Source organism: Artibeus jamaicensis, unplaced genomic scaffold (assembly GCF_021234435.1).
Source record: "Artibeus jamaicensis isolate MK-2021 breed Jamaican fruit bat unplaced genomic scaffold, CSHL_Jam_final contig_233, whole genome shotgun sequence".
NCBI classification, from domain to species: Eukaryota; Metazoa; Chordata; class Mammalia; order Chiroptera; family Phyllostomidae; genus Artibeus; species Artibeus jamaicensis.
This window is the reverse complement of record NW_026521486.1, coordinates 3,037,885-3,174,001: the sequence shown is the minus strand read 5'-3', so window position 1 is coordinate 3,174,001 and position 136,117 is coordinate 3,037,885. Positions and strand designations below refer to the sequence as shown.

General features: G+C 60.3%; 3 protein-coding genes across 5 annotated transcripts; all 3 read left to right on the top strand.

Moving 5' to 3' along the window:
* Positions 1–5,957: 5,957 nt before the first annotated feature.
* Positions 5,958–29,998, top strand: SAMM50 (SAMM50 sorting and assembly machinery component). The gene is made up of 15 exons (XM_037160525.2): positions 5,958–6,137; positions 9,941–10,051; positions 11,436–11,537; positions 14,505–14,592; positions 16,710–16,816; positions 17,323–17,453; positions 17,660–17,747; positions 19,868–19,996; positions 20,421–20,492; positions 21,164–21,250; positions 21,986–22,056; positions 23,261–23,328; positions 25,514–25,660; positions 26,213–26,354; positions 29,789–29,998. The coding sequence occupies exons 1-15, from the start codon at positions 6,117–6,119 to the stop codon at positions 29,832–29,834; spliced, it is 1,410 nt and encodes a 469-aa protein (XP_037016420.1). The 5' UTR covers positions 5,958–6,116; the 3' UTR covers positions 29,835–29,998.
* Positions 29,999–45,661: 15,663 nt separating this feature from the next.
* On the top strand, positions 45,662–112,140 carry PARVB (parvin beta). Of its 2 annotated transcripts, none has more exons than XM_037160369.2 (13): positions 45,662–46,181; positions 79,895–79,984; positions 82,293–82,363; positions 87,510–87,612; positions 88,971–89,111; positions 90,318–90,433; positions 92,810–92,868; positions 93,321–93,340; positions 98,310–98,371; positions 101,061–101,129; positions 105,993–106,094; positions 109,328–109,400; positions 110,726–112,140. In XM_037160369.2, exons 1-13 carry the CDS (start codon positions 46,067–46,069, stop codon positions 110,800–110,802), a joined length of 1,098 nt encoding a protein of 365 aa, XP_037016264.2. In that variant the 5' UTR covers positions 45,662–46,066; the 3' UTR covers positions 110,803–112,140. The 2 variants fall into 2 exon arrangements, with proteins under 2 accessions (XP_037016264.2, XP_037016265.1); XM_037160370.2 differs by lacking the exon at positions 45,662–46,181 and adding an exon at positions 65,266–65,362.
* Positions 112,141–115,184: 3,044 nt separating this feature from the next.
* PARVG (parvin gamma) lies at positions 115,185–134,923 on the top strand. Of its 2 annotated transcripts, XR_008390965.1 has the most exons (14): positions 115,185–115,533; positions 117,210–117,305; positions 118,841–118,905; positions 120,029–120,131; positions 120,973–121,116; positions 122,090–122,205; positions 123,540–123,595; positions 124,564–124,586; positions 125,808–125,866; positions 126,022–126,090; positions 128,063–128,164; positions 130,867–132,698; positions 133,871–133,943; positions 134,340–134,355. XR_008390965.1 is itself a non-coding variant. In XM_037160390.2 (13 exons), exons 2-13 carry the CDS (start codon positions 117,224–117,226, stop codon positions 134,447–134,449), a joined length of 1,002 nt encoding a protein of 333 aa, XP_037016285.2. In that variant the 5' UTR covers positions 115,189–115,533; positions 117,210–117,223; the 3' UTR covers positions 134,450–134,923. The 2 variants fall into 2 exon arrangements, 1 of the variants encoding a protein (XP_037016285.2); XM_037160390.2 differs by lacking the exon at positions 130,867–132,698 and having other exon boundaries at positions 115,189–115,533; positions 134,340–134,923.
* Positions 134,924–136,117: the final 1,194 nt, after the last annotated feature.

Below are 136,117 nucleotides of genomic sequence, written 5' to 3'. Positions count from 1 at the left end.
GAGTTTTATATAAAGTATAAGGGAACCTTATTATCTGTGGAATTGTGAGTCATGTGAATCAGTGAGATGCTGATAGAACAGACCTGAAAAAAATTCGGAGCACAAGACAGTCCCCCGGGCAGGAGCCAGACACAACAGGCTGGGCACCATCCTCTGGTGCCCTCGACTTGAACTTGGCTTATTTTTCCCTGGGCCTCTGGTCTGCTTTCCTTTTCTTCTCACTGCCCTCCGCACCCCATCCCCATCCCCATCCTTCATGGCGGCAAGCAAGAGCCAGGGACATCCCCACTCCTGGGCGTGGCAATTTGTTGGCAAGAACAGGGTCTTACACATTTGAGTGTTATTAAGAGAAAATCAGTGTAAGTTCAAAATCCCATTTGTTGGGACAGAAGGCTGCAAGGCTCCCCTGCATGGTGTTAGTGTCCTGGAGTCGGAGAACCAGCCAGTTCAGACAAGGCGCTTTCTTGGCCAGACAGATCCGTGAGCAGGGAGCCCGTTCTGGGGAGACCTTCCGGAAGCCAGTCCTCTGGCGCTGTGATGAGATGTGAACTCCTCCTAAAAGGCGGGGTGACTTACGGAGCCACAGGGTGGTTGCCCAGCACAGAGGCCGCCCTGCGGGCCTCCCTGGGACTCCTCCCCATGGGTCCTGGGCAAGGGAGCATCCAGGCTCCTGTTCTGGTAACTAGCCCCTTGGCAAGGCAAGAGCTGGGGAGTGGTGGGTTCTCCCTGCCCCCTGGCCCCTGAACAAGGCAGGTTCTGTCCTCTCTCCGAGCTGGCCTGGAGGTGGGGAGGCCACGCCTGACACCCACCCTCACTCCTCGTAACCCACCTCATACCTTCCCCTGCCTCAAGTTTCCCAGTTGGCTTTCCCGTGGGAGCCATGGGCACGAGCACACTTCAGTGGCGTTTCACGGTGAACGGCGTGCGTCCCAGACAGACACGCAAGTTTGGTGGTCGTTACCAGGAGAGAAGTGAGAACCTTAGTGTTTTATGCTTTCTGAAATCACTCAACCTTCCTACAGTGAGCGTGGTTTGTAAGATCTGTGAGAAGGCTCCAAGACAAGGAAGTGCAGTTCTCATTTAGAAGTGGCCGCGGCTCCCCGACCTGTGCCCCTCTGCCCCCTGCGCACGCCCGCGGGCCCTCACCTGCAGCGCTGCTGGGGTTTCCAACCTGCAGATGAAGACTCCTCAAGGCCTCCTGCCTGGCCAGGTGGAACCCTCACTCTCCTCGCGGTGCATTGCTGCGTGCAGTCCAGTTAGTGGCCGGCAGCAACGGTCCTGACTTCCAGAACAGCCGTGTAGCCTGGGGTGGGGAGGGTGCCAGGTCCCGCGGAAACGAAGTGGGTGGGTGTGGGTGTGTATGGGGAAGAAGGTGAAAAGGACACAGACCCAGATACTCTCCACGGTCATCCTTATGCTCGTATCTGTGATTCTATTTTATCTGTTGTGCGTATATGTGTTTTCCAAATTTCTATGTGAACATATGATTACTTTCATCTGAAAAGAACTCACAGTAACCCCTGGCTGGGTGGCTCATTTGTTGGAGGATCGTCCCATACACCAAAAGGTTGTGGGTTCGATTCCCAGTCAGGGCACGTACCTGGGTTGTGGGTTTGGGGTACATGTGGGAAGCAACGTTTCTCTTTCTTTCCTTTCCTCTCTTTCTAAAATTGACAAAACATATCCTTGGATGAGGATTAAAAAGTAAATACAATGAAAAAGAACCCATAATAAATGTGATATTTAAAATGCCTTCCCTTGACTCTCCATTCTTTCCAAGGAGCCATGGTGTTGCTTTTCTTGCCCCCCAGCTGAGGTTGGCTGCCTCACTCCCCAGATGGCCCTGCCAGGCCAGGTGACTCACGCATGCGCCTCCCTGGACACTGGCCCAGACCCTCCGGGAGTCCCTGTCCCTCCTCTGGGACCCAGGTCGCAGGGGCCCTTGTCCATCCTGGGTGCCGGGCCCTGTGCCAAAGCTCAGATGGGCCTGCTCTGCGCACTCCTGGGGGTGGTCCTGGGAGTGAGCGAGGACCCCCACAGTCCAAGGCTCAGGGGAGAGTCCAGCCCACGTGCCCACCCGGCCATCCCTCTCCTGCACCCCAACATGGGGACACGCGGCGTTGGTTTCCAAGGGACCCCGTGCAGTCACTGAACCGCACTCAGCTCCCGATGGGCCCGGGCTGGCACCTCACAAACCCAGTTTTCTGGGTTGCCAGCAGGTGTCATTGTCAGGTGAACTGATCTGTTAGGACAGGCTGGATTATGGTTCCTTTAACCAAAAAAACCCCACAGGGGTTAGTTCTCACACTACATGCTTGTCAGTTGTGACTGACCCACCACCTGGAGGGCCACTTATCGCCATGGCCTGACTTGGGCTTAAAATGTGTCCAGTCTCCCAGATTACTTACCTCTGTCGGTCTTCACACCTAGCAGGGACTTTAGGTCTGAGCCGGCGGTCACCAAGACCTCCAGAGCTTTTCTTCAGTGGCCAGGGCCAGTGTCCTGGGTCCCAGAGGCTGAGCCTGTGGACACTGAGCCCAGGACATTCAGTGTCAGGCCTGCCAGGGAACAACAGGGCAGGGCTTCTGTCTACAGGGACCCCAGTGCCCACAGCCTGTTTTCTAGGCTCCCTTCACCTCTTTTAAAATCACCAGAAGGGAGGAGCTCAGGGTAGGGGGGCCCTGAGCCACCATCTGCTTTAGTCCAGTCCTGTCCCTGGTCCCTGGGTTGGGTGGGCACTGCTCAGAGCAGGCTGAGAACGTGAGACCACCTTAGACGCTCCTGTGTTTGGTCTCACCTGGGTTCAGGGTGTCACTCTCTGATCCTCAGTTTCATCGCCTGTAAAAGGCCACCTCGCTGGGATGGCTCAGTAAGGCTGTTTATGAGGGGCACTCAGCCCCGTGCCTGGCACGCAGCTGCAGGGACGGCCCGGCCTTGGTGGACGCCTCATCTGGGCTTTACGTCTGTGGATTCACTGAACCCTCAAAGCAACCCTATGAGGTACATTCTGTTACCACCCCCACCCTACGAAAGAGGGGGCTGACCCAGGGAGGAGCGGGCCTCACGGAGGTTGCACAATTAGAGGCGGCAGGTAGAATCCTGCCTGAACCCTGGTGGCCTGTGATAAGCCCGCTCCTGTAGTTAAGTGGGGGCTGGCCGCTGTTGCTGATCTCCTGGCAAATGGACATCCAGAGTGGGCTTAGGAGCCTGCGATGCCAGGACGTTTCACCTCCTAGTGTGAAATATAAACTGAGTCTTACACTTCTGTAGAGCTGGTGGAGCCCTCAAAAGCCCATCACATCGTTTTTACTGCAGGCATGGCCTGCCTGGGGCCCCACCGCTAATCGCAGCCCCGGTCTTCCTCCGGCAGCGCTCGGCCTTTTGATCTGGGGCCCAGGCCAGAAGCCACCCCGCAGGCCTGGCCCCCCACACCGTCCTGTCTCTGAGGGAGGCTGTCCTGCCTGCCCTGTGCGCACCTGCACCCGTCCCCCACCTCCTGCCTGTGCCCTGCCTCCCCCTCCTCCCCAACCTTCCCTGTGTCTCTTCTCAGATTTCCAACCGGGTTCTGCGTGAGCAGGTTAGCAGACCTGTTTCAAAGGCTTTGGAAACTAGTGGTGAGGAAAGACATGGAAAAAAAGAATGTTCCCACGAGGGGTTCTTAAACCTTGTGGGCAAAAGAGCAACCTGACATACTTCTTCCGAATGCAGGTTTCCAGGTTCTGCGGTCCAGAGATTCTGACCCAGCAGGTCAGGGCCAGGGCCCAGGAAGGCGCATCTGGAACAATCATCCCAGAAGGGCTCTGGCATGACCTCCAGGACACTGCGGGAGGCACCGCTGGGGCATGGGCGTGTGACTGTCTTGTGCATCAAGGCCAGGTGTGGGCTGAGCCTTGAGGGCTACGTGGGCAGTCCCAGGCCACGGGAGTGCTTCTTCCACAGGAGGAGCAACATGAGCAAAAGCACGGGGGCAGGGGTGAAGGAAAGCCTGTGCCAACTTCAGTTCCCCACCAACGATGTGCTGAGTTGGCACTGCACAAAGCAGCAGCAGCATGGCTGTGAATCGGGCAGGGCGGACTGTCGCACGTATTAGAGGACCTGGCGTGCAGCAGTGGCAGGATCACCCAACGTCTCTTTCATCCTCCCTCCCAGCTCTCAAGCCTATCTTCATGGACGGGTAGCATCTGCTCAGAGCCGAGACTGTCTGTCCAAGTCCAAGTCTGGGATGGGAGTGGAGTTACTTGGCACTTAGCTGAATCCCTGCATCGCGTCAGGTGCTGTGCCAGCCTCTGGGCTTGGGGACTGAACCAGGTGGACCAGATTCTGTCTTGGGGGCGAGGGTCCGGCTAGGGAGACAGGTAGGTCAACCTGCAAGGGGTCTGGCAGGTGGCAACTTCTGCCTCTTTCCAAGGACTTGGAATATTTACCCCAGGGATGCTAGAGGCTTGAGTTTCTGCTATTCGCTTCTCAGGTGTGCGGGACTCCGCTCTGCAACAGAGCGGGAAAAGCTTCCCCTGGGAACACTTTTTAAGTTCCCTGGAGCCTGTCCCACTACCAACAATGGACCCCAGATCAATTAAATCAGAGTCCAACCCTGACCAATGTGGCTCAGTTGGATGTTCTCCCACCACGTGGAAGGTTACTGGTTCGATTTCCAATGGTTGTGGGTTTGGTCCCAGATCAGGTTTCTCTCCCACTTTCTCCCTCCCTCTCCCCATCAGTAAATAAATAATAAAGGTCAGAGCCCAGAGGGTGGATTTGTGGCATCAGCCTGTTTCTTTTCAAGTGTTTTTTCCACCCATTCATCCACCCCCTCCCCTTTGGCAAACATCAGTCCGCTCTCTGTATCTGTGTGTCTGTTCCTGTTTTGTTCATTTGTTGGAGGGCGCTGCCATTTAAATGGAAAGGGTGCAGGGATATCTGGGAGGGGTACAAGGAGAAAAGGAAGGAATGATACTGTTACCAGAAGGGAGTGGAAAGACGAGTCCGCCTAACACTGAAATTCCCTCTTCTCATTCTCTCTGGCTCTTTTCTTTCATTCCTTGAACTTTTCGTAGTGTGTGACTATTATTTACCACAATATGGTGTGTTTCTTTTTGTTTCCACCACCAAAATGACACCAAGCCCTGGCCCGTGTGGCTGTTGGTTGGGAGTCACCCGCAAAGCCAAAGGTCGCCAGTTGATTCCCAGTCAGGGCACATGCCCGGGTTGCAGGTTTAGTCCCAGTCAGGACACGTACAAGATTGATGTTTCTTTCCCTCATTTCCCCTCTCTCTAAAAATAAATACAATCTTAAAAAAAGAAAAAAAACCGAGGCCTCAAGGCCCTCTTGTTCTTCAATGTGAATGGCCACATCCGAACCCTTGGATGACCCTCTAATATTTACTGGTTGCAGCTGAATGAATGATGGTTGCTTATCCACCGCTTGCTGCGTGCCCTGCACGATGCCAGGCGTTTTTACATTCCGTCTCTGATGCACGAGCCCCATTAATCCAACCCTGTGAAGTAGCTATGACCATCAACTTCATTTTGCCAATGAGACTGAGCCCTAGGGAGTGCCAGTGACTTGAAAAGGTCCGTGCGGCCAGCAGGAGGGGCACAGGGCGACAGTCGGATTCGTGCAGCTCCGACGCTGGGTGAGGCCAGGGCTACATGCGTGTGTGGGGAGCGTCAGCGCTTGGAATGAGCATGGGAACAACACACCACCTACTGGGCCGGGGTGCCAAGAGGATTAAGAACGACAGCTTCTGGGTGAAGATGGTGCGCTCCTTCCCGGAGGCCACTCCGTACACCTGATATTAGCAGAGACTCACTCAGTACCTTGCTCTATCAGCAGGTTTGCAGGCATCGTTGGGCTTTCTGTGCTTGCTCCAGCCGCCCTGCGTCCACAAAAACATCCGGGTTACTGGCTCCTAAAGGACCAATGAACTAAAGCATCGTGAACCAGGGGGCGGGGTTAAGGAAGGACATCATGGCCGCCCCCAGCGCGCCGCGTCCGGCGGCTTGTAGGTGGTGCACTGACCGGTAGCTCCGCCACCGCGGCCCCGCCCTCTGCCCACACCAGCCGATCCTGGGTTGGACGCGGGCTGCTCTGTGAGGCGGCGGTCGGAGAGGGAAACATGGGGACGGTGCACGCCCGGGTAAGAGGCCCAGCGGGCTATGTGACCTCTGGGAGGGCACCGCGTGGCGACGCTCTCGCGGCTGCGCTCAGGGGTCCCCTGGTCAGTGGGCTCCGTGGGCGCGGAGGCCGTGAAGACGCCTCTAGCGGGTCCCGCAGATCTCCAAGCAGGAAACCGATACTCAGAGAAGGGGCGAGACTTGCCCAAGGTCACTCAGCGAGGCGGTGGCCATGAGGGGAGTAGCTAAGTTCCCGTGAAATCCTGGAGCAGAGTATTAAGTTTTCCTCTCCATGGCTTGACTTCTGTACCTTCAGTGGTTTCGGGCGTCTCCTCGCCGGTCGCTTTTTCTAGTTTCCCTGTCAGCCGCTGCTGGAGTCACGCTAACCTCCTGGAGCAGCAAGTGTCCTTTGAAGTCTTGCAACCCAGAACTATCTAGGAGTCCTTTCTACTTGTGACCGTCCAAGACGGAGCCTGCCAGCGCTTTGGTTCCGCCTTGTCAAGTGGAGGCGGTAGTGGTGCCTATTCACCAGGCTGTTGAGAGAATTAGAAGACAATGAACATTAAGTACTTAACTTTGTGGCGCGAACTAACTGCTTGCCAAACTGTTCTTTTTGATCGTCATCTTCACTGAGGGCCCGAGGAGGAATATTTTGTCCAAGGGCACAGTGTTAGAGCCTCAGAGTGTTCCAAAACTCAGATCTCCCGAGTCCCAGCGCGGAAAACGACTCTCCTGCCGCAACAGGGGTTGTTTCACTTGCTCTGCTCACAAGTTCCCAGGCGTTTCCCAGCGTCTTCCAACAGAATGTAGCCCAGACTTCTCAGCTGGGGGTCCGGAGTAGGACTTCCCAGATCTTTCATTCAAGACACACCGCTGCTTTTCTGACACACTCTGGAAGGCACTGTCGCACCCCGTTCCTTCTTCCATCATCCGCCCACAGCGTTCGGGTCGGGTCTTTAGCTGTCAGAACGTTCCCATCGGTTAGAACCCAGTACTGAGTTCTGGCTAGACCTCCCCTTGCTTCCTCTCATGTGGTTGTGCTGCTCACTTCCTTGACATTTTCCCCCTAGTGCCCTGTTTTATCTCTGTTTCCATTTTTATCTTATCCTTTTAGATTCTCAGGTTGTAGATGTTACTAGTAGGAACTGCATCTTACTTGGCTTGCATCTTTTGTAGCATCTTGAACAAAGTAAGCAATCATTTACTCCAGTGATACTGCCCCGTGGGCTGCTCTGTGCTGGGCACCGTTGCAGGTGCCAGGGAGGCAGGGGAAAAAAGTGCTTCTGTTGTGTTCCTTTGATGCTAAGATGGCGGCTGCTTTCGTTAGTGTGACCAAAAATGTTGTAATTTTGTTTGATCTTTCTATTTTAGTAGCCAGTGTTACGCAGACTTTCTGGTCAAGACTCACAGGAAAACATTTTATGTTTTCTGCCCAGTACCCTCAGGCACACGTGAAACAAAAGTTTTGTGAAACAGTATTTACCACAAATACCTGTAATTTTTTAATATGTTCCATTTGACTGTAGTCTATATCACTTTAAAGATGCGGGTCATACTCAGTTGATTTCATGCCCTGTCCCTGTAGTCACACTGCTTTGTGCTCTGCCGGGCAGATGGTGGTCAGTAACATTTGACTGGCTGATGTAGACTGATCAGCTTAAAGGTGAGAGGCTAGATCCAGATATTTATTTTAATATATTTCTCCAAATATTTAACATTGTGCCTACTCTTTCAGACGCTGGAATATAAATTCTACGAGGATCTTGTTAGTGCTCGTCACATAGTAGGTTCTTAGTATTTGGTGAATAAGTAAGACAGTTAACTGGGACATCAAGCTTTGACATAACTGTACCATCATAAAGACATCATCTCTCACAGTCTTGAGTTTCAGATCAAAGAAGGCAAATGGGTCTGGCAGGTGTTTAGTGAGTCTCATTTCAGACTTTGAAATCAAGAGACTTTAGTGAGTCTTGGTGGATTTGTTAAAACATAATGGAACATAAACTTTGCCCGGACAGAGCATATGTGTTTAACATTCAGATTAAGGGGGACACAACGTGTGCGTATACTCTTAACCACAGTACATACTCTGCACACGGTTTGCACAGATTTGATACACTTTTTGTACTGTGTAAGCTTAAATAGAGAACACCCTTATGATGTGGTGCAGGAAAAAGTTACTATTTTAATTTGTTGATATATTTGAGAACTATAGTAATGATTCGTGTTTTAAATGTTACACACCAAAAGTGAAAGGATATGAAGTGAATGACATACATTTGCCTAGTATTGTCTTTCCTTTACCACCTGAAGCGCTGTGAGACGGGGACTCTGTCTGTCCGGCCCCCTGCGGAGTCCCTGCCCGAGGCTCAGCATGCACTGCGCACTCAGTCGACATTTATTAAATGTGCAGAAAAAAAAATCCATTCAGTGACTCATTTCATAAATACTTGAGTCCTTCTGGCGCACCAGGGCTGGTAAAATACAACAGAGGAGGAGCGCTCATGAACTCCCGGTGTCGAGGCGTCCCTCTGCGGGAGGGACTGGTTCTACCTGAAGAAGCCAGGGACGGCGCACGGAGGGGGTGCCGTGTAAGGTGGCTCTCTAAGCTGCTTAGTGGGGAAGTTGTTTCTCACAGAGAGAACAGGGTGTCCCAAACAGGAATGTGGGGGCCGGGGGGTGCACGTGGGCCTTGTGCTGGAGCTCCTTGTGGGCCCTGCGAAGAAGTCCAGCTGGGTTCTAACCGGTAGGCACTTTCTGAGGACCATCCGGGTCTCCTAGGGCAAGGTTGGGAGAGAGGACAGGGTGCTGCCAGGTCACTACCTTTCCGGGGACCAGAGACGTTACAGAGCAGGTGCTGACAAGAGGCCGTTGAGTATTCCGGGGGGAAGGTGACTGCAGTCCAGAGTCCCCCCTGCTCTGCGCGCTGCAGGGGTCTCACAGTGCTCTGCACTCAGAAGTGCTTCTCTGTGGAGAGTTGCTGGAGTAAGGAGGCCGCCAGATAAGTAGTTAGCCTGGTTTTCCCCAAACTTGCGTGTTTGTACAATCACCCGGTGCCCCATGAGGCCTCTGGATCTGTTCCAGGATCCAGAGGTCTGGTCTGGGTATCCCTGTGGCTGGGCAAGCACGTGTGTAAAATGCGCTGTTACAACACACCGTGCATACTGCCTGTCTCCCCGAGAGGACTGACCGGGCACGGCCCTCGGAGGCCGTGTTTGGAAGACCCTGTAGGGCTTTCCAGCCGATGGCAGTTCAGATGGAAGGAAGTGATCTCTTCCCGACCCACTGTGGAGCAGTTTGCTCTTAGTGTGAATGTTCGGAACCAAAACAAATCTGCCGTCCAGAGCAGTGCGTGGTAGTCATTTGGGATGCCAGCTTGTGTGATTAGTTGTCCTAAAATGTATCCAATTTTGTTTCAAAAAATTAAGATACTTTCTCTAACAACAGAAAAACATTTTTTTCTTTTCCTGATACATGTCTTTGTGACATCTTATTTTTAAATTATTTTCGTTTTCAAAGGGGCCTCAGAATGTTCAGAACTGCATTGGCCATAATCCTTGTAGGTTCGTGCCCGACCCTTTCAGTTACTTGACAGTTCATCTTTGTTTTATTTGTTAATAGCCCACTGGACACCGAGGACCCCACCGCCAGTGTAAGACTTGGACTTCAACAGCAGCCCATGCCCTTGGCCCCCCACCCCCACCCCCACCTCCACTTACCAGGGGGAGGTGCGGTACTGTGTTCCTGGAGCATCATCTGAAGACTAAGGTTCTGGACTTTTGTACAGTACAAGTTCGCTAATCCATGGTTCCTCCTTCCCCTTCAGAGTTTGGAGCCTCTTCCAGCCAGTGGGCCTGACTTTGGAGGATTAGGAGAAGAAGCTGAATTTGTTGAAGTTGAACCGGAAGCTAAACAGGAAATTCTGGAAAACAAAGATGTAAGTATTCCGTTGAAGGGTTGAGACACAGGGTCCAGCACAAGTAACGCCCCTTCTTCCATTACAGAACCATAAGCATGTCATTCTGTACGATAACAGTGTCACACTCGAGCACACCATGTGACCTCTTAGGTGAAATGTGCAAATGAAAACTGTGTTAGGTGTCCCCCCACCGACTACACTCAAGCAGGCGCGATTTCTGCCCAACCCTGTGGTTGTCGCTGGAGACACTCGCTCCCTAAGCCTCCAGGGGAGGGAAGGAGAGGGGAAGGGTTCCACCCGAGTGAGACTTCGTCGGAGAAGAACGTGTACCCAACTGCACTGTAGGAAGGCCCGTGACTTAGAAACGTAGTGTGTTAATAGTTAAAATGGCTTTAGAAAAGTAGTTTTTCCTTGATTATTTATGTGGGAAGTGTAGACAAACACATTTTGTATTTATGTCATTAAAAAAAGGCATTCCAAAGACTAACTCAAATTATGCTTCAGTTTATACTCTGTTCCCTGCTCCTAGGAAAAAGACCTTGGGTCTTGAGTGAAACATTTCTTAAACTTTATTGTTTCTAAAGTGGAAGACAGCTGAAGAAATGTAAGCACATTTTCATTAATTCTGCATTAAGGTGGTCTCCGTGGTGTCCCAGGCAGCTGCAAGTGAAACATTTCCCTAGTGCTTCCTGTGAACTCGGCTTTATTTTTCTGTTGCTCGGCGCCGCCCACTTTATCACAGGCCGCTGCTTTCTCCCGCCCTAAAACGTCAGCCCTGTAGAGGCAGGAGTCCGTTGTGTCCGCTGCTGTAGCCTGTGTTCGGGGTAACCCCGGTCCCACAGGCAGTCGGCGTGTTTTTCTCACACAACGTAAACGAACCGCTGTGTATTTGCTGTGCAAAGTGGGAGAATGGCCGTGAGCGAGACGTGGCTCCGGCTCTGGAAGAGTTCACTGCCCAGCGAGGGGACACAGGCGGGGGCTCGGGGCCGGCACTCGTGACCGTGCCGACCACACAAGATCTCGGGTGGGATGCCCGCAGTGTGGAGCCAGGCCCCAGTCAGTGTGCGGGGGCCGGCGCTGGGGGGTCATGTTGGGGGGCACACGCAGGGCGCCTCTGCGCCACTGGGTTTGGGGCGGACGTGGTCCCTGGTCGTCTGGGCTCAGAGACCTTATGGCCTTGTTCACAGGAAGTACAGATCTAGCACAGGCTAAGTTCAAGTTACCGGTTATTTGAAAAGGTGTGAAAGACGAATAGAATAAAGTCTGGAACTAAGAAGTGTGGGTTATTGACCTTGAAAAGAAACCCTGGAAAGTAACTGCAACATCTGTCTTCAGCCCTCTGCCTGGCCGCCTGTTCACCCTGTGTCCCACTCAGCCATCTGTGTCCTCTTGTCCCTTCCAGGTGGTGGTCCAGCATGTTCACTTTGATGGGCTCGGAAGGACGAAAGATGATATCATCATGTATGAAATTGGAGACGTTTTTAAGGCTAAAAACCTTATCGAGGCAAGTATTTCCCCTGCCGGCGTCTTTTCCACTGCCTTCCGAAGATGCGGTGACTCTCCCGTGTCCGCGCCCCGGCACGTGCCGCGCCCCAGCCTCTGCCCTGTTGGCCTCGCCTCCTGCCCCGAAGGGAGTGCTGGTGCCCCATGCTGACACCCCAGCTCCCCAGGCGCTTCCGACAGACTTACATAGGTTTGCATTCGCCCTTATCCCTGCGACGGGGTGTCTGCCCTCTTTTCCAAGGCCAGTAAATCTCTGTGTTTACAACTGCCCAGCATTGGAAGGGAGGCTGGGCCGGTGCCCAGCACTGCCCGCCCACAGCCCCCTGCCTGACGCTCCCCCGCACTCCCTCCTTCGGGGCCCTCCGGCCTCTTGGGGTGACGCTCAGGCGCTCCCCTTGGGCTGGTGCTCCGTTTCCCCAGCCTCCTCCCCGGGTTGCAGGGTCTGCCTCCTGTCGTCCATGGGCTCCTCCTGTGCTTCTGGTCCTGGAGCCCCACTCACGTGCCCAGCGCGGCCGCCCCCAGCTTCCTCGGGCCTGGGCCAGCGGCCCCTTGCAGTCCCCCTTTCACTTGACCTTTCAGCAGTGCTTGACCACCCCCTTTTAGAAGTTAGTGCTGCTGTAAAAAGGTCAGTACACGAGTGCAGTTGAAAACCAGTATGAAACGAGGCAGCGGTGTGGCGTGCCTAGGCCCGCCCGCCCTCGGAGAACGCGGGGCCTCGGCGCCCTGCCCGTCCTCCCAGGAACGTGGTGCACAGGTAGGACCCCGCCAAGCCCGTGAGCAGCGGTCCTGTCCCCCACATTCCTCCTGCGCCTTTCGTGGTGGACGTTACCGATCGGCACGGAGCTCTTCTCACACGGACCCGTACCGCCTGCTCCGTATCTCACTGCTTCCCTTCGTTTCCCGAACAGTTTCCCGTGGGTGGGCATTCATGTAGACGAGGGGCGTCAAATTCATTGTCACCGGGGGCCACATCAGCCTTGCAGTTCCCACCAAGGGCCGAATGTCATTTTACGACTGTATAGATGTAACTACTCCTTAACAGTTAAGGGAGAGCCTGGCACTGCCACCGGGTAGAAACAAGGTGCCAGGCCGGATAAAACAAGGTGGGGGCCTTGTGTTTGCGCCCTGTGACGTAGACGGAGCGCTTCGTTCCTAGGAGCAGCGCTGCGGTGAGTGCCTTAGTGTCCGTGTGACGGCACGCTCGGGGTTGGCTCTGCAGGTGGCGCTCTGTACTCTGAGCACATTGCCCTGCGAGAGACCTCCAGCAGCTGGGTAGGAGCGTCTGTTCCACAACGTTTCAAAACGTTGGATGGTAATGCAGTTTAAAAACTCCTGCCTGCCTGTTAAGTGAAAAACACCATCTTCTTTGCTCCAATTTGCACCTTTAATTTATAAAGTATTTTTATTTATTTATTTTAAAGAAAGGGGAAGGGAGGAGGAAAAACATCAGTGTGTGGTCGCCTCTTGCACGCCCCCCACACTGGGGACCTGACTTGCAACCCAGGCATGTGCCCTGACTGGGAATTGGACCAACGACCCCTTGGTTCACAAGCTGGCGTTCAGTCCACTGAGCCACACCAGCCAGGGCTAATTTGCGTTTTAATTATGAATGAGATGAAGTGCCTTTCCATGTCTCTTGGCCATTCACATTTTTCTTCTGTGAATGACCTGCTGGTGACTTTGTTTCCCTTCCCACTGTTGGGCTTTTATTAAGAAGCTTCTTGCATGTTGACAGTGACAGCTGCCACGCTGACTGTGTTTTTCTCGCTTTGCTGTCTTCGGCACGTGTCTGCCTCCTGCTCTCACTCCACATGCCTTTCCCTCGGTCTCCGTGGGTCCCACACTCTCCTGGGCTGCTTCCTGCCCCGTCACGTTCATTTTAGGTCTGTTGGCAGCCCCTTTCCCTGCGACCCCCCTGAAGTGTTGGTCCCTGCGAGGATCGGTCCCCTGGTGAGCCCGTCCACCGCTGGTCTCAGCTGCAGCCTCTCTGCCGAGGGCTCCTCACCCTCATTTCCACCCATTTCCTGTCCTCAGGGCTTCAGCCCTGTGTGTGTGACTGCCCACTCAGCATTTCCTCGTGGGGTTGCCACAAACCAGACTCCCCATTGCCCCCCAGCCCCCGCCCACCCGACCCCAACTGCTCCCACAGCACCGAGAAGCGGGGAGCCCAGAGCCATGGCGTCTGTTGCCTCCTCTCACCTCTCGGCTGCTCCACCCAGCCCGTGACTGTCCTCAGACTCCTGTCTCCGAACTGGGTGTCGTCTGTCCCCCCCTCGGACGCCGTGCCCTGGGTGTGTCCAGCCGCCCTCAGCTGCCGGGCCTGCCTTGGGATCCCTCCCGCCCCTCCACGTCCACTTCCCTCCCCCCGCCCCCACGTTTGCTCACGTGGTCAGCTCCAGTCCTGCGTAAACTCCACTGTTTCCCCGCCGCCGCTCGAAAGTCTGCCATCTCACCCTGTTCCCGACGGACGAGCCCCACACTCTGCCCCGACATGGGTCCCCCCCTCGGCTCCCTGAGTCCCTTCTCCCACCCCTGGTGTCCCTCTGGCTGGGAGGTCACCGTGAAAAGGACCGCTCTGGACAGAGGAGGCGGCGTGGCGGTGAGGAGATTCGGACAACTGAGAGGCGTGTGTGGGCACAGACCCGGGTGCCCTTTATCTGGGTGTAACGGTTGGCAGTTGGCCGTGACTCTCACCAGGAGAGCCTGCCCGGCGGGTGCTTTTCAGTTTGGTGCGTTGATTGGTTTGCTCGCACAGAAGGGATTGTGTTATCGCTCTGTGTTCCACTCTCTGAATGGGATTTCTTGTTGCCCCTCAGTGCCTGGTCCTTTCTTTTGTGTCTGGTCTGAGTGGTGCTCTCTTCCCAGGGACCAGCCAGGAGGCGACAGTGACCGCCAGCCTGGGCCCAGGGCCCCCTGTTCATGTTTCTGAACCTTAGAGAGAAATGTTCTCTGGTTTCCTGCCTCGTAGGTAATGCGGAAATCTCACGAAGCCCGAGAAAAACTGCTTCGTCTGGGGATATTTAAACAAGTGGACGTTTTGATTGACACATGCCAAGGTACGTGCTGTGTGTTGTTCTCCGTGGTGCCCCCCACTCGCCTCCCGGGGTCACGGAAGCAGTGCGTGTGTCCCGGCAGAGGCAGCCCGGCCTGGGTGGTCAGCAGTCCCGGGGGGTAACTGGGTTTGTGTGTCAGGCCTGGGGAGGGCGGGCGCACTTTGAACATACTGTCCTCTGAACCCCTGGATGGTGCCAGGCGTCCGAGAAGGGTCCCGGAGGCAGGAGCCAGGTCATCCTTGGTGATACTCGCTCAGCCCAGCAGGTGTCTGAGGGGGCCCTTGTGGGCCCCATCGGAACACACACTTTGAAAAGAGGTGGCACTACAGATTGGAGTTCCGTTTTAGTTTGTATTCATTTGCCTGTTTGCTGTGGGGGACGGTCTGGGGCTGGTGTGGTTTTCCCATGGTGTCTCGTCACTGCATTGTCCCCAGTGTCCCCTGGTCCCTGTGGTGGCCGAGCACAGCTCCAGCGCCCACATTGGGGAGGAGGAAAGGAGGGGAAGGCTCGCCCTTCCCTTATGCACCGGTCCCGGTGGTGCGCACAGCACCCCTCTGACCCCACCAGCCTGGATGAGCTCAGCCTAGTGCAGGGAGGACGGCAGTGCGGTCCGGTCCAAGTGGCTCGTCTGGGGAGTGAGGACTCGCGGCGGCTAGAGCAGCGGTTCTGAGTGTGGTCCCAGCCCAGCAGCGCGGCCCTGGCCTGGGGCTTGGCAGGAATGCACATTCCATGGAAGCAGGCGCTTTGGGGGCGCGGCCGGCAGTCGGGCATAGTTGGAGCCCCACTGGCTGAGTGAGGGCAGAGGACGACTCAGGGAGACAGCCAGCTGTCACCGTGCCCTCACTGCGATAGTCGTGCCATGCTCAGCTCTGCGTAAGGGTTTGTGTCCGTGACCCAGGTGAATCTCACAGAAACCTGGACACTGTTATTCTGTGAGAAAGAACAATTTCAGCTAAGCAGCAGGCTAGGAAGTTTAAGAACGTGCCCCAGGTCTAATGAAGGGGCGGCGGACGGCCCCTGCTGCCACCTGCTCGTGCTGCTCGTGGTGGCAGGTCTTGGTGGTGGCATTGGCTTTCGTGGCCTTCTGTCTGCTGAGAGTGGGACTCGTGTGTGGTCAGCCAGCCCGCAGTGTCAGCGGTTACCCAGCTGCACACCGGAATTGCTGGGCACTGTTAGGAAATCGCGGGTTAGGGCAGCGAGGTCGTTCTGTGTGAGTCGGTGATGGTGGCCCCCCGAGAATGGACAACAGCAAGAGTGAACCCCGGCACAGACCGCACAGTACTGAAAAGCAGTGTCTGACTCTCGAGTCAGCCGTAGCCTCGGCCACCCCGATGCCACATGTTAATAACAGGAAATGCGTGTGAGGAGGCAGGGAAGCTGCTCTGTTTTCAGCTTTTCGATGAACTGGAAACTGCCTTAAACGATAAAACCTATTATTTAAAGAAAAGTAAAAAGATGATGCCAAGACTCTACCCTGACCAGCTGAATCAGTATTTGGGAGCCAGGGCCTGGGCGTCTCAGCCTTTGACAGCTCCCCGGAGCGTCTCCTGTCCAGCCGGGGTCAGGGTCGCCCCTCCTTCCCGTGAGCGGCCCACAGCCTGGGAGCTCAGCCCTGCTTCCCGGCAGCCGGGCGCTCAGCACCGGGTTCGGGCCCCAATCATCCTGCAGGCGCCGCACCCCCAGTATGAAGGAGGATCAAAATAATCACCTCCTGCGCTTGTAGCTCAGCCCTCGCTTCTCCTTCAGGGTCCCTAGAGTCCCTCTTGTCACGAGAGTCCCCATCTGAGTGTCAGTTGAGCTGAGACCCCAAGTGGTGTCATGGTCCCTTGGTGGGAGGACAGAAGCAAACCCTGTGTGCTTGGCCAGGGCGCTGCGGTGGCCGTGCCCTTGCAGCGGAGTCTGTCTTCTGGGACTCTGCCGCCGAAACTGGGCCCAGGTGCTTTGGTGTAGAGGCAGGGATGACTGTGGGTGGCAGTGTTCTTGAACTTGAAAATGGAGAGTGGGGGTTACAAAGGAGGTTGTAAAACAGACCGAGCCTTCACACAGCGTTGTCGCAGTGGGACCGGACGTGAAGTGCGCGTTCCGTCGGCCTTACCGTGGAGCGTTCGCCCCTTCCCTAGGTGACGACGCCCTTCCGAACGGGCTGGACGTGACCTTCGAAGTCACCGAGCTGAGGCGGCTGACGGGCAGCTACAACACGATGGTCGGGAACAATGAGGGCAGCATGGTACGGCTTGGGCCCTCCTGCCCCGCGGCGGGGCTGCGGCGGCGGGCTCGCAGACGGCCAGTGAGACGGGCAGTGGTGCAGACCCCGTCACGCCGCTGCCCCTTGGAGTGTGAGATGGCCGCGGCTTCTCATTGGTCTTCTGAGAGTTTGTCCTCCTGTGCTTTGGATTGTTTGAAAACAGTGTGAACATCAGTAGTGAGTTAGGAATGGTTTGGGGAGTGTTTGTGTTAAGTTTCTTGTTCAAGTTCCCCCGAGCCCCAAACCACAGCTGGTTTCCGTGAGCCTCCCAGGGCAGTAGCAGGGGGGCCGGCCCCTGGGATCGGTCGGGGGGTGGGGCGGTGCGTACGCTCAGCACAGACAGGTTTTACCGAGCAAGAGCGGCGGCGGACGGTCCTGCCAGATCTGCAGTCTGTTATTTTCCCCGAGACTCGGGGGTCCCTTCCCCAGCCTCAGCTTCCTGAGGAAGCTGTCACCCCTCCCTTCAGAGCCCCACTCTCTCCCCCCAGGTGCTTGGCCTCAAGCTGCCAAACCTTCTAGGCCGTGCGGAGAAGGTGACGTTTCAGTTTTCCTATGGAACGAAGGAGACTTCCTACGGCCTGTCCTTCTTCAAACCACAGCCTGGAAACTTCCAAAGAAAGTAGGAAGCCAAACAGACCCTTGAGCGCAGGGGCCGGTTCCCAGTTAGAAGGGCTGCTGGTTGGGGAAAGGAGCCACGGCGAGTCGGCTGACATCCGGCCGTGTTCCCACACGCCACGGAGTCCGAGGCTCCCCGAAGTGCATTTTTCCAGTGTGTGCAGTGTGGTCCTTGTCCTGGTGGGTAAAGCCCTGTCCGTTGCCTCCTAGCTTCTCCGTGAACCTGTACAAAGTCACTGGGCAGTTCCCGTGGAGCTCACTTCGGGAGACGGACCGGGGCATCTCGGCGGAGTACAGCGTGAGTAGCTCTCCCGTCATTCGTCCTCTGCGCCCGAGGGAGGACACAGCGCCTCTTTACTGGACTCCCAAAGACAGCGAGCAGGGCGGCTGGGGAGAGCAGTGACCCCTCAGAGGCCCGACACCGGGAGGGGTGGGGGAGGGGTTACCCCGGCATTGTTGCTGGTTGCCCTCCACCCTCTCTCTCCCAGCTGGGGCCTGTCCTTGGGCCTGGCTACCGGGTGGGGCGTGGCTGGTAGCCACGGGGCAGCTTCACCAACCTGGTAGATTTCCTCTGAGGTCCAGACTTGCTGTGACGCCGCCTGCTCGTCCTTCCCCCCATGCTCAGAGCAGCCCCTTTGGACAGCCCGCAGAAGCACTCTGGTCACAGAAAGTGCGGTTGCTGGTTCTCGCTCAAGTTTACTGCCAGCAGGATCCAACCAAATGCAACAAATGGACTTAAGTCGTTTGGCCGTTATAGCTTTACAGTGAGCCCTGCTCTTTCTGCCCCTTCCACATGGGTTCCCATTCCTTTCCTGTTCCGGTAGCTCCCCCAGCGTGGCCCTCAGACCAGCAGCACTGGCCTCACAGGCCAGAAATGGACATCCCTGGGCCCCGCCTGCCCTGCTGAGTCACGTCTCTGGACCCCACCATGGGCCAGGAGTTCCCCACCCCACTGCGCTGACTCTTGTCTGAGAACCCCATTGAAGCCCTGAGGTCACTGGCTGGGCTTCACATGGCACCTTGGAGCACTGTACACAAGAGTTACTCACGCTTCTTACCCTGCAGGCTGAGGTCAGGGAAACTCAGTAGACCAGGTGGACAGAGCGCAGGGCAGAGACGTGCACATTTGTGATTCATTTTTGGTTCTGCAAGTGGCCGCCTGTGCTGGCCTGAAGGGAGTAGCTCTCACCTTTCTCCCCCGTGCCGGGGTGCAGAAGGGGCCACCCAGCCGACGCCGCTCCCAGCCGCTCCTCCAGCGGCTCTCTGGCTGCCAGCAGCGTGGGAGGGCTCTCCTGCCTTCTCGTGTCCCCTGTGTCTCTTTTCTCCAAGCCTCTCAGCAGATTCTTAGGAGGGGAGAAGGGCCCAGGTGGGTCCGGGTGGAGGGCAGAGGGATGCGGAGCAGCAGCACCAGACCCTGGTGTCCCTGGGGTTGAGGGACAGGCCCCTAGGGAGAGGCCCGTGTCCCGCTCCTTGTCCTTGGTGCTGTGAGGACCGGAGACATGAACTCCGGCCTCACTGCGCAAACCGGATGGTGTCGCCTGGCCTACCTCATCCTAGCTGTGACCCAGAGACAGGAGCTGTGTCTCCGAGTATAGCCGTTTTCCTGTGAAGAGCTGCCTGATGGGGCAGAAGGGGCTCTGGCCACTCACGCCCTCCGTGGGCCGAGTGCTGGGAAGGCAGTGGAAACAGCCGCCCTCCTGCCGTCTCTCCCCCCAGCCCCCAGCATGGTGCCAGGGTAGGGGTTGATGAGAAGCGTGTTGAGGTGGGGCCCCCACGTTCTCACGTCGAAAGTGGACAGGGAGGTCTGGGTTTGAAGTCCTCTTGGACACCCGAGGGCTACAGTGTACCACTGTGAGGCTCCCCCCTGGGAAGGGTGCAGTGACCTGGCTTCCTCGTAAGAGTCACGGCATCATTGGCCTTCCGAGGCCACTAAGCAACACCTGAGCTAGAGATTGAAGGCCGGCTGTCCCACCTGCAGGGACCGGGACCTCCCGTGGCTTAGGCCTCTGGCTGCAGGAAGGGTGCTCTTCATGCTGCTGTGACCTCGTCTTTTTGCTCCTCCCTGGGTGCTGATGGGGGCACCTGGGTCACCCGGGTCACCTAGCCCACCTTCAGGAGGGCCAGGTGGGGTGTGTGCCAGGTCTCTGGGTGGACAGGAAGCCTGTCGGTTACAAAGGTGCCCGCAGCTTTCAGCCCTGGGAGCTGTCTCCTCTCCTGGGACTGCTGGCCACATGCGCAGTGTTCTATTCCACCGCAGTCCCCTGCTCGCCCCGCCCCCTTCCCCTGCTCCCTCCCCTTCTCTCCCTCTCTGTGTTTCACTGGCTGCCCTTCTCTTGTGAATGACGTCAGGGCGCCTACTCCAAAGGCTTGTCCGGGTGCCGTCAGGCACCAGAAGGCTGACCGCCCCTGTGCTTGCAGTTTCCCATATGGAAGACCAGCCACACCGTCAAGTGGGAGGGCGTGTGGCGAGAGCTGGGCTGCCTCGCCAGGACAGCGTCCTTTGCCGTCCGACAGGAAAGCGGCCACTCGCTGAAGTCGTCGCTTTCGGTAAGGACTATGCTCTTGCGAGTGAGTGTGGCGAGGCATGACCGCGGCCGCAGTGTGCATTGGGACGCAGTCACCGCCCGCGTCTGGGCGGACCGAGAGGTGTCACCGATGGGCGCCGCCTGTTACTGTTTCTCAGTAACATTGGTGGTAACGGGAACAGGTGTGTGCGAGAGCCGCCAGATGAACGCTGCGGGCTGGCCCCGGTGGAGCCCCAGGAGAACTGGCCCAGCGGTGGTGCCGCAGCCTGCGCCCGCTTTCAGCTCTCCGGTGTGGGGCACTGGGCGGCGCTCCTGCCTTCCTCACCGGGTTTCTGTGCGGCGAGGTGAGGGCTCGGCACGAGATCCGGCCCAGCGTTAGCGCGCAGTGGGCTTCGCTGTTTCACAGCCCCGTTTGAGCTGAGGAGCCCGGCACCTGTGTCTTGCAGCATGCCATGGTCCTCGACTCCCGGAACTCGTCCATCTTACCCAAGAGAGGTGCGCTGCTGAAAGTCAACCAGGTAGCGCTCCGCCCCCTGCGCGCCTGCGTGCTCGGGGCCGGGCAGGGGGGTGGGGCATGTCGGGAGGCCCATTTTCCATATCGAACAGCTTCTTGTAATTGTGAACATCCTTCTGGAGTGGCTTGTGAGGGTGTCAGTCCCTCTCAGGGCTCAATCTTCTGCCCTCGCCAGCAGCAGAGTGAGCGTGGCCCTCTGGCCTCTGCGGTGTCCCTGCCTGGGTTGGGGGAGCGTCATGCTGGGGTGTGAGCGGTTTCCCGTGACAGAATCCGGGCCGGAGGGCGGGCTGCGTGGGGCGCCCAGGCTGGGCCTGGCCCGTCTTCTGTGTCGGAGAGCGGCTGGAAATCGGGTGTTTATGCGCGCCGTGCCAGGTCGTGGAAGACTGGTGGGTGTTTTTCAAGGACTGATTAGGACTGATTGGGCCACGAGCCATGTCACACACTGCAAGCTCCTTGATAAAGTGCCCGTGTTGCCCGAGTTCTGTCGCATGTGGGACCAGTTTGCTTTGGGGGTTCTTAAGGACGCTTGGTGGTCGGGGTTCGCACCAGGCCTCTGGCCCCACGGAGAGCAGGCCACCAGCAGACAGAGGGTCTGTGGTTTTCTAACGCCATGAGGCTGTTCCAGAACCTGTGGGGTGAGTCTGCTGCTCCTCTCTCATGGTGGCCCCTCCCCAGGAGCTGGCTGGCTACACTGGAGGGGACGTGAACTTCATAAAAGAAGACTTTGAGCTTCAGCTGAATAAACAACTTGTGTTCGACTCCGTGAGTATCTGGCCGGAATTCCGGCACCTGCACCCCCATGCCTGGTTTTGGGGACCTGAGGTCCCAAGCGTCTGAAGCCCCGGTACTCACGCCGCAGTGCTTGCTCATTGAACATTGCCGGGGTCGCAGTCCTCTGGGGTGAGGTGGTGACAATTCTCCTTAAAAGGGATCAGGACCCACTCACAGCAGATCACAGGCCCGCAGCATGGCCCTGCCCCTCTGTCACCCGGGGTTGAGGGGCTGGGGGCAGGCACGGCCCTGCTCTCCCTGCCGTCACTTCCAGGGATTTCCTTCCTCCTGACTTACCCAGGAGTGGGGGATGAGTGCCTGTTAGTGAGAGCTGTCTCTGAGCTCCGGGCTGGGAGCCATGTGTCTCTGCCTGTCACCTGGGGTGCCTGTCACCTGGGGGCCACTTCCCCTGTCAGGTGTGGCTGCCTTGCTGTGATGGAGCGGAAGTGGGTCCTGCTCCGGGTTCGGCTTGCCTCTTGCTTGTGCTGGGAGCCTCCTTCTGACATTGGAGTTTGGCGGTTAAAGTGTCCATGAAGCACTTCCTTAGGGCTGTGGTTCTCCAGCTGCACCAGCTGCTGCTTTCCTGTGGGCTGTGCCCTAGCCCAGCTCTGCAGCCGCAGGTGCACAGCTGGCGGCTGGGGACCAGGCCCCGAGTTTTTTATCTGCTGATACTCACAGCAAGGAGAAGAACGCGGACAGAAACGGCTGCTCGTTTATATTCAATAGGTTTTTTCAGCATCTCTCTGGGGTGGAATGCTGGTACCCATTGGTGATAAACCATCAAGTATTGCTGACAGGTGAGTGTGACAAAGATTTTTTATGTATTTATTTTTAGAGAGGGAGAGGGAGGGAAACATTGATGTATGAGGGAAACATGGACTGGTTGCCTCTTGCACCCCCATCACTGGGGACCTGGCCCGCAGCCCAGGCATGCACCCCGACCGGGAATTGAACCTTTCAGTCCACTGAGCTGCACAGCCAGGGCAGGGAGGAGAGCGCTGGTGATCAGGTGGCGGGCCGTTGCAGGTGTTTTCTTTTGGCTCTTTCCTGTTGGCTTCTGGTAAGATATTTCAGAGTTTATCTAGGAGAGCGAATGTTTCAAAATTCATTTTAATGTTCATGTTTAAGTTAGTTTCAAAACACCCAGCATACCTCACACCAGGTATTTTTGCCTTTTTCGGAGAGGGAGTTAACTGTATTAAAGAATTTGTATTCTCTTTTGTGTAGGAAAGAATACAGTTCATGCTCAGATTGCAGAAATTTGCAGGAATATAAAAGTACAGAAACATTTAAGGAAGTGAAAAACTAATCCTCAGTGATAAGCGGAGTTAACATTGGGGTGTCTCTGTTCTGTCTGTGTTGTGGGTGGGTGCGCGTGCACATTGTGATTTACACACACAGCTCTGTCCAGTTGTTGGTGTGTTGTGTCCTGTGCACAGACCCACGCTCTGCCTACTTTCTGAAAGCTGTAAAGAAATTGGGGAGCAGACCGTCCCCACGTCAGGGGAAATTCTTCATAAGCAGCATTTCAGTGCTGCTTTATTTGCACATAAATAACACTGTGGAGAATGTGGTTTTGTCAGTAATTGTGTCTGTTTTGTTTTCACTTGCACTTAGGTATCTAAAGCCCAGGGGGGAAGGGGGGCCAGATGGGGCTTAAATTTCTAAATTCTGGGACCTAAAGTTTCACCTTCGTGAATATAATTTACAACAATATTTAGACGTGTACGGAGATTTATGTACAAGGATATCTATCGTAGCGCTGTCGACAGTAGCAAAAGCTCTAAAGCTGCCAGTAGGGAGGCAAGTAAACCCCAATACAGCCATTGCGAAGGGGGCTGTGTAAGTGTGAAAAGGATGAGAGGAGACCCACGCAGTCGACCGTGCCCCTGTGCGTCCTGCCTGACACCTTTCCCCACGGGACCCAGACCCGGGAGCTCCCTCTGTGGGCACCTCATGTCCCAAGACAGCTTCCCTCTGACGCCTGCTGTTCCGTTCCAGGTTCTACCTTGGTGGACCCACGAGCGTGCGCGGCTTCAGCATGCACAGCGTCGGGCCGCAGAGTGAAGGTCAGTCTTCCCCACCGTGCCCACGTCTCAGCTCAGGAAGGCGTGCGTGGGTTTGTTTATATTGCTGCCATGGAGTCAGCGCCTCGCGCAGTGTCTGCCACACAGCAGGCCTGGGAGGACACTCGTCCAGGGGACTGTAGGGACAAGGGAAAAGTGCACGCTGCCAACCTGCGGTCCCACCACCAGGTGACGGCCCAGGCGGGCATCGTGGTCGCTGGACGCCGGGTCTGTGTGCCTGTTGCCATGCAGCCTGCGTCTCCGCCAGTGACTGAGTGCGGAGGGGTTTCATAGGGATGGCTGTGCATCTTCTCTCACTGACTATAATTTTAAAGATTCACAGACATCACTCTCGAGAGCAGTGTCAGGTTCGGGGAAGACTTGAGCAGAAAGCACAGGGCTGGCTCCCTGGCGGCTCCTGTCGCTGGCATCTTGCACTGCTGGGCTACACTTGTCCTTGTCACCGAGCCAGTGCCGATGCGCAGTCACCAGCTCCGTCTGCAGTGCATGCTGGGGCCGCCCCGTGGGTCTGTCAGTGTGCAGTGGCACATAGCTGTCCCCGAGGTATTGTGCAGAAGTGCCACCTCACTTTCACCGCAAAGTCCAGCACCCTCCACCCACGCACCCCTCCTGCCCCCAGTGCAGTCCTGGCAACTGCTGCGTCTCCTGCCGCGTCCGCAGTGCTGCCTATGCAGGAGGCCAGACAGCCGGGCCCCACAGCACAAGGCCTCTCAGGCAGGCGACGCACATTTGGTATTTCTCCGAGTCTCCTGGGAGCTTATCGCTCGGGTGTGTTTGTCGCCAGATGACGTAAGAGGGCCCTGGTCTCCAGACCCACACCTGCCACCCACGGCGAGGCGGGCACTGCCTGCAGTCACTGCACAGGCGGAGCGCACGGTGCATGTGCTCTGGACCAGCTCCTCTCTCCTGCTGCCTCTGACGTTCCGGCCGCCACTCAGCCAGTGGCCGTGACAAGTGTACCCTCCGTGCTGCTCCACATTTCTCGGTGTGACACCACCACTCTTCATGGGCCCATTCTATTGTCGATGAGCATTTGGGCTTCCGGTTTTTGAGGGGGTGTGATGCAAAGTCCCTGTGTGTGTGTGTGTGTACACGTGTATATACACTTGTATCTTAGGTTCTTGATACAGAGTGTCAAGTCTGATACAGAGTCTGTGTGAAACCGCTCACGTTTCATTTTCTCGCTTGTAATCAGTCCCTACGAGTCACTGGGTGGAGGACACCAGGATGTGAGCTGGTCGTCTCCGAGTGGTAGAAATGAGAGGGTTTTCCCTTCCCCGTGTTTATCAGGTTTCTGCAATGAGTTTAGTCCCCTTGTGGTCAGATCGATGAGCCAGGCAGGTGCAGGGGAACAGAGCGAACCCGGCGGACCGACCGCGTGTTCTTGGTCCCGGCCTTGGTTCTGCTGCGCCCTCAGACTCACGGGACCGGGGCCTGGGGCCTGGCAGTGATGAGCAGCCCCTGCCGGGCGGTGGTCTCGGAGGTGGCCCGGGTTTCTCTTCCCCCGTTTGTCCTTTCCGATCGGAGGTACTAAGACAATTCACAAACAATGTTTTGCAACAAAGCATAAGCATTTAGGTGCTTGTTGGGTTTTTGTCACTTTAGTGTCACAGCTATTGGAAGTTAGGCCGGGCAGGGGCGTGTCAGAGTCCTGCACGCGTGTGCTCCACAGGCAGTCCCGGCCCCGTAGCCTGTCCTCTGGGGGTCGGGTGGGGACGCCGGTCCCTCACTCGGTGAGCAGCAGACACCGTGCCTGTTGATGAACAGCGGGACAGCGTGTCCAGAAAGCGCAGGGACACATCTGCACTCCGTCTCTCTGCTCTGGCCTCGCTGTTTGCCTGGCGGGTGTGATCTGGAAGTTGGCATTCGTGGGAAAAGTGATTTCCACGAGGTCCTTGGTATTATTGCAGGCACTTCCCAGATGGGATGAGTTCTTGATTCGTTCTTTTCCAAACTACCTCAGCTCTGTTTCCCAGTTCAGGGGACGTGTAAACTAAACCAGGGAGAGAAAGCTTTACCGCCGCGGGGCCGGCAGCAGCAGGAGCTGGCAGAGCCTGAGTCCACACCCCACACCATGCGTGCGTGGCGCACACCCGCGCGCGTGCGGTGTAGGGACAGCCTGGGGCCACGTTTGTGAGCCCGTGTTTTGTGTCCCCCCCTCGCTTAGGAGACTACCTGGGCGGAGAGGCGTACTGGGCCGGGGGCCTGCACCTGTACACCCCGCTGCCGTTCCGGCCGGGCCAGGGCGGCTTCGGAGAGCTTTTCAGAACCCACTTTTTCCTCAACGCTGGGAACCTCTGCAACCTCAACTACGGTAAGCCCGGCTGCTCAGGGCCGGGGCTGCTGGCCGGCCAGGTGTTCAAAGCACAGCACCCAGACAGGTGTGTCTGTCTGTCCACGTGACGTAGCCTTTACGTGTAAGGCCCGTGCCTTAAACATGCTGCCACCCCGCCTGACGCTGGGCCCAGAGTGAAGTCGTTGGTGGTGGGAACGGGGTGCAGGTGAAGAACTGTCGTCTGATGCTGTCTGGCAGATGGGGGTCTTTGCTCACTCAGCATGTGTGTCTCGAGCCCTGACTCTCTGCCCGTCCTCAAGGCCACGGCTTGGTCCTGTTCTCAAGAGGCCGGGGACCGGGGAGACTCACAGAGGGCGTGTCCAGCTAGGGGGAGGTGGGGGCTGTCCAGAGGAAGACAGCCTGCAAGGGACCGAGTGTGCCATGGCCTCTCCGGGTCTCCTCTCACTCTGTGTGTTCCCCTTGAGTGTGGCCAAGGGCCCCCGGCAAGCGAGGGAGCTGGGCAGGCCCAGGACCGCCTTCTGGGAAGCACAGGACCCGGCGTGTGGGTCACCCCCTCCTCTCTCTTTCCAGGGGAGGGCCCCCAAGCGCACATCCGGAAGCTGGCCGAGTGCATCCGCTGGTCCTACGGGGCGGGCGTGGTCCTCAGGCTGGGCAACATCGCGCGGCTGGAGCTCAACTACTGCATCCCCATGGGCGTGCAGATCGGCGACAGGTAGGTGCTGGGCTCTCAGGGTCCCGCAACGCCTTCTCGTAATCCGACTTGGTTTCGTTTGGCTAATCGTCTCATCGGTGGCCTCTGAGAGTCAAGATTTTTGAAGAGTTAGCAGAAGGAAAACGTGGTTTTCCTCCGTTGGGTTTGGAGGATTGATGGTGCGGCCCCATCCCCTCCACAGTGCTTGCACTTCCTGTTGCCCAGTAGCGGGAGCCCCTCGAGGTCTGGCTGGAGGGGTCGCTTTGTCACACCTGCTTCCGGAGTTTGGTGTCGCGGAGGTGACTGTGCAGGCCCGGGGCCAGGTTGGAGGGCAGGGCTGCGAGCCAGGCCTCTGGGCGCAGGGCCCCCACGGTGGCCTTCCTCCACTGTCACTGTGCTGAGCAGGATTTCCGTGGGTGAGGACAGCAGGGGGCCGCTCACGGCCACGGAAATTAACTGCACTTCTGACGCTGTTCTGCGTGCCCGGGACCGACTGTGAGGAGCCCAGAAGTGTGGTCGGTGCGGTGTGTGCACGGTACAGCACAGCGTCAGCCGGGGCCGCTGGCACTGGCCGGGGTCGCGCTGCTCGGGGGGCTGGCAGGTCGGGTCAGGTGCCAGCTGACCGGTCCCTGGTGGCAGGTGGCTGCCCTCTGGCTGTGTCCTCGTGTGGCAGAGGAGGGAGAGGACAAGCCAGCTCTCTGGTGTCTTCCTACGAGGATGCGAAGAATCCCACCATGGGGACCCCACCCTCATAGCCTCCTCGGAGCCGTTACCCCCCAAAGGCCCCGCCTCACTGGTGGGCGTCAGGGCTTCCGCACGTGGGTTTTGGGGGACAGGCGTCCCCCACAGCGTCGTGGTAGTCGTCCTCATTTTTATGCCTCTCCGCACAGCACTGTAGGCTGTGTGGTTCTCTTCGGCCTTCTGCCCACAGCTCTGCTGCCACCAAGTGGTGGTGCGCTCTGCATCGTAGCCAGGCTCCGAGGCTCAGCAGTTTAGGCGAATTCTGTCCCAGGCGTCTCCGATCGCCGCGTGGCGGGCGGTGGGCCGTTTAATGGGCAGCCACGGCAGCGAGCTCTCAGTAACCGAGTGAGAACCTAGGTGCGGGTCCGTGCCTGTGCCCCAGCGCCCTCTCTGTCCGGCAGGCTCTGTCCCCTTCCCTCGCACCGGGAGGCTGGTGCCCTCTGCAGTGCCACCTCGGCACCCAGGTGACAGAGCCCTTCTTCAGGGCCCGCAGAGGCTGCTGCCGTGACTGTTTACCCCCTCACATGCAGTGCGGTGCTGGAAGGGTGCTCTGCGGCCGTGTGACGGTGGCAGGTGGGGGGGTGACAGGTACTCAGCCTCTCTGGTCCCTGTCCTCAGGTCCAGAGGACAGGCGCTGACGCTGGGGGCTGCCTGGCAGGTGTGAGGACTCAGTGGGTGACGGGACCCCGCAGGGTCCATGCAGGGTCCTTGCGGGGTCCACGCAGGGTCCATGTGCTCGAAGTGCATTTGGCTCTTTTCACGTCAGTGTGGCCAGCTTCTCGCAAGGAAAGGGCTCCTTCAAGAGACGGGTCCCTCCCCCCACACTGGGCTCCTGTGTGGCCCCCTGGCCAGCTGTGCTGGGAGGGGCCCAGATGGGTGTAGTGTCCTTGTTTCAGAGTCAGTTGAACATGAAAAAATGGGCACTTTTGTCTGGAGCAAGGTTGGTGCCTTGGATAACCTTTCAGCAGATTCCCCGAACCTTTACGACCTTGGATAAAAGAAGCTAGTTCTGCGAGTTGCCTTCCAAAAGCCGCATCCCCGCAGCAGGTGTGAAGGTGGGCCTCCCTGGGGTGACCACAGGTGCCCAGCGCATTTTGAAGGGAGCAGCGCGGTGCGGGCCCGGGTGGGGGGGTAGAGTCAGACACAGGTGACAGCCACTTGAGCCTCTGCTTCTCAAGCGGGGGATGGTGGCCAAGGCAGATGGCGACTCCCTGGTCTGGGGGGCCTCAGACACTGCGTTGCTGCCTGGCACCCCCGTGAGGCGAGGCTGTTGACCAGCCACACTCTGTGGGGGGCGGGGGGGGGTCTCTTCTGGGAGCGATGTTGGTTCCGGGTTATCGAATTCTTACCTCTTGTGAGGCACTGAGCCGGGCCCTTGACCTTGGCTGTGCCGGCAGCCCCACAGGCACCCTGTGCAGCAGGGGCTGCTGCTGACGGAGGAGAGGAGACTCGCAGCGTGACCTGTAGGGTCGGCGGCAGGGCCCGGCACCCGCCTTCCCACTGTGCCCGGGTATAGCTGGCAGGAAACCCCACTGCCGTGCACCCCCCCAGCTGTTCAGAAGGCCCGAATGTGAGGGCCATACAGAGGCCTCTCTGCCCCCGGGCCCTCAGCGGGACAGGGGGGCACCCTCCTCCTGCCGACCTCCCCGCCAGAGCCTCTCCTTCCCGCTGGGTCTGCACTGAGTCTGTCTCTGAGAGTGCACAGGCTGCACTCAGTGTCAGCGTCAGTCCCGAGAGACAAGGACGCGGTTGTAGAGGTTTTAGTGCGGGCAGGTGCGTGTGGGTTTTAGCTGTGTCTTTTAAAGCTGTGGCTTTATTGGGTTTCTCTGGCGAGAGGACCAATTCCGGGAACTGCCGCACCCTGCCCGCTGCCCGGGATAGCAGCAGGCCGCAGGCGTGGCTGCCAGCCCCTGCCCTGTCACTCCCTGGCCCCCGTGACTTGGGACAGGCCCAGCAGGCCCTGGCCTCCTGTCCTTCAGGCTGGAAGGTGGGGGCAGCCGCCCTGCTGGCAGTGGGGTTGCATGGCTGCTGGAGGCCACTGGGTGTCGCTGTGCCCCAAGAAGTCAATGTCGCTGACTCGGGAGCCCTGTCTACTGGCCTGTTTCCTGGTCCTGACTAGAATGGCCAGATTCACCGTCTCAGGCTTCCCTCTCTCTGTCCCGGTTCACTCTGAAAACGGTGTTTCAGAGATGAATTTCAGCGTGGTTTCTTCTGAAGGGCGAGGCCTGCAGTGAGCGAGGTGTTTGGGCGGCGGTGGTGGCTGTGGGCAGTGGCTCCTGCACAGGGCGGCCGGCACCGAGCTTGTGGCTCCTGAGCGACGTCGTCAGGATTTAGTCTTTGTTTCCGAAGTTCGGCCGGAGGCAGGCGGAGGGGGGTCAATTACAGGCAGACAAGTTGCAGGTTCCCCAGGGCTCATGCTGGCGCCTCTGATCGGATTGCAGACTTTTGTGGACATGGAGGCAGTTCTGAACTGTTGGCTAGATTTTATGGGGAGGGGCTTGTGGCACCGTAGTCTGTGACTGAGCGCCGTCCCTGGAGACCGGTGACGAGCCAGGCGCAGGCTGGGGATCAGTGCCTGGGTAGTGACGGGGAAGTGCCAGAGGGTCCCATGGGCCGGGGCGGGGGCGCCTCTGAGAAGTGCAGGCCTGAGGGGTTGTGAAGGCGGCAGGGCCAGCAGAACCGGCCCCGCTGTTGACTCTCTGCCCTTTTTCTAGGGTGTGTGATGGTGTCCAGTTTGGAGCCGGGATAAGGTTCCTGTAGCCACGGCGGAGCGTCCTGCAATCCCCCAGGGGAAGCTCAGGGGCTTGGGCGGCAGCAAGCCACTCAGCGCCACACACCCTTCCTCCAGGCGAACAGGATCCAGCGAGTCTCTGCCCATTGTCCCATGGGAATCCACCTCAATAAATTTTCAAGACAAACACTCAGAGGCCTTGTGGGTGGGATTTGCTTTACCGACCTGTGGCTCTCTGGCTCCCCCTTGCTGGGGGGAGCCACTGAGTCACCGTGTATTCTTTGACGCGCACCTGCCCCGGAGGGTCTCCCAGTTCCTCCCCCGGTTCAGCCCGTCTGCGCCGGTTCCCACGGGGCAGCGTCCAGCAGCGTCCGGGGAAGCCTGTGCAGAAGCGGCGTGTGCTGCTCACACGTGCCGATGGTGGCGGGCTGCGGGCACGGAACCGGCTGTTTGGGTCACTGTAATGCGAGGGGCACGGCGGGAAGAACCACGTGTAAGTTCAGGGACACGAGGCAGAGAGGGGAGAAGCTAGACACACCTCTAGCTTCTCTTAAACAGTCGAGTCTGAAACAGAAGTCTTCGTGTCTACGCACAGCCCAGGGCCGGAGCCCCGGGTGGTGGCCCTGTGGCCCGGGGCACGGCCGTCTCTGGGTGTCTGTCTCGTCTCCCTGTGCCTGCCTGCAGCCCTCAGAGGAGGAAGCATCTGGACATGGGAGGAGGGGGCGGGTTTCGGGGGAAGACTCAGAAGGTGGACGAATGGGGCGGGGCAGGGAGCAGGTGCGCCCTCGGTGGGGCGTCTCCGCCTTAGAGCAGAGGACGGTGTGGGGGGGGGGATGAGCCCGTCCTGCGTCAGCATCGCCTGGGAGCGCAGTGCAGGGGGCGGATCTGGAAGTTTGGAATGAAATGGAGGCAGGGTTTTGTTTTTTCCTTTAAGATTTTATTTATGTTTAGAGAGAGGGAAAGGGAGGGAGAAAGAGAGGGGGGAAACCATCAACATGTGGCTGCCTCTTGGGCCCCTGACCTGGGACCAGAGTTGCGACCCAAGCTTGTGCCCCGGTGGGGACTCGAACCCAAGACTTCTCAGTTTGTGGGACAACACCCAGCCCACAGCCACACCGGCCAGGGTGAGATGTGGGCACGTTCACATTCCCACTGGGAGAGTTTGAGGCGTGAACTGCGGGCGGCTGTCTCAGTGCTGTGGGGTGTCAGAGGGAGCAGCGGCCATCCTGGATGGCCTGTCTCTGCGCCTGAGTTGTGACTTTCTTCGTGGCGTTTTCCTGACAAGTAAATGACTGAACTCCTTTGCCAAACCATTAGATAATGTCTAAGAACAAGGAGCGTTTGTGCAAAAGGACGTGCAGCATTATCTTGCTTGGAAAATGAACAGTAATCATTTTTGGAAAGAAGGCACATGCTGTGAATTCGGACCAGCTGCGAAAGTGACGGCCGCTCCTTCCCCGGCTCCTGTCCCCCCTTTAAAGCAGTCAGATCCTCGTGCATCTCTCAGAAGACAATGTGCTGGTCAATTAAAATATTCTGACTTCTCGCAGTCGAGGTCATGGCCAGCCAGATGCATTTGTCACTGCAGTGGAAGGTGACCTCCCCGCATTGAATCAGAGGCCAAATCTTCGATCTCATGATCGTCCCCAGAAATGACGGCTTGTCTACACGTTATTTCCCAGAAATTCCAAGTGGGCAGAGCTCCCGCTAGAAAAACCAGAAGGTGGCAGGGAGACCAGGGTCCGGCCCCCAGCACTGAACGTGGAGGGATGAGCCGACGTGCCGCCCCCCCCTCGGTGGGGGTGCGGAAGTCACGGGGGATGGAGTTTCCCGCGATGTCGGTGGAGCTGGCGATGAAGGGCAGAGGGGACCGGTCGTCGACTTCAGTCCGGAGAAACGGACCGGGCGCCGACACCAAGCGATCACAGCTGCCCTCCCGGAAGGAGACCCTCGCGTCCGACCCTTCCTTTTCATCCCCACGGCCTCCGCCCCGGCCAGGGCCTCGGTCTCCCCTCCGTCTGGACACAGCCTTACCCCGCCGCCCCCACTCGTCCAGGCTCCAGGAACAGGAAACTGCCCCCAGGAGGATGGGCATGTGCTGGGGAGTCGGAGCCAGTGTGGAAATCTTGCTTCCTTTGTTCGCTACACACACACACACACACACACACACACACACACGCGCTAGGTGCTGGGTTAGGGGTACGGGCTGTGCAGGGGCGGCGTTTCAGAGGAGAGCCTGGCCTCCCCATCTGTCCCAAGGCCCCTCGGCGCCTGGTGCCTGCTCTCTGCCCTCATCTCACCCCGGTGCCCCATTCCTCACAGTCCTTCCAAGCGGCCTCCAGCAGCCTGCTGCCTGGCCTTGTTCCTGTGGAGCAGGCCCCTCCCTCCAGAGCCCAGCTGGGCACTGGGGGTGGGGCATACTGGTCCCGGCGTGGGGGTCAGAGAAGGCTTTTCTCCAGAAGGGCCCCTTGGGCGAGAACCTGGAGATTAAGTAGGAGGAAGCCGTGGCCGGGGGCCGGTGGGCGAAGGAATGCCTTCTAGGAGGAGGAAACAGCTGAGGCAAATGCCTCCGGCGGAAGGAGCGAGACTGCAGCAACCTCCGGAGGTCTGTGTGTAGAGGGGAGGTTAATCGGGGAACTGCTGGTCTGATCACAGAGGCCGGGAAACCCCACAGGCGGGAGACCCGGGAGAGCTGCGGGGGGGACGCATTCTGGGTCCAAAGGCCCGAGAACCAGGGGAGCCGGCGGTATGAGTCCAAACTGGGGGGGCGATGAGGTGTCCCAGCTCAAGCAGTGTGACGGGGAGACAGTGGCAGACCCTTCTTCCTCTGCCTTCTGTGCCCTGCTGGTTCCGTGTCTGCGGAAGCCCCTGCTTGTGGAGGTCCTTCCCTGTCCCGGGTGGCTGAGACCCTGCAGGCAGAGGAGGCCCATCGTGCTGGGCCTTCTGTTCTTGGGCCAGAGGACAGGTCAGTGAGTCCCCCTTTCCCGGGCTTGAGTAACTAACACAAGCCGGATGACCACCTTGGGCGGCCCCGTCCGTCACCGGGCGCTGAGCCAAAGGCCCAGGAAGGGCACACACACCTGGTGCTCAAATGTCCCCCGAGGGTCGCAGGCGCCCGGACAAGCGAGCAGGCACAGGTCTGAGCGGCACCTGGTCCGCCTCTGGGCCTCCCTCAGTGTCCCCTGGGCGAGTGTCCCCTGCTCCAGCCGACTGGGCCAGAGGAGGCGGACGGCTGAACACCTGAAATAAGTTTTAGGGAAAATTGACCTGGAAGGATTCTGAAAGGGTTGGATGGATTTGGGAAGTTACTGAGGGGCCCTGCTGCCCACGCATAACAGGCTCCAGTCGACTTCCTGGACTTCCTGGGGGTCGGGGGGCGGGCTTTGAACACTCCAAACATTGTTATTTCTCTCTAAAGGTAGAAAAATGCAACCGTTCTTTAAAAATCAATGATGATACCATTTTTAAAATAGACTTCCCACCCTGGCTGGTGTAGCTCAGTGGATTGAGCACGGGCCTTCAACCCAGAGGATCACGGTTCGATTCCCAGTCAGGGCACATGCCTGGGTTGCAGGCCAGTTCCCAGCAGGGGACACACGAAAGGCAACCACACATTGCTATTTCTCTCCCTCTCTCCTTCCCTTTCCCTCTAAAAAGATAAGTAAATGATATCTTTTTAAAAAGTAAAAATAAACTCATCTCCTAGTTCTAAATTTACAGAAAAAAATTGAAAACAGTGCAGAGTCCGCACATACCCGCCATCCCGTTGCCGGGTTAGTAACATCCACTGGTCTGGGTGCGTTTGTTACAATTAATGAAGCAGTGTTGCCGCTTCATCGCTTCATTATTAACTGACGTCTCCGATTTCCTCAGTTCGTGCCTAGTGTCCTTTTCTGATACCAGACCTCCCACGACACTGAGTGTCACGCCTTCTTGGCTCCCAGGCGGTGGGCGTTTCTCAGCTGTTCGAGTTTGGATGACCTTGGCTGCTGTGCAGCCGCGGGGAGGGTGGGCGGGGTTCTGTGGAGCCCCGCCCCTCCACTGCAATCCGTCTGGTAGTTTTCCCCTGGAAACGGGAGAACGTTTGTGGAGCTAAGGGCTTGGGGACCCCGGACGGAAGGGTCCTCTTGTCACATCCTGTCAGGGGACACGCTGTCCACAAGACTGATCACCGTGACATCGACCTTGGTCGGCTGGCTGCAGCGTGGCGGCCAGGCAGCTTTCGTACACAGAACCTGTTGTACTGGAGACAGATGTGGATGAAATAGGGAAGGTGTGTACTCTTTGGTGGCTGGAGGCTGATCCAGTCTTTTTTTAAAAAATCACTTGCATATATGTATTTTATAAAGTAATTTCTATTTTTTAAGAGATTTTATTTGTTCATTGTAGAGAGAGTGGAGAGGGAGATAGAAACATCGATTCATTGATTGGTTGCCTCTCCTCTACCCCCAGCTGGGGACCTGGCCCACAACCCAGGCATGTGCCCTGACCGGGAATTGAACCAGCGACCTCTTGGTTCACAGGCCAGCGCTCCAGCCAGGGCTGATCCAGTCTTGGCTGCTCTTCCTCGAACTTGCATTCTTCACGGGTGAAATGGAAATACAGAGATAATGGAGAACAGGCAGGACTGTCTGATCTGTGAGCAGAGCTAAGAGGGCTGGTCCGTGCAGGGAGTAAAAGCAGCTCTTTTATCAGTGTTGCCTCCAGACTTGATGGCCCCCAAACAGGGCTGCTGGTGCCTGTCTGAGTGGGGGGGGGGGGGGGGGGAGGGGGTCTGGGCTTGGGGAGACCCCGGCGGCGGGAGCGGCAGTTAGCGACTCTCTCGCAAGTGACTTCCTGACCGCCTCGTGGAGACGTGAGTAACGTGTTTCTGAAACGAATATGGAAGTTGACACACAGGTGAAGGCTCCTGGATAGAGAACGTTCCAGGTTCTGCACAGGTGCCCAAGTTCAAGACCCAGCGGCGAATGGAAATCTCTGGCAGCACCAGCCGTCTCTGGGGGTCCCGCTGGAGACTAACTTCTTAAATGCTCCAGGCCATTATTTCCAAATAATGAGTAGCCGAATTCAAGAAAGATCAAACATTTAAAAATCTCTTCAAGGAAAATGATTATTCTTATATTAAAATCTGCATAGCGGTCAAGTTTTTTTTAGCAGAAAGTTGCCAGGAAACATCATTCTCTTGTGGATTTAGTAAAATATTTATTTATTTATTTATTTATTTATTTATTTATTTATTTATTTATACTTTGGGAGAGGGAAAGGAAGGGAAAAAGAGAAGGAGAGAAACATCGATCAGTTGCCTCTCACACACCCATGACCAGGGACGGAACCCACAGCCCAGGCATGTGCCCTGACCGGGAATCGAGCCAGTAACCCTTTTGCTTTGTGGGAGGATGCCCAGCCCGCTGAGCCACACCTGTCAGGCAGATGCTGGTATTTTTTAACCATTTAAAGCTATTGGGCCATCTTCAGCTCTCATTATTCCAATGCGGGGTGGCGGGGGCGGAGGGGGGGGAGGGTGGTCTCTGTCCTGCAGCCTGTGAGCAGGCGCTGCCGTGAGCAGGGGCTGATGGGTTGGTGGAGGGAAGGGAGGAGAGTTGGGGGGGGAGGGAGGGGTCAGAGAGGGTAACAGTTGCTGTGACGGAAGGATTCCCGGGAACATAGAGTCGCCAAGGAGGAGCCGACCCGCTGGCCCTGGGAGGGCATCAGGCCAAAGGAGTGACCTGGAGCAGGGTCCCCAGGACAAGAGGGGACCTACCTGACAGGCGAGGCATGGGGGGTTTCGATGGCTTGTTTGGGGGAACTGGGCCTCGGTGTGGGTGAGATGGGAGACCCAGTTGGAGAGTTCAAAGGGGACAGGAGCCCAGAGGGCCTGCCCCCAGGCCAGGGAGAGACTGGCAGGTGGGATGCCTTTGAAAACGAAGTCAGAGAGAGGGCTGTGGCAGGGTGGACGCTGCTGGTCGGGAGATTGGCCTTGGCCCGGGTGCGAGAGGGCGGGGCGTGGGCTGGGCTCCCCAGGCCAGCTGGCCCGGAGAGGATGAGGAGGTAGGGCCAAGCAGACTCAGGCAGTCACAGGTCTGGGAGAAGGAGCTGTCCCTAGCAGGGGGCTGGCTGAGTCCACTAAGTCAGCAGACCTCAGTGATGTCATCCAGACATGTGGTCACCTTAGGGCCACCGCTCTCGGCCCCCTTGGGTCTGGGTGTGCCCAGGATCACTCCACTCAGGCATCATCCGGACCCGGGAGTGAGGACCACAGGGAGCGCGTCAACCTTGGACAGAAACGATGGATTAGCAGGAAATGACCCTGTGTCTCTAGCCCCTGCGCACTGGGGTCTTTGCAGCCACAGCCTGGCCAGCTAAGCCTGGTCAGCAAACACGTCGTGGGGGCAGGGATGGAGGGAATGGACGAGTGGGAGGGTGTCTCGGGAACCGGGTGTCAGGCAGAGGGGGGTGGCACTGGGCGGATGGGCTGGGGCTGCAGCTTTGGGGTCAGGAGCACAGAGGGCCTGGGAGAACCTCGGGCACCAGGGAGAGCTGCAAGGGGAGGGAGCTGTGGTGGGGGGAGGAGCCCAGCCTGGACAGGTGGCAGGGGAGGCCGAGCCCGCTCCCGAGGACCGGGGCTGTGTTGGAGGTGGGCGCGGGTGGCGGGGGGCTGTCCCGGGGCCACTGGAACTGAGCACCTTGAACCGAGGCCTGAAACAGCAGACATTTGCCTCTCAAGGCACTGGAGGCCAGATGTCCAGAATCAAGGTCGACGGGCCGCTCGCTCCACAGGCTCCTGGCCTTCCCTTAGCTTCAGGTGGGTGTCACCGTGACCGGTGTGTCTGGGCTCCATTCAGCCCCCATCTCCGAGTGGCCCTCCCAGTCCCACTGGACCAATGGTAACACTTGACTGGTTACCCCAGCAAAGATTTCCTGTTTCCAGAGAAGGTCACTTCCCAGGACCGGGCGTTAGGGCACCTACGTGGTTTTTTTGGGAGAAGCGATACAAGCTGTGACAGGTGGTCACCCCATGACACTCGGCGGGAAGGACAGCTTGATGGCGGGACTGGCCGGACATGGGGTGAGTGGCCTCGGTGAGCACGGGGCTGGCCGGCCGGTGTGGTGGCGAGGAGGGGGAGGCAGAGAACAGAAGGCTCTTTCACACAAGGCTTCGGGAAGGGAGGGGTCAGGATGGGAGACCCTTGTCCACGGGCCCGGCCACACTGGGCGACAATGACTCTTTGACTAAAGAGAGGCTGGATCTGAAAGGGAGACCCTCCCAGTCAGCAGAGGGGATGACGGTTCAGCCCCCCACAATGGCCCCTCTGTATCCTCCCTGAGCAGCTGGCCCCGGGCACCTCCGCCCTTGCTGGGGTCCACACCCGGCCCTCCCTGGCTCTCACTGGGTCTCCCTTTCACAAAGTGGGGGGCAGAGCAGAGGGGCCAGCACCTGACTTTTAAAAAGTAATTATTTGAATCAAGTAGTTGAATAATTGGAAAATATGTTGTGAAGGCCAAAGAGCTTCGGGGGGGGCACTTGGGATTGAACCCCATTCCTTTTAGGATGGAAGCGGCCCTGCCCTGCGCTTCTCTTGAGTCCACCTGGTGTGTTCGAGCGGAGTTTGCTTAGCGTCACAAACTCCAACATCTTTGAGGAAACAAGTGGTGTCCTGTCCTGGCAGCGACATTTCAATACAAGAGCCGCCCGTGGCCGTGGCCGTGGCCGTGGCCATGAGGCCGGGGCTGCACCCGGGGTGGGTGTGGGGGATGGGCGGGAAGGGGGAGGGATTGGGAAGCAGGAACCTATTCCCCCGGATGGGGATGTGACGTGCAGTGTAGGGATAGAGTCAGTAACATGGTGATGATGATGCACTGTGACGGCCTCATGGCAGTCACTCCGTAAGGTGTGCACTTGTCGAATCACTGTGTCACACACCTGAAACTGACACAACATTGCAGGTCAGCTACAGCTAAAAATACACTCACAAAGAAGGAGCGCAGGGCCTGTGGGCCCAGGACACAGCTGGCCCCCGCAGCCCCTCCTCTGAGACCCGTACCCCACACACCCCTCTCCCCTCCCCTCCACAGGGTGCGCACAGGCGTGGGGGGCTGGACAGCAAAGCTGCGTTTCTGAAGGTTTCCCGCGTCCCCTGCCACTCTCAGACACAACGTGAAACAGGCCCTTCCTCATCAACCCGCCTGTTCGTCACCCACCAGGTGATGATCGGGGGCCATGCTTCACGCGTGTCAGTCGGTAAGAGCTTGTCTGCGTGGGTGCAAACATCACAACCATCTCCACCGGCGCAGGAACCCTGTGCCGTCACTCCCACCCTCCTGTCACCGTGGTCACGCACCTCCACCCACGCCCCTGGCGAGTTCAGATGGAGCTCTCTGCTCGCAGGGCCCTGCTGGGGTGCACGGCGTTGCCTGCCCGTTGGGGCCAGCCGGTCACTCACTCTCTGGGGGCAGCTGGAGGGGGGAGGGCCTGCTTTGCCTGTGGGAGGGCAGGGGCTGGAGGAGAGGCCAGTGTCTCCCTGGAGTCCTGTGAGTTCCTGGCCTCGCCTCATCCTCATCCCGAGGTGGCACCCAGGCGAACCCTTCCCGACCACAGGGTTCTTCTAGGTGGATCCAGCCCTCTTCCCTGTCGGGTCTCTGCACAAACCCTCGGCGGCTCCTCTCACGCCCCAGGGCAGTACTTTTCCGTGTATTAAATTACCTTTAGAGTCCGAGCCTCATCTGTTCTGGGTCTTAGTCAGAAGCTTTTTAAAAAAAGTCGTGGTAAAATAGACATACAGTTTACCACTGCAGCCATGGTCAGCGTGCAGCTCGGTGGCGTGAGGCCCAACCGCGGGACTCCTTCCATCTTCCCCACCCCCTAAATACGGACCCCTAATTCCCCTCTGACCCTGGCGACCCCCATTTGACTTTCTGCCTCTCAGAACCTCTCACGAATAGAGAGAGTAACACGGTGTTCCTTGGCCTTTCATGTCTTGCTTGTTTCAGTCGGTGTAACGCCCTCATGGTCCATCCGTGTTGCGGCGTGTGCAGGGTGCCCCGTGGGGCTGGGAGAGCAGGCCACATTTTGTCGACCCACTTGTCTGCCTGTGGACGTCGGGGTGGCCGCTGCCTTCAGACAAAGAAATGTGTGACTCATCACACACTGACTGTCTGCTACAAGCAAGACATGATGCTTCTAGGAAAAAAGACTCGCTTTGCATTTTTCTTTCAGATTGCAAGAAAAGTACAGCATTTAGTTGTACAAAAAGTGTCTTTAGTTGCTACTTGAGCTGACTGTTAGAGCCCTTTGCCGGCCGGCCACCCTAGGGCTAGGGCCTCGGCTGGTGCTTCTGAAAACTCAGCCCCTCATTTCTACCGTTCTCGACAATACGTACTTAAATGGCACCGGTAATTGGATAGTCTTTTCAAGCCGTGCCTGTTACTGATTTCCTTGCAAATTTGAAATTTTGAAGTCTGCAGACAGTTTGCCATGCAGAGCTGAGCTTTACGTTTTAAAAGAAGGCTCCTGATTCAAGAGCGGAACTAACGAGTTCCTGCCGCTCAGCCTCCGGGTCCTTGTTAGCGAAAACCCCGGGGCGGGCAGGAGGCGGCTGGCTAATCACAGAACAGACTTTCCCGTCCCAGCCGTGAACCCCACGCATCAGCTCTGGTCTCATTTGGACGTGGCTGTGCTTTTCGCTAACGACCATGCTCAGCCCGAGTAGCCAGGCGCTCAGTCACAGGTGTTCTAATTAGCTCTGAAATCAGTTCTTTTTGCTGCACAGAAACATCGGGTTGTTACATTTTGAAATGTCAGAAAAGCAGTGTTCAAATCAGCCATTTCCCCTTGACGAAGGGTTTGAAGTTGGGCTTCCATAACGTTTTTATATATTTTTAACAATTTATTGACTTGAGAGGGGGAGAGGGAAAACATCTGTTTATGGTTCCACTTAGTTACACATTCATCGGTTGAGTCTTTATGTGCCCTGACTGGGGATCGAACCCACAACCTCGGCCTATTGGGACAATGTTCTAACTAACTGAGCTACCTGGCCAGGGCCCCATAAAAGTTTATATCTATATACAATGATAGGGCACCTGCATGTAAAGGGCACACGCACCTACATGTAAGGGGCACACACGTCTCTATAAGAGTTTTTAAACTGCTGATTGAATCCCCGCCCTCAGAACGTGGGACCCACTGGGCAGGCCTCGATGGTTCACCGTTGGCACCAGGCCTGGAACTGTGCCCAACCCACAGACCGACCCTCGGTGTCTGTGGAATGATAAGGACACAAGGGCGCAGTGCGGCGGAGGGGCGCCGGCCTGTGCGGGCCCTCTTCCTCAGTGCAGCTGGGCTCTGCTGGGCGCGTGCCCTTGCAGGGTGCGGTCAGGTGGCCTCCGCCTTCCTGCACAGCGGTGCAGAAAGGGCTACAGAATAAATGATCGAAGAGGAATAGCGACTGTGTTAATATCTCGAATGCGAGGAAACACTTTTGTATACTCTCTTGGGGTTCTAGATGGTAGGATCTGAATCACTGTCATCTTTGAAGTGTTGAAGTTGTACTGGCGTCATCATTGTTAGCCCTCTTAGGATTTTTAGGCACAAGCGCACAGCGTGTGAGATTCGTCTGGGTGCTGTCTGCTCCCAAGTGCCTGTGTGTGCAGCCCGTGAGCTGACGTGTTAAATGTTTTGAAAGACCATCAGAAGAAGACCATTTCACGACGCAAAAATGATGGGAAGGTAGATTTCCGAGTGGGTAAATAAAGTTTTATTGGAACACCACCGCACGCGTGGGCTCAGGTCTTGTCTGTGGCTGCTGTGTAGCCCCAGCAGCAAAGCTCAGCAGTTGGGATGGGCTGGACAGCTTGTAGAATCAAAAGTATTCACCGTCTGGCCCCTTACAGACCCCTGCCCTGGACCACTGTGCCCGAGCAATGCTCTCCTGGTGTGGGGTGGCCGAGTGTCCCGCCCCACTGCCCAGCAGCCTGCAGCAGGTTCCCTGTCCTGAAGTGGCCCACCCTGCATCATTCCCCCTGCACCCAAAGATCAGCTCTGATTCCCTGCTGCTTTCTAGTTCAGTGGCAGGAGGAAAGCAAAGCCTTTTATTTTTGCAGGCAGGTGATAAACATATGGCAAATGGATGGTGAAAGGAATTCAGACTAAAGTGTGAACATCTAATAGGCCTGCCTTTATTCTACTGGTTTTTTGTTTGTTTGTTTTGTTTTTAAGCAGTTTGCTCTCTGAATGTATAATCTTTTAGGGGCTTTACCAATTCTCCCTAGTAGATAGACTAGGAATCAATGACCCAGCGCCAACTTCTCATTCATTCCTCTTCTACGAAATCTTCAGGGGATCCAAGCGCGTATGTGGTGCATTTTGCCTCCTCTGCGAAAACGAAACTCAGAGGAGTTGCTAGTAAAAGCAAAGCCGACTTCCCTGGTCTCCAGGTCTGCTGACATTTCCGAAATCACTTGAGCGGATGGATGGCTGTTGAACGCCGCAGTCGGTGATTTGTGTTTGGCTCACACGGGGACAGAGTGTTCCCCACACAGCTTTAAAATTCCAGGCGAGTTGGGTCATCTTTTTCACGTTCTGAGTGGTCACAGCGCAAATCACGGGTTACTGTCTGGCCAGATCCCGGGATGTCGGCAAACTGGTGAAATTATACCGTTCACGGGGCTGCTCTGGATGCTATGATTACAGCCCACCCCCAACGCTGCCCCAAAGCACAGGGGCGCTCGTCAGAAGCCTCACCTGGGGCCATAGGGCGCCCTCCATCACTGACTCAGCCCAGCGTTCCCCTCATCTCTCCACGTGCTTCCCACAGCCTCGGAACGCCCTCGAGTGAGATCCCATTCCTCTCCCAAAGAGCAAAGAGCTCTTTTAAGTTTCCGAAAGATGTCTCTTCTCTTTCGATGTAAGAAAGGGAAGTGGGAGAAGCATGCCGCTGGTGCGAGTCTCTCTGAGTGCCCGGTGAGCCGCCCTGGTATTTAAAGAGGCAAGCTGGTACGGAGTGAGAGTCGGTGAGGTGGAGACCTCAGCTTATCCTGCTGAGGTGTGTCATCTAGTTACTTCCTTTCCCCCGGGACTTTGGAGGCTTAAACCGGCAGGCAGTGCACGGTGCCCCACTCCTCGGTGCGCGTGGCAGGATGTGTACTCAGGCGTGCAGCCGTGTGCCCGCCACCTCCACCGAGATCCAGCAGGGCCGCATCACCCAGAGCTGCCTCTGCCCTCGAGGAGACCGCGCGCATCGTGGAAAAGAGGCTGCCTGTACTTGAACTTCAAATAAGTGAATTCACTCAGCATGTACTCTGATGTCTGGTTTCTTTTGCTCACTGTGGTTTTGAGATACACCTATACTCTTGTTCTTTTTTTGTTATTATTATTTCTACCTTTTTTATTTTAGAGAGACGGGAAGGGAGGGAGAAAGAGAGAGAAAGAAACATTTATGTGAGAGAGAAACATCAACTGGTTGCCTTCTGTGTGTGCCCCAACTTGGGACTGAACCCTCAATCCAGGCACTGCCCTGACTGGAATCGAGCCAGCGACCTTTCGGTTTGTGGCTGACACCCAGTCCCCCGAGGCCGAGCCAGGCCGGGTAGTTCCCTTTGGGTCGCTCAGTCATATTCCACTGTAGGACTGTGCCAGCTGGCCCGTCAATTCTCCTGGCTTGTCCCGTTCGAGGCGGTTTATTTGGTCTGCCTCCGGTGAAGTGTTGGGGTCAGTCGCACCGTTGCATCACCCGGGCCTGTCCATTCCCGGGACAGGCGGCAAGGACGAGTGACCGAGGCCCACCGAGATCACAGTGGGGGGCCCCGCACGCCCACCTGGGATGTTTGTTCCTCGCCCTTAACTAAGCTTCAGAGAAGGTGGCCTGAGAGCCACGGTTCAAAAGCAAAGCGACCGGTTTCCTTTAAGAGGCGCTGCTGTACGTGATCTGCGTTTTGTACTTATGCTCCAGATGTAGGATGTGGCTGGAGAGACGTGTGTAGCAGGCTAAGGAAGACAGAGCTGATGGGGACTGAACTAAGGTCCTAGGTCTGCTTCCTGTTAAAAGGTTGTTTTTTACATTTTTATTATTTTTTTAAAGATTTTACTTATTCATTTTTGGAGAGAGGGGGAGGGAGTGAAGGAGAGAACCGTCATTTGGTTGCCTCACGCACGCCCCCTCCTGGGGACCTGGCCCAAAACCCAGACACCTGCCCTGACTGGGAACTGAACTGGCGACCCTTCACCCTGTGGGACAACACCCAACCCACTGAGCCACACCAGCCAGGGCAAATTCTTTTGTTAATTGCAAACCAACACTTTCCGAACTTCAAGTGAATATTTGTTTACTGCTCTGAAAAGCTGTTTGGAAAGTCGCTTTGTTAGATGACAGCCCCAGAGAGCGTGCTGGAGAATGCGTGTAAACTCCCCCGGGGCCGGCCAGGAAGGAGGGGAAGTCTGGGGGGTGAGATCATTTGTTACTCCTTCCTCTGGCCCTGAAAGAAAACAGACTAATCCATTCTCGACTCTCCTCTGCAGCACACAGGAGAGAAAACAAATCCATTACAACTCACACAATATATTTTTTTAAGTCTTCCCAGCTGCATTAGACAAGAAATCATCCTGTTCTCCAGCCCAGGAGGTGCAAGGCAGATACAGCACGTGGGAGCAGGGGCGGGGGCGGGGGCAGGGAGTCGGGACGGCTGCCTGCAGAGGTGGGCCTGCACTGGGGGTGGGCGCATCGCCAACTGTCCCAGAAGGAGCCGCTTTGCATGAGTTTCTTAGTAATAAGTACCACACTGGCATTTGCAATAGGATTATGCTTTTTATACAAAGATGCCTACAAAATTCCAGGAACTCTGCTACCATGTGAGGCCCAGGTCAGTTCCTCTTTCAACCTAGAATCCGCTGTTCATAGGGAGCGGTCCCACTGGAAGTGGGTGGACAACTGTCAGGGCGCAGGTGTCGACCTCCAGAGAAATTCTCCCGCAACGTCCTGCCACGGGTGAAAAGTAGGATCCCACCCGCTTCGCAGCGTTCAGTCGAGCCGTCGCAACTTCTGTGGGAAACTGGGAGGCTGGACACCCCGAGACCTTCGACCCGCTCCTTCCAGCGCCTCGCCTGTGCAGCCAGTGGCTGCTCGGCCTCCTTGGCCTCCGCTGGTCCTCGGGCCCTGCAGCCAAGTGTCTCTGTTTTCTTTCCCAGGGCTGCTCTCCGGCTCCTCCCTCCCATCACAGGCTCTACGTGGGGTCTGTGCGTGCACCCGGGGTCACCCGAAACACTGTTGGGGGTGTCCAAACTTTTGGCGTCTCTGGGCCAGGCTGGAAGTGGAGTTGTCTTGGGCCACACATTACATACACTGCTACATGTAATCATGAAAAAGTCTCAGTGTTTTAGGTAAATTGATGATCCTGTGTTGAGCTGCATTCACAGCTGTCCTGGGCCACATGTGGCCAGCGGGCCACCGGTTGGCCCCCCTGAGATGTAACACCTGGTCTGTGCGTTTCTCTAGAGTAGACCCCTCCCCTAGCTGACACTGTCCCTCCAACAGGCAGAGTACAAGCCCGGACTCTGCCAGGATCCCATTGGGATCTCAGTAGCCAAATTTACCACCTTCGGGTCCCCCCCAGCTTGGTTCGAGACATCCAAAATTGGGTCACATGAAGCCTCAGAGACCTCTGACCTTTCCTGTCCCAAACCCCGGCATCCCATGAAAGGTCCGAATGCTGTGGGCTGCAGCCCCGCAAGGCCGTTCTTGCCTGTCCCCGCCCCTCGCTGAGGCCTCTGTGCTCAGCAGGGCAGCGCCGGCCTGGCCTGCTGCAGCAGCTGCCTCGTCCATCGCTGGCCAGGGCTTGGCTCCCTCGTCCTCTGTGGCACTCACGCCTGCTCACACGCGTCCAGGGGCGCTGGGTCCTCTCCCTGCCCTCTGCCAGTCCACACCGGGAAGCCTGCTGTTCCTGTCCCGCCCTGTCACAGTCCCCAGGGACGAGGGCCCTTGCCCCTGTTCTCCCTTCCCTTCTGTGTGCCGGGTCCTCTCTTCCTTTACTGCAGGCAGGCAAGACGTTATTCACCCTTGGCCCCGTCGGATGCCCCTGCCCGACCAGCCTCCTCACCCCTGTGTCCCCCCCCCCCCGGCTTCCCACACCCCCTCTTCCTGCAGCTCCCATCCACCTTGAGGGATCCCTAGTGGTATGACTCTTGCATCCTGTGTCACTGGGGCCTCGTTCTCCTGGAGCACAAATTCCTGGATGGCCAGGCTCTGTCTCTGTGGCCTGGGCACCCGCAGCAGAAGGAGGGGGCCTGGCGTCCTGGAGGCCACCATCAAAGTTTGCGGAAGGGAACTGAAGGAGTGATGTATGCTGTGAGGCGCCAACATGCAGGGAGAGGGGACAACCCCACCCACAGGGGCGGACACAGACCTTCCTGCCCTCGGAGGTCAGACCTCCTCCGACAGGCCCCATCTGTGCGTGGCTGACCCCACCCGTCGTCCTGGGCCCACCCCTCCCAGTCTGAGGCTCCACCGACAGCACTTGTCTCCTAAGTCCCTGTGGCCCGGGCACTGGTCTGCCAGCTCTGGCCTTCACTCCAGCGCTTGCTGGTGACACATCCGTGAGTTTGCTTTGGACACAAATGGGATCGCGTCAGCGTGCACCCCAAATCCCTTCCTCGGCTTTCAGTATTTCCCAGGCCAGCCTCGCTCCCTTGTCTTCACTCTCCCCTGCCTGGAGCCCCCACACTGTCCCTGGCCGAACAGTGGCTCTGGGAGCACTGCCGAGCTGTTTCCTGTGGCTACACGACGTCATCTCCCCAGGAAAAACCCCTGCTCGCCTAGGACGGGGACATTCCCCGGGGCTTCCTCCAACCCCAGGTCTGGTTCTGGGCAGAGGCTGAGCAGGTGAAGGGCCTGTTGGTTTAGGGACTTGATGCACGTGGGCCACGCCAAGGCCGCGGCTGCCCCCGCTGCCCAGCAGCATCAGCAGAACAAAAGGATGTGGGTGAGCCCCAGGGGTCTGTCCCAGCCTCGGCCTGTCGAGCCGCACCGCCCCTTCACTACTCTGAGAGTGAGCGCAGCGTGGGAACAGCCCGTGGGCTGGGAGCGCTGACCGCACAGCCGGGTCCAGGCAGACCTCTAGCAGCGGACGCTGCAGGACCGGGGCGGGGCGGGGGCTGGCGCTGGGGCCGCGCCCTCCGGCCACTCCCCGGGGAGAGCGGGCAGCGGCGGGGCAGCTACTAAGCAGCTCCCCCACGCGCTGCGCTCCTGCCCTGCCGCTGGTGCCTCCGCGGCCCATGTCCTCGGTGTTGCTGCGCTCGCCCCCCGTGAGGCCCGCGAAGATGAAAAAAGAGGAGTCGTTCTTGGGCAAGCTGGGCGGTACGCTGGCGAGGAAGAAGAAGGCCAGGGAGGGTGAGTGTGCCCGCCGTGGGCCTCCAGCTGCGCCTGCGCCCCGCCAAGACCACGCGTCCCCGCGCTCGCCACCGAGTTCCGCTGGGACTACGCGTCCCCGAGCGCGCCCCGATCCCCGCCAGGACCTAGCGTCCCGGAGCGCGCCTCCGCGATCCCCGCCGGGACCACATGTCCCGCGCACGCGCCCGGGAGTTGCGTCCGGCGTGGCGCGCAGCCGCGACCTTTGGGACAGGCTTTGACCCTTGTTCCTTCTTCCTCTCCGAGACCTTTAAACACCACTTGAACCTGCCAGGCTGCCCCCGCCCGCTGCGGCTCGCGGAGCCCCCGCTGGGCTCTTGCGTCATTGAAACGCCGCGCCAGCTCCTGCTGCGGGCAGGACTGGGAGCCGGCGTCTAGCGAGCTCGGGCACGCGCCCAGCCCCGCGCCCAGCCCTGCGGGAGTCGCCATTTATTGAGCCCCGTTCTTCTGCCGCTAGGCTGCTAGAACTCCTGCGCCGTGACCCCCGTTCCATGAGCAGTTACTGGACCCTTATGCCGACCGGGCCCGGCTGGCCTCTTGTTGTCCTTGGGGCGCGTGCGCCTGCGGCCCCTGCCCTGCACGGGTGTGTGTGGAGCGTGTTGGGATGGGGGGAGGCGGGGCCGGAGGCCGCGGCCGGGGGTGGGGGGGGGGGTCCTGCTCACCCAGACCGCGGAGCCCTCCACCCCCCACCCGTCCGCCCATAGTTGTACTTCATGTGCCCGTGTAAAGAATTCTAAAAAGCTACCTGCCTCCTGTTACACGTTTTTTAGAGTCGCGAGGGGCGTCACCCTTGGCGCCTTGTGTGTGTGCTCACACTGCTTTCTCCAGGGCCCCATTCTTCAATTTTCCAGCGGGGGATGGGGGTGGGGCGGGGGGGGCGCTGTGAGAAGGCAGGTGGGCCAGAGGCTGGCCTGGGGCGGGTGTGGGGACAGCAAGCCCCTGGCGTTCGGGGTGAGCAGAGGGATTTCCTTCCGCCTAGACCTAGGAGCGGACTTGCCTCCTACACGGTCCCCAGGCACCTCTGTCCTGGGCATCTCCCCTGGGACGCCTTTAACAAATTCGAGGACCAGGGTCCCAGAGGGCAGGGCCTTGTCGCCTTTAGCGGTGTCCTCTGGAGCAGACTGGCTGCCCCTCCCTCAGGCTTCAGGGGAAGGGCCCAGTGGGTCTTGTGAGTCGCTTCGTCATTCCTGCTGCCTCTCCCACCCGCATCCTTAACGTCCTTTCAATTCCTGTTCATGCCTGAGAGCAATCACAGACGTGAGGCTCCCTGTCCCAGCGCCTTCCCCTGGAGGACCCCAGGGGGGGAGCTAGACCAGGCGCCAGCTCCCCTGGAACCCGGAGCCATCTGTACTAAACAGACCACGCGCACTGATACGGTTCCATGAAGAAACGGTAACCAGCCCTGGCTGGTGTGGCTCAGTGGACTGAGTGCCGGCCTGTGAACCGAAAGGTCTCTGTTTCGATTCTGTCAGGGCACATGCCTGGGTTGCCAGCCAGGTCCCCGGTTGGGTGTGTGCAGGAGGCAACCAACTGATGTGTCTTTTGCACACTCATGTGTCTCTCTCTTCCTTCCCCTCTCTCCGAATATAAATAAAATCTTAAAGGGAAAGGTAACCAGACAAATCAGAGTGTCTGGGAACGGCCTCAGCACAGGTGATGTTGGGGCTGAGACCAGAAGGAGCCGGGAAAAACATCTTGCACGGAGCAGCAAGTGAGCGGCATGTTCTGGGCCATTGCCACTTTTTGTAGGAGGCACTGATGCTCTTGGAACACAAAGGGAGTGGGCCTGGAGCTGTGGGCTGCTCCCGAGTCCCAGGGCAAAGCTCCGTTCATCCTTCTGAAGTGACAGGCAGCGTGTGCTGGGGGGGGCGGGGGCCCCTGGTTTCACCCACTGCGCCTGCACCCCAGAGTCACAGGCACCCCGGAGCCACAGGCACCCTGGAGAAGCAGAATCCACATGAGCCCAGCAGAAGGCACTGCGCCTGGATGAGGCTGCTGGATCCCCTGCTTCGGTTCTCCAGGTTGGGGTGCCTGGGACCCTTAGGGGTCCCCCACAGAAGCCCAAGGCTTCGAAGTGTGATTGGGCCCCGACACAGCACTTGGGGGAAGGCTGGACCGTCCGGTCTATGGGGGAGAGAGAGGAGGGGTCGTCCGCGGAGGCCAGGCGAAGACCGGTAATGGGGTCCTGAGTTGCTGACGGCGGCCAGCCCTCCTGCAGGCCTGCTGTCCTGGCCGCTTGCCCTCCCCTCCATTCACAGGGCGCAGGAGCTGGTCCTGGCCCAGACTTTGGGACCCTGGGGGTGGCGCTGACCTGCCTTCCTAGGAAGGATCGGGAAGAGGGGGTTTCGGGGCTTGCCGGGCGCTGCCAGCTGCACTGCGGGTTTCGTTTCCTCCTTTGTTAGAAAGTTGACATCGCGTTCAGGGTGGGCGGAGGGGAGGCCCTTGTCAGGGAGGAGGGGGCAGTCCTGTCCAGAAGTCAGAGTTTTGGGGAGCGGTTTGGGGAGCCTGGGGCATGTGACCCCACCCAGGCTGGTGGCGGGGCTCATGGTTTTGACAGGGCAGGTGGGCAGGTGCCCTCCCTCAGGGCGACCGACTGCTTCAGGAAAGGCTGAGGAACTGGCGCTGGCGTGTCTGTGGACAATTTCACGGGGTGGTTAAGGCCCACGTCCCAGGGAGGGACCCAAATTATGTCATGTGGTGGCCTGGGGCAGGAAATGGAACTGTGACTAACCGGGTGTCAGGAAAAGTGGCAGGGAGCGCTGGGGGGAAAAAAGCTCAGCGCTCCCCTTAGAAGGCCCGGGGACTCTCAGGAGCAAGGTGTTAACAGCTGGGTTGGTTTCACAGGCGCCAGCCAAGCAGGTGCGAGGAGGGGTTCCCCACGTGATGGCCCCCTGGGGGCCACCTAGAGAGTTCCCCTGGGCACACCTGGCCAGAGGCTGGGCAGGGGGTGCCCCAGGTTTGCCCCAGCAAACGGGGAGAATCCTCTGAGGGGTGAGGCCGCCAGCTCGGCAGCCAGTGAAGCCCTGGAGGGAAGGGGCCAGATGGAGTCTGCTCCACGCAGGTGCCCGCCACCAGCCCCCGGGCCCCGCCCACGCCTGTGACCAGCACAGGCCTGCTCCCAGCCAAGGCCGCCAGAACCACATGGAGGCTCCTTTTCTTTGGGGGGAAAATGTGAAGGGAATCCAGGTCCCTGATTGTCTAGTTTTGGGGGGGCAAATGTACGTTTTGGAGCAGTTTTAGGTTCGTGTGACGTGCCATCCGAGTCTCTGCTGGAGTGACAGCTGTGCAGGTCTCTGGCTCGCTGTGTGATTGAGTTGTTTGATGTCTTGCTGCTGAATTTTAAGAGTTCCCGGTACATTTCGGGTACCCCCCCCCTTTATCCGAAAGTCCTCTGCAGACACTCTCTCCCGGTCTGTGGCTTGTGCTCTGGGTCCCTGGGCCTGGCCATCTCCTGATGCAGAGGTGGTTAATGAACGAGCAGGCTGTTGACAGACTTCGAAACCAGATCTGGCGACATCGCTAGGTGACTGCGACCTGGAGCCGAAGGTGGGAAGCGTTGTCCCTTTTGTGACTTTAAACGATTCAGGGAGAGATGCCTCCGCGTCCTAAACCGCTGTCTGTGCATCCCTCGGTCTCCCTCCGGACAGCCCCGTCTTTGCAGAGTGACGGGCTGCGTGGGCGCTGTGTGGCCCCGCATAGCAGCCTGCTAATCTCCTGCCTGGCGACAAGTTGTGGAAGTCAGCCCTGCCAGGTATGAGTTTTCACCTGCCCACAAGTCACCTGCAAGGTAGGGTTCCCCCCCCCCCCCATTTTGCAGTTGAGAAGCACAGGCTGACTCAGCAGCCGCTTCTCGGCAGTTTGAACCCACTGGGGGGTGGTTCTGCCCCGGGGGACGGTGGCAGTGTCTGGGGGCACTTTGGGTGGTCACCACTGGGGGTCAGGGTGACCCTAACTTCCAGTGCGTGGAGGCCAGGGTTCTGGGAAGCGCCCTGCAGCGGACCAGTGGTCCCCACACACAACACTGCGTTTTCCAGCCCCAAGTCAAACGCCAAAGGGTAAAGCTCAGGGGGCGAACCCTGGTCTTTGTTCACTGATGCGTCTCCAGGAACGGCTCCCAGAGCTGCTGGGGCAGTGCCTCAGGGCCCTCCATGCCAGAGTCTGGAAGGACCCCGGGCCCTGTTGTGAGCCCAGCCCACCCCCAGCGTCTGGGCTCTCGGCTCAGTTTCTTGAAGGAGAAAATCCAGGTGACCCACCTTGTCCTCTACCCCAGGGTAGCAGAGTAGGGTGGTGCCCAGGAGCTTGGAGGGCCTAGGAGACAGATAAAAGAATCTTTACCTGGTGCTCACCTGGCGGGCTGGGAGCTGGGGACAGGCGGTGACCTGGGCTGTCCCCATGAGCCTGGGGGGAGGGGCAGGCCCGTGTGGTGATGGAGAGCCATGGAGGGTGGCGGGGGACAGACAGCCTGGACCTGGGGTTCTAGGTTCTGGCTGGAGGCTGCAGGTGGAGGGAGGCTAGGAGCCACCCAGCAAGACAACATGGGCTCCGCACCAGCGGCCCTGGAGAAGATCCCAGCTGGTCCCTTTTGGGGACATGCGGGCAGTTTGTAGTGGCTGGGCCATGGTGTGGCTTGTGGGCTGTGGTCAGCTGTGGCCAGCCACTGGCGAGCCGGAGCAGTCTGTGGGGTCCCGCTGTCATTTCCGGCATGCAGGCTCTGAGAACAAGTTGGGCGAGCACACATTCTCCAGGACCCTGTCCCCAGCTCCCTGGTGCGGAGCCGAAGCACCCGGGGAGGGGTGGGTGGAGTCACGTCCATTCAGGACGCCTGGCACAGAGAACTTCGGGACAGTAGTGACCTTGAGGTGATCTCCACATTCTGTTCGGGAGCTTCTCCACCTATACCTTTAAAAATAAAACGGGAATAGCACTCCCTTTCCTGTGGCAAGAGACACGGCAAGGAAGTGTGGTGGGCCCGGGGAGGTCGGACTCCGGGAATTCCGGGAACCCCAGGCACCCACGGGGTGGAACTGGCCGCCGACAGGCCCTGAGAGAGTCGTGGGGAAGGGCGCTCGGACCCCGAGCCTCTGAGGAGGGACAGAGAGCGGCTGGTGGGAAGGGGAGGGCCGTGTACAGGGTGGACTCCAGAACGTTCTATGGGCAGACAAGCTAGGATCAGTCCTATTTGGCTCCCCTAGGCCCATGAGGTTTTCTGCGGACCCTGCCACCAAGAGGAAAACAATTCCACGCTCCTTTCTCCAAACCAAATGCCTCTTCTTGGAGTGGTGCGACCTCTGACCTCAGGGTGGCTCTGGCTGGCTTCGGGCGTGGCGGCAGACTCCTTGGAGAGCCTGGGTGGAAATCGCTGGAAATCGCGGTCCTGTTTCCTCTCTCTGGCTGAGAGGAAGTGGCTTTCTAAGGGGGAGGGCTTGGTGGGGCTTAGTTAAGTTTCCTTTGATTATTGTGATTGTAATCTTCCTGTCCACCATTTCTCCTTGTTTGCCCCACTGTCATTGGGGAAGGGGGGCACGGGCAGGGGGGAGGCGTTCACGAGAGAGGCACGCGGACTGTGCCATGCCTGGCTTTGCGCGGTGGCCAGTGAAAACCTGGAAACCCGGCCTCCGTGGGGGACGGAAACAAAGCCGGGCCGGGGTGATGGCTTCTCGGCCTCTCCCTCCTCTGCCGGGCGGCCGGCCTCGCTCAGAAATCCTACCTCTCTGTGGTTCCCCCGGCCTCCCGGCTGCACCTCGTCCCTGAAGAAGCAGGTCGCCTTGGCAACCTCACTCGTTAGAGGAGCTCTGCTTTGAAATCCTGTCTCCACTCTGAGGAATTAATATTTATCGAACACCCCAGATTGCTCGCCGTGGCCCTCCCTGTCCAGTCATCAGAATAATTAAGGGATGTTTATGAGACGGAAGTGGGTGAGCACCTGCTGGGGGCGATGGGAAGGGCCCCGTTTGATGGACGTGCCCCCGCGTGGGTGGGCAGAGGGCAGGCACCTTCCCCTGGCTGGTTTCTGGTTTTCAGGGGCACGGCTCCGTCACACGGAGACCCAGTCTATGAGAGCACGTTCCGTCCGCACGCTGAAACTTCTCAGGTTCCCAGTGAAACTTTCCTCCCTAATGAGAGCATTCAGTTTGTCATGTCACGCAGTGGCTGAAAAGACACCAGTAAGCCCAGGGTGCGACCCAAACACCCTGGCCCACTGGGGCTGATCTGCTTGTCCGAACCGATTGCTACTGAGGCCAGAGACCAGGGGCGCCATCGACTCCAGGAGTTTCAGTGGCTTCTGTGTCCTTGAGATCCTTCCTAGCGCTGTGCGCCCAGGTGAGAGGCCTGCTTTCGGGTCCTGGCCTCAGAGGAGACACGTGATTGGCGCGGGGCAGCAACGGAGTCCCTTCATTTGGGATCTACTCTGAGTGTCCGGGCCATGGAGACCTGGCTGGGGCGTGCGGCACCCTCTGAGCTGGCAAGCTCAGGGGCCTCGCTTCCTTCTTGGCGAGCTGGGAGCCTATGGGGCCTCCCCGGTTCTCAAAAGGGCAGCCTGTGCCTGCGGGGGCTGCTGGCTGGGGGTGCACAGGTCTCAGCACTTACCTTTGCCCCTGGGGACTGTTGCTCCGTCTCCCAGGGACCCTTAGATAATGTGAGGAGGAAGTTCGAGGGATGAGTCAGAGTCTCGCCCGCCACTGAGCTGGTGCCCCGTGAGTGTCAGCTGCAGGTCTAGTTGGCCAGTGCAGGTGTGGCCGCAGAGCCAGACGTTGGAGCCGGGTGGGGTGGGGGGTGGGGGCAGGACGGTGTCCACCCGAGAGCAGACGCAGCTCCGGGGAGACAGCTGCCTGCCCCCGTGTTCAGAAGGGCTCTGGGGCTGTGTCTGGGCTGGGGAAGGGATGCTGGGACTGAGTAGGCGTTTGAAGTGACCGTTCTTGGCCTGGGTCTTCAGACCTTTCCTTGCTGCTTGGCTGGAGCCGGGAGGGTGGGGGGTGGACAGTGGTGTCCCGGGAAGGCCGTGTTCGTGGCTGACACCTTTATTTTGAAGCTGCATGTTTTCATACTTTCGAGTGGGTCATGGTTCCAGAATTACGTCATTAAAAAGTTAAAGAGGGTTTGAGGGCCCCTCCCACTGAAGGGCCCCTCCCTCCGGCCTGTGTGGTCCCTCTCCCTGGCTCCGCTGTCCCCTGCCCGCCTGTGGGCTTCCCAGTTGTCCTCGAGGCGGTGTGGGGAGTACCCCCTGCCCTGGCCCACTGGCTGCACCAGTCCTGGGCGTCCCTGCAGAGGTCGTTGGCTTGGTGCCCGGGTGCCCACTTGCTGGGCCCCCAGCCTGGCAATGTGCAGGGTCACTCGAGGTGGAATTGGTGTGTTTGCCGAGTGAGCAAGGGGCGGTCTGTGAGGGTACAGCTGCTGAGCCATCCGGGGGCCCGACTGCGGCCCTCTGGGGCTTTGACCTTGGGGAAGGCGCTTCCCTGCCCTGCACCCCAGTTTCCTGTTCTGCAAAGAGTGCCTCACTGGTAGGGCCGTGGGGGCTTGGGAGGGTTAAGTGAGTGGTTAAATGGCGTGCTGTGGTTCACATTGGGCACAGGACTGTGGTGCCGGTGCCACTCCGATCCCCAGCTGTGACGGTGACGAGGGGTTTCCCCCACCGAGCAGTTTTCCGACTCCCAGCAGGGACCCTGCCATTCGACTCGGTTCCCACACTATCTCCCAGGACGGCACCAGATTCCAGGGGTGAAAGGCTTAGTCCCAGAAGCCTGCAGGTGCCAGTCACGAGTTCAGGGGCTTGCGACTGACTGGCTTTAAGTGAGGGGGTCCCCCACCGGGTTTGATTAATTTGCTAGAGCAGCTCACAGAATTCTGAGAAACATTTTACTCATTAGATCATGTTTATTATAAAAAGGACAAAGCTCAGGAACAGCCAGGTGGACAGAGCTGCCTGTGGGGGCGGAGCAGGCAGGGGGTGGGCGGGGTGGGCAGGGGGTGGGCGGCACCTTTCTCCAGCCCCTCCCCCGGTCGCCAACTCAGAAGCTCTCTGAACCCCCTCCTTTTGGGTTTCTCTGGAGGCTTCAGTGCTCGGGCACAATTGATGAAATCATTGGCCATTGGTGATTGGACGCCATCTTCAGCTGCTCCCACAGGTTCCTGGAGAGACTTGAAGTACCAGCTCTCTAATCACAGAGTCGGTTCCCCTGACAACCAGCCCCTTCCCGAGGTTGCCTAGGGTTTGCCCTCATTAATGTAACAAGAGACACCTCACTTAGGCAGCGCCTGGGGCTTCAGGGGCTCTGAGCCAGGAACCGGGATGGAGACCATGTCTGTCTGTTTTTTATTATAAATCACCATTACCCCAGTTCTCCAAACGCATGTCTGAGAAGAGGCCGGTGTCCAGGATAAGGAGCTCCTGCAGCCCCGCAGTGAGAAGACAGACCGCCCAGGGAAGGAGAGAGGAAAGGTTTGAACGGACACTCGGCGAAGATGTGGGGACGGCCAGCACGCGTCCGGATGAGACGTCAGCGTCGCTGTTAGTCACCGGAAGATGAACCACAAATTAGGACCAGAGGGGACGCTGTCCAAGGCTGGGCACTGGGGTCTGCAGCGCGGTGGTCCCCTGGGGGGTCGTCGGCTTGGCCGTTTCTTGCAGAGCTGTGACCCAGCAGTTCCGGTCTGAGGCCTGTACTCAGGGAAGCGGAACCCTGTGTCCCTACGAGGACCGTGCAGGAGGTTCGTAGCAGCTTCGGTCACGGCAGGTGTTACAGGGCCGGGCGTCCCGCTGACAGGAGAAGGGAACATGGACAGGGGGACACCCCCAGGAGGGGGGGTGAGAAGAAGGGACCAAGTGCTAAAACGATAAAAACAGGGTGACTGTCAAGCCCACTGAGCCCAGCAAAGGCGGCGGGACCCCAGAGAGGGCCCCCGGTGGGGCACCTGCCGTGGACAAGTCGTCTCCGGTGGCTGCCTCCCGGCCGGGGCAGGGCTTTCCCTGGGGACCAGTAGGGATTTTCTGTTTACGAAGAAGAAGATCCGTCTGTCCTGACGGGCCTTCGAGAGACACAGGTCCACGCTTTTGTCCAAACTCACCGATGGGCGCAGAAAACGTCCATTTCACCACGTGCAGGTTGCTGGAAAGAGATGAAGAGAGAAAGAGCTGCAAGCCCACACTGAACTCGAGTGTGGTCCCGTGGGGCAGGGACATGCTCGCCTGCACCTTATTTTGAAAAGCACAGAAAACCAAAATGGGGTGGGGCAGGCCAAATAACGCCCCCACGCACGCCCACTTCCCCGTCCCAGTGCGTGCTGAGTCCGTCCCTGCCGCGGTGAGAGGGGCTTTGCAGATGTGGTTCAGCGAAGGGTCTGGAGGTGGGGAGGTCGCCCTGGATTATCCGGGCGGACGCGAGGGTCTTCTGGGAGGGAGGCAGGGGTGTCGCCGTCAGAGAAGGGAGTGCATCGGTGGAGCAGCCTGGAGTGCTGTGGGCAGGCCAAGGAAAGGGGCGCCTTCCGAAGCTGTGAGAGAGAGAGAGAGAGACCGCCCTGCACCTTCCGGAAGGGGCTTCGGCCCTGCCAATGTCAGCCCAGGAAACACATTCGGGACCTTTGACTCCCAGAACTATAAGATAATAGATTTGTTGTTTTAAGCCACTAAGCCAGTGCTGACTTTTACGGCATAATAGGACACAGGCGCAGACGGATCGCTGGGGGGACAGAGGGGCGGGTGGGCATTTCATGAAATGAACAGACGCCGCCAGCAGGATGCTCAGGCAGTGGGCGTCCGGGTCCTCTCTCCGCCGAGTCCTTCACGCGTCCCTCCTGTTCGTTCGCACATTTAGTTACAACACGGTATCGGGGGAAGTGCCAGGGCAGGTGGTAATGAGCCGCCCATCAGTGTTCGCCCTCCTTCTCATCCCCGTTGTTACGTTGTTACGGCCACCGCCGCCCGCACTTTACCCGTGGTGGGTGGGGGGAAGTGCGCAGGGAAGGCCGAAGGCTGGGCTGGTGGTTCGTGGCTGGAGCCGCACGGCCCCTCCCCGAAGTCAGTCGCCCGGCCGGTCCAGGCTGAGAAGGGACTGGCCGTGCCCTGGTGGCTGCGTCTTTCACCCGTGGACACCCCGCGCTGCTGCTGCTTCCGGGAGCGCCCGCGCTGCGAGAGGGGACGTGTTTTCGGGAAGTCTATCTGGAAAATATATTATTAGTATAATGAGATTTTAACGATTTGACATTCTGTTGGCGCAGCCCATGGAGTCTCAGTGTTACTGAGAGCGGCTGGGCTTTGCTTTTACTGTTTTTGCCTAGGGCCTTGTTGCAGGGACCCACGTCTGCAAAGAGCATTTCGTTCTCCTTCCTCAGAGCCTCGCCGTCCTGTGCAGACGGTGAGTGGGGGGCCGGGGTGGGGGCAAAGTGCCTCCTCTCTGTAAACACTTAGTGGGTTTGATGGGAACCTGAGTGCCGCCCCTGAAGGAGGTTTGGGTAGTTGGAGATTCCTGCATGCACTCTCCGCTCGTTATCCGTAATTGCTACAAAGTGGCAACAGTATGAATGCGCATCAGCAGAGAATGGGGAACTATAATGTGGCCGTCCGCACAATGGGGTAAATACCAATATGGGCCACAGGGCACATCAGCCTTGAAAAACGCTGCGGTGAGAGAAGCCAGACACAAAAGGCTACATACTCTGTGATTCCAGGACGCGAAATGCCCAGAACAGGCAAATCCGCAGGAAGTCGGTCTGTGGTTGCCAGGAGCTGGGGGGAGGCGGGATGGGGAATGACTGCTGAGGGGTATGGGGTTCCTTTCAGGGTGATGAAAATATTCCTAATTGATTGTGATGGTTGCACAAGCTGTGAATATGCTAAAACTCACTGAGTTGCACATTTTAAACGGGCCGACGGTGTGGAATGTGGTTCTGTCTCAATAAAGAGGTTAAAAAAGAATCTGTGTGGAGCTTGGAGCCTGGCAGGTGTCCCTCCCGCGCATGTTTCCAGGTGGGTCTTTCACCTGGGGGCCTGGGTGGGGGATGGGGACCCTCCTGGATCGTCCAGGCCTCCTCCTCCTCTTTCTAAAAGTTGTCTGGTGGCAGGTGCTGCCCAGGGGTCTGCTCATTTGGGGTCCTTTGAGATTCGTGTGAATTTGAGGCATGTCTTCCTGCTTCTGCAAAGGTCACTGTCGGGATTTGGGCTCAGATGGCATTGACCTTGAAGGTCCTTTCGGGCAGTCTCCTCGTTTTAACGACACGAAGTCTTTCCATCCACAGACACGGTGTCTCTCTTCTTTCACTTCCCTTCTCGAAGCTTCTGGGTCCCCATGTGCAGGTCAGAACTGTCCCTGGACGGCCGGCGACTTCGGGTGCTGTTGGAGGTGGAACTGCCTGGGCAGCGCCTGTTCCCTGTGCTGCAGGCCTCTCTCTGTCGCCCACTTGCCTGGTCCTTGCCATCTTCCTCCCCGGGTTGCACGCTCGGGGTTGGAAGTCTGTGACAGCTAGCAGGGAGGTGGCCCGGAGGTGGATGAAGTCGGCTCCCAGATGGCCACCTGGCGAGTCAGATAGGGCCCGGTTCTGGGCACAGAGGACACTGCAGTCGGTGATTGTTCAGCCACATGGGGCCGGCCGCCTTGATGACGCATTATCTCCCTACGCAGCCCCTGGGACACACCCAATGAAAGGAGGCGCAAAGGTGGCTTGCTGCGGCGGCAGTGTCGCCTGGAGTAGCGGGCCGACCTCAGGGGTCCTGCACACAGTCCAGCCAGCCGGACCTCTGGGGTTGGTGCCGACTCACTGGGATCGGTGGTTCAGGACTGCGTGGGGGGTGTGGCTGGGGCCCTGGAGGCCGAGGGCCCGCTTCCGGGACGGTGGGAGCAGCAGCCTGACCCCCGTGGTGTGGAGGATTAAGCGAGGTCCTCTTTCAAGGTGTATTTAGTTTTTAAGAGGAGGCTTGTCGATAGATCACTGACCCAGCTCGGCTGCATCATCGTGGGGGAAGCAGAGCCAGTCGTTTGGGGGAGGGGAGCTTTAGGTGCCGGGGGTCCCTGTTTCGGGCAGAGCGTGGCCCCCGCCCCCTGTGTCTGTCTCCCAGTGGGCACTTGGGGCCCTCTCCGCCCCTGAGGTGCGCGCACGCACCGTTCCTGGGAGCCCAACAAGCAACGTCGCCCCCCCTCCCCGCCCAAGTAAAACCGAGGCAAATGCCAGGGCCTGGGGCCTTGTATTATTAGGCTGAACAGAAACCTCTGACCTCTGTATGGACGGAAGTCTCAGTTGTGAGCGGAGAGGCCTGGTTGGGATTACCAGTGATGGAGACCCGGCTTGCCTCGTTAAAGCAGATAATGGCCTGGCTAAGGCAGCCAGTCTTAGAAAGGACGAAAGAGCGGACCCAGGGGCCTGGCGCTGCTGTGGCTCGGCCCCGGGTGTGTGGCTCCCACCCCTACGGCTTCACAGGGCGAGAGCCCACCGCCTGCCACCCCCTCCACCCAGTCAGCCCTGGAAGACGGACTGACCGGGTCAGGCCACACCTGTGCCCTTAGCCCACTGCCACATCTTGCTGCCGGGGCGGCCAGCGAGCTGTCTGGAAGCTGGGTGACTCAGACACTGAGGTGTCCCAGACGCCTGGCTGGGGGAGCTGGGCCGTGGACCGGGTCTGTGCAGCCCCGAGGCTGAGCTCTGGGCTGGGCCGCCTCCTGCGAGAAAGGAAATGGAAATCTAGTCTCGTTCCATTGAGGAGGGAGTTGAGGCCCCGAAAGCTGACGAGAAGCCCCCTCCGTTATGGAGGGGTTTCCTGGGCCAGGATGTGCCCCCGCACACTTCCTCAGGTACCACGACATCAGTGTCAAAACGGACGACCCCCGCCAGGAGCGGGGTTGGCCATCAGCAGAGACGGGACCCCTTGCTCATCGCAGGCACCAGACCAGACTGCAGGGTCCATTTCCCCCGGTTAGCGCCGGGCTGCTTGGATCCAGGTGTCGATGCATACGCTTTACCTGCTGTGACAGTGTCTGCGGAGTGAACGCCCCGCAGAGCGCGGGCAGCCTTCCAGGGTCGATCTCCAGGGCCGATCGGGTTTCTCCAGGGTTGAGGGCCTGCTGAGGCGATGTCCCCCCCGCTGCAGCTGCCTCATTGATCGGTTTTTGTTTCCCTCTGTGGCAGAACTATCCAATTTTAAGCACGATTTCTGGGCACGTGGTAATACTCTAGGGACGGCAGTGGCCCCGGAGAGTCCAGGTGGAGCCCACACAGCAGCTGGTGCTTTGTTCCTGTTAAAGGTGGGGACACAGCTGGGGGCCCGGCTCAGCCGTCCGGACCCCGAGTGAGTGGGCTTTCGTGCCCGAGCAGACCCGGCCTCGGACGCAGCTGCTGTCTGTCTCTGGTGGGGACCCTCTGCATCTCGAAGACCCTCCCCGGCCCCTCATGAACTCACATGAACCGCCCTGAATTGCCTGTGACTGTCGCTGGGTGCTGGTCACCAGGAGGCCTGCAGGCTGTGCCAGGTGGGTGGCCCAGGTCTCAATGCACCCGGAGCAGCGCGGCTGCCGGGTGGGCCGGGCTGTGCCAGGGCCGTGCCAGGACCGGGCTTCCCCCTCCCCTGTCCGTGGGAGGGGCCCCTTCTGTGCTTGGCACTGCCCGTGATGAACGAGAGTAGCACACACCAGGGCGCACTTTGCTTGCGTTAATTGCATGCCTCAGTCCAAGGAGGACCCGAGTGAAGGTCTCTGTTGTGGGTTGAACTGTGTCCCCCCAAAAAGAGACACGTTCGAGTCCGAATCTGCGGAAGCTCTGAGTGTGGCCTTATGGGGAAGGGTCTTCACAGAAGTGGTCGTGATAGTAGTGAAGCTGAGGTCATCCTGGAGTTGGGGGGGGCAAATCCCAGTGACTGGGGCCCTTGGAAGGGGAAGAGGCAGAGAGTGAGGTGCTGCACCCCTAAGTCAAGGAACGCCAGGGACGGTGGCCGCCACCAGGTGACACCAGGCAGAGGCAGGAAGGGCTGTCCCCTGGAGCCGTCAGGAGGAGCGCGGCCCTGCCAGCACCTCGGTCTCAGACTTCCGGCCTCCCCGAAACACGGGAGAAGGGTTGTCTCGTGTTTTCAGCCTCTGGGTTTGGGGTGGGTCACCCCCGCCGTGACAGCACAGCCTCGGCGGCGTCCAGCCAGGGAGGCCGTAAGTGCGGTTTGCAGGTCTCAGTCCAGTGAGGTCATCGAACTGGAGTGTGGCACGGAGGCGTCGCGGTGCAGGTGCCAAACATGGCGGGGGCTCCGAGGGCACCGCCGCCTGGCAGATCCGGAGACACAGGCGCTGGACCCCCCCCCCCCCGACCCGACAGTGCGGCGGCAAGAACCGCACCCCCGCCTCCCTCCCAGTCCTCAGTCCCCACCCCTGGAAGATAATAAAAAACCGTGTCATGATTTCTGTTAATCCTCGAGAAGTCTGCAGTCTTTTTCTATGAAGTTCCAAACTACTCATTTAGCCTCGGCAAGCCCTGTGTCTACAGGCGACCAACTGTGCCCTGGTCCCTACAGCAGCCGTAGGGGGCCTGCGTTCCAGCAACACCTTCGTGTGCAGCCAGGTGGCCGCACGTCAATCTCCAGGTAAACATACAATTAAAAAAACCCACACTTATGGGACGTGTTCTACTTTCTACTTTCTGGAAAGTTCTCAGAGAGATGGCCATTTGACGTACACTTATTGCTGCCTGGGCCTTTCGCAGTGAACCCCTGAAGGAGGGTCAGCGCCTGGCCTGCAGAGGAGGAGTCTGTGGTTGCCGAGTGTGGGAGTGGGGGTGGGGAGGGGCCTGGCCCCCGGAGGCGCCGCCCAGTGAGCGTCTCAGCTCTGTCCTCGGGAACGCGGTCACCAAAAAACACACCTTGACCCAGCAAGATGACTCGCCGTAGCGGACAGGAGGAAACAACCCAGGTGTCCAGCACACGCGGCCTCTCCCTGTGGTGGAGTGTGACTCAGCCGAACGGAGGAAGGAAGCTGGACAGGTGCTCTCGTACGCCCCGGGTGGACCGTGGGGGCGTCGCGCTGGTAGAACAAGCCAGTCACTGGAGCACCAACGCTGGTGGCTCCACTTCTCCGAGGTCCAGTCGGATTCACAGAGACAGGAAGTAGATGGTGGTTGCCAGGGGTGGGGGGAGGTCCGTGGCGGGGGGGTCAGTGTTTCATGGGCACAGACTTTCCGTTTGGGAGGATGGAAATGTTGTGAGGAAGGTTACATGTGACATGAATGCACCTAAAGCCCTGGACGGCAACTGGAAAATGGTTAGAGTGGTGAATTTTATGTTGTGCGTACTTACCACAATTTAAAACATCAATGAAAAGAGCCCTGGCTGGTGCGGCTCAGTGGATTGAGCACCGGCCTGTGAACCAAAAGGTCACTGGTTCCATTCCCAGTCAGGGCACATGCCTGGGTTGCGGGCCAGGTCTCCAGCAGGGGGCGCTTGAGAGGCAACCACACACTGGTGTTTCTCTCCCTCTCTTTCTCCTTCCCTTCCCCTCTCTCTAAAAATAAATAAATAAAATCTTAATAATTAAAAAAAATAAATTGTGAGATGTACCGCACATGCAAAGAGTGCCCACGTGCACAGTTTAAAGGAGAATGAAACAAAGCACCCAGGGGCACCCAGGGTCCTGCCAGCGGCCCCGCGTGCGCTCCCGCAGGGCCTGGGCCTTTGCCGGACTCGGACCTTTCTGAGCCTGGGGCCACGCCAGCACATAGCCCAGCCCCCGAGTGGGGCCGCGTCGCCTGCCTCTGCAGGGCTGGGTCGGGTCTGGACCCGGGTGCGCTGTCGCTTTGCAGCTTGAAGACGGGGATTCAGCGCCTGGCTGCGCGTGGATTCCCTCCGACTGAGTTTGGGTTTAGAGACTGGACAGGGAGTGGCAAGAGGGTGGACTCTCGCTGGATGGCCGGGCGTCTTACTGTCCCACCCCAGCATTCCCTGCCTCCCAGTTCTGAGTGACCAGGCAGGTTATCCTGCCTCTCTGCCCCAGGGTCCCCGTCGGGGGAGGGGACAGCACCAGGGTGTGGGGACAGGATCAGTGCCGGGGAGGTGGCGGGTGAGGGCTGGCAGCGGAGCTCTTGTTGGCTGGCATCCACCCTTGCCATTTTCCCTCTTTCTCTCTCTCCCTTTTTTTTGCTGCTTGTTTCAACTTGGCGAAATGTGCTTGTAAGCTTGTCGTTCCACTTGTGGGAAAATTAAACACATTTAAGAATAAATTAAATTAGGGGATTTGTGATCATTAGCCAAGTAAATTATTTTTTGAAAGATGTGATGTACCGCGCAGGACACGCCCCATGGTGGCCCGCTCACTCAGCATTCGTCGGGGCGACGGGCGGTTTTACGAGCCATAATAACGGATTCTTGGCTCAAAAACCACAGAACTGGCTGCGCAGCAGTGATGGCTGCTACAGACAATCCCTGTGTTTGTAGGAAATACAGAGATGACAGGGGAGGGCGGGTGGTGTCCCGGGAGGCGGCCTTCAGCACAGAGCAGCCGATCTCAGGGGTGCGCCCGCCTGGGCCGAATCCAGGAGACCAGCGGGCAGAGCGGGTGCCTGCTGGTTGGTCGACAGTGAGTCCGAAGTGAGGCTTGGATGCTGTGTCTCAGCTCTGGACACTGGCCAGGGCCAGGGCTGGGGGGCCTGCTCTTCTTGCCTTTCCAAGTTCCTGGTGGTTCCAGCAAGCAGGCCTTGCTGTCCTTGGCCTGTAGCCATGACCCTCTGCTCTTCGCCCTCTGCCCCTGTCTTCACGTGGCCTTCTTCCCCCTGCGGGTCTGCGTCCAGATGCCCCTCTTCCTGGGAGGGCGGCGGATGCTGTGCACCTCACCGAAACTTGATTTCATCTCTAAGGGCCCCATTGCCAAATAAGGTCACAGTCACAGGTTTGGTGGGGCCTGACTTGGGGGGCGTGGCTCACCCCACAGTTCTGTGTGCTTGGGAAGAGCCTGAACCCCGCTGGGTATCGTCATCACTCTGACTGAGGTCTTCAGAGGCCAGGGGGCCACGGAGATGAACACACAGCGGATTTCGATTTATCTTCAGTCTGCTCCCTCCACGGTTCGCGTGGAAGCCTGTCCTCGGTCTTGAAGGCAGGAGAGAGAAGGAGGGTCGGTCTTTCTCTTTTCCTAAAAAACACCCGGAGGCTTGTGTTTGCACAGGGCGCGGAGCTCGCAGGTGGGGGTAAGCCCCGCAGTTTAACTTCTGCTTTGCAGCTTTGGTCCGCACACTCTTTCAGCCCTTGGAAAACAGCCCGAGTTTCCTTTGTTGTCTCACACACAGGCCTTCACGCCGTCAGCCTGGGGGAGTTGAGTGGGCAGGTTCAGGGTCTTGTCCCCAGTGTGGGTGTCGGAGTCCGTTCAGAATGGCGTGTACTTGGTGTCTGTCGCAGTGGCTGAAACAAAGAGGTGGCCGGTCCCTGCCTTCCAGAGTCTCACTGGCTTGTGTGGCAGGCACAGCGCCTGTGTCACCGAACAGATGCAGAGACTGCTGTCATCGGGCTTTAAATAGCTCCTGTCATTCTCCGGGTGCTGGGTCTGCTCCGCAGGACGGAGGGGTGGCGTTGGCGGCGTCCCGGGCCCCGCTCCCTCTGCGGCAGCGGCGCTGTCTCCGCCCGGCATCCCAGCGGCCTCGCGGCTGCGCTCTGGGACGGTGCCGTGGTGGGTGTGTGCACAAGACTCGGAACTGTGGCGCGGCCTCTTGCACGGGGACTTGGGGGTGGCGGTCGAGGGGCCCCATCTCTGATACCTGAGGCCAGAGGCAGGGCTCTCACTAGGAGACCCTGGAGCATTGGAGCAGGAGAGACTCGGGCTGAGCCAGAAGTGACAGAGGTCTGTGGTGGGCAGGGGTCCTGAAGCCGGGAGCCCCGGGGGCCAGCTCAGAAACCCCCGCGTTGCGGGTGGGGGTGGGAGGAAGCCAGGGCCAAGTCCAGGTGCACCCAGGGGCACTGCCCAGGTACACGTCCTCTGGTGACCCGGCTCGATTGGACGTTAACCCTAGACAGCAGGCGGGGCACCCCGGGTGCCCCAGCACAAGCCAGGGAGCGATGCCTGGATCGCTCGAGAGGAGAGGCAGTGGGTGTGGTAGTTTGCTGCACGGTGACGAGGACTAGCAGACGTCGTGTGGTGACTGCCCAGTGAGGTCTGTGTCGGACCACCAGCTCGCACGCCAGCCAGACTTAAGTAAAGGACATTTAGGAAGCACTGGTGGAGAAGGGGAAGGAGAGTGATGAGCCGTCCAGAGTGAGGCGCTCGGTTCTGTTCGGTCCCCGCCCCCGAGTACGGTCCAGTCCCATCTTCATGGCCCTTACGTCGTACAAAGTCACCCCAAACAGGGCATGGCCCAGAGTGGGAGGCTCCCCTAGGGCGGACACAGTGAACCGGGGGGCTGTGCCCAGTGGCCAAGGTGGGTGAGCACTGCCTCTGCCCTCACCCCACCTCCAGGGCCTCCCTGGGCCCCTCCGCCCCAAGGTGAACTCCGAAGGCAGCCCGCTCGCCTCCGCAGCTCTGAGCTGGCTCTGCTCTGGCTTCAGCTTTGTTTCTGGTATCTGATTTCCGTTGTCCTGGCAACGGGCTGATAAGCATTCCTCTCTAGTGCTGGTCCCCCTGACGTGGCTGGTGATGAGGAGACACAGTATGGATGACGAGGGACATCACCCCTGTCAAGGCTCATCTGCTCTGGGTGGGGACGGAGAGCTGGACCAGAGCCGGCCCGGGGCCACACTGGGGCCACCCGCCACCCTGCCCGGGGCCGGGTCTCTGGGCCGGGCTGAGAGCAGGCTTATCCGGGGCCAAAGTCTATTGTTCCCTGTTGCCTGGGCTGAGTAAGCGTGTCTGGAAAGGCAGCCCGGGCACCCACCCTCCCCACTTCCTTCCCCAGGCCCGAGGGTCTGCCTTCCTGGGGGCGGTGGACTGGCCGGCGGGCGAGGCCTGCGGCGGTGAAGATAGCAGTGACCTGCCGCAGCTTCCGGGCTCCTATCGATAAAGACACCCAGCCCCTCGGGCAGCTCTGTTCTTCCTCATAGTCTCCCTAAAAGGGCCTTTCCTCAAACTGCAAGTCATGGTGGTGTCCCTGCCCGCGTCCATATATGAACTTGGGGTGCCTCTCTGCAGTCCCCTGCCGAGTCCCCACTGAGTCCCCGCCGAGTCTCCCGGCCTCCCCTGGTCTGCGCCTCCAACGCCGCCACGGCTGCAGGCTGCAGCCCAGCACCAGTGAGTGCCTCCCTGCCTTCCTTCTTTCTCCCTTCCCGCAGAAGCTAAACCTGGGCCACCCCGCCCGCATCCCTTCCCTGCTTTATGGGGGCAGGTCGTTTAAGCAAGAGTGGACCCTGGCTGGCCATTGGCCTTTCCCCAGAAGGCGTCCAGGACGTCGGTTTGAGGATGACAGGAAAAGGGGCCCCGGGGATGGGTGCCTGCCTTGCGGAGCGAAGTGCGTCGGGAGAGAAGTTCCCGTCACTGGTGGCTCTTCGGGCCTGGGGGCCTCGAGGAACGGTGTTTGGAGTGTTTTCAGGGTGAGGTTGGGGTGCACTTTTTTCAGGGGTATCTGTTTGGTGGAATGGGTTTCTCGTCAGCCATCCTTTGCTTCTGTTTTCCCCTTTAACTGGCTGACCCTGGCCAGCCTCTGGCCCTTCTTGTCACCGCTGGACAAGAGTGGGGACACAGCTGTCCCCAGCCTGGGGGTGAGCCCAGCTCTGCCGTTGTCGGCACAGCTGTGGTAGTTGGCAGTCGCTCTGAGGCTTGGTGGCCTGCCTGGGAAATGGGGACAGCAGTGCAGGTGACGTGGGCTGGGCCTTCCTCGGCCCCGCAGACTGTCCGGGTCTCTTAACCTGTCCTGGCCTACACAGTCCTCAGAACAACTTCATCTTAAAGCTGAGGAAGCCGAAGCCCAGAGAGGCTGAGTCACCCACCCACGGTCATTCAGCACTTGGGGCCGGAGTCAGGGGTTCAGCCAGAGCTCTTCACCCCCCATCCCCTAGGGACCTGCCGGGGACTGAACGGCACGGTTGCTGTTCACACGCTGCTGGTGGCTCTGACGCTGAGAAAGCCCCAGCCGATGCCCCTTCCCTGCCCCGTGCCGTAAAGGGCACACCCACACCTTTGTTCTAGGCTCTGCCTGGCGTGTCTTTAGAGAAGGGGACGCTGGTGTTAGGTCTGCACATGACCGCGATGGGAGGCTTCCCTCCCGCAGCTCGCTCTTTGCCTGGATCTTCCCCGCTCTCCCATCCTGCGTGTGCGGGTCTGCGGCCAGAGGACAGCACCGGAGAAGGAGGGGCCCCTTTGCTCCCCCGCTGACCTTGCAGTGACAGGCAGGGGCTGATTGGACCAGGCCAAGCGGCCCTTCAGGGCAGCGCAGGGAGGGGACGGCTGTGGAAGGGCTCTGGGGGGGCAGGGCCCAGAGGACCAGGCCCCGCCTGCCCCTCGCCCCCCAGCCCAGGGCTGGGGTGGACTCTTCCTCTTGCTCTTACTGAGGGAGGGGCTGGGTTGCTGGGTCCTCACCACACCGGAGGGAGACGATGTTTAGCTCCGCCTCCCCGACCCTGGCGTGACCCCTGGCAGACTGTGAAGGCCCCGCCTGGGCGGGGGTCAGCAGGGACCGGGCACTCTGTGCACACGGGTCCTGCCAGGAACTGGAAGTGGCGTCGAAGGTGCTCCCTCAGGAGGGCCCTCAGCTTTACTGGTAGATAAGTGGGGTTTAGGCTCCAGGACTCGGGGACCTGAGCTGCCCCCTCCCCCAGCCCGTGGTCAGCCCTGCCCCACCCCCAGCTCTGCTTTGCAATGGGAGAGGTCTTTTCGGAGTCGCTCTCACCACCACGTGTCTGTCCTCTCCCCGCAGGCTCCACGTCGCTGCCTGTGAGGACTCGGGGTGGACTCGGGTTCCCGCTGGGCTGGAGTTCATGTGTGTGTGCTCCTGGGGCCCACCCAGTGGGTTCGGGGCCGCGGGCACTTTCCTGCAGTGCCCCGAGCCTTAGTTCCCTCACTGGCCAGATGGTGACAGCCGAGGTAGCCACTCGCTGCGTGGACGGTGGTGGCCATCCACGCCAGCCTGGAGCAGGCCTGGCCGGTGCCCTTGCAGAGCGCCGAGGCCACAGATATGGGCACAGACACAAGTGTGTGCCTCCAACTGATCCCGTTTGAAAGGACCGCGAAAGCCGGACTGCAGCGCTGCAGGAGGGGCTCTTTGTGCGGTGCCTTTGTCCCCCAGCCAGTCTTCTGGGGCTTCCCTTCCAAAGGCCCCTGTCCAGGGACGCCCCTGGGCCCTGGGTCGTGGGGATCTTCTGCCTTTGCTGCCTTGAGTGTTGCACCCACTCGGGATGGGTGGAGCTGTCTGCACCCGGGCAGGCCCCGCAAATGCCATCTTGGCCCCTGGAGCATCTCAGGTGGAAACAGAGCTACTAGCACTGGGGATCCTCCCCCACCACCACCACCAAAAGCCAGACTTGCTTAGATGGTGAAACCTTTGCGGATTCTCACTTGTACAGATGGAAAGGGGCCACTAGAGGGCGCCGTCCCTCCAGTGTTTTCTGCCCGCATCTCTCCAAATTCCCTCCCAACTGAGCGTTTATTTCTGTGGCAGGTGCACGCAGTCTTTTTTTTTTTTTTTAAATGCCTTAATGATTTAATTTCCTTATTTTCAAAGCAGAGCACACTTTGGACTTCCCTGGATACAATGAGACACATTAGCGATCAGATTAATTAATACGAGTTTTGCAGCACAGGGACGCGGAACTTGCCTCACCAGGCTTACTCCTTCCACCGCCAACTCCGTTCCCCTTTACTGGGCACGTCCTCGCCTCGTGGTGGCCTCCTCGGGTGCGCCCCCTGCTGGAAGTGACCCGTGGCTTCCCCACCTCCAGCTTTGGGGGCCATGACCCTCAGCCCAAACGTCAGTGTCGCCTTTCAGATAATTCCGAGTTTCTTTGTGGTTTCACTCTCCACCCCCGCCCTCTGCTTTCTCCGGACTCTTTCTTCTTTATCACCGATTGGCGACAGGGTCTCACAGCTCACAGTTGAAACTGATTTCAGCCCCAGCCCCATCGAGTGGTAGACATGCAATGAACGCACCATCTCCCAAATCACGGACATGGGGCGCTCACATCAGAGGGTTTGCGGTCGGATCGGGGTGACCTTGGCCAGGATGGAGCGGTGGCCAGGCACTTGAGCTGAAGGGGGGTGTGGATGAGAAAACGAGAGGCAAAGCAGGGTGGCTCTTTTCGGGATGAAGGAGGCTGGCTTCGGGAGTAGGGGTCCGCCCGTCAGAGGGGTGGGGTGAAGGGACAGGTGCTGCAGAGCCACAGGAGGGCACGCAGTCCGTGGTGGTGGCCCCGCGGTCCCTGGGGAGCCCAGACGGGCACGCTTGCCTGACAGGGCCTGCCGGCCAGCCGGAGCCTCTGGCGCGCGCCTGCTCCTTGGTCTCCCCCAAGTCCCTTGGGCTGTACTTCCAAGCCTCTCACGGGCTTTAGGGCTTATTTCTGCCAGTCACCTGTCAGCGTGGGTGGGGGCTGGCCCCAGCGGACTCTGGGAGGCACTGTACTTTTCAGAATTGGTGTGGGCTGTGGGGGGGGGGGCAGGCTGCGTTGCTGGCACCGCCCGGCTGCTGTCCCAACGCGTCTGTAGAGACAAGTTCTGTTCCAGTCCACCCTGACTGGTGTCTGTTTTAAATGCTCGGCCACCATGTGAAGAGGCCCAAGCAAAAAATCCAGGGTCTTCGAGACTTGGCCAGGCCTGGGCTGCGGGGAGATGGACGTCCCAGTGTCTGGATTCTTCGAGACTGGTGACCTGAGGGTCCATGTCCCCGAAGGTCCCCTGGCAGTTGCCTACGGTGGCCGTTCCACGCCTCGGTGCTGGTGGACAGCTGAGGCTTCCCTAGTTCTGTCCGACTCTGTCCCCGGCAGGCCAACACAGCTTTGTGGGGTCTCCTCTGTGGGCTGGCCCCACTCTGGGGCTCAAGGGGGATGGCATGGGACCTCTGCTTCTAGGCATGTGTAGTCCAGCAGGGAGACACCCACATAGCTGACGGGTCCCTAACTCGGGAGGCTGGGTGGTCTGTGAGTCTGTAGCCAGACCTGGCACTTCTTGGGGTTCACTGGACCGACCTTGTGGAACCGATGGCTATAGATGCTCAGCCTGCCGGGAACCCAGTGCAGGTGCTGATGACGAGCAAGAAGTGGGTGGGGAGACCCAGCATTCAGCTGGGCTGACGACTTCTCCTCGCACACCCGCTTGTTAAATTAGTTGTCATGACAACCTTGATCGGGTCTGGTTATTATCCCCCTGCCACAGAGGGACATATAAGACAGGAGTTACGGCGAGTGCCCAAGGGCATGTGGCCATTCCTCCCGAGTCCTCCCCCAGCCCCCAAGGCCTCTGCTCCCCCCACTGCTGGCTGTGGCAGACCCTGGGCCCGGGACGGCTGCCTTCGAACAGGGCCCAGCAGAGGAGAGTTTGCTGGGCCACCTGGCGGGGTGGGGCCCCGGGGAGGGGTTGGGCTGTGCTCCTGGAGGCAGCCAGCAGGGGGTGGGACAGTCGGTGGGTGGAGGAGGGACCTGATGGGCCCACGTTCCAGGACCAGAGTTGTCCTGAGACACTGTAGGAGGTGGCCCCGGAGCCCGGCTCCCTGGGGGCTCCTGGAGCAGCTGCAGACCTTCGAGGCTCTCACCGTTCCGCCCGAGGACCCCACGCTGCGTTCACAGCGGCGCCTCGAATGAGCTGACCCGCTTGCTTCCCGTCTGAAAAACTGAACAAAGCCGCGCTTGTCCCTGAAGGACTGGCCCTCCCGCGCCCTGGTTTCTGCTCGCCGGGCGGTTCTTGTGCAGAACCTGATGTTTAGCTTTCACCGGGAAGTCTTTCTTCCTCGTCTTCTTTCCACCGACACTTTGTGCTCTGTGGCTTTTCGAGTTTTCCGAGTGCCCAGGGCACGGGGGACAAAAGGGCGGATTCTCTGGGCCGAGGGGATGGTCTGTGTGACATTGGCATTTTTGTGACCATATCTGCACTTCAGCACCTGGGCCTTCAAAGACCCGCGTGTCCCCAAACAGATGGATGGCCGCATCCCTGGTGGCCCCGCTGCCGCTGGTGACTGTCTGAACGCGCCCCCTGCAGAGAGGTGCGGGCAGGCGGCTCCAGGCCGGCCTGTGCCGTAAGTCCCTGACTGCAGGGCAGAGCCCTTCCTCCCGAGCCCTGTGCACGGCTGTGTCGCAGTAACTGGGTTCTCGGTGACTCATGAAGCCTTAATGGGAACTCAATCCACCCAACTAAGGGGCAGGCAGAGGAATGTTCTGCGAGAACAGTCTGTTCCCAGTCCTCCGAACTCTGTGTTTCGTGCCCACGGTCTCCGTTCAGTGCTGTCCTGCCTGTGTGAACACCTCTGTGGTCGTTGATCGACGGGTCATTCGTTCGTTCATTCTGCAGATACGTGTTGAATGCTTTGCCGAGTGCCAGGCTTTGTGTGGGACACTCGGTCATAAACAGCACCCAGCGCCCTGCACTCCACGGGGGGGCAGGGGGCGGGCACACCCCACACCTGCGTGATGGGAAAGAGGGTTTCACAGCGTCTCTGTGCACAGGGAGCTCCGGGAACCTGGGGGGACGCTAACTCCTCCGGGTGGGGGTGTGCAGGGAGCACTTTCCTGACGCACCCGGGGGACGGGATAGAGTCAGCCAGATACAAAGTGAAGGGCGTTTGAGGCAGAGGGGACTCGAATGGCCCCTTCAGAAGGTGGATGCAGAAGCACAGGAGCTGCAGCTGGGGTGAGGGGAGGAGGGGCACGCTCGGCAAGACTCTTGGGGTGCCGCTGGGATTTGCCCCGGAGGTGGTGGGAGCTGCGGGCGCTCTCCACCCCAGAGCCATGGGGCTGGTGTCGCATGTCAGAAGGGCCGAAGCGCCGGACAGAACTCCGTTTGCAGAAGACAGAAAGCCCAACTCAAAGTGTATTAAGAGCAAAAGAATTCATTGGTGCTTCTGACAGAGAGGCCCAAGAAATGTCGGCCTCAGGTATGGCTTGATGTGGCTAAACTGTGTCTCTCAGCTCTTTGACCCAGGGCCTTCGCTGCCGCTTCCGTGTGGTGATGGGAGGAGGGGGCAGCGTCCAGCCGCATCCCTCTGGGTCCAGGCCAGCGGGAAAGAGTGCTCCTCTCATTCTGCGTTCCCCGGCCACTGCGTTCCCCTGCGTCCAGGGCCTGGACTCCTGCTCCACCCCAGGGTGGGGGCAGGGCCCCACCTGGAATATAAGGCCTGGGAATGGGGGCTGGAGGGGTCGTTCCCTCCAGGGGAAGGCTGGATGCTGTTTGACCAGAGGGTGGATGGATGCTGGGGAGGGGACAGGATGGTCACCTGCAGAAGCAGAGGGGCTGGGTTGGCATCAGGAAGGCCAAGGCAGGGCCCGAGGGAGGCTGAGGGGCCCCCCACTGACGGGGCATGATGTGCAGGGTCCGGGGTGGGTGGGCCCAGGTCCAGCATTCGGCCTTGACCTCTGTGTTCTTTGCATGTGTGTTGGGGCCATTTGTGCTAAGTTCTGGGACCAGAATCAGGTCGTGTGGTTTTGCTCAGTCGTGCTGTGCCGGTCCCTCCTCTGGTCCCTGTCCCCGTCTGGATGGCTGGCGTGTCCCTGAGGCTGGCTGTGCTGACGGAGCCTCCCAAGCCTCACTGGCCTCCCAGGGCCACTGCGGCTGCTGAAACCGCGTCGCTGGGGTGTGGGAACCAGCCCTCTGACGTCTAGGGTCTCGGAGAAGCCAGGGTGGCCAGCAAACGGCGTCACTGTTGCCGCCGAGACAGGTAGCTCTGCCCTTGGCTCAAGATAAAAATACCAGGGATTCACAGAGGAATAAGGAGATTCTGGGCTCTCCCCACAGGCAGGAAGTGGTCCGTGCTTCCCTTAGATCCCACCGGAAGCTGGGAGGCCATGCGGTTTCGGGTACCGTGTGGCTTGGGTGGGCCAGCTGCCTCCCTGACCAGCCAGGGCAGCTCGGGTGCGGTGCGGCCTTTTTCAGACCTTGTCTGCGCTGGGAGCTTAGTGTGGCAGCGTGTGGGAGGTGGATACTCAGTGAACCTCCCTGCTCCGTGCAAACCCAGGGCCGGGCAGGGGCTAGCCTGGTGGGAAGCTCTCGAACTGTGGTCCTCCCTTGAAAGAGTCTTGCACCGGTTTGGGTTCCGGAGCAGCGGGGGCGTCCTTGCTGTGCCCGGCGCGGTCCGTGGACCCGCACCTGCAGCCCCGCCTGTGAGGTGGTCAGTGACGCTGGGCCTGCTGTGTCCGAATCTGCCTGCGGCACCTGAACCCCCCAGGGGTCCTGAGAGCACCAGAGTCTGGGGGCCTGAGTGCTATCGGAGGGTGAGAGATGGGCAGAGGCTCCCGGGCAGGCTGCCCGATGACGGGGTGGAGGAGGGGAGTGCCGGACAGCCCGGGGGGACTGGGTCACCCCAGACAGCGCTGGGTGTTGTCTGAGAGTGGGTCCTTCTGTGCCCTGCAGGTGTCCGGGCTGGGTTCCCTCAGGACCCAGGCTTCCCAGTGCCTCTTGCACATCAGTCCCAGGTTCGCCCGGGTGGCCCTACCTTTGTGTCACTCGAGACAGAGGCCACATGCAGTGGCGGCACAGGGTGGGGGTGGGGCAGGCAGAGGGTCCTGAGGAAAGGGGACTCTGAGGGTTTCGGCTGAGTGGGTGGCCTCGTGTCCAGCAGGTTTCCTCCTGAGCTTGGGGGTGATGGCAGAATGCAGATCAGTCCCTCGTCCCCCAAAACATACTGCTTCTCTCCTGCCCACACGGAGAGGGTGTGGCCTGGTGGCCCTGTGACTTATTCAGGGGGGCCTGCAGCAGACCCTCCTGCAAGGAGGTCCAGGGTTCGAAGCCCCCAGGCCAAGTCTTCCCCTGAGACTGAAGGGCCCCCTGCAGGCCCGGGCAGCTCGCAGCCTGGCGCCGAGTCCTGCCTCTCTGCCTTTGGACTCCTGGTGTCTGGGGGCCGAGTGATTCAGGAGGGGCCTGGCCTCCTCCCCTGCTGGTCTCCTTCCCTGCGGAACTGGCGCCGCCTTATCGGGCCTCTGCCTTGCCCTGCACGTGCCCTGTGGGAGCATCTATTTGTCGTCTGGTCCCTAAACTTTATTTTTATTTCACAAGTGAGGTGGGAACACCGTTGTGGCAAAGCCTCCCCCAGTTTCCTCCTTTCGTCCCTTCCAGGGGCAATGCCACCCGTGTCATGCTGGAGTACATCCTTTTCATTCTTTCTCACACACGTTTAAATGTGGACACATAGGAACACAGTCTGGAGTTTTAGGATGGTATCTGTTTATGTAAACATTAGGCTGCATTGTTTTCAAAGCTCCTCTCACAACTCGAACCTGTAAAATGACTGCACCTAATTCATTGCACACGCGTTCCTTGAAGGCTTCTCAGTGCCAGGCGCTAGGCTAGACTGTTGGGCGGCCGTGGCCAGAACGCCTCCTCCCCTGGGTCTGCGGCCTGCCCCAGCCTCTCCCAGCACACGGGCCTCGACCGGTGTGTGTCAGCTCTGCAGGCCGAGACCCGGGCTGGCCGCTGCCTGAGCAGGCCCATCTGCAGCTGCCAGTCCGATGCGGGATCAGCGCTGCCTGCTGACCTCCTTTAGGTTTTACCTCATTGAAATGTTCCCATTTATTTTAGTCTCTAAACTTATTTCATCTCAAGGAATTGGACAGGACCTTGTGCCCCAGCAGGGCAAACCCCATAAATCAGGCGTTTGGGCAGCAGGCATGGTGCCCTGTACCCCTGTGGCGCCGTCAGCGCCGCCCCCACCCCATCACCCCCACCATGGCGTCTATGGGAGCCGTGGTTCTTGTTCAGGGCTCGTTGGAGCCTTATTTAAACTCACTGGGCCATGAGATCGTCCCAGGAAGTACAGTGTGATTTATTTTTAGAGGGGCCATTCTGTGATGAAGGCCTTCCTGGCTGACGGGTTTAATTATTACGATAAATTACGACTTTTGCCAATAAGCGGCCCCTCTGAGCGCAGAGGGGAGTCGAGTGGATAGAAAGCCCCCACTTTCTTGGCGGAGGCCCGAGAAGCGTCGCTGAACAGAGGTTCTGTGGGTTCCTCCTGAAATACCTGGAAGTCGGGGACCGAGGTGGGGGTGGGCGGTGGGAGCGGAAGGAGCTACGCCTCCCTGCACCTGCCGTTCTTTTTCCTCCGACTCCGAGGACCACTTGGCTCCTTCCAGAAGGAGCCATGGTGACAAGCTAGAATGGGGTCCATCTCAAAAGGGGCTGGTTGAGTGTCCCGATGGAGGCCGCCCTCCCCCCGTGTTTCCCAGTCCGTTTGGCCGTGGGTGGGGGCAGAGTGCCCTTTTGATTGGCACTTTCTCTTTGATGCTGGCTCAGAGGGGCCCACTGCTCATCCGCCTGATCTTTGTTCCCTGTGAAACCAGGATGTGAACACCGGGTGTCCAGGCCCCCACGGGGGACAAAGAGTCTCCACTGTGTCAAAATGACACACTTAGAAAAGTCGAGTTGTCCCAGCTTCAGTCGCTGAGGGCCACACTCACCGCCACAGGGCTTTTTTATTCTCTCCGAAGCCCATCTGCTGAGCACCCCATCTCTGCAGGGGGTGTGTCATGACCCCACTTCCTGACCCGGAGCCCCTGGAACGAGAAGCCTTTGTCTTCAGCCCCCAGCGGCCCCTCACGGGACCCTCGCTCTGGGCCAGCCGCTTCCACAGTCGTGTTTTCCTAATAATGTCAAAAGGGAAAGAAGAACACTGCCTAAAAGCATTTCTTTGGAAAGAACCTAGGTATAAATAAATAAAGTGAAACCCATCCAAAGAAAAAGATTAAAAACAGAAAATCAAAGCTGGAAGCTTTGCGCTTGGCCCGGGGTGGAAAGGGCGGCTCCCGAGGGGCCGCCTCCGAGCCGCCAGGTTTTCATTCTCGAATCTCTTTCTTCTTTGTGTGTGTGTGTCATTCCGGTTGGGAGGGGCGGTTTCGCGTTCCACCTTGCCCGATCTTTGGGTGGAGTGGTGGAAAGAAAAGGAGCGTTGGAAACACATGTGTGTGCATTGAACAGACGTGAAAAGCCAGCGTTGACTGAGTGCCGACCACGCGCCAGTGGTTGTTGAGGGAGCTCCTGTCCCACTGGAAACTGAGGCACAGAGCAACAGCGAAGCCTGCCTAGGACCACTGAGCTTGTCGGCGGCCTGGCTCCAGGGTTCTAAGCCCTTCGTCATGCTGCTCCTCAAATACACTTGAAGACCCACTGTGTGCAGGAGCTGAGTTAGCACTGGTGCGGGCAACATGGTCCAGGGAAGAGACAGTTATAGGGCTGTGCGACTTGAGCTGGGTCGAAAGGAGTCTGGGGTGGATGTGGAGCACCCAGGAGGGCTTCCTAGAGGTGGTGACCAGTAAGTTGAGGCTTAAAGTTTTGTGAGACTGAGTTGGGGACAGTGACGTGCAAGACCAGGTAGAAGAAGCAGGTCCAGTCCCGACTCCAGGGCTCGCTGGTGCCTCGGTGCCTTCACCTCCAACAGGTGCCAGCCCAGCCGGGGCCCAGCCACTACCTCGTGGACTGGTTAGCAGACGAGATGAATGGAGAGTAGGGAAGGTGTCTGGCACATAGTAGGTGCTCAGGAGATGTTAGTGACCCTCTTCCCCTTTCCCAGTGACAAGCAGGATGTTTACTGTGACCTGAGGGTACAACCTGGCGGCCCCTGGCTGACCCGCAGAATTTGAATTATTTGTTGACATTGATAAATTGGGAGATTCTACACTAAACCCCTATTTCCCACTTCACTTGAAGACCCCTGAGAGCTAACGTCTGCGGCCGGACCCCTGGGGCCCAGTGAGGAGCAGCGGCCCCGACGGGGCCCTTGTGTTGTCGAATGCTCTCCCTTGGCTCTCTTTGCTGACCTGGCCTCCACTCCCCCATCTCTGACCCTCCTGGTGCTCCCCAGCCTGTGTCCACTGTGTAGCCCATGGCCACGAAGTGGCGCCCCTGGGAGGTGGACACGGGTGTGTGTGGCCGGCGCCGGCTGCCCCGTGGCTGGCTGCTGGGTTCCGTGTGGACAGCGGCCGACACTGAGCGTGGATCCCCTGCCACAGGGTCGGGCCCAGTCCCTTTGAACGCCCACACCCACCGCACACTCCCACCAGACATCCGATCTCTCTCTGTGACTCAGGACAGCTGGGATTTCACGTCTTTGAAGTGCTTTCCTTTCTGGCAAACGGACCGGTACTTTGCAAACCAAAACATTCCTGGGATTCATGGAAAGCCACTCATCTGGCCGAGAGGGGTCCCTGGGGAGAAGCCGTGGTTCAAGAGCAGCGCCCCCTTCCAGTCATCTGACTGACCCACAGACGGGAATCGGGTCCAGACTGAAAGCTCCTCAGCCGAGTGCCCCTCCAGGAACCCAAGCTGCAAAGAGTCGCTGAGTCCCGAAAGGCATCTGAGAGCCTGCCCGTGGTTTGACGTTGACGTGGTCACCATGGTCGGCTCTCAGAATTCGGCTCTGCTACGTCACCCATATGCTTTAACAGAGCCTTGAAGTTTCTTCTCTGGATTCTTGGCATCCTTCAAGGCCACACTCACTTGCTGCCTCCTCCAGGAAGCCTTCCATGGTTCTTCCTGGGATGAGGAACCTCGCCTTCCTCTTCACCTCCCATTTCTCAGCTGGCACCCCTCTCGGAGCCCCTGTTTACCCACACCTGCCACCCACCACGGAGCTTGTACTCCGAACCAGGAGCTGGGTGCTCTCAATCCCCCTTATTCCTCAGAACACCTCTGGAGGCAGGTACTGCTGCCCCTCCCCGCCACTACAGATGGGGAAACCGAGACTTAGCAAGGTGAGAGGACTTGCTCCAAGCCACACCCCAGCATGTGGCAAAGTGCGATTTGAACCCAGGGCTCTGTGACCACAGACCCAGGCTCCGAGCAGCCGGCGGCCGGTGGTCTGCATGGGACCCCCTCCTCCTGGCCAGCGTCCTTGTTAACCTCAGGGCGTCATGCGTGATCAGCCCCTCGGGAGCCCGCAGCTGAAATGGAACCTGGGCGGGGCTGTGAGAGCTTCTCTCATTGATTAAGGTCATGAAACTCGGGCCCTGGGCCCTGTTCCGAGTTATCTTTGATGTTCAAGGGCGTGTGGAAATTGCTGTTGCTATGTGACCCAGTTTCTGGGCTTTGAAAACGCCGATCCCTTTCTCCCTCCCCTCACTCTGTCTTGGTGCATTTTTTCACGTTCCCCTCTGTCCCTCCCGCTGGTCTCATGTCCACGTGCGTGGACGGCCTGCACGGCAGCCTGGGGCTTTCCAAGAGGAGTTGTGGGCTCTCGATGCTGGCTCACCTGCGTGGCTCACTTGTGCCCTGAAGCCCACCTGTGTATCCCTCCGCTTACAGAAAAGCGGGGTCTCTGTTCTTCCTGGCTGGGAACATAACGGTCACAGCTGGCCTTGACTGGCAGGGCCTCCCTGGCCTCTCTGTGCCCGCTCCGTGACGTCGGCCCAGAAGATGGGACCTGGGGCCCAGGGTCCTCTGGTACACCCGTTTTACCCACGTGTGTGCACGCCTTTGTCTATGTGAAGACTGTGGAGAAACCCTTTTCCTCCTTCCATTTCTGTCTTCGAAAACTCTTTTCTGATTAAATACTTTGTATTTCGTTATGGAATAAAAATAACGGCTGAAGTTTTTTTGTCCCTGTTGTCTAACATGGCCCGGGCGAGCTGTGGGGGTCTCTGCAGGTTTCGTAGGGCAGGGAGGCAGGGGGTCTCACCGGTGCACCTGCTCACGGTTTCCCGTGAAGGCGCGGCGTGCTGGCTGCCTCTTGCACCGAGTTCGGCTCCGGCTCTCGGGATGGACGGCCGGGGGGCTGAGGCGGGGTGAGGCGGGGTGAGGCGGGGTGCACGCCACCCGCTGCGGGGCTGGCTTCCAGACCGAAGTGTCCTGGCAGGGCCCACTTTCTCCCTTTCTTTCCACTGGTGTTACCATATGTGTAACATAAAACTTGCATCTTCACTATTTTTAAGGGTATAATCCAGGGGCCTCACGTCCATCCACACTGTGCAGCCCTCCACACTGTTCGCCTCTGAATGTTCTCCTCTCCCCAGGCCGAAGCTCTGAGCCGCTGAGCGGCAGCCTGCCCCTCCCTCTCCCCCAGCCCCTGGGCCACCCTCCTGTCCATCCCTGGGTGCGGCTGCTCCAGGGGCCTGGTGTCGGTGGACTCAACAGGGTCAGTCCTTTCGTGTCCGCCTGCTCTCATGACATCCTTGGGGCTCACCGGTGCCATAGCCGGTGTCAGTGTTTGCTCCCTTTTTACGGGCCGATCACGGTCCATCGTGCGGGCGGACTGCAGAGCTGAGCCATCGCCCAGCTGTGGACGCTCGGGCTGGTTCCACCTTCGGCCCTTGGGACCGGCGCAGCCTCGAGCCTGGATGCGCTTGTGAACAGCCTTGCGTCGGGGCCTTGACCGACGTCGGAAGCCAGTGTCCTGGGGACCCACTGCCGTCGTGCTCGTGAGGGGGCAGAGGGCAGGTAGTCCCCAAAGCTGGGTCTGCAGCGGAGTCCCGAGAGCCCGCGTGTGCCCAGCTCCGGGCTTGGGACCAGACCAGGCTCCCTGTCTCCCCCACCCCTTCTGGGGGCCCGGACACTCAGGGGACACAGCCTCAGCCAGGGCACTGCCGGCCAGGGGCGATCTCCGTGGCCTGCCAGTTCCCAGCCATTGCTCCGCATCCCCCTGTTCCTCTGTCACCTGTCTCTTCGGTGCCTGGGTTGGAGGCGTTAAAGGTTCTAGGTGACAGTGGTGTTGAAAGAGGAAATAGGTTTCCACCTCTAAGGACGTCTGTCAAAGAGGGGAAGGCCCAGGCACTTGCCACTGGCTGTCACCGGCGGACCGGGCTGGTTTTGTTGGATGTCATCAGGGACCATGAAAGGCGGCAGGTGCCCAGGCCCAACCTTGCACCCAGTGTATCTGACCTTGGGGCTGCGGCTGGAAACTCACCAGCCAATGGGGTGGAAGTCACAGTCACAGTCACAGTCGGTAGAAGAAACAAGGGGCCAAAGGTGAGGGTGTCAGTGCCCCACGTGTCGGGGGCGCCCCCTGGTGGAGGTGACTTCGGGCGTCTGCCTGAGTGCTCTCTGCTGCAGGGAGCGAGGGATCCTTCCGCTGCCCTGGGCTCCACGCCGTGCTTCCGGGTGCCCCGGGTTCTATGGACCCTCCACCCCGACACACATGCAACCGGGCTCTCTGGACAGGGGGCCGTGGTGCCTCCAATGTGTGGCGAGCTCTGGGCTCCCGACCCCTGAGCTCAGATCGTCAGGGCTCTGTCCCCACAAACATGGCCTTGAGAATGGTGTTGCTTTCATCTGTGCACTTGCCCAGGTGTGTGTTGGGAGAGCCTTCATGCCGGGGGTCACTGTCGTGGGACACAGCTCTCCAGGGAGGGACGGGGAACCCTGCCCTGTGGCTGGGACCCCTGCTATGTCCCTCTTAGCAGCCTTGGGCAGCCCCGGAGGCTTCCAGAAGCTTCCGTGTCTTAGTCACGTACTCTGAAGAGCAGTGCAAACAGCCTGGCAGGGCTTGGCAGGGACGGGGACGTGTCTGGCAGGGGAGGACTCGCAGCACATGTTCCCGTTCGGATCCCTTCTCCTCAGACTCCTTCTGGGCGACGGGCCATTCTCGAGTGTTTGTTAAATGCTTAGAAAAGCAGGAGTTGATTTCTCTTTGTGTGCGCTGCCAGCACGGGAAGCCGCGGTGTTCGGCTCACACTAACCGGTTTTCCCTTTTCTCCTTCTGCCTGACAGTGAGTGACCTGCAGGAGGAAGGCAAAAATGCCATCAACTCACCCATGTCCCCTGCCTCGGTGGACCTGCACCCTGAGGACACCCTGCTAGGTACGGGGGCCCCTTCCTCTCCCAGCCGTGAGACCATGGTGGGGGACCAGGCCTGGAATGGCGGGGCGGAGCGGGGGGCAGCACAAGGGCAGGTACCAGGAGGGAGAGTCCAGGCCAAAGCCCGTCTGTGGTCTCCCTGGGCGGGAGAGGGTGAGGCGGCGCGAGCTGCTCAGGCCTGGCTGCTGTGGGAAGCTACGGGGAGCTCTGGGGCCCCCAAGTGCTGGGGTGCCTGAGCCTGGCCCTGCCAACCCTGGGGAGGCCGCTGTCGCCTGGGAGTGTGCAGCCAGGCAACCGGTAACCCAGCGGCTGGGGGGTGGGCCCTCGCAGTTTTGCACGGGAAAGGCCAGCGCTGGGCAGGTGCGGGCTCTCTCGGGAATTAGCTAGTCCCAGGAGGGGCAGCCTCTCCGGTCTGCAAGGCCCCACGAGGCCCCCAAATGTGAAAGCATCGGAAAATAAGACACACGAGGGACGTTCCCCTCCCAAGTCTCTGTGTAAGTGGGAGCAGTTCCAGGCCTGGGGCCTGCTGGGTGGGACCGGCCGAGGGCGCCCTCGTCCCCGGGACCGTGTCACAGCCCAGCACTCGTGTGGCCGCAGCCTGGACACGCTGTGCTGAAGCGTGTGTTGGGATCTGACCGACCTGGAAGGCGGTGGCGGAACATTCTGTTGACTTCCAAGCCCTGGTTCAAAGGGAAAATCCCAGAGGGCCTCTCTGCTGTGGTTTCCACGGCGAGGCCCGGCCGCGGGAGCGTGTGGAAGTGCAGGCGCACACTCAGCCCAAAGCCGCGGGCTGGCCACGCTCCCGCGGTCCCGCGGGTGCGCTGAGGTTCCTCCCTCTCCTCTTGGGAGAGCACGGCTCTTCACGGCTTTTCCCTGTTGCCACGGCCGACCCAGTGGACGCCCCTGGGCCACTCTGTCCAGGAGGAAACTGGGGATCAGCTTGCAGGTCTGGCGCTGGGCCCGGGTTCGAGCAGGCCCCTCCAGGGCAGTAGGTGCCGGATGAGTCCTTGCTGTGGGGCCGTCCTGTGCCTCGTGGGGTACTCCTCGGCACCCCCAGCCTCTGTCCTCTGGAGTATCCCCTCCCCCCTCCAGTTGGGACCACCAGAAACCCAGGGCGGGGCGCACAGTCACTCCCGGTGGGGAACTCTGCTCTGGCCCAACAGGGGCAGAGGGTGGGTTTGTCCTCAGTGTGCGGCAGACTCCTGTCTCATCAGCCTTGAACCTGCCTGTCCCTGGGCCCCAGCCCCTCCTCTTGTCATCTGTCTAACTAGCTGCCCTGCGGGCTGGGGGTCGGGTTCTCCAGGTTGCTTCATGGGGTCCCGTGGCCCCTGAGGCTCAGGCAGCACCTGGGGCTGAGCTCTGAAGGGTGAAGGCGTGCGGGGTGGGGGAGGGGTGGCCGGCAGGGCGTAGCGTGTGCCAGGGCCCCGGGGCAGGCGGCAGGGAGGCCTCGGAGCCCCCGTGGAGGACGCCAGCCTTTGCCCCAGAGAAGCAGGAGTCTGCTGGGGGCCTCAGCAGGGACATCACCAGGCCCCCGTGTGGCCCCCACGTGGGCCCCTGTGTGTCACCTGCAGTGTCCCTCTCAAGCACCAGGTCTGCACGTCTCCAAAAATAGTTTTCCTCCTCTGTCAGGCGTTCAGATTTCAAACTCCTTTCATTCCCACCCACACGGACCGGGACCCCCACCCCATGGAAGCCTGTACAGGCCCCCAACCCCAGTCTGCACCGCTTCCAGGTCACCTCCCTTGTGTGTCCTGGGGGCCTGGCCCCTCCCGCAGCACCCGACCCCCGCCCTGTGCCCCTTCCATTTCCACGGTCAGTTTGTGTGTGGTGCGGCTCCACTTCCTCATTATCACCTCGTCACTCGTCCTGTGACGAGCTCACAGGTCCCCTGCTGTGTCTGGGTCAAGGCCAGAATGTGGAGGGAAAGACAGACAGGTGAATAAATATGCGGAATAAGGATGAACACATTTTGTTGCAAAACATAACCTCTTTTTTTTTTGCTCTTTTTCCCTTAATATTTTTTGTTCCATCCTCCCCACAAGACAGGGGAGCCAGTGAGGGGCGAGGCTGGCAGAGCGAGGGGGGAACTGCATCTCCCTCAGGGAGAGGAGAAGGTACAAGGGTGCCACCATCCACCTTCTGGTCGGCAGATCCTGCCCTGGGCTGTCACTCCACGTGTGGCCAGTGTGACTCCTCCTCGCAGAGAAAACACAGGGTTCTCTGCTCTCAGCCACCTCCCCCCTTTGTGCTCCGCTGCCCCCGATGTGCCTGCCCCGCCCCCCGGCTGACCTGACCCCCTTGTCCTTGGCAGAGGAGAACGAGGAGCGGACGATGATCGACCCCACCTCCAAGGATGACCCCAAGTTCAAGGAGCTGGTCAAGGTGAGGAGGGGCATCCTGGCTGGAGCATTGCTGTTGGGGGCAAGCACGGGGTCCGGGCTCTTGTGAGGAAGGGGCCTTCCCGCCGTATCCGGTGAGGGACGCCACGTCGGCGAGGAGGCGGAGTGGAGGGAGGGGCCCAGGTCTGAGCGAGGACGCCTCCCAGGGGCCTTCACAGCTTACGCCCTGCGCTGGGCTGGGGGAGCAGCCGGCGGCCTCTCGCGGCCCCGTGCCCATGGTGCTCAGAGGTGGCCGACCTTGCCCAGGTGCCCCTGCCTCTGCTCAGCGACCGTCTGGTGCCGACACCCCTGCTCTGGCAGACGGTGGGCTTCTGCAGCGTCTGGAAGCACAGGCACGGGCTAGACGAGGAGACGGCTGCACGGTTCCCCAGAGTCGAGGGTGCGAGGACAGGAGGGCTGCTGGCTCTGAGTTTCCTCGTGGCATTTGTAAGCCGCAGCTCAGTGATGAGGTTTATTTGTCCCATCTGCGGAGTCCAGGCTCTGACTGCAGGTTGGATAGCTCTGGTTGGAACCACAGGAGGGCTTGTGAGGTCATCCCGGCTCGCAGGGGCCTGGGGCTGCCCGCTCTGCGGTGCTAGCTCCGGGCAGGCAGCCACGGAAACCGCCTTCTCCTGCGGCCCCCGGCCAACTCCGGTGACCCAGGCACTCGGTTTCGGGCAGAGCGTGTGGCAGGCCGATGTGCTTTGTTTGAAGTACTTTCTGGAGAGTTCCTCCCCCCCGCATTGCGGCCATGTCTTCATGGGGGCTAAGACAGAATGAAGGAGACCTAGGCGAGGTGGCAACACCAAAATGGGAAATGCCAGTTTGGGGACCCACCCACAAATGTTGATTTCCCATTTATCTTACTAAGATTATTCCCCTCTGAATACCAGCTTGTTACTCGGAGCAAACTGGGTGTCAGTGGGGAAAGTGGCCTTCTTCTCTCGGCCACCAGAGACGCCCCAAACACCCTCCCTGCGCTGCAGACGGACCACCCAAGCTCCTGGCTGGTCAGACCTGAGGGGCCTCTGCCGGCCGCCTCCCAGTGGTTCCTGGTCGGGATTCGGTGCAGGGTGTGGTCCGTGTGCAGGCCTGAGCGGGCCAGGACGAGGTACACGGGACATCCTGACCGCCGGCCGCGTCCTGGTCCTGGGACTGGGGGGACGTTCCCGAGGAAGCAGTCCCTGCTTCCTTCCTCTGCCCGTCCGCTGCCATCGAAACAGTTCTGCCTCTGGCCCCGGCCCTGCCCTGCCTCCCCCTGCAGGCGTGTGCCACGGTCCCCGCCGCCTGCAGGCTGCCGTTGTGTGTAGCGCCGACAGTGGCCCTGGCTTCCGGGGAACGGGCCCTGGCCCTGGGTTCACACAGTGAGTCCGTCTGCGCCTTTGCTGCGTGCAGGGCAGGCTCCGGGGTGACAGGTGTGCTGGGCTCCGGAGTGCGGCCTCCTGGATGGAAAACCAGCCCCGACGAAAGTGGGAGAGCGCACGGCCTCCCTCCCAGCGCTGTCCCGGGGCTGACGTGGGGCCCCACACCCGGCCCCGCGCTGTGGCCCCGCGGCAGGCCCTGTGCCAGTGTGCGCCACATGCCAGCAGGCAGGGGTGCCGGACGGGGTTGGTAGCGGCCCCGCTGCCTGTACGTTCAAGAGCCCAGAGGCCTTGGCCTGACGTCAGCTGGGTGGTGTTCCGTTCCTAGTCCTTTCTCTAGTTCCCTGAGAAACACCCCAAATTACAGGCAAACAGCGTGTGGCTGCCAGGGCGGAGAGCAGTTTACAAGTGAGACACTTCCTGTCTCCGATGGTCTTTGAAAGGCAGAATGGCAGGCCTTGTACTTCCCAGAACAAGTGGCCGGAGAAAGGCCGCCACCCTGGGGGGCACCGTGGCCCAGAGCAGGCTGGCCCCGCCGTCTTCTCCCCCGAGCGGCTCTCCCGGCTCACTCCCCGGTTTATTGGACAAGACTCGGCCCAGCTGTTAAGCTCCGATTCTGCCCTCCCTTTGTCTCTGTGAAGAGCGGCTGGGCCGGAGACGCTCCTCTGGGCGCTGGGGGAGGCGTGCTGGCTGGCCCCTGTGGGCTGGGTGGCGGGCGACGAGCCCACTGGGAAGTGATTAAAACGTAACTGTCGTGGCTGGGGGCAGACGGGCCACAGGCCCTGCTTAGCATTCAGAAGGAGTAAGGGGAGAGCAGTTTTGTATTCTGGGCTAAGCAAACTCATAAAACACGCATGAGAGCCAATGCCAAGGGCATCGTTCAGATCCGACCCAGATGTGCAGCCCACAGGACTCGGGGCTGTGAAGGAGAGGGCCCCGGAGTCACGGAAAGGCTGGCCACGGGGTGAAGATGGTGGTGACCCGGAACATGCAGGGTGGGGTCCACCAGGAAGGAGGTCCCGCCTCCGCAGGGGGCTGTGTTTGCTCCCCAGAGCAGAGCGAGCCCCTGGCCCGTGGCGTGGCGTTTGATTTTCACGCTGTTCTGGCTGTGGCCTCCACAGTGGGCAGCAGCCGGGGAGACCCCCAGATGGAATGTTGGAAGCTTCAGTTTCTCTGGAGCAGAGACGTCTGGTGTTTCCCACCAGGGCCACGCCCGGGGCCAGGAGGCCTCCGGAACCCGTGTCTGCCCCCACCCCCCCGGAGTCCTGGCTGGGTCTGCAGGCACTTCTGCAGCTGGTTTGGGCACCTTCCGTGGGTCTGTCTCAAGTTCAGCCACCGGGGGCCTGGCACTGAGCACGGCGGTGGGTGGTGTCGGCTGTGACCACCTGGCTGCGGCATGCATCAGGCCTCTGTCTTCACAGCGTCGACCGCAGTCAGAAGGGCGTCCTCTTGTTTGACTGTGATGTCTGATCGGAATGTAAGGACCTCGAAGACAGAGGCCCCTCCGTCGTATTTAGTCCAGAGCCCAGCGCACAGCGGGAGCTTGGCAAACTGAGTAAGGAACTCCATTCCTGCAGTGAGCGGGGGGTGCCAGGGGCAGAGCCATGAACAAGACAGTGGCAGTTCCTGCCCTCGGAGAGAATGCACGGTGCAACAGGGCGGACCACTGTGACCAAAGACGTATCTCGGCACATGTGTGCAAACAGGGTCGGGAAAAGGCACTCGGGTGTGAGGGGGACATGGCCTGTGGGGGGTGGTCAGGGAGTGACGCAGCAGCCGGAGGCCTGGAGGACAAGCGAGAGTGGGCCAGGCAGCAGGGCGGGGGGACATAATGTGGTCAGGATGTAGCTGTGGCGTGTGCAAAGGCCCTGGGGCACAGGTGAGCCGAGGGGTCTGAAGAACACCAGTGGGAGGCAGGTGCTCAGTCAGGACTGGGGCGCTGGTCCAGGGAGGGGGTTTGCGCAAGGGCGGGGGAGAGGGGTGGGTGAGACGTTGACCCAGTTAAGAGGTCCGCAGCGGTGGGGTTTGGGGGTGCAGTCCAGGTTCCTGAAACTGGTGGTGTCTGTGTCCCACCAGTTGGTGCAAAAGTGGGGCTTGGGGGTCTCTGGGACAGGGACAGAGGGGAAAGCGGGAGAGACACGTAGATGGGAGAGAGACAGGTCATTGGTTGCTCTTCACACGCCCTCAGCTGGGGACCAGACCCACAGCCCAGGCACATGCCCTGGTCGGGAATGGAACCAGTGACCTTTTGGTCTGCAGGCTGATACTCAGCCCACTGAGCCGCACCAGCCAGGGCAGGAACATGCCTTTCAAGAGCAGGAGGAAAAGGAGGTGACAGGGAGGACCCCCCAGCTTCCAAGGACACTGGAAGGGTGGTCAGAGAGGAGAGCAGAGGCCAGGAGGAGAGGCAGCTTGGCTGGGAGCTGATGGCGCCCCGTCACCGGCCAGTGCCCTGTCCCCACAGAAATTGGCTCTGTGGCTAGTGTTGCAGGTTGCATGTTTCAAAGACAGAACACTGTATTCTGGATTCTGCCCTCGGGTCATCTCCGAGAGGGACAATAAACAGCCATTTCCAAGAGGTGAGGGGCACCAATGAGGCCGTTTTGCGCAGAAAACCCGCGGACGGCGTCTGTTTTTGGTCGAGTTGGTTCGAGTATCCTTTGGATGTTGTGGAGACGTGGCTTTCCCAGCAGTGGCCGAAGGGCGTCGTGGTCCGTGGGAGCCCCGCTGTCCGTGGGCAGTCCCGCCCTGGAAGCTGTCTGCATTTGTAAACTGCCACCCGCGAGGGCAGTGGGAAAAGTTGCTGAGTGAAGGCTTCGGGGGGAGGCAGGCCTGGCGACGCAGGTCTGTGTCCATGGGGCAGGCGTGTGCGTCCGCCACGCCCGCCATGCCCGCCACGCAGCGGGGACAGCCCCGGCCGACCAGGGGCTCCAGTGAGTGCATATCTTTGTGCCCTGGACTACGGTTCGCCCTTGGGAAGGAATGAGGTAGTGACACCCCCGGCTCCGTGGACGAACCTCAATAACACCGTGCAAAGCAAAAGGCGCCAGGCACCGAGGGTCACGCGTCCTACGACCCCACTCACCTGGAGTGTCCGGAGCGGGCAGGTCTGCGCCCAGGGAGCGCAGCTCAGCGGTCGGAAGGAACGAGGGTGGGGGGGGTTGGGGAGGGACTGTTAATGGGGGCGGGGTTCTTCCCGGGGGGGTCGACGTGTCTCCCGGGGACTGCGGTGACGGTGGCACAGGGTTGCGAGTCTGCGGAAACCCATGGGGCCACACGCTCCGTGGGCGTGGACGGTGCTGTGTGTGAATCCAATTCCTCAAAGCTACTGGGAAGAGGAGGAGCCCGAGCAGCGACCCTCTGTGATCCTCTTTGCAGCCGTGGGCCGGGCGGCATCCGGGACCGTTTTCCTGCGGGTCTCGTGGGAAGGGAGGAGACAGATGCTTTGTGGCTGCCCTGTCCTGCGTCATGCCAGCCGGGGCCCTGTTCCCCACACTTACTCATTTAATCAGCCGCCCTCCATGATGGTGTGTGGTGTCGCCATTTCCCCGAGTTCCTGCTTGGAGGAGGCCAGGTCTAGGGGGCTCTCGAGAACTCCCGTGGGAGGCCCTGGCCACCGGGGGTGGCTCAGCCCCCTCCAGCCCCCTGCAGCCTGGGAGAAGCTTGCCTTCCCCATCCTGGCCTGCCCAGCCCCTGTGCCGTGGGTGGCGCCCTCGGTTCATGTGCCGACTCCATTGTTGCCGAGGCCCGCCGGGCACTGCTGAGCCTGCCGTGCGCCCGCCTCCCCAGGTCCTCATCGACTGGGTCAACGACGTGCTGGTGGAGGAGCGCATCATCGTGAAGCAGCTGGAGGAGGACCTTTACGATGGCCAGGTGCTGCAGAAGCTCTTGGGTGAGTCCCAGGGAAGGGCGCCGCGCACCTCACGCCTCCCCAAGGACCCCAGCGCAGGGCCACCCCCAGGCTAGGCCACACAATCCTCCAGGTGGCGACAGGGGCTGCACAACCTGAGAGTAGACTCGAAGCCTCAGCCCTGAGCTCACAGCTCCCAGGTGGTGTCCCAGGTGGTGTCCCCGGGCTTCAGGCCACCTGTCCTCTCATCTTTTCTCGGGGGGGGCATCCCCCCAGAGCTCACAGCCACGTGGCAGCAGCTGGTCGTGCACAGCTTCCAGAACCGTCTGTGCGCTCACCCAGGGGGCGTGGAGGGGTGTGCGTGGCACCCCACCTCCTCTGGGTCTGCCCTCTCTGCCGGCCCGCATGCACTGTCAGCCCCTTGCGGCGGGCAGGTGCAGGAGCTGGCAGGTCCCCAGAGGGTGTTCTGTGGGTGGGCTGCGCACTCCAGGGGTGTGACTCGTGGGGGCAGGCAGGCAGCCCCTTTCTGTGTCATCGCCTGGGGACGGTCAGAGTCCCCACTGAGCTCACGCTCGAGGAGCAGTCGGCGATGCCGGCACATCGTCTAGAGTCAGTAAGTGGTAGCAAAAAAAAAAAAAAAAAGACATATGAAAAGCGAGAGCGGGGGCTGCTGAGTCCCCGAGTTCCTCTGGGTGACGGTCACACAGCCACGGTGCCGACCGAGTCAGTGAAGAGCACTGTGGTCCCTCACTTCCAAGGGTGCAGCGGCTCCTTTGTCAGGAGGTGGGTCCAGCGTCTGGGCCTTGGCTCCGTCCAGGGGACCAGCGGTTTGCTCCGCAGCCTCTTGTCCCGGAGGAGCTCTGCTGAATCCTCGGGGCTCCCCAGGCTCTGCAAGGGCGGCCTCAAGGACTCTGTGTCCTCTTGCACGTGGGATAGCACGCTTTCTAGAGTCAACAGGAGACCCTGCCCCCGGCCTCTTATGGGGCCACGTGGGCTGCAGATGGGGTGGGGCCACGTTTTCCCATAGTTATAGCAGAGGGTGCCTGCCGGGGGGTCAGGGAGATACAGCAGATACAGCAAGCCCTCCTCATCTTCCGATGGGGTGCTCCACTCCCAGTCCACCCGCGCAGGTCCCCCCACACGCCTGTCCACTGCACCCTGAATCATTTTGTCCTTTTTCTGTGAACAGCCAGGACGCCCACTGCTCCTTCCTCTCGCCCCACCCCGTTTTCATTCTGGAGCGCGGGTGGTGTGAGATTGAGGGTCCCATTGCCAATCACCCCTCCGTGGGACTGGCCGAGGTCCGTGGGGACCTCGTTGCAGCCAGTTGACCCGGTGGCCCTGAGCCGCCCCAGCCCTGCCCGACACTCTGCCTTTCACTCCTGTCCTCTTCCTTGTAGAAAAGCTGGCGGGCTGCAAGCTGAACGTGGCCGAGGTCACACAGTCGGAAATCGGGCAGAAGCAGAAGCTGCACACGGTGCTGGAGGCCGTGCAGGACCTGCTGCGGCCCCACGGCTGGGTGCCCCAGTGGACTGTGGACGGTGAGCGGCGGCGGGGGAGGGGCGTCCTCCAGGGGTCTCCACGGGGTCGCTCGTCACGGAACCTGGCCTGGCGTTGACAAAATCTGGTCCCTCTCCTGCTTGGTGACAGGCAGCTAGGAGAGGAGAAAGCCAGCGTCCCCACGCTCAGGACCTCACAGTTAAGGGCCTCAGTCACAGCCACCGTTTTCTGTCCGCATCCCCTTGAATGTCAGAGCAGAGCGGGGTTGCTTCTCATCGGGGACATGGGAGAGACTTCAGAGGGAGGACAGATAGGAATTCGGGTTGTACCAGAGAAGTGCGTGGGGCTCCCGCAAAGGGCCACACCCCAGATAAGGAGGGGAGCCGTAGATGCCCCTCCGGGGCAGGGGGGCTGGCTGTCGGGCCGTCTCCAGGTGTGCGGGTGTTAGGGGTGGGTGACGTCACTGTATGTCCAGCCGAGACAGGAGCGGGGAAGGTGATGAACTAAACCAAGGAAACTGGAGAGTTTTTTCCTGGCTTCCTTCCCCATGACCCACCCACCCTCAGTGGGGGGCAGCCCAGGCTCAAAGTGCTCCCCTTGTTGTGGTCACATCTGCCCCTGGCTCCTTGACATCGAGACCTTGGACAGACCCCAGCTGACCTTGTGGGTGGCAGGACCCTGTGGGTGGGGAATCGAGTGCCTCGGACACTGGAAAGCCCTGTGCAGTGTGGTGACGACAGGCGCGCCCAGTCCCCTTCCTGGGGAGGAGCCAGTGCAGGCCCAGGGGTCGGGGCGGGCGGCAGTCACGGCTCGAGTCCCCCAGCAGCATCGCCCTCCTGGCCTCCCCTGCGGGGACGCTGGTTGCACAGGGAGAGGGCGATCCAGGGGGCCCGGATAACGGTGCGCACCACCGTGACAGCCGCATGCTGGGACGGCCTGCTTCTCCTGATCTGTTCCCTGCTCGTTCCCTCCTATGGCCACCCCATTTTCTCCCTTCCAAGAGCCTCAGGCTTTTCAAAGTGGTTCCACAAGTCTCCTTAGCCAACGAGAAAGAAAAACACTGGGAGCCACAGCTCAGCTCACTTAGCACGCTCATTAACTCTCGTCATCTCTCTGCGGCCTGTGGTTCACCTCTCGGGTCTCCTCCGAGGTCTCCCGTACACACAGCATCTTTATTGCCTTTTGGACATGGGCCCGGGGTTTCAATGCAACCCGTCTAAAGCAGCTCCTTCTCCCCCCCCCCCCAGCAATTCACGGGAAGAACCTGGTGGCCATCCTCCACCTCCTCGTCTCGCTGGCCACGCACTTCCGGGCCCCGATCCGCCTCCCCGAACACGTGTCCGTGCAGGTGGTGGTCGTGCGGGTGAGTACCGGTCGCTGAGCGGCCAGCTTGCCGGCGACGCTGCTGCAGGGGCACCTGGACTTTCCCCCCTGTATTCTCCTGATTTTCTCCCTCCCCCACGCCCACCCTCAAGAGGCCACCTTCTCTTTTTCCTTCTTGACAAAATGCACGTCTCGGCATGGCCTCGAGATCAGTGATTGGAGCGGGAACAATGGCAGTGATTCAAAGAATCAGCTCCAAAGGCGTCTGAGTGTTGAGGTTTAATTTTCCACATTTTGAAGAAGAACATTCATTTCTCTCTAAAGCCGAGCAGTCAGAATGCAGCCGACTGTTGAAGAAGCTGATTGCTCACCGGAGGAGGAGCCCCTTGCATGAAACAGACACCCCAACTACAGCCGGGCACCCCACTGTGTCTGCGCCCTGCCCGCTGCACCCCTCCTTGCACAGCCTTCTCCAGGGTCATTTCTCTGGTTTCCCTTGGAGACAGTAACCAGGAGGCGGGCCCTGCCCGAGGGGGCGGGGCTTCCTGCCCTGGGGGGTAGGGGGGGACACACACAGACCCTGCCCTGTGGTGTGCGTGGCACCCCACACCGCCTGCCGGGGTTGCTGACCGAGGAGAGTCCACCTGGGTCCGGCAGGAACAGCGGCTTCTGCCAGAGCGTTGGGGTGACCCTCGGAACCTGGGTGTCTGGGTGTCCAGCTCCACGCTCTCCTCGGGTTGGCAAACTTATAGGTGTCCGTGGTCTGCGAGGCTCTGGCTGCTCCCAGGTTCCCCAAAGCCATGACCTTCTCTGTGACCTGGGAGCTTGGCCTTGACCTGGTGGGCAAGAATGCCCTTCTCTAGCCTCAGGTGCGGGTCCCCTACCATGCGGCCCCTCTTACACCCTAAGGAGGAATGTCTGTGGTCGGCGGTGGTGACGGGGACAGGGGACTGCTCCTGTCGCCATTGCCTGGGACGCTCCCTCGAGGCGGCCGGCCGGGAAAGGCTTCCCGAGGACACAGGCGCGTGGTTTGCAGACCCACGCGTGTCAGCCACAGGCCCCGAGAGCCGTGCGGCTCAGTAATTGGGGTATTTCCTTTCAGGCCTGAGCTCTGGCCCAAGGAAATCTTTTGGGTCTGTGGAAGGTTGCCCTGACCCAGGCAAGCACTCACTGGCTCGTCCTCCGGACCGAGGTTACGGAAGGACTCCCTGGGCCACGGCCAAAGCTGGATGCGCTGTGGGGAGGCGGTCCCAGAACAGCCCACCTCAGGCCTCCGCCCGATTCCCCGAGTGTAGAGCTGCCTGCCTCCCCCGTGGGCTGCTGGCCTGTCCCACGTGTCCTACTCTCCGGGCTGTCGGGGGGCACAGGGGGATGGCAGTTGGTGGGGGGAAGGGAGGAGGCCAGGGCCTCACGTGCCACCCAGCAGTGGCCCTGGGACATTGCTTAATGTCTCTGTGCTACAATGACCTCCATGCAACCGAGGTCACACCACAGCCCTCTAAAACACTCCGCCTTGTCTGTCCAGCACTAGTCCTGGGCCTCGCACCCAGTACCTTCCCAGTGCACAGCCGACGCCCACATGGAGAGATTGTCCTGGGCCCCGCGGTGGGCGCCCTGGAGAGTCAGTCGGGGTGCGGCCATGAGGGAGCCGGCAGCTGCCCGCCCGCCCACCTGTGCGTGGTCATCTCAGTGACAGGAGCCTGCATCGAGCGGTCCCTGCAGGCTGATCACAGCCACTCTCAGGGAGCATCTCTGCCGAGCGGTGTCCACCGCGGGCTACCCAGCAGGGACTGAGCTCCCTGTCCCTGGAAGGGGTTCGAGGAGGGGCTTCCGCTGGGGGCTGGGTTAACTGGCCACTGTGCGGCAACCCGAGGTCCTGTGGCCTACAGGCTGCCTGTGCACCGCTGCCCACCACCGTCCTCCTCACACCTGCCGGCTCCGGGGCATGCGCATCGCACAGCATCGGTGTCCTGGGGCTGCTCGCCCTGGACGAGGGGGTCAGACCAGCAGGTGTGCAGGGAAGGGTCCTCCCGGCCTCTCCCAGCTTCCGGCGGCTGTTGACAGCCCTCGGGTTTCCTTGGCTTGTTGGCGTGTCCACTTAGTCATGGAATGGGGGGGCGGGAGCTGGGTGTTCCTCTGGAGACCCCCAAAGCTGCCAGCTCCCAGGGCACTGTGGAGCACCCGTGGGGGTAGGTTGGGGGCAGTGTCCAGCCACCAAAAGGGGCACTGCCTCTGGTCCCCTGTGCATGGCTTGGATGTCCTGCAGGGCACTTGGCTCTTTTGTGGCCCCGAAGGTGGCCTCCTGGCCCTGACCGCCTGTCCACGGCTGCAGCTGTCCATTGGCGACGGCGTCCCTCTCGTCTTTTCTCACTGCGCCAGTGTTGGTGTATTTATTTATTTGTTTTGGGGTTTTCAGAAGCGGGAAGGCCTGCTGCATTCCAGCCACGTCACGGAGGAGCTGACCACGACCACCGAGTAAGTGGACCCGTGGCCCTGTCCCCTGGGCCCCTTGGCCGCCAGGCCCCCGACATGCCACGTCCCTGACCTCCAGGATGCAATTCCCATACCAGTGTCTGTCCTGCTGTACACCCTCCACACGCCTCCCTTAAAGGTTTTTTATTTTCTTCTTTGTGAAGAAGGGCAAACGAGCAGTTTGGTTTGGTATTTAAATGAGAAATTCAGCGAACAGGGACCGTTCACTGCTGAAACGTTCTCCATGTTAGCCGCTTCTGTGATCTAAATAACACCGAAGGACTGGGTTGGTGAAGACGGTGCTTTACTATGGGGTGCAATTCACCAAAACGGGGCTGCAGCTTTATGTGCCGCCCCTCGGGAGGGCACTTCAGGGCCCCGGCTTCCGAGTCACCTCACTAACCCGGGGCCTGGGTGCCCTGCTGATGGCTTCTCTCTCTGTTTCTTGTTTGCAGGGCGATGATGGGTCGGTTTGGTAAGTAACCCCAAAAGTGGGATGAGGTTGGGGAGTCTGGGGTCGTAGGGCACTTTGGGGTCACCCCAGAGGGCCCCTGGAGTTCAGGCAGTCACTCGGGGGCAGCAGGACCCCTGTGCATTGCGTGTTGCTCGCGCCCCGCCCCACTCCCCGCAGTTCTGGAATACAGAGGAAGCTCTCGGCTCCCGTGGGCCTGCGCCCTGGGCGAGGCCAGGCAGTAAGGAGGGGCGGGTGGTGGAAGGGAGGACAGGGACGTGTGGGGGATGTGGCAGTGCTCTCGTCCGCCTGCAGGGACCGAGAGGGCGTGGAGAGGACAGAGGGGAGGGCGGAGATGCTGGCTTGAGCGCGGAGCATAATTAGCCAGGAGAGGGTTTCTTTATGGTGTGTGTTTGTGTGTGGCCTTTCCACCTTGAAACCTCTGGCTCAGCAGACGTCCTCCGAGTCAGGCAGCCTTGGCCGTGGTCCCCACGGGGCGCCATTGGCCTGCCCCTTCCCCTCTGGGTTCCTCCTCTGTGATGCCGGTCAGTCCAAGGTCACTGAGCGGATCCGCTGGATGACTGTGTGTCCTGCACTTGCCAGCCTGGCTCCTTCCGTGGGGTGGTTATTACTGTTCGTTTTCGGTGGCTGTTGCCCTGTCCTGTTACAGCCCACGACCCCATCAGCCGTTCAGTGAGGGACAATGGACAGAGGGACAGCTTGTGGCAGTCTTCCAACCCAGAGGCAGGCTCACTGCTTTGCAGAATGACCCCTAGACACCAAGCTCTCCAGTGGGCGTCTGGAGAGGTGGTGTGGCTGTCAGAAGGAAGAATGGGAACCAAATAGAAGTTTGCGCATTTTTCCCTGGGGTGGGGGAGGGGGCCCGCCGGCTAGAGCCGGTCTCAGAGCTGCGAAGCCCTGGGGTGCGGAGCTCGCCTGGCGTCTTCCACCACTCGGCCACCAGTCCCCTCGGGTCACTGTGGGGCCTGCTGTGGGGCCCGCTGTGGGGCGGTGTAGGGAGAGGGCTCTTCCGTTCTCAAAGTCCTTGCTCCTGGGAAATGCACGGTCCTGCGGCTTCATTAGGTGGGTGGGCCTGGGAGACGCGGTCTTCACCGTGTTTCTAAGGAGCACTTCTGGTCGTTTGAGTGTCTTTATCAATTTGCACAAAAGGAGGGGAGAGGACAGACAAGAGGAAACCGTCCCGTGTCCAGTTGCTGAGGTCCCAGGACAGCAGTTGGGGCGCCACGCGTGGCAGGGCTGGCGTGGGACTCCCAGTGGACCGGCACTGTGGCAGCCTGGCGCTGTTCTGTGTCTGGGTGCAGCCCTGTATGGGGGTGCAGCGTGCCCCACTGTCGCACCCCTGTCCTTTCTGCAGGGAGGGGTCCAGACCCCTCGTAGAGGTGCAGAGGTGACAAGTGGGGCCCTCAGAGCATTTTTAGCTGTGGTCTGGTTTTCTGGTATTGTCACTTCCGTGTTTGGGACAGGCCTGGGTCAAGGTCTGTTGGAGGCCGTGTGGCCCGTGGCCGAGCGTAGACGCTGGGTGGGAAGTCCTGGCCCCTCGGTGAGCGGGCACTCGGAGCTGGTGCACAGGATGGGACTCGGGGTGAGAGCTGGGTGTCGCGGTGCGGCAGTGGGTGCTGCCGCCGTGCTGATGAGTACGGAGCCGGCTGAGCATCTTCTGAGGGGACAGGGCGGGGACAGTGGGGCCAGGAGCCCGTGGAGTTGGCCTCACTCCTCACAGGCTCTCGTATGCGCGTGAGACGCCAACGGGCTGCCAGCGCCTGGCAGGCAATTAGTTCCAGTCTTCAGTGGCTTCGCTGATGCAAGCGCCAGGTCTCCTGGTGACCCAGACCGACAGCCCTGGGGGGCGTAGCAGAGCTCCGGCCAGCCCTCCTCCTGTGGGCGCCTTCACCCCTCCAAGGTGGGCTCTCCCCGGCATGCTGGTCCCCAGCTAGCCCCTGTGGTTGGTTCCTGTACACTCACCGGGGCCGGGCTTCTCACAGCACCCCATGCTCCTGACTCTCCTTTCCTCTGCCCCCCACCTCGTTCTAAGCCAGAGCCAAGGCCCTTGCGTGCCCTTCAAGGCCTTCTCAGACCACCCCTCAGGACCCCCCTCCTCCTCTCTGGCCTCCTCACGCCCCCTGCAAGCCCAGCCCGGCGGCGGCTCCCTCCCTGCACCCTGGGATGCACACCCTTGGGCTTTCATGCTGCAGAGCCCTGCGCCTGGGGTTCTCTCCCCTAGGGCCCCCCCGTGGCTCAGTCCCTCAGCCCCTCCAGCTTTCCTTCAGATGTCACTCACCCAGGTCACTTACCAAACTACCCTGCCCCAGGGACCACCCTCTGGCCTGTCCTGCCCGCACTGCTCCTCGTCACCTCTTTACGTACGTCTGTGCTCCCCACGTCAGTGCACACTCAACCCCAGCCACTCACGCGGGCCCTCCACGGGCTTGGCAGACACGGGTGCCCAGGCGGCGTGGGGACCCCGGCCATGTCCACTCCCCATTCCCACGTGGCTGCCTGACTGTAAGCGACCAGGGGGCTGGAGCCCTGTCTTCCTCACTGTGCATCACCCAGGGGCCTCCGCGGGCAGGCAGCCGCCCGGGCTCCGTGGGGAGTGTGTTCTCAGCCCCGGTGGGTCTCACGTAAGCACTCTGAGCTGGGGGGTCCACGCTGCCCCCAGCCCCCAACTTCCAGCTCCTGACAGCATCTCTGCACGGGCTGAGGTGGGACGGGAGGCCCTTCTCTCCCCAGGGGCATTGGGGAGCTGCAGCCTGGTCTCCATGGCAACGGGGTTGCTGGCTGCCTTTCTGGGAAGGCGGCCATCCCCCTTCCCGGGTAAGTGGGGGAGAAGGGAACAGGAGCTTTCTCCCCCCCCCCAGCCCCCATCATGTCCTCTCCTTTCTGCCAGCTGAGCTCGTTTCCACCTGCAGCTGGAAGGACAGACCACCACCCCTGGTCCCAGCCCGCTCGAGCCCCTGGCCCGGAGCCCCCCCTACCCTGAGGAGCCAGCCCCCCGACCCCCTCATAGGCCACTGCTGGGCACCCCCTCTGGGCTCCTCAGGCCTCTCTTTGTGCTTGTGCCCTCTGCTCAGAGCGCCCTCCTGACTCTTCTCTTCTTGTCCTGGCTCCCGTGTGACGCTTCTCCAGGGACCCAGCTGGTTACATGGAAAGGGGAAGTGGCTGGAATGCCTCGGCCTCTGTTGGGGGTCGTGGGGAGAGGTGGGCTCTGGGGTGAACTGCAGAGTCCCTGCCCCGCTGCCGCGGCGGCGTGTCGGAGTCCGGTGGGAACGAAGCCCAGCTTCCAGCTCCTTAGAGAAGCCAGAAATTCAGAGCTGTGGATGGATCAGTCTTCCAGTTTAAGAAATGCTAGACTCAAACAAGCAAAACAAGTTTACTGGGGCCAAACTAGACATCCCTGAAGTTGAACTTGGCAGGCCCCGCACACTCTGGTTGATCTGGCCCCTTTCTGTGTCCTTTCTGGCCTTTGGCGTCACCCGTCTCCTTGGTGCCCAGCTGCCTCCCCCACCGGTGCGCCCTCCGCAAGGCGGGGCTGCCTCCTGTTCATTTCTGTGACTGTCCCCAGAGGAGGCAGGCGAGGGTCTGGGGCAGGATGACAGGGGCTGTCAGGGACGGGGTGCCTGCCAGGACGGAGTGCTTAGCCCTCCGTTCCCAGCCCGATGGTGAGGGACACCATCACCCTGACGTCACCTCGGAGGAAACAGGTGTAGGGAGGGGGCCCCCTGCTTAAAGTCAGGGCACTCTGAGGCCAGGCAGCAGGGGTTTGAGCCTGGATCTGGCTTCAAACCAGCCTGCGGGGTGCCAGCCGCGAGTGACTGGCTCAGACGCCACCTCTGCTCCCGGGCTCTGCCAGCCCAGCGGTGGCCCAGCTAAATATACCCGGCTGACGTCAAGTGCTGCTCAGCTGCTGGAGTTTTTTGCAAACTGCATTTAAATTTTGTGTTTAGCTCGTAAAGATTAGCACCCCCTCGCCCCGCCCAGCAGACTGTACTGGGTGCAATCTGACCTGCAGGATCAGAAAAGTGGTTGGGCCACGGTCGGTAGGCTCTGGGCCTTGTGGTCACTCCCGACACCCCCATCAAACACGCGCACACCATGTGCACGAGTGTGCAATCACACACACACACACACACACACACACACACACACACACACCTTCCTTCTCTCCCTTCCTCTTGGCCTCTGACCTTCCTTCCCTCCCCCTGAAGCCAAGGAGGGGGGTCCCTGAGCTGGGCTGGGGTGTGAGCTGCCTCTGCAGCCAGCCCCTGGGTGCAGAGCACAGAGTGCCTTCCTTTCGGGGCCAGGCCCGGGGACAAGGGCTCGGACCTGCCTTCTCCTTCTCAGCTGCCCCTCCCCCCGCCTCCCGGGGTCAGACTGGACAGTCCAGTCTGGAAGCCAGGAGGGCCGAGGTGTCGGGGTGACGCTGAGCTCTGAGTCCCCCTCGCCCAGATGGGGGGTGGGTGGTTTTTACTTTAAGAGTGATGAGCAGCTGTCAGATGGGGAGGAGGCAAGAAATGGGCTGATTTACACTTGAAAGAGCTTGCCCACCCTCTGGGGAGAATGGGTTGAGGGGCCTGGAGTGGAGGCAGGAGACCTGTTAAGCCCCGAGGCTGTGGCTGGCTGCTCCCCAGGAAGGGGCGATAGGGCTTGTGGGGGGCAGTCATGAGCAGCTGTGGGGTGTCGGAGTGGTGGCCGGGGGGACCCACAGATCTGCTACAGGTGAGCAGTGTGGGAAAGCGCACCCCCAGTCCTCAGACAGCTTGGGGTGGATGTCCCCGTGTTCCCTGTGGAGGTGGGTTGGAGGAAGGACCTTTTCCTGGCCGGCGCCTGGGCTTCGGCTCTGGCAGGAGCTGAGAGGGTTCCAGGTGGGCGGGACGCCCGAGGGACCGAAGCTGCCTTTTCCTGGGACAGGTGGGTGGGGTGGCTCAGCCCCTGGCGCCCTAAACCCTCTCCCCTGTGTCTTCCTGTCTCCCAGAGCGGGACGCCTTTGACACCCTGTTCGACCACGCCCCGGACAAGCTCAACGTGGTGAAGAAGGTAGGCTCCTGGCTTCTTGTGGCACAGACTCCGTGCGGGGAAGGGGGTGGGAAAGTGTTTGAAGTCCCTGACGTGTTTGCCACTCGGATTGAAGTGTAATTACAGCCGAGCCGTAACTCCAGTGCATAAAATTGGCAGCTTTTTAACTCAACAACGTCGCTGCTCGCTGGGTATCTGCCCGCCTGCCCGCCCGCCCACTTCTGCGAGTGAGTCCCCAGCCGGGCCCACGTGCCGTTCATTCCAACTCAGGGCTTTTATTCAGCGTGGAAAAGCCGTTGAGCGGGTCAACCCACCGGCCTCGGTGACCTCATTAGCATGGCGCTGCGCTCACCCCACACAGGAGGCCTTTGCTGGTGGAGCCATTCTCCGCATGCACTCGACCCGATTCCCCCGAGACAGGAGCCGGGAGAACAGGCCCCTCGCTGTCCACCCCGGCACCTGCCTGTAAATGTATGGACGGAAAAACCCACTCGAACCCAAGCCTCTGGAGTCGGGGGCTGGGGAGTAATGAGCTTCCCGTGGGCTCTGCCAGGAGGGCTTGTCCCCCGCAGGAGGAGCTGAGTGTCAGCCCGAGGCACGTGGGGTATCTGAGCCCCTAAGATGCATCACTGGGGGCGGCGGCCTCAGGGCGGGTGTGCATGCGTCCTGCCTTCCTGGGCTGCCGGGGGAGCGGCCACTTATGCCTGCAACCCAGGGGGCAATTTCCCCAAACAGGTCTCTTTTTTAAAAAGAAATTTAGTCTTTATTGTATTTTTTTCCCATTACCGTTTAGTCCCCTTATACTCCCCCCACCAGCAGTCACCTCCCTGCTGCCCACGTCCATGAGTCCTTTTTCCTTTTTGCTCAGACCCTCTCCCCTCCCCACCAGCTGCCATCCGCTCTCCGTCTGGGAGTCTGTCTCTGTTTGCCGTGTTTGTTCAGGTTGTTCATTAGATTCCACGCGTGAGTGGGACCCTGTGGCATTTGTCTTTCTCTGATAAGACATTTGGCCGCAGCGTGGCGGGACCTGGAGACCCAGAGCAGGTTTCTTACTGCTGCATTTCTCAGAGACAGTGAACCACTGCTGTGCCGGAATCCTGCCTGCAGGGCTGGCGGGGGAAGGGGTTCCCAGACGGACGTGTCAGTAACACGAGGGGGGAACCGGAGACGTGGCCGTGGAGCTCAGCTGTGGAAACTGCGGGCCGGGGCCGGGGGGGGGGGTCGGCAGTTTTCGGACGTTCTTTGCGGAAGGCCGCAGAGTCACCCCACTGGTCCTTCGGGATGGAGTCTTCCTGGCGTCCTGGGGTCAGCAGGGCCACACTGTGGGGCTGCAGAGCAGGGCCCAACATCCCGCCCCGGCCGCGTCTGGCCCTGGCGACCCTGGTTCAGTGGATGGTTTAATCTGCCTCTCTCACGTAGCAGCTGTGTGACCTGAGCCAGATTGCATGCCGGGCCTCAGTTTCCCCATCAGTGCAGGAGGGACAAAGGCACCCCCCCTCGCAGGGTGCAGGAGCGTAAAATGTGACCACATCTGCGTGAGGGTCCAGTGCACTGTGTGCAGCCACCGGAGCGTGCTGGACACGCCGTTGCCCACGCCGGTGGGCTTTCATCCAGCAGCAGCCGTGAGGCTGCGTCGTTCATTGAAAAGACGTCCTTCGGGCACTTGGACCTTAGCGCCCGAGGAGATGAGATCCCTGCATTTGCCCCACGGCTTCCTGGGCCCAGCCTGGCCCTTCCCGCCCCCACACTGCCAGTTGCCGCGGCAGAGGCCCCCCGTCCACCCGTCCAGGTTGTCCCAGATCTGCCCACCTTCCTCTCCCACCCCTCCCACATCTGGCCACGACCCAAAGAGCCCACAGTGTTCTCACAGGTGTTCACCGCTGGGCACCTGCTCTGCCCGCTCCCCCCCACCCAGCCCCAGGCCCGGCACAAAACTCCAGGCAGGGAGCCCCACGCCCTCCCGCGTGCTCAGCAAACCTCCCCTCCCGTCTTGCGGGCTTTGCCATCTCACTCGACTTCTCTGGCACCCCCACTAGGGTGTGTGTGGGAAATTAGGTCCCAGGGTCTTCAGAGTGGGGGGCTCTCCAGAGTGGGGGGCTCTCCAGAGTGGGGCTCTGTCCTGCTGTCTCCGTGTCCCCAGCACCAAGCCGAGCACGTGGCCGTGGGAGCTGCTCTGTAAATTTGAGTGGAAGGAATGAGGAAATGACATCGCACCCGGGGGAGGGAGGGTGGGGCTGGGCTGGAGTTGCCATTAAACTTGGGTCTGTTTGCTGAGAACAGTCACCAGTGACAGTTTACAAACGCCTGTCCCCAAGAGCAAGCCTATGTGTGGGGGGTGGCCCCAGGCAGCCTCTCTCTCTCCATCTTTCATGTCCAAGGTGACATTTAGGATACATTTAAATGTTTAATTGCCCGCCTCCCGACAGCTGTGTCCTGAAGGGCACTGGTCTCCTCCGCAGGGCTGTGCAGTATGGACCTGGCATGTCCGAGCAGGGAGGTGCGCTTCCTTCTGCCTTGGGGACAGTTTTAGGCATAATGTCCTTGAAACCAGGGGTTAGAGAACATATGATCTCTTTGAAACCAGAACATTTCGTTTTCAACACGAGCTTTTTATTTTGGTAAATGGGAGCTCAGGGAAGCAGCTCACAAAGCCGGGGGCAGCATGGAGCGGGGTCTGTCTCACGGCTCTTGTGTCCCTTTGCCCCGGCAGTCCCTCATCACGTTTGTGAACAAGCACCTGAACAAGCTGAACTTGGAGGTGACGGAACTGGAGACCCAGGTGAGCCGAGTTCTGGGCGGAAGGGCCCTTCTTCCTGTGTCGTGTCCAGCCAGCGCTCTGACCCCGGGGTGCGGGGGCCGTGGGCACACATCACAAGACATCTCGCTCGTCCAGCAGGAGTGCCCGCCCTGCGGCCCCAGCCGCCCTCGCCGCCCTCAGACCCTCTGTCTCCGCTGGTGGAGCAAAGCACGCCACAGGGAGCGGCTCAGGCAGCAGACGTTCATTTGCTCCCGGCCCTGGGGGCTACAGGTCCGGATGGGGCTTGGCTGGCTCCCTTGGACGTGGCTGTCGTCATCCTGGTCTCTGCCTCACGGTCACAAGCGGTTCTCCGTGTGCGCACCTTTGCCAGGTTCCTGCTTTTGTAAGGACGTCAGCCTTGTTGGGTCAGGACCCGCCTGGCTGACCTCGTCTGCACTGGTCTCTTCCAGAAAGACCATTTCCCATAAGCTCTCATTCCCAGGGCCTGGCGGGTTGGGAGGCCGACACATCTCTCTGAGGGGCGATACAGCTCCACTCCTAACCCCCTCCAAGCTGCCACACCACCCACCAAAGAGCCTCTGCCTGTGCCAGTTGGTCCCTCAGTCTAGAATGTTCTGCTCCCAGCTCCCCCGCAAATGCTCACTGAACCGCCCCCGGAGAGCAGGTGCAGAGCATCTTCTTCCGCAGCAGGTGTGTGAAGTGCAGTTGCCTCTTGAAGAGCACGGTTTGGATGGCCTGGGTCCAGTTACAGGTGGATTTTTGTCCCACAAGTGTATCGGAAAACGTTTTGATATTTCTCGTTACTGACAAAACAGTCCTATCGCCGCTTCTTTGTTATCAAGGCATGAGTGTTGTACTTGTAAGTAGCTACTTTCCTTCACATTGTCTTTCAGTTTTGGTGTCTCGTGTTAGTAACACTGTAGCACCGACGCAGGCACAGCCGATGGCTCGTCTTGTAAACAAGCCTACGTGAGCCTGTGGCACAGAACTGCACGTGCATTTTCTCCTTTGTGATTTTCTTAATGACACCTGTTCTCCTGCGTCCTTTGTCATAAGAACGCCGCACACGGAACGTGGATTCTGGACTGTGTGGGGTGTCGGCATCCCTACCCCCTGCGTGGTCCGCGGGCCCACTGAGCCCCTCCAACCCCCACACAGAACGAAAGCAGCATCGTGAAGCTATGCTTTGAGCGCGCAGCAGGTGTTCAAGACAAAATATAATTTTCTAGGGATTAGCTGGGGCTGGAATTCGGAGCTGCGAATTCTTGGTACCAATTTCGGAAATGCACAGCTGATCCCTTCTTAAAGCCCTGGGCGCTTGCATTCATTTCTTTCTCTTTAACTTTTCTCATTTGCTTTTCTAATTAAAAAAGTAATTCAGGTTCATTGTAGAAATGTCTGACAATGCACAGCCACAAAACCAATAAAAGCCCTTTGTAACGCATCGCCCAGGGGCGCTGTGCCCAGAGGCTAGGCCCGGAGCTTATCTCTGGGTGGCCATTAATCTCGGACAGTGTGGGTGTGTATTTGAGAGCCAGAGGCCTGTTTTTATTCTTAAGGTTTTTATTTATTTATTTATTTATTTTTAGAAAGGGGAAGGGAGGGAGAAAAACATCAATGTGTGGTTGCCTCTCACGTGTCCCCTACTGGAGACCCGGCCCACAACCCAGGCGTGTGCCCTGACTGGGACTTGAACCAGCGACCCTTTGGTTTGCAGGCCAGCGCTCAAACCACTGAGCCACACCAGCCAGGGCCAGAGGCCTGTTTTTAATGTGCGTATGTGTCTGTGTGTTGTGTGCAAAGGCACCGATTCTTTTTAGCACTTCGCTAACATTGCACGCGGAGCCTCCGGTCCTGCCTCCCTCCCCACCGCCTCCCCCACCGTCCTCTCCCTGTAGTTCACAGGTGGACGTGTATTTTTCTAGCTATTTTATACGCGTTAATGTATTTTCTAAATGGCAGTGGAGTGTGTTGTGCTGTTTGTACTGAGCTTACCTGATACACCGTGGGCGTCTTTTGTGTGTGTGCGTGTATTTCCGTCCACTCTCACCACTGCTGCCTGGCCTGTCGTCTGAGTCCATCACGTTGAACAGCTGCCGTCCGCTCGTCCGAGCACCGGGCGTTTCCTGCTCTTACTGCCAGCAGCTCAGGGAGCTGTTGGGCCCTCCTCTGTCCCCTCGGGGTTCACTCCTGGGGGGGAGACCAGGCCGAGTGGCGCTGTGGGCCTGGGGGGCTAGACGGCCAGAGCCACGGTCCAGAGTGGAGGGCCGCATCCTCACGGCGGTTCCCAGGTGTCCTGTGCTGGGATAGCCTGCGCGCCAGCACTCACAGACGGAGGCCTGGAAGCTAGATCTGCGTTGATCGTGATTTACTCAGCAGATATCTCCATTTCTCGTCTATCACCACACTGTATAACGTGGTATCTTTATAGGATTTTTGACCACTGGTCCGCCAGAGAAGATCAGTGGCCACGAGAATGCAGGGAACTCTTTTTCTTTTGTCACCATGGAATGGCGTATTTTTAATAAATGTGGGGCCAGCCAAAAAGTCCGTGTGGTTTCCGTAACATAGAAGGCACATTTTTCATTTTCACCAGTAACGTTCTTGATGTGGACATTTTGGTACGTGGTAGAATCCCCACGTGGCAGGACGTGGATTGTTCTCGGTCAATGTCTCAATTTGATCGCTGTCAACTTCAACTGGTCCACCCAACCAGGGAGCACTGTCTAGCAAGGAATCTCCAGCACAAAACTTTGCAAACCACTTAAAAAAAAGATTTAATATATTTATTTTTAGAGAGAGAGGGGGAGGGAGGGAGAAAGAGAGGGACAGAAATATCAATGTGTGGTTGCCTCTCACACGCCCCCTACTGGGGACCTTGGCCTGCAACCCCAGGCAGGTGCCCTGACTGGGAATCGAACCAGCGACCCTTTGGCTCGCAGGCCAGTGCTCAATACACTGAGCCACACCAGCCGGGGCTGCGAACCACTTTTGACAGCTTCAGTCTGTCACAGCATCTTCTCCATATGCTGCACAAAATTTTTCTGTGTTTCAGTTGCATTTTTACTTTTCTTAAAACATAATATGCCAAAATGTTGCTTATTTCCTTCCACGTTCAGTATCAAAATGGCTACACAAAAATTCCCCGATTTTGATAAGTTGTGTTTTAAAGGCGCGCTGACCGGGCAGCTGACGCCTCACAGCCTGACAAAATTTTTTCGAACGCAGTTAAAGACAACTCGGCGCTCCGAGAGCCCCTCCGGGGAAGCCTCGAGTGGGCTTTGGCCAGGCCAGGATGTCCATCGCTCAGTCTGGATGCGGGGGGCTCAGATTCCTGCCTGGGGGGTGTGTGCACGTGGGAGTGTGTCTCCCCTTGTTCTGAAAACCACTCGTGTGCCCCGGTCAGCTCCCTGGCTGTCCACCGCGCTGAGCTTCTCCCCACGTGTTTCAATGGAGACAGTGGGTAGGTGAAGCTTAATGGAGGCTGACGCGTTTAAAGGTTGGCACTGGTGATGGACAAGGTGTCTTGGGGCCTTCCCAGGGGCAGGTTTCTGAGCTGGGGCACACTGTCCCCCAGGACCCCCGCTCTGTGAAAACGGAGGGGCCCACTCGTTGCTGACAAGCTGCCGTGCTCCACCTGGCCTCCCCCTCCTGGGCGCCCCTTTCCCTTCCTGGGTCTTCCTTTCTCCTGCCTGCCTGGGGCACGATGGGCCAGGGGTGGCTTGGAAGATGCCCGGGAAATAAGCCAAGACTCCCTGCCTGTCTAGCCCCGAGGGCCCAGCCGCACCTCTCCAGGCAGGGGAATGGGTGGCGTCTTCACTCCTGGGCCGTCTCTGCTTCCCAGGAAATGCCGTGTCTGGGGCAAGCTGTGTGCACAGTGTCCCTGGGGAAACTCTGGGGCGCCCCCCAGAGGGCAGCAGGGAACAGCCTCGTGGAGGTGCACGAACATTTGTTTAAAAACCCTCCGATCTCCTTAAGGAGATAAGTGGGCCAAGTCTCCCTGGTGGAAGCACGAGACCCCGTGACGCACAGGCTGTGGGCTGTTTACCAATCAAACCGCCGTCCACCGGGGCCTGGAACGTCGGTCCCTGGAAGCCCCCACTCTGCTGGTCCTGACCCTGCCTCCCCCGCAAGGCCAGGGCTTCCTGACAGTGGACGTCTGTGATGCTGTCAGTCAGTCCCCCTGCCCCGCGGCCCCTCCCAAAGCTGCTCTGCCCTCATCCGTCTGAAGTGCTTTTTCTGTGAAGGGAGCGACTGCCCCGTGACCCAGCTCACCGGGGTCTGTCTGGGTTCCAGGGCCCCATTCTGGGGAGGCAGGTGGTTCTGGGCCAGGTGCGCGGGGGAGGGGGGGCTGGGTGTACAGGTGAGGCTGCAGCTCCCCCCCCAGCACCGACCGGGGGTTCAGAGCCCAGCTGGGGCAGACACTAGTTGCTGGGGACTTCCACAGTGTCGTCTGTGCCCTGAGTGCATGGGGGGGGGGGTTGGGGGGTGGAGTTGCTCAGGCAGCTGACAAGTGAGCAGACGGGGCTGCGAACCCCAAAGCGCAGCGCAGGCCGCCACTGAGCCCATGGAGTGGCAGCAAAGTCACTGGCTCCCCGCCCACAACCTCAGAGAGAGGGAGCCTGTGTCGTCCCCAAGTCAGTGGTGGGAACAGGCCTTGCAGCCGGGCGGTCTAGCTCCGGAGACATGGTCCCATCCACGCGGTTCTGCCCTACCCCTGAACACACGCAGGGTCATGCCCAGCCCCCACTGTGGTGCCTGCCCCAGGTCCCGAGCCGGAGACTGACCGTTTTGCCTTAAAGCTTTTTACTCCTTTCGAGTGGACGCATAACGCTCGCTGACCCCGTGCGCGACCCAGGAGCATCACGGAGTGTTTCTCTGTAGTTTGCAGATGGCGTGTACCTGGTTCTGCTGATGGGCCTGCTGGAGGACTACTTCGTCCCCCTGCACAACTTCTACCTGACCCCGGACAGCTTCGACCAGAAGGTGCGCGCGCGCCTGCGTGCGGGAAGTGCCTGGCGTCGGGCGGAGGGCTCTCTCCGGGCTGAGCTCTGTCCCCCCCCACCCCCACCCCGAACGTGAGCGGCACCGCAAGTGGCGCTGCGGTTCCACAGGCCCCACCCCCCGCACGGGACGGAAGCCCGCTGGTGCGGCGTCCTCTCCCGGGCCTTCCTGCAGGATGAGATCGTCCTTAGTAACTGTGCTCAAATGCCAGCGCAGTTGCACATCCGTCTCCTGTTCTTGCCATGCCCCCGTCATGTCTGGGGTCCCCGCTGCATCATGAGCGTCCCAGGTGCCTTCTTCGCGGGTGGCGCAGTGACCGAGATGCCCCCATCGCGCAGTCAGTGTGTCCCTGTTTTCCTGTATTCACACAGTGGGCGTCTTCTTGAATATATGTATTTCATTCCTGTGTGTTGCTCGTAGGAGAACTCTCCAGTTAGGGTTGTTTGGATCAAAGGGCCTACCCTTTACGTTTGGGTGGCTGGTTCTCTGGTGTTCCTGCCCTGTGTCGCTGGGCCACTTGCCCCCTGCCCAGAGCCCCTCGAAGTTCTGCCATCTGCCAGGATTTGGTTGCCTTTGGAAACCTGGAGTGTGGCCTGACTGTATTGCTTTGGACACATGGGCGTCTGTCATTTTATTTCCCCAAAGTGCTAGTCAGAGAGGCAGACGGCCAGAGGAAGCTCCGGAACTGGGGGAGTGCTCATCTCTCTCTCCTCTGGCACCTGGCAGGCTGTCTGCCTGTGGCTGCAGGTCGGTCCCCTGCTGCCACCGAGATGGAGTCAGCAATTAAGCAGGTCCGGGCAAGTCAGAGCCCACGGCGACCCGGGTGCGTGTGAGCAAGAGAGCGGGGGTCCGGGCGGAGGCAGAACCCAGGCAGGAGACACCGTGTGGTGCAACGTCTGGGGAGGTCCTGGTTTGGTAACAAGGCTCGTTCGTGCATGCCCAGGCCTGAGGCTGCGGCACAGAAACACCGTTTGGGAGAGAACTCTTCTTGGTCTGAGTTAGTGAGAAAGTCGGGGGGAGGGCGGGGGAGGGGCGCGGTGACGTTAGCCAGGCGGTCTGGGCGAGGGTCCCTGCCCGGCCTTCTCCCCTTCAAAACAGGGGTGAGAGTCCTCACTGGTTGCTGCCTTGGGCTGGGAGGCCTGAGGCCTGCTCACGTCTGTGCGGTCCACCTGTGCCTCTGAACTGGGAAGAGAAGGCTGTTCTGGGGTGACATCCCACGCAGGGTGAGCCCACTCATCCTTGGGGAGTGGGACCTCTTGGTGGCCTTGGGGCAGCAGGAGCCGTCCTCAGCAGGTGGCCAGTTCTGGGGGATCCTTGCCAGTCTGTGAGCCTCCCCTTTGCATTCTCCCCTCTCCCCTCAGGGAGCAACGGGGCCCCAGCAGGTTCTTCCCGAGCAGTGAGGCTGTTAAGCCTCCTGGTCCCCCCAACCAGCTCACGGGCGCCATTTCCTGGATGCAAAGATCTGAGCCCACTTCGGGCTGTTCCCAACATTTGAGTTCCCAGGCACCTTGTGCAGATGTGGCAGACGGTGGTGGCAGAGGGGCTGCTCACTAAGTGTCCCCTGGGCCCCTTTGCTCTGGCACTTGGAGCCAGTGAGGCGGCCGGAGACCAAGGTTCAGGTCAGACATGTGTGGTGGGCCGGAGTTCTGAGTGGATCTAAGAAACGAGACAGGTAGGTCCCTTTGGCTCCTGCAGACACTCCTATAAACTCTCTCTGGGGCTCAGGCACCACCCACGGCTCTTTGTTCTAGAGCCATGGATGGGTCTTACTCTGTGCTGGCCATTTTGCTAAGCACTTTGTGCTCATCCTTCGTCTTTCTGGAAGATTCCACAGTGCCTCTCACTCTCTGCAGTGCACGTGGAGGTTATTCCTAGAAGCAAGTACCAGAAAGGGCTCTGCAGTTTCAAAGTCCTTTCCCTCTGTGCCCCCATCTGCTTCCCTCTGTCCCCGACGAGGAAATGGAACGTCGGGAGGTCTGAGACAGCCCAAGGTCAGTCACACGGTCAGTCAGCAGGGGAAGACTCCGTCCCGGAGCCCTCTGTCTTCTCTCACCTGGCCAGGGTCTCCAAAGTCCCTCGCACTGCAGGGAGAAAGGACTGCCGGTGTCCTGCCACATGGCAGACTCCCAGCTGCAGCGTGGGGCTGCGGGGCTCGGTGTGCAGGCCTGGTCCCCGAGGCCCAGGAACCCTGTCACTCCTCGGTCACAGTCAGGGAGGGCAGTCCCACAGCCAGGCTCCGCGTGCCGTGTCCGGGCTTGGGGGCAAAGGCAGGGCCCCGACGGGCAGGCGGAGGGCGGTGGCCGTGTCCTGCTTGGCAGTTCCTGAGACTAAGGAGAAAGCAGGAGGAGACTCTTGCTTCCAAGCCAAGCACCGTGGGGCTGAGGGGCCGGGTGGGGATGTGGAAGGGAGCGTCCCCTGAACTGCTGTCCCCGTGGGGCTGGGTGGGGAGGTTTTGTGACCCACTCACACTCAGTGCCGAACAATTTTGAGGAGCCGCCTCTCCTCTGAGGTCTCGGGCCTGACCGGCGGGGGGCCAGACACCGACAACACCCCCCCATCAGTTACCTGCCTGTGTCGGGGGCGTGGGGAGCAGCCATCGGGCTGTGGGGACCCTGGGAGGCACCGAAAAGATGTTGGCTCCCAAGTCGGGCTGATACGGAAACCCGGCTCTTCTTCCCGGGCCTCCGGCCTTCCACCCTGTCTCGGCTTCGATCCACGGCCTGCTGGGCGTGTGCAAGTCCAGCGCTCAGTGGTGGCATGGGGGCAGGTGCTCGGGGACAGAGGGCTGCTGTCTGCTGGGGACAGAGCCCAGGGCTGGTACCCCTGGGAAGTGACTCATGTTTTCCAAGTCTCACTTTCCTCATCTGTAAAAGGGGCCACTGTCCCTTCTAATGGTGCAGAGGTGCCGGGGCCCAGGGCAGGCACACGGGGACCCTGAGCCCTTAGGGCGGGCTCCGCGCCTTCACCTCCTCGTCTGCCCGCCACCCCCAGTCAGATCCCTGGGAGGGGAGGAAGGACTGTGAGTGAGCGTGTGTTGCCCTCACAGACCTCCGTGTGCCGTGCCCTGCACCGGGCTCCTGGGTCCTCGTGGTCATTGCGGAGACCCAGTCCCTCCACGCCCACTCCCGACCTGACCTTTTAGAAGGAAGGTGGCAGGCAGCAGGCGGGCCTGGGGACCGCCTTGGCCCCGGCGTTAACTCTTGCACCCTTGGCAGGTCCACAACGTGTCCTTCGCCTTTGAGCTGATGCTGGACGGAGGGCTCAAGAAACCCAAGGCGCGGCCAGAAGGTAAGGCCCCAGCCGAGGCCCTCGGGAGGGTTGGGCACCGCTGGGTGGTGCGGCCGGGCCTCCAGGGTGGTGGGAGCCTGGACCTGCCTCTCCCGGTGGGGCTGAGACCTGGTGGCTCACAGGCTGGCTCTGCTGACCCCGGGTCACCCCGGGGACCCCAAGGTTCCTGGTTTGGGGGACCAAGAGGGCTGCGCTGGTAAGAGCCACCAGTGCTAGCCCCTTAGTGACCACTTGACGGGGAAACGTCTGTTCTACCAGCCTCTCCAGAGCCCAGCACTCAGGTGGGGGGGCAGGCGGGGGGCTGTCTCCTGGCCTGGAAGGAAAGCACAGGCTTCCTGCAGGTTAATGGCTGTTGGGTTGGGTCCCTGCTGGCCAGCAAAGGTCGATGCTCAGAGCAAGGGATGGCACGTTCCTGCTCAGTGAGGGGCTGAGCTGGGCCGGGGCCAGGCCCTGCCTTTCTGCCCTTCCTGGCCGCTGGGTCGATGAGCTGTTCTGGGGTTCTCTCCCCTGAGGGAGCATCTAGAGCCGAGAAGGGCTTCCTCAAGCACAAGTTCGGATTCGGGGCCCGCGGGGTGGGCCTGGCCAGTCCTGTTTCCAGTCAGTTTCCAGGTGGCACGACTGCTCCTGGCCGGGGGACCCCAGGGCCCTCCAGCCACAGCGTGCCTTGTGGGCGGGGTGGGTTCGTGACCCCCTAGATGCCCACCTGGGGCGTTTAAGGCCATCCAGGGACAGGAGTTCCATCCTGTGACACATGAACACAGTCCCCCACCCCCAGTCACTTGTCGAAGTCACGGGGAAATTGGGGCTGAGAACTCGGGGCCCGGCTCCCGGGAGGACGGGCGCCCTTCTCTCCAAAGAAGGTACCACACTGCCTGGGCCCCGGCCGTCGTCCCCAAAGCTCCCCGGGGCGGGCCAGCCCTTGTGTCCAAGCTTGAGGGGCAGGACGGCAGCCGCCACCCCATCCCTGCAGGACGCCTGACCCTGCCACGGGCACAGGTTACCCGGCGACCCTTCGGTCCCCTGCGAATGTCCTTGGCTGTTGTTGACCCCACCCCATGTGGATGCCATTGGCCATCACTCTCGTCCCGATGCCGACCCTGGGGGGTGCAGGGGCACCTGTCCTGGCCTCCGCAGGGGCACAGCCCACAGGGTGGCCTGGGGGCTCTCGGGGAGGCCTGTGTCTGGGGACGGCGCTGCCCGGACCGTCCTCAGTGATGGGATGCAGCTGTGCCCGGCGTGGACGGGCACCCGGGCCCTCGGCCCCCGGTGTGGGCCCCCAGTGAGCTCTCTTGTCCTGTACACGGCCCCCCCATTTCCTTCCGCAGACGTGGTGAACCTGGACCTCAAATCCACCCTGCGGGTTCTCTACAACCTGTTCACCAAGTACAAGAACATGGAGTGACCTCGGCGGGGACACCCCTGTAGGAAGGGGCTCTGGCTTCCCCACCCGCCTGCAGTTATAACCCCCCCCCCTTCTCTGGTTGATCTCCTTTCCGCGTGATTTGAATGCAGGGCCCCCAGCACTGGGCTCCGTGCTGGGGTGAGAGGCCCCCTTCGCCAGGGGCTCCTCCGGGAGCTGAGTCAGAGGTTGTTGGCTTGGATCAAACAACGAAAAGGGAAAAAGCCAGTAAAGCCGGAGCCAAACCCTCAGGCCCCCGGAGGGGCACCCTGCGTCCCTTTGGATGGTGCTGTTGGGGCCGGAGCAGCCCGCGGGTCTGGCGGCCCCTCCCAGGCGGGCTGGCCTCCTAAGAAGGCCTTTCTGGTGCGAAGCGCTTTTGCCGTGGCAGGACCGTCCCCCACGTCCCTCACGTCCCTCCTCCCCTGTCGCCCCCTGTTGTTTTCCCTTCGTCGGTGCCCAACATCTAAGACCCAGATGACCTGGCTGCCACCTGCCGGGGCGGCACGGAAGGTCCGTGTTTCTTCCCGAGGGCTGGGCTGGGTGGGAGCCGGCCGTGGAAGTGTCCCATGTCACCTCACCACCCAGGTGGTTACCTCAGGCTGACGGACTGCGTGAGGCCATGATTCCAGCAGAGGGTGTGGCCTTTATGCAAATTATTTGTGTCCCGGTTGGCGCAAAGGTGAGGGTGTGTCTTCCGAACACCCCACGGGACCCCCTAGGGCTGTGCGAGGCTCATTTCCCTTTTCCCACGTCCCAGCGTGGGTCAGCGTCCACCGCGGGGCCTGGGCGGGGGCCAGACTCAGGGTGGGGGGAACTCTGCTGTGGGGACTGAGCCTTCTGCATGAATAACCCATCGTCCCCATGGGTTTGGGGACAGTAGTGGTCTGGCCGTGAGTTCTGGGTCAGGGAAGCGGGACATCTTCTTGGGATAGCAGAAAAACTTTCCTTAATTCTGGAAAGTTCTGGGATGCATATCTTCAGGGACCTGAGTGTTTTTGGAGAGGGACCCCGGTCCGCAGGGACTCAGTGGGAGCCGGGTGAGCCTCCACAGGGCCGAGGGTGCAGTTCCTGTCTGTGTCCTCCTCTGTGGGTTTGCCTGTGACCGCCCCCACTGGCCTCGGGGCGCCCACCTGAGGCACAGTCTCCCCCGGAACAACCACAGCACCGAATCAGCGCACAGCACACGTGTCCCGATTGGGTGTGACACGGAGCTCCGTTGTGTCAAAGCCACCGAGCCCTGTTGCACTCCCGGGTGCGCCAGCCTGCCGTTGTCTTCTGAATCGTGTTAAGCCATGTTTACTTTGGATTTCTGGATATTAAATAAAAGCCACTCAAACCCTGGCGTGTTGTTGACCTGACCTGCTTGGCAGTGGCGGGAAGCTGACCCTTCGTGCGTGGGCTGTGGGCCAGCAGGCCCGACGCTTCTCAACCGGGAACTCGAGGGAGGAGAGCCCGGTGTGGGGCTGATGGGGCGCCGCAGTTCACCCGACACGGAGCCCGTCGTGAGCACGGCTGCCGCGGCCTCTGTTTGTCGGTCACTGGTTGTGCCTGCCCAGAGCCAGGTGCTGGGCCCCGTGACCCCCGCCAAGCCATGCTCAGCAGGAGCCATCGCGCAGCCCTGGGTGGGCAGAGGCCGAGGGTCCCGTGGGCGGGACACGAAGAACGGAGCAGGGCAGGCGGCCCTTCCGCCCAGTCCCAGACTGGATCAGGGGCTGTGGGCGTCCAACGGTGCCGGCCAGGGGAGGCGCCGCTCCGGGGGTGGGCGAGGGCCACCCAGAGGCCCACGACGGTGGCCTTCCCTGGGGGTGTCACAGGGACTTCAGGGCCATCGGACTCCCCTCTAAAAAAGGTCAAAACTGTGACAAGGAGCAGACGGCCAGACTGAGAGCAAGGCCACAGCACTGTTCAAAAAAAACAAAAAAACCCACCAAAATCACGGACTTGCGGGAAAGAGCCGGGCTTTGGAGAAAGCTGGGCTCACATCTGGCCCAGCTCTGGTTGGATGGCAGGTCAGTTAGTCCACCTGCGCTTCCCAGAGCCACCCCTCCCTGGGGCCAGCCCTCCTGCCCTTGAAATTTGGGCCTTCTTGGCAGTGACATCTGGGGACAGTTTGACTTGTCACACTGGGTGAGGTGGTGCCACTGGCATGTGGCAGGTGGTCCCTGGGGGGCTGACAAACTTCCTTCAACGCACAAGACAGGTTCCTCTTCCCCTGACACTGTCCCCCGGGCCTACTGCTGGTCACACTGAGGTTGAGAGGATGCGGGCCCCCGAGCCAGCCCGTGTCAGCCTGCGCTTTTACTGGGAGGAGCCTGTGAATATGGACCCAGGTAGAGCACGGTTAGTTCTTGTGGGCCAGCCCTAACCCTCCGTACCTTTGGGTTGCTCCTGTTCAGGGGACATTCTCCAAGGGTCTGTTTGATCCAAGGGCCCTGTGACCCAGCCAGGCCGCTGCCCTTGTGCCACAGAGAGAGGAACAGCAGTTCACAGGGGTCGCTGGGGGAGGCAGGGGCCCAGGGAGTGGCCGAGGAGAAGCTGAAGTTTTCCGAGGGGCGAGTCAGGACCTTCTGGAGAAGGAGGGGGGACAGGAAGGGCTTTGGGTTGACACGGAGTGGAGGCGGGCCCGGCTCCCCGTAGTGCTCTGTCTTTATAGAAGTTGTTTTGTCTCCTTTCTCCTGGGTGGACACCCCGGCGTGACTGGCATGCACTCAGGAGAGCCTTGAATTCAGCCATTCTCTCCCTGGGGGGAGTCTGCTGATGGAGGGTGGGGGTCTCCACTTCCGTCAGGGTCTCCTGTGTGTGGCCAGCATCTGGGGAACAACTGTGACATTAATTACATGGCCACTTGCCCTCAGCAGAATCTGTAGTGCCTCAGAGTGGTCACAGACAGCAAACCTTCTCTGTGATACAGCCCACGTCCGCTCGGTGCAGGCCGATGCCAAGTCCAGACTCCGAGCGCGCCCACGAGAGCCGTGTAGTCCCGCCCTTCCGGCCAGTGCAGCAGGCCTCAGACCCCACGGCGAGGGCATCACTCTCGTGAACCCGGCCCATCCTCTGCCCAGACCGGGTGTCTTCTCCAGGGTCCACAGCCTTGCAGCCCCCTCCCCCACTTGGTCCCCTGTTTTGTGCCGACAGAAAGTAGTGAGCATTTGCAGTTTTTTTAAGAAAGACACAAGCCCTTTTCCCTGTGGCTTGACTTAGTGTCTGTCCTCTGGAACAGGCTGAAACTGACTGTCCTTTAAGTCTGGGGGCGGGGAAGGAGGACAGGGACAGGGAACAGAACTGGCGTCCCCTCGCCCGGCACGGGTGCCTCAGAGGTCACTGTGGAGCTTCCTGGCAGGGGAGCACCCCTCCCCCAACCCCGTCAGACGTGGAGGCCAGGCTGCCTGTGCAGCACCATGATTCAACGGGGCCCTGGACTTCTCTGCAGGCCATGATTCCAATCTCAGAGTCCCCCTCTTCCCCCCACGACACCCTGCCTGTCTCATGCAAACCTGGTGCTTCAGGCTGCGCGGTGACCCACAGGTGCGGGGTCCGGGCCTGACTTTCAGCTCCAAGAGCCTGCGGCCTCAGGCAGCAGGGGCTCCCCCGGGGCTCCCCGAGGAGCTGGAGCCCGAGACTGCTCTTTTCTGAACTCTCTGGGGTGACAGGGAAGGGCAAACAGCCGCGGTCCTCCCGCACACCGTGCTCCCCATCCTGGGTAGGACATGGCGCACAGCTGGGCCGCGCTCGCCGCTCTCCGCACCCTCTCCTTCCTCCCCGGGAGCGCGAGGACCCTGCCGCAGAAAGGCGGGTGGTACGTTCGAGGATCAGGAGGGGGCCAGCCTGGCCGGGCCTGAGGGTGGGAGGGGTTCGCAGATGGAGCTGCAGGGCAGGGCTGACTTGTGCAGACTGGGTTTTTTGTTTATTTGTATTTATAGATTTTTTTTTAGAAAAGGAAGGGAGGAAGAGACAGAAACGTCCATTTGCTGTTCCACTTAAGCATTCCGTGCTTGACTTGTGCATGTGCCCTGATGGGGGATCGAACCTGCAACCTTGGCATAGCAGGACAACACTCTAACCAACCGAGCTACTCGGCCAGGGCCGGTGGACTTATTTCAAGAGCTACAGGATGCCATTGGTGGGTGTGGGTGAGTTGGGCCGAGAAGCAGGTCCTCTGGTTGCTTGTGGAGAACAACTTGGGTGGGAGTTGGGGGCGTGCGAGAAGCCAGCAGCCCAGGCGGGGCCCCTGCAGGAGGCTCCCGTGTGGCCCAGGCAAGAAGAAAGGGATCTTCGCCAGGTGGGGGCTGGGGGGCCTCGGGGAAGCCGACTTCCACCCTGTGGCCTCATGGCTGGGTGCCATCTGGGGAGGAACAGGCTGGGTTTGTGTAGTGGTGGGGGTGGGGGAGGAAGAAGAAATATTAAATTCGAGTTGCGTACGAGGCACCCAGGGGGCCGGGAGGTGTGGCTGAGTGGCGGGCTCCGGGGCAGAGCGCTCGGGCGGGTCTGCGGTGGCATTTCTGGAGGCCCCAGGCCTGCAGCCCAGCGGGAGGAAGCGGCCTGCAGACACAGCCGGCCCAGCGGACCCTGCAGAAGCCGCGGCCCAGCCCAGAGGAAGTGAGCCGCCCGGCCTCTGCCTCCTGGGGCCCTGCAGCCCCCTGCTGATCTGGGGAACCTGGAACCTGCCTCTGTGAGGAGCCCGGGCACCGTTTCAGCTCCGTGACCCTGGTTTCCTTGTGTGGAGGAAGCAGCCAGGTGAGTCCTGCATCTCCGCCCCGGGAGTCCCGGGGGCACTCTCTGTCCCCAGTGCTCGGGAGTCGGAGCTCACACAGGGAGGGCCCGAGGGGCAGTGGGAGCTGAGCCCAGAGAGCACAGGCAGCCAGCAAAGTGGCCCTGTGTACCCAACGTCATCCCCCGACACTGAGAGGCACCACTCCTTCCTCCCCTGAGGCCCAGGGGGGCAGAAGGGCTTTGCCCCTTCTCTGCACAGTCAGCTGAATCGATGCTGTTCACTGTGGCTTCTCCCCTGGGCCTCATCCACCCCGAGTCTTCAAAGGGAGAAACCGAGGCCTGGGCAGAGAAGGGACTGCCTGGGCTACTGACGGCTACAGGCAGCTCCCAGCTCTACGTTCACGGGGCTGCCTTTGGCTGGCATGCAGTCCGGCCCCTCCTTGTAAAGAAGCAGCAGGACCAGAGAAGGGAGGGCGTTTAACCGAAGTCACACAGCCAGAATGAGGAAGAGCTGGCCTGGAAGTTAGGGTTCCGAACGCCCGGGCCTGCCTCTTTCCTCTTCTCTGGCCACAGCCCTCAAACCGAACCCCAGTGTCCAACAGGAGGCTTGGGGGTACAGGGGACAGGGCCAGCCCAGCAGCAGTGTTCTCCTCCCTACCCCACTTCAGGACAGGCCGGTCCCTGGGTGTCCCCAGGCCGGCTGCTGCTGCTACATGGTGGGGGCGGGGGGCGGGTAGTGCGGGGCTTTGGCCCCATGAAGCCTTCTGAGCACAACTCTGGGCCCTGCTGCTGGGGCTGGAGCTGACCACCGGCTCAGCCACAGGTGCCTGGGCCCCAGATATCTTGTTGGGGTTGGGAACTCGGGGAGGCCGGGGCTGGAGAGGGAAAGACGGAGGCAAGGCTGCGCACAGCAGGAGAGGAAGTGGGGAGGGGAACAGGAAGGCGGCCCGGCTGGGCCTGAATCCACCGCCCCCGGCCTGGTGGGAGCTGGTGCCCCCCCCAGATTGAAGTCATGTACACTCTGTGGGTGCTGTCATGAGTGTGAGACCCCCAAACCACCTGAGGAGGAACCCGACTGCAGGAGCCTTGGTCGGAATTGGGGGCCAGGCTGGGCCAGGCCAACCCCGAGCACTCAAGCTGGAGCAGGGGGGCCAGCCCAGGGGACAGTGGCACTCGGGCTTTGGCCCGCTCACTCAGGGGCCGGAGGTGCTGCTCTCTGCCCCGCTGTCTCAGGCTGGGCCATGCACCCCGTACTGCGGGCTCCAGGTCTGTGGGTAACACCCATCAGCATGTCAGCATGTTCCCCCATGCCGATCTCCCTTTTGAGCTCAGGGGTTCCCGGATTGGTCAAGCTGTGAGGAGTGGGCACCCACTTTGTCCTGACCGCGGGGTGTGCTGGGAGGTGGTATATATTGTGGGGGCGGTGTGCTTCCTGTGCTGTAGGAGCAGGGTGCCCGGCCGAGGACTCCCCAGCCCCCGCTGAGCCTGTACCCGGCGGTACCCTCACCGAGTGCCTTTCGCCACCTACAGTCCTGGCTGCCTGCTGCCTTCAGGGCCGCTGACCCCTTGCCCAGGCAGCATGGTGACCTGTCCGCCAGAGCCAGACCCACCCTTTCCCCCCGCCTCTTGATCTGGAAGCAATAACACAGTGGGTTTGGGGCTCCGAGGACCATGACGCCCTCTGTCCCCTGCACCCCCAGGACCGGCAAGGAGAATGGAAGATGACCCCCTCTACCTCCTGCTGCAGTTCCCTAAGGGGGCGGGCCCTCCGGCAGAGCAGGAAGAACTCCTGCAAGGTGCGTGCCAGGGTCAGAGGGCGGAGGGGAGGGTCTGCACGGCAGAACCAGCGGGCGGTGCCGGGGACTTGCACTCTTTCCGATTGTCACTGAGCACTAGTTCTGTGCAGCCCCTGCCTGGAGGGAGGTGGCAGGCGCCCAAGGTTGTCCTCACCCTGTAACAGGAAACAGGCTTGGAGCGACCCCACAGCCCCCCCGGCAGAGGCGTGAGGCGACCCTGCTGGCACCTAGGGGATGCTACAACCCAAATGCGGTGGCGGAGAAGCCCTGTGGGGGGGGATGTGCAGGAAAAACCGGGGCACGGGCTCTCCGGTCCCTGGGAGCACCGAGCTCTAAAACAGGCGTGGGGCCCGCCAGCTGTGCTCCGGAGTCGCAGGCCGACTTCATTCGCGTCTGGGGCTCTCTGCTTTCGGTTTAAGGCAGCGGCTGTTCGGGTGCAGGGGTCAGTGGTGAGGAAAAACATTTACTTTAGTTTCAGAGCTGATTTAGAGATCATTAAAGCAGAGCAGGGACGTAGGGTGGTGGAGTGGCCAGCAGTCTGTCCAGGCAGGGAGGGGCAGTGTCCCCACGGCCCTTCCTTCGTCCACTCCCTTGCTGGCCCCCCGCTTCCCGGTGCCCCACACAGACAGCCATCCCCCCTCCCGTCAGAAGACACAGGCTGGGTGGTCCTTGAAGGTTTGCAGGATGTCTAGGAGGGTCTCGAGCCAGGCCACGGGAGGACAGAGGCATGTGTTCTATTAACTTGGGCAAGGCCATCTCCACACGGTGGCTGAGTTTCCCCCATGTCCACTGGGCCCAGGTGACCTCTCGGGTCCCCATCAGCCCTGACGTTCTGTGCCTCTGTGAGTCTAATGCAGGGAAGCCACTGAGCAGGCTGCCAGGGCTCAGAGAGCCAGCTGGGCGCCGGTGTCCTGCCCCTGCCCGGGAGCCCGGAGGGCGTGGGGGGTCGCCTCAGCCCTGGGGGCTCGTCGGGGCTGTGGCTTCTTCTCCTTCCGTAAGTGGGCAGAGCTGCCGGATGAAACGGGGCACCCAGTTAAATTCGGATTTCAGACAAACAAGAAATAGTTTTAAAGTGTGTTCCCAAAACACAGATATTGCAGCGTCCGAGAGTGAGCGGAGTTCCTGAGGGAAACTCGGGGAGGGCACGTGGGGTGCGGGGGGCCAGCCCGCGCCAGGGGAGGGTGGCAGGCCGGCCGGGCCTGTTCAAACCCCGAGTCGCTGTGGCTGTTTGGTGCTCAGGGCATGTGTGTCTGAGTCTGTGTGGTGTGTGTGCAGGCATGTACCAGTGTGTGTGCATGCAGTGTGTGTGTGCACATGTCCGGGTGTGTCCTGGGTGCCTGTGTGTGTATTGGTGTGTGGGGGTGACTCTGACATTTGTGTTCATGTGTGCACACGCATGTGCACCCATGTGTGAAGCCAGGGGACCAAGTTCCCCGTGTGGTCAAGGGGACAGGTTGACGGGTAACCTGCAGGGACAGAACTTCCAGGGCCCTGCTGGGTCCACAGACGCGCGTCACACTCACCTCTGCTTCCAGGAGAAAAGAAGAAATTCCTGCCCCCCACGTCCCGGGAGGACCCCAAATTTGAAGAATTGCAAAAGGTAAGGCAACGACCTCTTTGATCCTGCTTTTCATCTTCTTGGGGTGGGGACAGCAGGTCAGCCTGCCCCGCCAACCTCAGGCTGCCAGGTGGCGATGCCCCAGGCCCCCAGACACCTGTTGAATGGCTGCATGATGGGACATTTATTGAGCACTAACTGTATACCTTTATACACGTGATCCCAGCAAGCCTCTTGGGATTGAGAGGTATCTGCGGTCACCGGCATCCCAGGGAGGGGACAACAATGGTCAGAAAGGCGAGCTGACCTGTGGGGGACACACGGCCGGCTGGCAGCAGAGCTGGGGCTTGGCCAGGCCATCGGCCCAAAGCTTGGGCTCCTTCGCTCGCTCAGCTCCCCACAGCCACAGGCAGCTGGTGGTGGGACACTGAGTGGACCCCACATGGTCCCCTCTGGACAACCTGGCAGGGTGCTGACATGTCGTCTTGGCTTGGGCTCCTCCAAAAACTGATCCCAACATGAGGACGTGGGTGCAAGCCACTGAGCTGGGAGGTGACAATCATGGGTGACAGGGAAGGAGGGAAGTAAGACGGGAGAGAAGGCCCTGCCCCCAGGGTGAGTGATGAAGCAGGTGGCAACCGTGGGGGCTCAGGCCTGCGGGGCACCAGCATGGGCAGCGCCACAGACAGCGCCTGCCCAGCGGGGGAGGAGCCTGGCGTTCACACACCAAGCCCTGGTTAGCGTGGGGCCACTCCCTCAAAGGGAGAGGTGTTCACTCTCCATCGCCAGGAGCACAGGCAGAGGCGGGGCTGGCCTGCGGGGGAGCCGCGGCCGGTGTGCCCCACAATGGTAAAGGTTAGGGCCTGGGAGGGGACACCAGCAGCCCCGTTTCACTAACACCCTACACAGGACCCACAACAGCCTCCTGGTGCCCAGGTCGGTGGTGGAGGGAAGCAGAGGGCTCTTGGGAGCCTAGACCAGGCCCTAACTCAGTCTGAGAGATCTGGGAGGGCTTCCTAGCGGAGGTGACATTGGAGCTGTCCTTGAAGGATGGGTGGCAGTTGGCAGGCAGGAAAAGGGTGTTATGGGATGGAGGGCAGCGCTGTGCAAGGTGAGGGGCCAGGTGGGAAGCGGCCCCCCGTCAGCATCCTCTGGGGGCCCGCAGGCGCTGATGGAGTGGGTCAACGCCGAGCTCCTGCCAGAGCACATTGTGGTTCGGAGCCTGGAGGAGGACATGTTTGATGGGCTCATCCTGCACCACCTTTTCCGTAAGTGGCGGTCTCCCCCACACCTGCTCCCTGCAGGTGAGCTCTCCGCCCAACCTCATCCCCCTCTGTGGCTCAGCTCTGGGCCACAGTTCTTGTGTCGTTTCTGCTAAATCGTGGGCTCCCCACCTCCATGCTACCTCAAAAGCATTTATGTAGTGCTTGCTGTTTGTAGGCTGCTGGGGATAACAAACAAACCCGGCGGCTGGAGGGAGGGCAGGCTTCGAGGTGGCCCAGCAGCTCCGGCCTGGAAAGCCCCCTCAGGGCCACCACCTGACCCTCTGGGCCTCTCCCACCTACCCTCTGCCTTTGCTGGTGTGAAGTCGAGTTGGTCCAAGGTGCGAGAAGCTGGGTGGTGCTGGAGGGCGGTGGGTCTGATTCTGGACCTTGGTGAGCCGAGAGCCGCCGTTTACAGGGGGCCGGGGAGCAATTCCGCAGCCTCGGCTAAGGCTTCCTGAATCCTTACTGTGGGGCAGGTGGGGGTCATTTCAGAACGGCTCCGTGAGGTTGCTGTCCCCATCTCACAGAGGAGCAAACCGAGGCTCACAGTGAAGGAAGCAGGCAGATGCGCTTTAACCGTTGGTGGCCGCACTGCCTTGCAGAAAGGAAGTAGGGGGAGCTGGGGGCGGGCATGGGAGTGGTCAGAGTGAGGGGCGGGGCTTGCTCAGGACCCACAGCTGGTCTGCCCACGTGGGCAGGGGTTGGAGCCAGGCTCGGTCTCTGCCGGGAAGCACCCAGGCTGTGGGTCCCCCCTGCAGGGCCCCAAACTCCGTCTCCCCTCCCCTCTCCTGCTTTTTCTCCTTTTCCTGCCCTTACCACCCGCGCTGTCCCCTCCCTAACCCAGAGAAGCTGGCGGGGATCAAACTGGACGTGGAGGAGATCGCCTTGACTGCCGTGAGCCAGAGGCGCAAGCTGGAGGCCGTCCTGGAGGCCACCAACCTCAGCCTGCAGGGGGACGACAAGCAGCCGGTCAAGTGGAGCGTGGACGGTACCAGGGCTCAGAGGGCGGAGGGCAGGGTAGGGCCGGAGAGCCTGGGTCCTTCCTTCAGAGTGGGGGCGGCTTCCCTTTCATCCACGAGGCACGGGCTCAGCTGCCTCCTCAGGTGAGGGCACAGCCTGGGGGCTGGAAGGAGGCAGAGCCGCAGGCAGGTGCAGAGTGGGCACCAAGTCACGCTCCCAGCTGAGGAGCACACAGCCCCGCCCCGAGGGCGTCACGGCAGCGACACAGCCCGAGGGCAGTACCCGGTCTGGTCTGTGGCACGGCCACTGCTCAGAGTTCCCTGGCCCATCACGCGCCCACTGCCCTTCGAGAGGGTCCCCCTTAGACCCCTCTCCTGCACTTGGTTCCGTTACCTCTGCAGCGCCTGCTTGTAAGACGTGAGGCTGTGCAAAGCACCCGAGCTTCCCGCCCCATAAGTCTGCGGTGGGAGACTCCTGTTGCTCCAATCTCCACATGCTCCCCATTTTCCTGACAGGCAGACGGAGGCTGAAGGAGCCGAGCAGTCCCTCCAAGGCTGGGGCGGTGGTGTGGCAGTCTGCACAGCCACTTTGTGTTGGGCAGGCCACTCCCTCACCACTCGGTTTCAGGTCTCCCCTTCAGGGACCGGTGCTCACAGTGGTGACCTGGGTCAAGTCACACTCAGCTGGACTCTAACAGTTTGTCCAGCCGGTGTCCCCACTGTAGGACAGGACACGCGGTTGTTTTCCGCAGTAGACTGCCCTTTGGAGAGCACCTCCGTGCCCAACCCCGGCCCCTGGGGGGCTGCGTTCACAGGTGGGGGGCCCAGGGCCACCATGCTGTGTTAGGTCTGAGTGACGATCTCCAGGCCTCTGCTGTCCAGCGGGCTGGACACCCATCTCTGTGGTCTGCAGAGGGTTGTCATGACGATAAGGAGACCTCCGTGGGGTCCCAGGTATGGGTGGCCCCTCAGCTCTGACCTCGTGTCCCTCTCCCCTCCCAGCCATCTTCAACAAGGACCTGCTGGCCACCCTGCATCTCCTCGTGGCTCTGGCCAAGCGCTTCCAGCCCAGCCTGCCCCTCCCCACCAATGTCCAGGTGGAGGTGATCACCCTGGAGGTAATGGCTGGGTGGAGGGGGCTCACTGCGTGGAGCGAGCTTCCTGGGTCTGCCTCACCACCCTCTGGATTGGGGGTGCTGCGGGGGGAAATGGGGGAGCCAAGTGTGTTCCAGAAAACCGTGAGAACTGTGCACCCCCAGAAGGGCAGCAGTGGATGCTGGGCTGGAGCTGTGGGGGGAGATGCCGAGGTACCAGGGGAGGCGGCAGGGACCCAGAGAGGCCATGCAGGGGTTGGTGACTTATGTTAGCAGGTGGCCCCTGCCGGGCGGGGGGGGGTTGTTATGAAGGTCCTGGCTGCTGGCAGCCACATCACCTGGGCCATAGTGGCCATTTGTCCATGGCCTTTTGGGAGCCCTGACACCACAGAGTCCTAGCCACTGTCCTTGGCATTGTCTCTCATTCACTAGCCAATGACTATGACGACGGTCCCGGGCTTTCTCCACCCCGAGGGGCACTCTGTCGAGTATGTGCATGGCTTGTGCTGTGGTTGAGGCCCAGGAGTCCGAAGCCGAGGACCTCTCTCTCAGACTCAGCACCGCAGATGGGGCCCTGTCTGCTCCCCGGTGCACACCTTTCATGTGACCCGGCAGAGTACGCCAAGTCCAGCCTCGCTCACCTGAGTGATTCTTACTTCTCTCAAAACCATTAATTAAAATGATCCACGGAGCAGTTTCATGGGCTTTGTTTATGCTCCTTCTATAAGTCAGAGGGGACTCCATTTCTTCACTCCTTCAGTTACTCACCCACCCATCCATCCACTCATCTGTCCACCCATCCAACCATCCTCCCATCCATCCATCCATCCACTCATCCATCCACATATCCTCCCATCCACCCATCCATCCATCCATCCATCCATCCATCCATCCACATATCCTCCCATCCACCCATCCGTCCATCCATCCATCCATCCATCCATCCACCCATCCATCCATCCATCCATCCACCCACTCATCCATCCACATATCCTCCCATCCATCCATCCATCCACCCACCCATCACCCATCTGTCCACTCATCCATCCATCTGTCCACTCACACCATTCATTATTCAGATCAATTTACTTATTGGCCTCTCTGAACCAGGCACTGGGCGAGACTCGGATACTTGGGGAAGAAGGCAGACTCGGTCCCAGTCCTCTTGGGCTCGAGGCCCATGGAGGAAGGACTGTCAACCAGCCCCCCTGCTGAGATTGCCCAGGAGGCCCAGAGGGGCACTACAGCAGGGTCGCCCGGGGTCCTCTGGGCTGCTCAGGCCCCCGCAAGACTGATCAGCAGGTGGGGGGCCCTGAGTTTTCCGGGACCACAGTTCCTTCCCCCCTTTCCCCCCTCAGAGCACCAAGAGCGGCCTGAAGTCAGAGAAGTCCGTGGAGCAGCTCACCGAGTGCAGGTGAGGGTGGGTCAGGCCTGGGCCGGCCAGGGCGAGGTGGGCGGGCCTGCCTGACCTTCAGTGTGGGGGTGCTCACACTCCCCGAGCCGTGGGGGCGCCCCAGGGCCCTTCCTGTGCTGGGCCTCTCCAGCATGTGCACGGGGCACCCCGCTGACCAAGCCCCTTGGCCCGTTTCACCCCTACAAAGCCCCGCTGGGAGAGGTCAGTTCTCCTCGGCCTGTAGGCCTGACGGTCAGTGCCACCTGGGCTCCAACCCAGGCTCGGCCCTGTGTGAGCTGTGTGACCTCGGGCAAGTTACTTCCCCTCTCTGAGCCTCTTGCTCCTCTGAAAAATGGGACCCATTCCTACCTGTTGAGGCTGTTGTGAGGGTTATAGATGATGTGTGGGAGGTGACCTTCCCCCACCCCGTACCCCCAAGTCCCGAGGTCCTCCCAGTCTAGGACACCTGGATTTCCACTGGAGAGTGGGGGTGGGCCTTGAACCACAGTAGGCAAGGGACAGCCATGCCCCAAGCAAGCGAGCTGAGCATGGCAGGGCCCAGAGTTGGCAGGCCAGGCTGGCCCCTCACGTTGGTGGGTTCTGGGAACATGTTAGCCCATTTAACTTCCCCACGGACACCCCTGGGGGCGACCTTGTCCCTTCCACCCAGACCCAAGTGGCCCCCTGGGGACCTGCTCTGAACGGACTCCAGCGAGGCCGAAGCTTCAGGGTCTGAGAATGAGTTCGGCGCACTTGCGGGGGGTGACTGAAGTCCATGGCACCAAGTCCCTTCCTCCTCTGTGACCCTCAAACTGCCCTTCTCTGCCCCGTGAGCCCAGAAACCGCTGTGAGCCCACCTCTGGTTCTCCGCGTGTGTAGACGTTTCATGTGCCAGGGACTGTCACATTAAAAAATCGGAAGTCTCAAGATTTTTTAACCATGTGTTCACTTGGTGTTTGCTTTTCTCTCCTCTCCCATTTCCCCCTCAGCACAGACAAGGACCAGCCTTCAAGTGAGTGCTTCTATGGCTGAAGAAAATCTGCTTCTATCCGATATGTGTTCGAACAGCGGCCCCCGGCCTGCGTGGCACCAGGGCCTGCTTTTGTGGAAGACAGCCTTCCCACGGACTGGGTGGGAGGGGAACAGGAGGCCAGCTCAGGCAGAATGCACCTGAACTCGGAGCTTCTCTGGCTGGCCCCGCCGCTCACCTCCTGCGTGCGGCCTGGTTCCTGGGTCCCCAACAGGACTGCTGGTCTGTGGCCTGGGGGCTGGGGCCCCTGTGTTAAAACCGCGAGGGGTTCGTTTCTGGACGTCCTCTCCCATTTCCTCTGTGGTCTGCCTTTGCGGCTCGGGCTTTCCTCTGGCCCCTTGTGCCCCTCTCTGCCTGTCTTTGCTCAGGCCTGGCTGCTCCTTCTGGTGGCCCTGCTCCTGTGGGTCGAGGGTTCATAGTTCCCCTTGGTAGTGGTGGTGGGATTGTGCAGTGTGTGGGTGCTGGAACGAAGGCCTGGCTCCAGACACCATTTCTCCCATTTATTAGCCACGTGAACTTGGGCAAGTCTCGTAGTCCATCTGAGCTTCAGTCTCCTCGTCTGTGAAATGGGGTTAATGGTGCCCCCCTGTTAGATCTGTAAGTGTGTTTAGCACAGTGTGAGCACTTCTCGGTGATTGTTCAGCAGTGTGGCTGCTGCTCTTGTGACAGAGCCCGTCACCAGGCACCTGGGAGAGCTCCGTACCCTCGTTGTGCCACCACAGACACCCACGAAGGGACTTGCGGGCTGAGTATCGGTCCCGACCCCAGCTCACCACCTATGGCAGCTCTGGAGGCCATGTGGGTGGAGCAGGGACCTGGGTGGAGGCCAGGCCCGCCCCCAGAGGGAGGGGCAGTGGCGAACGCACAGTGCCAGGCGCCCCACAGAGAGGAGGACCGTTCACTGAGGCTCGGCTGGGTGCCCAGCCTCCAGGTCCTGCTCTGATCCTTGCAACCACCCTGCCTGGGAGGTACAATGGGCCGCACTTTGCAGGTGAGGAGACCAAGGCCCAGAGAGAGGCGGCCCAGCCCCCAGCCAGGGAAGCGGTGACTTGGATCCAGGCCTACTTTTAAATTCAAGAACCTTAAGCTCAAACTATAGTTCCCTCTGGACTGATGACTCAGAGAAACTTTTGTGGAAAAAACTCCCTGTTTGGCTCAAAGATAATAGCATTGTAATGAGGTGTTTATTGGATCTGTCTGCAGAAGACGTCTTTGATGAGTTATTCAGGCTGGCCCCGGGGAAAGTGAAGGCCGTGAAAGAGGTGAGAGAGCAGACAGAACTCCACCCCTGCCTCCCGCCTGCCTTGTGCCTCGGGCCACACCCGCTGGGCGCTGTGGGGGGAGGTGCAGGGCTCCCTGTCCCCCCAGCGGGAAGGTCGCAAACCTGAGCCTGGGTTCCGTGTTCTTTCGTGGGTAGGCCATCACCACCTTCATCAACCAGAAGCTGGAGGGCCTGGGCCTGTCTGTGCAGGACCTGGACACACAGGTAGGGGCTCGGCCGTGGGGCGCCCAGGCGGGGACAGCTGTCAGGGAAGAGGGCCCACAGGACACTGGGAGCCGCCCAGCTTGTGTGGCCTGGGGTGGGGTGGGGGTGTGTCACCTCTCGGGGCCTTGGGGTCCTCCTCTCCAACCAGGGGTGTTGCTGGCAGGCAGCATCGCCAGCCAGGGACACTGTGGGGGGTCCCGTGAGCTGGGGACCCGCTTTGGAGGGGCCCATCGATGCTGTCCTTACTTTTCATGATAAAATAAGCACTTTTAGCTGGTTTTTCCAGATTAACCATAGACGGGCAGGTGCCAGACTCAAAGTGCGTGTGCACTGGCTGTGTTGTACACGCACCATGGCGTTGGTGAGGTTTGTGTATGTGCCCCGAGTGGCAGGTGCCGACTCCGCCCCACAGCCATGGGCTGACATGCACCAAATTGGCCCGGGGAGGACCTAGGCCGTGTGCGTTCCCTCAACGCAGGGGCATCAGGAAAGCCGAGAGGTGGATCGCCAGTGTGGCGCTGGGCGGGAGGGGCAGGTGTGGCCACCTGGGCTGTGCTCAGGCGGTGTGGCTGGGGCAGAGAGGTCAAGGCCAGCCCCAGGTGGACTGCATGGCTTATAGTGATCTCAGCCAGAGATGCTGACTTCTCAGACACACCCTGATGTCAGCCAGCGAGGCCAGGGGTTGCTGGCCTCTGGGACCTGGCAGCTAAAGCCAGCAAAGCCCTCATCATGTGCCAGTCCCCAAGCAAAGCACTTTACAGACCTCATCTCCTGGAGGCCTCCCAGCAACTCCTGAGCTGGGAGCTGGTGCTCTCCCGTTTCACAGATGAGCACATGAAGGCCCAGAGAGGTAAATGGACTCATCTAGGGTCACACAGCATCTGAACCCCAGCCTGCTAAAGCCAGAGTCTGTGCTCATCACCGCCTCATGTGGTGGCCACAGGGGAAGCCTGTGGGATGTGGCGTGGGGACACAACAGGGTGGAGCCACCAGAGGGACACGTGTTGCCCCTGGGCTCTGAGGACACCTCCACCCTGGGTATGCGCCCTTGGGCCTGGGTTTCTCTGAGCCTCAGGCCCCTTTTCTTTTAAAATGGGTGCAAGGATACCAGCCTCACGGAACTGCGAGCAGTGAATGAGGTAACGGCCGTGTGCCCTGGGGGCGTGCCGTGCCTGATGAATTTGCGTTTCATTACTTAGCACGGAGTGCAGACAGGGTGACTTACTCGGGCTACATTCAGCCTGTGTCATCCTTCTCCCTTTCCCGGCGAAACTGTGGTGTTCAGACGGGGTGGCCCGGGCAAGGATGGCATTCAGAGATGGCTGGACAGGAGGGGCTTTGGGGGCCTTGGCATTTTGGTGGCATCACCAGGACAGAGCAGCAGAAAAGATTTCAGGCCAAGCGAAGACAATCAGAGAGGACCTGACGTGAGACATTTCTGTCAGGGTCTTCGAGTGGAGGTTTTCCTCCGATATCCAGCCTCGCACTTTGCCTCTTTGAGGAGGTGGGACGGGACTGGATCAGCACAGGCCGCGAGGTGCGGGAAGCCGGCTTTGTCTCCGAGCGCTCAGACAGGACGGGCGGAGATGTTAGCACGGGGACGGCACCGTGAGCCGCGCTGTTCTCTGACTCCTCTTGACAGAACAGTTTCACACTGAACTCTGCTTCCGCCCGTGCTGCAGGGGCTCAGAGGCCAGGGTATGGTCGGTCAGCAGAACGAGGGGAGGCGGGCTCCCCAGTGCAGGCCACAGCTCCTTCAATGGGCACAGACCAGGTGCCAGGCCGCCGTAACCGCTTTGTGCTCACTGTGGCCAGTGTCTACGATGATGCTTCAAGGTCAAGGATGCCTTTCCCAAAGAGGACGCTGAGGCCCAGAGAGGCTGTGCGACCTCCGTGGGCCCACGCGGCCCGAGGGGCAGAGCGGGACCCCCGGGCCGGCCGCATGCCTCCCCTCTAGCACCCTCCCTTGTAGTTGGCAGATGGAGTCATCTTACTCCTGCTGATTGGACACCTGGAAGGCTTCTTCCTGCACTTGAAGGAATTCTACCTCACGCCCAGCTCCCCTGCGGAAATGGTAAGTTTCCAAAGACACTTCTAGGGGGTCTGCTTCTGAGCGGACCCATCCACGGCATCTGCACAGCCTGCCTTTGTCCATTTACCTCCGGGGGGAAGGGCGAGCCAAGAGGAAGTCTGTTTGCCTGTGTGTCTGCCCACCCAGCCTCCACCCCTCTGCTGCCTTGCCCATCCACCCGTCCACCCAGTTCTTTCACCCCTTCCTCCTCCACCTGTTCACCCACCCACCCATTCACCCACCCACCCACAATGCACCTCATCCCTCATTTTGGGAGGCCCCACTTGGGGTAAGGCCCTGTGCTGCGGGGGCCTGCTTCTGCGACTCCTCAGTCTCCACCCGCTGTGCACTCAATGCTGCATAGCCTTCCGGGCTGGGAGGAGGCGCCGGCTCACGGGTGTGTGTGTGTGTGTGTGTGTGTGTGTGTGTGTGTGTGCAGCGGGGGCGGGGTGGGTCAGAGGAAAGGGTGGCTAGGGTGTCCTGAAGAGATCAGGAAAGTCGTTGCCTAAGAGGTGACTTGTCACATCGATTGGGGTGTGGTCCACACAGTTAAATGGGGTGGGGACCTCGAGGGGAGGGCACAATGTCGGCGGAGGCTCAGTAGTGGACTGGAGCACCAGTACTTGGGGCGGTTGTCTGCAGTGGGCCCCCGTGGCAGGGGCTGGCCAGGGTGGTGGGGGGTTGACCTCGTGGGAGTTGGGAGGTGCCCTGAACGCCTGGAGGCTGGCGGGCTGGCGGGAGATGGCCGCCTCCGTCTGGGCGGGGGTCTGTGGCCTGAGCTGGAGAGCAGGGCGGCAACGCTCGTGCCAGAGGCAGGGCCAACCTCCGGGCACAGGCTGACGGCGTCCCAGCACTGGGGGCTCCTGCTGCTCCCCACTCCTGGGCCTTTGCACGGGCTGCGTCCTGCCAGAAGCGCCCTTTCCACCTGAAATACCTGCCTGTGAGGACCTCCTCCTCCCTCCCCAGGTAGGAAGCTGAGGCCCGCTCGGGCAGTGACGGGGCGTCCAGCTCCTTGCCAGGGCAGATGTGGCAGGGGAAGGAGGGGCCTGGGCTCTGGCCCCTGTACCACTGCTCAGTGTCTGCACCTCAGGCTGCATGTTTCCAAACGGGCTCACAAGCCTGCCCTGAACGCCCCTGGGCCATGCAAATAGTAGGGAAGAGTTCGGGGAATCGTGCGGGTGGAGGCATCGAGGGCCGGAATCCTCGTGAATGAACAGGCGGGCAGTGACACTGGACATGTGGCTGGGGCAGAACGCTGGGCGGCTGTCAGCCTGCCCGGGACCCCAGGTGGCAGCTTAGCTTGGTTGCACCAGGGTCTCCGCGGCCCACTGAGCACCAACCGGGGTGGGGGTGGCACTTCCACTTCCCTGCATCAGTGGCTGTTCCTGGACGGGGAACACCTGGCAGAGCTGGGTGCCCATCGCCAGGGCCACCCCTGAGGCCACTTCTGGGAGGAGGAAAGGCTTCTGTCCCCTTTGACATCCCCGTGTGTCCCTGGGGAGGGCGAGAACCCTCTGCCCTGGGTCTGGATCCGATGTTGGGGCTTCCTTGGGGGCCCAGTTCCAGACCCCTTCTGCAACCCTGCCCCCCTCACATCCCAGGGCCTGCTATTCATCCCTTTGCACCCTGGGGACATGGGGACCCCCTCTTTAGTGGGTGTGGTCTCCACCACCCCAGGCGCAGGTGACAGCGGTCAGGCAGGGCGGCACAGGAACTGGGCAGTGCTCACGGGGTTCTCGCCCCTCCCCAGCAGCCACTGCCACAGAGGCACCGAGTCACAAACCACGGAGCACCTGGGGGCTCAGTACCCCTTTTGCTCTCCTGGATCTGCAGGTCTGCCGAGTGCGGTGCGGGCTCAATGGGGCTGCGTCACTTGTCTGGGGGACTGGCTGGGGACTGGCTGGAGTCCGGCCGGGGCGGGGGGAAGCCCTCCTGGTGGGGTTCAGTTGTGGCAGTTCAGCTCTGTGCTCAGCACCCCCCATCCCCTCCTGGGACCAGCAGTGAGCCCGGTGTGGTTTTCTCATAGTGATGGCGGGGGCACAGGGGACCAAGCGGGACACGGGCCTGGGCCCAGAACGGGCAGGCGGGCACTCCGTCTCACGCTCTTGGCCAGAGCAGGCCCTTCGGCCTTGGCAGGGATGCGGGAGAGCCCTGCAAAGTGTGTGGGCGCCCACTCAGGCTCTCCTGCGGGGCCGCCGGGTGCACTCGCTAACCCCCCACAGCTGCCTCTGTGGTTAGGGACTGTCCCATGCCCATCCCCATAGGCAGGAACTGAGTGCAGGGAGGTCCAGGGTCAAGGGCACACGGCTGGTTCGGGCAGAGGTCAGAGTGGCATCCAGGCTTGTCCGTCCCCAAAGCCAGAGCTGCCTCACCCTGTGCTTCCTTCCTGGGGAGTCGGTGGGAACCCCAAGGATGGAGGCGTGGAGCCTCTCTGTGGCTGGGACGGAGGCTGCCCCCCAAGCTGTGGGGCCAGTGCAAGGCCTTCAGAGGGTCCGTGCTGAGGCTGAGACCGTGGTTCCAGTCCTGGGTCCAGGAGACGGGACCCGGATGTGTGAGCCGTGCAAGGAGGGGGAGGAAGGAGGGGGTAGGGACATGCGGGCTGAGACCCAGAACAGCTCAGGGGTCCCCACTCTGTGACTCGGGTATTCAGGGGACCTCTAGACCCATGCTCAATGTTTTGCGCACTTCCCACCCCCAATTACAAGCGAGGGACAAGTGTCCCCATGCAGCCTACTGGCCGAAACCACAGTTTTGGAACGAGCTGCTGAAGACGAGCCACGGTAAACGTGGGGGGAAGAAGCAGCCCCTTAGCTCCGACCCCAGGTGTGGACGTGGTTGGCGGGTATTGGAAACCTCAGCTGCAGGGACATGGGACAGAAGTGCTGAGCTCGTCAGACGTCGAAGGGGCGGGACACCGAGGAACTGTCACCCTGGCAGAGCGGCCTGGGGAAGTCGGGCTGGTCCTGCTCAGGCCTTCCTTGCTGACAGTGTTCGCGAGAGACGGCTGTTCGGTGCGGCGGTGGGAGACCGATTGTCTGCGCTGCAGACATCACAGCACAGAGCCAGGAGACGTTCGCTTCCACCCACGTTCAGTTATGTGTCTGCTGAGGACGAGCGCCTCCCCCACCCCGCCCCCATCGTGACCTCCCCTCAGCTCAGCGGAGCTCAGCATTTTTACCTTGGTCATCTCCCACGGTGCGAGGAGGGAAAGTGATGCTTTGGGCAGAGTGTGGTGAGATGCTTCTGGGGCCCAGAGCCCGGGGCAGCTCCGCCTGCTTCAGGCTGCGCACCGTTGGAGTGACAGACCGAGTGACAGACAGCACTGCGTGTGGCCCTTCTGGGGTGGCGCTAACACTGATGCTGGGACCACCAGCTTCGGGGCAGGAGCAGGTCGGCTGTGCCCAAGGCAAGGCCAGTGCAGAGTCGACGCTCTACCCGCACTTTGGAAATAAGTGAGGGAACCAAGTGTCTCCCAGACAGAGGTCTCCTGAGGGGCCGTGACAGATGGACACAATGGTGAAACAAGTCAGGAGAGAACACGCATCGTCTTGAAGGTTCCTGATCCACCGTAACGTGTCCGAGGCTCTGGGAAGGCCCGAGGAGGGTACTTCACGCTGCTCTGCTCACACCAGCGTCCCCCCGACAGTCCAGGCACAGACGCTTGCCCGGCTCCTGCCGGCAGAGGCAGGGCTGTGAGGCCGGAGAGCTCGGTGGCTCCTTCTGGCTCCGACCACCTGACTTCCGTGCGTTCTGTGAAGAGGGTTTGTGAGGATGTGGACAAGAGCACTGCAACCCTCATTTTCCAGAATCTTCCCATCTGGGGAGAAGACTCGGGGACACAGATACAGCATGGGGTGGGAGTGCAGCTCGGATCTGTTCACTCGGAGATGCCCTTCCTCCCCAGAGGTGTGGCCACCCCTGCTTGGGACCCTGTGGTAGCTTTTGTTTCTTCTCCTTGACCGACTATAAAGGGGACAGCCCTGCGGGGCCAGGCCCCTGCCCCCCCCCCCCGCACCCTCTTCCATCCTGGACCAACCCCGGCTCAGCTGCTCTGTCCATCTGATGCTCCAACACCAACTGTCCCCAGTGGAGAAGGACCTGCTCACCGTACCTTCCAGATCCCAAGGAAGGGCCCCCTCCTGGCACCGTGAAGCCCTGCCCTGAGCCAGCTGCCAGGAGGACACCAGCCCTGTGCCCCAGGACACAGCGGGAGCCCTGGGGGCGGGAAGAAGACACTCCCTGGACTCTGCCCGGTGCCCCCGGCCCGGGACTGTGAGCCACGCCCTCATCTCCCTGGGGTTTGTCTTTTCCCAGCAGCTTTGAGTGCTCCTGCCCATCCCACCCCCGGCCCCTGAAGGAGCCCCCACCCAGGGATGTGCGGGGCAGCCTTAGTCCAGGCGAGGCCCCCGCTGTGCCTTCCTCTCCCCACCTTCAGATCCTGTGCTGTGCCTTCCAGTCCTTCTGTTGAAGACCCAGCTGGCAGCCCTGGAGCGGCAGGCCGCCAGCTCCAGGCTGGGTCCACAGACCCAGCTGGAAGGTGGGCCGTTTCCCGGGAACAGGTGGGGGGACCGAGGCCCAGCCAAGGTGTGGGCTCTGACTGACCTGTAACTTTCCACCTGGTGGGGGCCGATGCATGGAGGTCCCACCCAGATCTCAAGACCCGCCCCCCCCCCTCCGACCTACCAGGTGACTGGATGCGGCCTGGGCGGGGCTAGACCCTGCATGGGCCTGCCAGCTCCGTCTTCCACGCTGCCACCTGGGCCTCCAGGCGCCTGGCTAGGTTGCCATGGGAACTGCCTGGCATGTTGGATGCGGGCTGTGGGGCTGGGGTGGCTGGCCACCTGTCTGGGATGTCCAGCCCCCACAGTGGACCTTTGGGTGGCTGAGACCATCAAAAGAAGGACCTGCTCGAGGTCCCAGTGAGTCAGGGGCGTGGCCAGCTCTAGGCCTCGCTGTCCCACTCCCCCACCCTCTCTTCCTACCTCTCTGGGCTGCTGCCCCGCCCGTCTGGCAACATCTGAGGGTGGGCTCCCTTTGGCTGTGTCCGAGGCCCAAGGGAGAGACTAGATTTGTCAAGGGGGGTGACCACCCCCAAAGAGCGTCTGCTCTGAGCCCAGGATGACAGGGCTCCCCACCCTGTGTCCTGTATGGAGGTATGGGGGTGGCGGCGGTGACCCTGCCCTGCAGGGGAGCAGGGGAGGCCCGGGGTGAGCAGCTCGTTCAAGGTCACCCAGTGACCGAGCTGGACTGAGGGCCCAGTGCCCTGGGCAGGGGCAGTCTCGCCAGCCCCACCCTGCTTTGCACAGGCATCTGGGTGACACGGACCTACTTCCAGTACTTTCTGTCTCGTCAGTGCGGATTAGCCCTTTGGCCACGAGGAGCCTCGGTTTCCTCATCTATGCTTTGCCCGTGAAACTGAGCTGGTTCTGAGGGGACCTGTCACCACGGTGTCAGGGGTGACCTCAGAAGAGGTTAGGGCGAACCCATGCTGCTACCCCCGGCCAAGTCCCCTCCCCTGGTGGACTTACCTCCAGGCACCACCTCCACCAGGAAGCCTTCCCTGATGCCCAGGCCAGGTGCCCTCCTTGGTGACAGCATTCCTGCCAGTGGCGGTCTCCCTGATGTGTGACAAATGTCATGGGTGAGGGGCGGGCCTGCCCCTGGGGTGGCCTCTTTTTGACAACATCGGATGGGGTCTTGTCATTACAGGTGCACAACGTCACCCTGGCCCTGGAGCTGCTGAAGAGCGAAGGCCTGCTCGACTGCCCTGTCAGTGCCGAAGGTGCGCGCGCGGGCCCTGGCCCGGGGCGGGGTGCGGAGTGGGGTGCGCGGAGTGGGGTGCATAACGAGCATTCACTGAGGCTTCCTGGGGTGGCTCCCCCACACCTAGTGGAGGGAGGAACTCCGCGGAGAGAGGATAGGGACTGGGTCCCCAGGGGTGGGCCGTCCAGAGAGGCGAGACCTTGAGGAGTTCCACACTGCACGTTGGGGCAGGGGAGGACTGGGCGGGGGGCGGAGGCAGGGCCAGGTGGTGGTCCCGGCACCAGGCCGAGCACGACCGACTGCCTGGTTTGCCTGGAGTTAGCACGGAAGCCCCTGGGCCCCGGGCAGAGTGGGCCGGCCGGTCGGTCCCTCCCCTGCCCAGGCCTGACAGGCCACCCTGCGCTCCCGCCCCCAGCCATCGTCAACAAGGACTCCAAGAGCACGCTGCGGGTCCTCTACAGCCTGTTTCTCAAGCACAAGGTGAAAGAAAGCACGGACAGGATGCCGAGTGGACCCCCAAGTTAACCAGCTGCCCCCAGAAGCTGCTTCTCTGCCCGGCTGGAGCCCCCCACCCCCATCTCCTGTTTCCATCCTTCCGACGATCAAACCCACCAGGCGTGGGTCCATTTTGAGCCAACCTCTGGCCTGGCTTGGTTTATTTTACCAAATGTATTTCTGGGAGGGACTTGGGAGCCGGCCAGGGTCCTGGGAAGGGCCATTATTTGTGCATAAACATTAGCTGACCCTGCTCCCAGCCTCGCTCCCCGTGGGCTGGGTGTGGAAGGTGCGGCCCCTCCGGGGCAACCAGAGCCCCGCCATGGGACCTTCCCTTGGGTTTGAGGGTCTGCTCTGAGGGCAGAAGGGGCTCTCAGGTATCAGGGCTGGTAGCCAGAGGCCCCGGCCTGCCTACACTCAGCTGCTGCCACCTGGGGCGACAGCGCCCAGATCACCATCCAGTGGCTGTGTTACAGGAAAATGAAGCAACCAGACACCGAGGGATTCTGGAGTACGAGGTTTATTGTTTAACGTGCACGGGCTCAGAGGAGTCATTTCCAAATTCTGAGCCCCGAACAAAGGATTCTTGGGGAATACATAGATTAGGGGTCTTCCTGTCTACGTGACAAACGTGGGATACAGAAGCAGAATGTGACAATTGTTCTATCAGCAGGGGTGCTAGTCCCAGCCCTACTGACGATCCGGCCACCCGCCCTCCCAGACGGCCCCATCATTCTCTCTAGGGCGCCTGGGGCCTGGGCAAATAAAGGTTAAACAGAGGTTTTTCAAAGTGTCCCATATCAGCTGGAGCCCCGTATGTCTCCAAACCCCTGCTCCCGAGCCATGCAGGGAGGGTAACTCAGTTCCTTGCTGGAAGAACCGTGGCCCAGGCCCACCCCTGTGGCTAAAATCGTGAGCTATGCTCAAGTCACAAAGAAGAAATCTTTGTTGTCGATCAGTGCCCTGTCCCCAGGGACAGGTGTCCAGTGCTGTGGGTCCTCCTGGCATCGCTGGCTTTGTCACCTTCTCGATGGTCATGTTCTGGCCTCCACCCCACCCCACCCTCTCCAAGCTGAAAGCCATGTGCTCTTTCCAGGGCTTTCGTATGCTGTCAGCCAGCCTGAGATGCCCCTGTCCCACTCCTACCCCCAGGAGCTCGTCACTCACAGGAGGGGCCAGCCACCATTGAGCCTTGAGGAGCCAGTGGAGGAGGGAGGGACCCTGGGACAGCAGACGCCTGGGGGTCCCCGTGCTTGGGGACAGGGAGGCCTTCCTGCCTTGGCCTCAGGGCACCACCCTGGCTCTCCCCATCTCCCTTCTCCTTCCTGAGAAATCTGAGTCCAGCTGAAGTTGCCTCTAAAGCTGGAAGCAGGATATTTCTACTGGCTGGGGCTGGAAGGCAGCCAGGGCCGGGAAGGAGCTGGCAGGCTCGGCTGGGTGTGCAAACAGCTTCGGAGCGCCGGGAAATGCCTCGAAGGCGGGCGTGCCTCCGAGTTGAGCCTCTTCCCAAAATAATCCAGGGGGCAGCTGTCTCGGATTCCGAAACTGGGTCTGGCTGCCTGAGCGGTGGGAAGTCCCAGGCCCCACACCAGCTCTGCTCTGGGAACAGATGGCCTGATGAATATTTTTTCCTTTTACCAAAGTCAGCTGGTAGGCGGACAGCTTGCCCAGAGAGAAGTGTGTTCCTCCCCCTCTCTG

What these genes read in the sequence shown, in the direction of transcription:
- SAMM50 (XM_037160525.2), top strand. Translation starts at nt 6,117, where the DNA reads ATGGGGACGGTGCACGCCCGG. An exon ending in TTTGATTGACACATGCCAAG is followed by an intron (nt 14,593 to 16,709) that starts GTACGTGCTGTG and finishes CCCCTTCCCTAG; the next exon opens with GTGACGACGCCCTTCCGAAC. An exon ending in CCTGGAAACTTCCAAAGAAA is followed by an intron (nt 17,454 to 17,659) that starts GTAGGAAGCCAA and finishes GTTGCCTCCTAG; the next exon opens with CTTCTCCGTGAACCTGTACA.
- PARVB (XM_037160369.2), top strand. Translation starts at nt 46,067, where the DNA reads ATGTCCTCGGTGTTGCTGCGCTCGCCCCCCGTGAGGCCCGCGAAGATG. An exon ending in GGCGATGATGGGTCGGTTTG is followed by an intron (nt 93,341 to 98,309) that starts GTAAGTAACCCC and finishes CCTGTCTCCCAG; the next exon opens with AGCGGGACGCCTTTGACACC. An exon ending in ACCCAAGGCGCGGCCAGAAG is followed by an intron (nt 109,401 to 110,725) that starts GTAAGGCCCCAG and finishes TTCCTTCCGCAG; the next exon opens with ACGTGGTGAACCTGGACCTC.
- PARVG (XM_037160390.2), top strand. Translation starts at nt 117,224, where the DNA reads ATGGAAGATGACCCCCTCTACCTCCTGCTGCAGTTCCCTAAGGGGGCG. An exon ending in AATTTGAAGAATTGCAAAAG is followed by an intron (nt 118,906 to 120,028) that starts GTAAGGCAACGA and finishes GGGGGCCCGCAG; the next exon opens with GCGCTGATGGAGTGGGTCAA. An exon ending in GGTCAAGTGGAGCGTGGACG is followed by an intron (nt 121,117 to 122,089) that starts GTACCAGGGCTC and finishes CTCCCCTCCCAG; the next exon opens with CCATCTTCAACAAGGACCTG.